This window comes from Equus quagga, chromosome 21 (assembly GCF_021613505.1).
Source record: "Equus quagga isolate Etosha38 chromosome 21, UCLA_HA_Equagga_1.0, whole genome shotgun sequence".
In the NCBI taxonomy this organism is placed as follows: Eukaryota; Metazoa; Chordata; class Mammalia; order Perissodactyla; family Equidae; genus Equus; species Equus quagga.
This window is the reverse complement of record NC_060287.1, coordinates 29,321,872-29,434,588: the sequence shown is the minus strand read 5'-3', so window position 1 is coordinate 29,434,588 and position 112,717 is coordinate 29,321,872. Positions and strand designations below refer to the sequence as shown.

Sequence of the window (112,717 nt, the reverse complement as noted above, 5' to 3'; positions counted from 1 at the left end):
CCAAGTGTCTTATTAGTGATGATAGGATATTTAGAATTGTGTACTTACAGAATTATCCTCTGGCTAGTCTATTCCACATTAGCAGTTTTTTACCTCAGTAAAATATTAAACTACTTCATTTTTAATTTTAAACACAATTAGCAATCTCGTTCTTTTCAGATGTAGCAATTAACATGTCCAAACATCTTTACAACTACAGTGCAGTTCCTGTCAAATGTTGTGAGGTTTCCAATCTCTCAGGACACTTTGTACAGGATAATGTGTTACTCTTTGAGGGAAAAACTCCGATCTCTGCCTTAACCCTGATGTGTTTGCACTGTGTTTCCCAGAATAAAGAATAAAGTCCCTGAGGAGTTTGTGCATCACAATGTTTCTGGGAAGTTCTATGGAAAGTGATGCCAGAATGAGGAGGCAGGAGGGGAAGAATGACATTAGCTGAGAGGTGGTGGAAGGTGTGGCCAGCAGTCCAGAGCCAGGAGGGCCACCAGCAAAGCCTCACAGTGTAGGGGAGACCCAGGGGGCCCTGGCAGGTCGGAGGGGATGAGCGGGAGAGCAGGAGCAAGGCAGCTGGGAGGAGAGGGTGCTGGAGAGAAGGCAGGTGAAGGGAAGCAGTGAAGGTGTAGCGATAACCCGGTCAACGCGTCCTAAGCAATGGGGAAGCGGAAACGATGTCTCCGATAGACCTTAATCATGACATATGCTACAATTTTGTATAGGAAGAAACATTGTGGCATTCAACTGCTCTGTGTAAGAGCGAGGTACGGAAAAGAAGGTTAGAGACTCTTTTATACGAAGCACCATTAGCTAGGTGGGGGAAGGGTCTTTACAACTTACATCATACACACCATCTTCCATGTTGCCTTTATTATAAACCTTCTCCTTATGTTTACTAATAATTAAGAAGAAGAAGAAAAAAATAAGGCTTTGTGGAGAAATGTAATTTCTTTGATGACAAATATATAAGGTATGTTTTTTCTTGGCAATTGAGTTTGCTCAGACATTGTAAATGAACACACTTGTTATACTTAACCCACCACTGGAATCTACGACACCACCAACTGTCTGACCGCACCAGTCGTGTTATTTCAACTCATCATTGTGGTGGAGATTCTTTTGTTAGTCAGAAAGCATTAGATTCTAGTCTTAGCTTTATTTTTACGGACTTGCTCAAAAAACACTGCCTGAAACATTCTATATGCTCATCAATGGATGAATGGATGAACAAAACGCAGTATATATATCCACTGGACTATTACTCAGCCATAAAAAGACATGAAGTACTAAAACATGCTACAATGCAGATGAACCTCTAAAATTTCGTGCTAAGGGAAAGAAGCCACACATAAAAGGTCACATATTGTATGATTCCATTTGTATGAACTCTATCCAGAGTAAACAAGTCCATAGAGACTTGGCTGCCCGGGACTGGGGGAAGGGAGAAGGGAAGAGATTACTTAATGGGTATGGGTTTTCTTTTGGGGGGATGAAAACAATTTGGAACTTGACAAGAGTGTTGGTTGCATAACACTGTGAATGTACTAAACGCCACTAAATTGTATACTTTAAAATGGTAAGTTTTCTGTTATATGAATTCCACCTCAGTTGAAAAAAAAAAGGAAAATATTGCCTGTGGCACATCAGATTCAAATATAATGTGAAGCTTTTTCTTCCATGGCAGGCCCTGAACTTCACTCTGCCAGAGCACCTGACGGCGAGTTTCCCAGATGCTCCTTCCAGCACCTTGCAGCTCCCAACAGAGGAGGGGAGCCTGAGAGATGTAATAAGAACCCTGGTACGAGCCACACCCTGTGACAAAGACAGAAGCACGGGGTCATGGGCGGGAGAGAGAAAGCAATGAGGGGGTCAGAATCTGCCATAACTTCTGCGTTTTAGACTGAGAGAGAATCGATGGGACAGTGCTCAAATTTCCATACGGGGCAAAAAGATGCTGTAAAGCCCCAGCTATGGGTACAGATATAAGCAAACCACAAATTGAATAATTTAAGGTTTGTGTGTGCTGATTCCAAATTGGGTACCTGTAGCGTCTAGGAATCTGAAAGATGGAAAGTCCTAGAATGCAATGCAACAACCAGTAAAAAGGATGCCGAAGACCTCGACTCTGAGTCTTGAGTCTGCCGCTAACTTACCGGATGACTCTGGGCATTCATCCGAACATTCATTCAGCAAATAGAGCTTGACCACCCTTAGAACAGTGCCTACGGCTTAATAGGTACTCAGGCGGGGCATGTAAGTCCATTTTTGGTCCACCTTCAAACGCTGGCTGGGTCCTCTTCTCTCTGGACTGCTGTGGAATCTAGAAATACAGCAACATGTCAACATCACTCCCTGGGAGGGCTTTTCCTCCAGCCCTTTCCCCATCTAACAGTGCCATGCTGGCCCTGCTGTGGCAGAAATGCATGTGGCACCGGAATGGGGAACCAGCCACCACGAAGCACCTGCTATGCCCATTGCCACGCCAGGCACTCCGCAGATAGTCTGTAGATATTGGACACCCTGCCTGTACCTGACCCACGTTCTCTTCTCTCCCCAGTGCTGGGCCAGAGCTGGGGCTCTGGGTCCTCTGCCTGGTCTCTCGTTCTTTCCAAGGGCTTCGGTCCTTCTCCCATGGGTATCATCAACGTTTGTGTCAGGGCTCAGCTGAGCTGGAGAGAGCGCTGAGCTGCCAGGAGTCAGAGTAGCTGATCAAAGCCCCAAGCTCCAAATAAGAGTAATAGAAGCCTTGAATCACTTACTGGGATGGTTTAAGCATGAGGACACCCCTGTTCTATTTCTTCCACAGAAGGTGCCCTGGTGGAGGGGGCAGGTGGATCGGCTGGGGTGGTCTCACTGTTAAGGGGACACTCAACAGAAGGCTCCTGCTGGCTTATGAATCTGGGCCCAGGGGGAGGGTGGGGCGAGGAACGGAGAAGGACTGAGCGCAAGTCAGGGGATAACAGTGTCTTCAAGGCTTTCCCTTCCTCCCCTCACAAGGAGGACTTGGCAGAGGCACCTGGAGAAAACCTCAGATAAATAGATCCAGGAGTGAAGACACCGGGCCGGGAGCGGACGTGTAATTGTGTGGCCAGCCAGGAGCCTAGTCCTTACTGCAGCTCCCTTCAGAGACCGCAGGGCCCTGGCTGCCACCATATCTGGCCCATGGGGCCTGCCAGGACAAGCCTTGTAATTGCCTGTGGTCAGGTCTGAAAAATCACACAGAAGGTTTTTGGCAGAGAGCTAGACTCTTCAGTTTCCTGTCTACTGAGGCCACCGACAGAACACAATCACGGTGTATTGTCGCTCCCTTGAAATACCCAACCCTCGACTTTCTTATTCTCCTCCAGGCACTGTCACATTTCTCTGAGCCCTAAAGTCATACTTCTCAAAGGAGTCAGCTATGCCTGTGGTCTCAACTTCCCCACACCCTCCCCCTCACCCCTCACCCCTCAACTCCCTAAAATCTAGATTTTATTCTCATCACTCCAAAGAAACAGGTCTTGCTAAATCTCTGTGTTAGGCTGGGTGCCCTAGAAACAGACTCTGAAATGAAGATGTGTATGCAGGAAATTGATTTGGGAGTGCTCTCAGCAACAACGCTTGTAATGAGCGAGGGAGGCAGGGCTGGGCAGAGGGAGAAGCTGAGCCCTGAGGCAGTCAGAACAGAGATCTCAGCCAGACCCACAGAAAGCTCTGGAAGAGTGGTGATGCTTCAGTGTTGTCCAAGTTTAGGTAAGGGGCTGGCTTTTGTACTCCTGTTTGGAGCAGGCGTTGGTTGTGGGCTGCTCCCCAGTGTGTGTGTGTGTGTGTGTGTGTGTGACATCGCACAATGCAGCTCCCCTGGCTGAGGCCCATTTCTGGCTGGAGGCTCTGCTGTGAGCTGTCAGCTGCCACCACTGCTAGCAGCTGGGGGAATGAGTACCTCTGTCCTGAAGGGGGACTTGGACGGCACACCCACGGCCTCGGTGCCCTCATGTCTATTGCAGCATTTCCTGTCCTCTTCTTACCTAACTTCGCAGAAGCTTCAGCGCAGTTGACCACTCCCTCCTAGACAAGAGCCCTTCCTTGGTTCCCCGGAGACCACACCTTTGTTTTTTTCTTCTATCTCTCTGGCCGTTTCTCCTTACTCCCTTTCAGAGTCTCCCCTTCCTCCTCCTGGGCACTCCATTCTTCTGGTTCTTCTCTCCCAGTGATCTCACACCGTCTCACCAGTTAAAAAAAACAATGCTCTCGGATGCCAATGTTTATGTCTCTAGCCCAAAACTTTTTCTGAGCTTCTAGCTAATACATGCAGCTACCAACCTGTGGGTACCTCACGGGCATCTACTCGTCACAGCCACAGCGGATGTCTTGGCTTCCCTGCTCCACTGTAACTGTTCCTTCCCTGCCTGCTCTTTTCCATTTCAGAAAATGGCACCACTTCCGATCCAGCTTCTCAAAGCTGGAAACCAGGGCTGTATCCTAGATTTCTCTCTTTTGCTCAGTTGCTTCTACCTTCTTGAATGCCTCCACTGCTCTCCTGCCCTCACCTCCAGCACACCCCACGAAGGAGAGCCTCCCACTCCCTTCCCATTGCACACCTGACCCTTCCCACACCCTCCTCCACACAGCAGCCAGATGTGGACCTGCCATGACTCAGAGAGAATCCAAGCTCCTCCACGCCGGGCACAGGTGTCTTCTCTGGGTGCCATCCCCATCCTGCCTACCTCTCCAACCTCAGCTTCTGCTGCTGTCTGCAGCATCCTCGCTGTATTTAAGGCTGCAGAGTCATGGAAGGGACCTGAGTGTGGTGTCACCTCTTCCTGACGTCAGGATGAATTCAGTTAATCTCAGGAACATTCTACAGTGGGAGTCGCCTGCTTTTGCCAAAGGGAGTTTGACTTTCATGGCTCAGTGACCGTAGGCAGGGGTAGGGGGCTCTTGGCAGGAAGGTGCCAGAGGATGGTGGCCCTGGGCTGGTCAATGGGCTGTACCGTAAGAGAGAGTCTGACTGCTGTCACCCACAGGCCCGTGACAGCCCACACGAGCCTCCCTCCTGGCCTTTTTCTTTCTGCCCAGGAAATTCTTATAGTCAGCTTTTCCTTTTTCCTTTTTCTTGCTGTGGCTCCTAGTTAGATAATTTATCACAGAGCTGCAAGTGGACATAAACGTTTTATCCTGTACATGTAGACACAGTCAGTGAGTTTAATACTATGGAGAACATTGCTCATTTGCCTCAATTTACCTTTTTTAGAGAGAAATATCCCTGAGATCATTGCCAGTAATAGGAGTAACATGGTTAGAGGTGAGAGGTTCATCTTTCGAAATTTTCCAGGAAAACCGAGGTCTACTCAAGGAGTCACTGTCCACAGACACTTACCTGCAATGCTCCATATCTAAAAAGCTCTGAAAACCAAGTGTAGTTTTTCCCTCCTTCCTTTGGTGGCAAAGCTAGAACTGAACTCATTTGATGGCAAGCCCTTACCTGGCCCGAAGGTATTTGTGGCAAATGTGACCCAAACTGATGTAAATCTGCTTATAGTTTGAATTTTTCCTTTTAGCGTGACTATTCAAAACTTCTATCCCAGAAACGTTAATATGCTTGATTTGATTGCATCTGAAATCTTTTTCACTTTAAGAGCTCGTTCTTAGTCTCCAATTGCTCTGGGGAACCTGTGGTGTAGTTCCAAGTCGAGTCTGAAGGCCTGAGGACCAGGAGAGCTGATGGTGTAAGTTCCACTCCACGCGCAGGAGGAAAACCAATGTCCTAGCTTGAAAAAAGGCAGAGGGAATGAATTCTCTTTTAGTGAATTCTCTCTTTTGTTCTATTCAAGCCTCCGATGGATTAGACGAGGCCCCCTCACATTGTGGAGGGCGACTTGCTTTACTCCGTCTTCGGAATTGAATGTTCATCTCATCCGGAAACATCCTCACAGACACGCCCAGAATAGCGTTGAGCCAAATATCTGGGCACCTCCTGTCCCAGTCAAGTTGACACATAAAAGTCACCATCACATTCGTCTCCCTTCACTAAAACAGAAACCCTATGAGGGCAGGGACTCTATCCGTTTCCTTCTCTGTGGTGTCCCCAGCACCTAGAATTCCACCTGGCTCCAAGTGGCTGCTTAGTAACTGGTTCTTGAGTGAATGGATGAAACTAACCCATCTCTCCCTGGATTGAGGGTCTGGAGGCCCGGGATGGTGCATGTTCAGTGGGTTTGTGCCTAAGCTGGGACTCAACCCAGGGCGCTGTTATCTATTGCTGCATCAAACTTAATAGCTTCAAATGACGTTTATTATGTCATAGTTTCTGCGGGTCAGGAATCAGGCGCAGCTTAGCTGGCCCTGGCCTCTCTGTTCAAGGTCTCTCGCAGTGTCGGCCAGGGCTGCAGTCCACTGGGGGCAAATCCACTTTTAAGCTCACGTGGTTGTTGGCCGAATTCTGTTCCTTTAGGGTTGTTAGATTGAGGACCTCAATTCCATGCTGCCTGTTGGCTGGAGGCGGCCTCAGGTCCTTGCCACGTGAGCCTTTCCGCTGTGGGAGGTTGCTTCCTCCAAGGGCGCCAGCTGAGAAGGCAGCGGAGAGAGTCTGCTAGCAAGATGGAATCATAATCATCTGTAACCGAAATACGGAAGCAGCATCCATCACCTTCGTCACATTCAATTGAGTCATAGGTACCGTCCACACTCAGGAGGAGGGGATTACTCAAAGCTATGAAGACTAAGAGATGGGGAGCAGGTGGCCATCTCATCTTTGAGTCTGCCTGTCACAGGTGGGTAGGCACACAGACTCTGGAGCCAGGGTTCAAATCCCTGCTCTGTCACTTCTTTCCTGTGTGATCTTAGGTAAGTTACTTAACCTCTCTGTACTTTAGCTTCAACCTTTGAAAAATTAGGCAAATAATAGTATCTGCTTCATAAGGTTGTTGTGGGAATTAAATAAGGATACAGAAGTGCTTAGAACAGGGCCTGCACACGGAAGAGCTAAGTAACAATTGGCTGTTACTCCTGCTCCTTTGGGCAGGCATGCAGCGTAACCCTTAAAGGAAGTGCAGTGAAAGCTGCCCCGTGTTTCCTCCTTCTGTGGGATTGTTCAGTCCAATCTAGACACTGTTCGTGCCACAATTTCTCCTGCTTAGAGACTTTGCCCCCATAGGTTGAACTTTCTGGGAATTTTTGAGTCATAAACCAAGGGCAATAAATCTGGGATCATCAAATGCCAGCTCGTGGGTTAGTGGCTGCTTAACGAAGAGTTCTGATGGGCATGGAAACAGAGGCATGGTGTGGTGTCTGATGGCCCAGATCTGATCGTTGAGGTAACCAGGAGACAGAACGTGAACTTGACTCAGGAAGAAAATTACATTAAGTTTCTGCTGCATGAGACAGACTTCCTCTTCTTTTGTTTTTCAAGGAAGTGAACTGGCTGGAGCATGGTCTGAACTCGGGAGCTCAAGATACAGACCGCAAGCTGTCTGTCCTTAAGGTAAGTCCCTTGCTGAGGAAAGTGAGGTATCAGGTTCCCATAAAAGAAGTGGGCCGACCCCCTGCTCTCCCTCCTTCCCATTTTAAGCACTAAGAAGAGGTTATAACTGGTCAGCGGGAAGCGAGACAGCCTTCCACTGCTGTGTGAGTTTCCTGGCTGCCTGAACACATTACCGCAAGCAGAGTGGTTTGAAACAGAAATGCATCCTCTGACACATCTGGAGACTAGAAGTCTGAAATCAAGGTGTGGCAGGGCCACGCTCCTTCCAAAGGTTCTGGGAAGGATTCTTCCTTGCCTCTCCCTAGTTTCTGATGGTGGCCCACCATCCTTGGCCTTTCTTGGCTTGTAGACACATCACCCCAATCTCTGCCTCCATCTTCACATGGCCTGCTCCCTGTGTGTGTCCTTGTGTCTCTTCTTATCAGGACACTGGTCAATGTATTAGGGTCCACCTTACTGTAGTTTGACCTCATCTTGAGTTAACTAATTACATTTGCCAACATGCTATTTTCAAATAAGACCACATTCTGAGGTTTGGGGTAGATGTGGATTTTGGGGTGACACTATTCATCCCTGTACAGCTACTAAACATTTTCATGTATTTATCTTCACTAGTTTCACATTACCTCTCATTATAGCACTGAAGTCCTCAGAAATCTGGAGCCATGGACAACTTATTGTGTTCCAGTCCTAGGATTTATTCTTGATTAGGACAAAGTCATGGAATGGAGTGAGCCTGTCTGTGAGCAAACAACCGATGGTGATGAGTCCTGAGATGCACCACCTGTCACTGCTTCCTTTAGGCTTTTTAAACAGCTGTGTAGACTCCCAATGGGTGTTTGAGTTGGAAGCCTCCTTAGACATCATTGCGTCCAGCTCAAACTCCAACCCGGTTCACCCCTGGCTGATCGGCTTCATGCTGGGAAGGAGACCACCACCTTCTGAGCCAGCTCGTCCGCTTGTAGACCCAAGGGATTGATGGACACATCTCTGTCCACGGTGCCGAAGTCTCCCTCGGTGCGCCCACCTCCACTGGTCTGCCTTCTCATCAGTCTTCCACAAGACAGCCCGGGAAATCTTCAGCCCCCGACCCCCGATCGTATTCCCAGTTCCTTTAAAAAAAAAAAAAACACAAAACTCCCTATCCTGTCACCCTGCTCACAATGTGCACAGGTTTTCAGGGTGGTACCAAGGCTTATATATAATTTTCCATATATGGTCTGACACAGACCCTGGACACTTAGTATTTCTCTTCCTTTTTGTTTCAAGCTTTTTATTTTGAAATAACGTGAAACTGATAGAGAAGTTGTAGAAACCATACAAAGAACTCCTTTGTGCCCTTAACCCAGGTGCACTGATTGGTACTTGGTGTTTTTAGAAAACAGGACGGGCCCATGACAAGGCAGTGAGGGTTCAGCAGATCGTCCACGTGGCCTGTGCACTGGGATTCAGGGAATGCGGTCGCAAGTTGCATAACTTTTGGGGGACCTGTCACACACAGTTACCATGGGCTGGGTTTGACATTAAACACATTCTCCAGCTCATTTTCAATTCTTGCCTTCTTCCTTCTGGCACTCACCCATGAGAAACCTCGGTTCAAGGAGAAACCTCTGGTAAGAGAGTCTTGTTAGTTTTAGTCCATCATGGCAGCTTGTCAAAGTCTTGTTGAATGTCTTGTGAAACATGTTCATCACTCATCTTAGCTTTGTGTTATCTGCAGATTTGAAAGGAATGGCTTCCAGACCTTTATTCAGTTTGTTGATTAAATGACTAAAGGTAGTTCTGGGCACACCTTCCTTATGCTGAGGGAAGTTATTAACTGATTGTTTCTTTGGCCACAAATCCTTCTGATTCTATTGTTATTGTCTAGGCTATATTTCCTCTTATTTTGCACATGGTTATCATGAAGACATTGTTTTACATGGCCTGCTGAAATCCACATACCCCATGTTAATTGTAGCAGTTTCCAAACTAGGTTCCTTGACTAGTCTCATGAGTATTTATGGATATTCTTCCAAACATGGGTCCTCTCATCAAATGTTTAAAAATGATATGTACTAGGGGCCAGCCCAGTGGTGCAGCAGTTAAGTTCGCGTGTTCTGTTTTGGGGGCCCAGAGTTGGCTGGTTCAGATCCCGTGTGAGGACATGGCACCACGTGGCAAGCCATGCTGTGGCAGGCATCCCACATATAAAGTAGAGGAAGATGCGCACGGATGTTAGCTCAGGGCCAGTTTTCCTCAGCAAAAAAAGGAGGATTGGCAGCAGATGTTAGCTCAGGGGTAATCTTCCTCAAAAAAATAATAAAAATAAAAATGATGTGTACTATATTCTCCCTTTGGGACAATTCGCTACATGTATTAGCATACTATATGGTCCGAAAAGTCCAGCAATAATAATACATTTTCAAACTCATTTTCTTTGATCAAGTGCATTGCAAATTCCTCCATCAAACCATTCCCGTTTTTATGGTGACCCTTTTAAGGAACACTAGTGTTAAGAGAAACACCATGAAGGAGAAGCTGCTCTATAACATTCCACTCCTTCACTGTGCAAGTGACCCCACCCCGAGAAAGAGATGAGGTTACTTTGACAGTGTTCAAAACCATCCATTCAATAATCAATCCTAAATATTAATTTTTTTTTCTGGTAAATCAGAATTAATCTTAATGGTTTATAATTTCCTAATGGTTTATAGTTGCTTTTTCCCTCTTTCTGAAAATGTGATTTTCTTTTTCAACATCTGGTGTGTTGTCATCTTCTTAATCACTGCAATTTCTCCAATCTCACTCACTGGGTTCTGCGATCACTGTTGCAAGTTCTGTTAGGCCTGTGAGGCAACGTACAAGTTGAGTGGCTTTGTCTTTGCTCTGGAGGGGTGTCTGGGTAACTCTTCTTGGTGTTTCACAGTTCTTGGCTCAGTGCTGTGTATGCAGTAGGCTCTTAATACCTGACCTTCGTTCTAGGCCAGTGTAAGACCTTTGGAAACCTGAGCTCGCTGAGCATTCTCAACAAAGTCTTTAAACAATAATTAGATGTGTGGCTACGTCTAGGCCGCCAGTTGTTTTTACCTACCCTCTCTGTATTAGTTGTCTACAGCTGCCATGACAAAGTCCCACAGACTGGGTGGCTCCCCCCACAGACACTTATTTCCTCACACTTCTGGAGGTTGGAAGTCTGAGATAAGGCATCTGCAGGGTTGGTTTCTCCTGAGGCCTCTCTCTTTGGCTGGGAGATGACCATCTTCTCACTGTGTCTGCACATGACCTTTTCTTTATATCTGTGTCTCTCTGTGCATTCTGATCTCCTCTTCTTATAAGAACAGCAGTCATACGGGTTGGGGCCAACCCTAATCACCTCATTTTAACTTACTCACCTCTTTAAAAGCCCCATCTCCAAACAGACACATTCTGAAGTCCTGGGGGGTTACGGCTGCAACATAGGATTTTTGGTAGGATGCAATCCAGCCCATAACACTCTGTCTTTTCTCGTTTTATTCGTCTCTTGAATCACTTGTATTTGAATCAGAATTCTGCACCTCGGGAGCCCCCATCCTGTGTGAGTCACTCAAACCCCTGATCATGGAGTCAGCCCTCTCTCCTCTAAACAGCTTCCTTCTGCCTCCCCAAGGCATGGAGTCCATGTCCTGGTCACCTGGTGTCCTGTCCTTCCCCGCTGTGTAATGTGTGATGTGGGGCAAGTCCTGAACTGCCCTGGGCCTCAGCTGCCACATCTGCAAAATGGGGGGAATAAAACGGTGCCACTGTGGCGGGAGTTGCGAGGACTCAGAACAGGGCCCAACAGAGTAAGCCCTTAATATGTGTTTGATATTACTATTATTACGATTATTATTAAGAAGCATTGTCTTTGTCATGTTCTACTAAAAGCTCAGGCCATGGAACATAGTATGAGACATAAAAATCTGACCAAAAAGAATGCATTTCAATTATTTTGTGCATATTGTAGGGGAGGAAGACATTTCCTCTACCCTCTCTGGGATCTTCTGGCCGGAGAACGAAAGAATAGCAGGAGAAAATTAAACAAAGCTTTATAACATGTATACATGAGAGAGGTCAGGCAAGCTGAGTAACTCGCCAAAATGGCTGAAGCCCCCACCTTAAATATCATCTTCGGTTAACCACAAAGGAGAATGTTGGGGGTGGGGGCAGTCAGTTACACGAGGTTACCAGAAACAGGAATAAGATTATTATGCAGATTTAAGTCTTTGCCTTTGGCGTTGATTAAGAGTTTCTAGTGATAAGTCATCCCCATTCTTCCTGGTACAGAGAGGGAGGCATCTTTACAGATGGAGATTTCCTTTACAATGTAAATGTCTCCTAACAAAGGGTAAGTAAATTCTACTTTTCAGTTGCTTTCCTGTCTGCAAAGTAACCAGCCCTAAATCCTCATGCCAAAGAGACATATCTTGGGGTGGCCAATTCCAGGCCCCCACAATATAAATTGTCACCATTGAATTGATAAATTCAAGGTTATTCATTTTTTATTTCAGTAAGAAAACACCTTAAAAGAATGATCTATATAAGATGTTATTTTATGCACTTCCCACATTTAATCGTTAATTGTCTTCAAGGTGGGCATCCTTTTGGTCACCTTCCATATGGTTACAGAGTAGAAAGCTTGGGCGGATAGAAGATGTTAAGTATTTTGCCAAGGCTGCTCAGCTGGTAATGACAGAGCCAGAATTGGCACACAGGCCAGGCTACCTCTAGAGCACAAGGTAACCTCCCCATCTGTAGGCGTTTCTTGTGGCTGCTGTAACAAAGTACCACAAACTGTGTGGCTTAAAATAATAGAAAGGTATTCTCTCATAGTGGAGGCCAAAAAGTCCACAATCAGTGCCACTGAGCCAAAATCAAGGTGTTGGCAGGGCCGGGCTCCCTCCAGAGGCTGGAGGAGAGAGTCTGTTCCTTCCAGCTTCGGGTAGTTGCAGACATCCCTTGACTGTGGCCGCATCACTCCGATCTCCACTTCTGTGGTCATGTCGCCCCCTCCTCTTCTGTCCACATAGTCTCCCTCTGCCTCCTTTAGAAGCACACTTGTAAGAAGGGCATTTGGGGCCGTCTCAATAATCCAGTCTTTATCTCAAGATCTTGAACTTAACCCCATCTGCAAAGACCCTGTCTCCAAATAAGGTCACATTCCCAGGGTCCAGGGGTTAGGACCTGTATATCTTTCAGGGGACATTTTTTCAGCCTACCACACCATCCCATCCTACCGCCGGATTAATTCCATGGTTTAATGAATGCATGATGCTGTTGTGGACAAAGCGGGGAACTGCCTCCATGGCGCCCCGTCATGGAAAAGGTGAGAGGTGCTGACATCGTAGACTATAGGAAAGGCATTTCCAGACATTTTAGAACAAAGTAAGGCCACCACCAAGGCACCGTAAAGAGAAAGAGGCCTTAGGAACTGAAATTACAACTACGTAGTAATGCAAGAAGATGAAGGAGGAGTGCAAATAAAGTAATGTTTACCTGTGAATGTTTTTGAGCCCAGACTCAAAGAGAATCTGTTGTAAAGATTTAAAGTGGGCACACAGCCAAAGGCAATTGTTTCAGAGCAGCTGGAACCAGCTAAGAGGAAGGCCAGTAAGACTGTAGCACCAGAATGAGCCAAGAATCTCCTAGAGGTGAGCTTTTGAGACACCACATTTGCAGCAGGAAGAACAAAGCGGGGGTGGGGGTGGGGGGGTCACACTGCGTAGAAGGTGTTTTGTAAACGGAGAGCCAAGAGGAAGCAAAACTATTCACCTGCTATTTTTGTTCTCACTTCGCCGTCAAAGAGGCGAGTCAGACAGGAAAAAATAGGTGGGACGAACGTGCTGCCAAGCATATGGCGTGTGGTGAAGGGGCCGTTGGAATGAACTCTCGCCTCCAAGCCTAGAAGACTTTGCAGACTTGACTCTGAAACCAGACCCTGTAATACCTGAGAAATAAGGAGGGTGAAGGTGCTGGAGAAGGAGTCCAGAGGAGTGAGCACGAAGGAAACACAGGGACCTATGCAGATCAGGGTCCTCACATCATGACGTTCTCTGGTTTGGTGCATAATGTAGAGAACCTTCTAACTGAGGCCCACAGAATAATTTTGAGTTTAGGGAGATTCGCTGGGGTTGGAGACTTTTAGTTGAAAAGCAATAGGGAGATTTAGCCAATATTGTTATATTGAGCCAGCTCACCTGCCCTTTTCAAGAATAATAAAGAGGGTGTAGCTCTTGGGAGCTCCCTGCCCCGTCTCCCATCCCTTATTCCATAAGCCAGCCTGGACACAGATCCTCTTGCCTATACTCCTCACCCCAATCACCTTCCCCATTGGATGCAAATGAGGCAGATGAAGACATTGAGCCCAAGGGAGATCCTGATGGCGCTGGACCAGCCAGAGGGCTGCCAGCAGAAATTTTAAGAGGGAAGAGACTATTTTAGAAGTGGTAACAAGGAGTTAGCTTGGGGAGCAGGGAGCAAATGCATGCAACTCTTTACCAAGAAATGTTTCTCCATCTCACAGTGAGTGTTGAGATCGTTTAGTGGACTGAGGAAGATGTCTCAATGGATGGAGAGCTCTAAATTGGCAGAAGTCTCAGCAAACACCCAGTAGCACCTTTGTTGTTCCGAGTGCTGGGGAAACAAGGTTAGGACCAGAATGTGGTCCCGCCGCTCTAATAAATAACAGTGGGGACAGACACTGTGAAAAGACTGTTAAAAAGTGCAGAACTGCTTTGGAAAAGAGCCTGGCAGTTCATTAAACAGTTAAACATAAAATCATATTACTCAGCAATTCTGCTCCTAGGTATATAACCAAGAGAATTGAAAACAAGATGTCCACACAAAAACTTGTACACAAATGTTTATAGCAGCATTATTCATAATAGTCAAAACGTGGAAACAGCCCAAATATTCAACAAATGATGAACTGATAAACAAAATGTGGTCTATCCATACCATGAAATAGTACACAGCCATAAAAAACAAACAAGTCTCAATACATGCTACAGCATGGATGAACTTTGAAAACACAATGCTAAGTGAAAGAAACCCATTACAAAGGATCATGTACTCTATCATTTCACTTATATGAAATGTCCAGAATAGGAAAACCCATTGACACAGAAAGTAGATTAGCGGTTGCCTATAGCTGGGAGAGGATGGGAGAAAGGGAATGACTGCTAATGGTTAGGGGGCCTCTTTTTGGGGTGATGAAAATGTTCTGCAATGAGATAGTGATGATGGCTGTGATACCAAACCACTAAATCTTAAGTTCGTGTACCTGAGGCACAATAAGCCAATCACTGAGACACTGGAGCTTGGTGATGGAGAAAAGTATATTCGAATTGGCCAAAGTGAGAAGGTGGGAGGATAGTTTCTCTCAAATCCACCTTAACAAAAGAAGAAGGCAGAGGTTTTTATAGAGCTAAGGGGCTGGGCAGGAGGAGTCTTGGAGAAACAAAGGGGAAATCTGTTTCTTTCACTCCAGATAAGCCCTTGGGCAATCAGACTTCTGAGTATCAGTGGCAGCTGGAGGCCAGTTACCTGGTGATCTTAACTTCCTTGAAGGCATTCTTTTCTTCTGCAGAAGAAGCTCATAAATCCTTGTGACCCTTGAGTCACCCCTCAGATTAAACAAGAACACAACAAATTAGCAAGATGAACTTTTTTCATCTGCATCCATGCTGGGAACAAGGTTGAAAGGTAATCATGTTCTTATTGAATATTTGCAGTAACCCTCAGGTACTCGGCTTCAGCTGCACAACTTTGTGAATATGTTACTGCACAAAACTGGGGTTTACTTGCCCAATGCACAGAGACAGCCAATTAATTACAGCATCAGCCTTTGGGAAAAGAGATCAGCTTTATCCTGTGAGATGGATCTGCAGGGAGAACAGGCGGCATGTGCCCTTAGGTCTATTTCCTTGATTCAGGATTTGGGGTGAAATTTAAGTGGCTATGGAAAACAGGCTGGCACCCGGAAATGCTGGTGGTACAGGTTTTGATTGATGGGCTTCAAGCATTTATAGAAAGGTATTAAACATTTATGACAGGGTTCTAAACTTTTATGACAGGGTTCTAAACATTTTTGATGAGGCAGGGAAGGAATTTTAACACTGGATCTTCTTTTTATTTATTTATTTTTTTTGAGGAAGATTAGCCCTGAGCTAACATCTGCTGCCAATCCTCTTTTTTTTTTGCTGAGGAACACTGGCCCTGAGCTAACATCCATGCCCATCTTGCTCTACTTTATACGTGGGATGCCTACCACAGCATGGCTTGACAAGCGATGCATAGTTTTGTACCCAGGATCCAACCAGTGAACCCTGGGTGCCGAAGCAGAGCGTGATAACTAACTGTTGCATCACTGGGCTGACCCTGGATCTTCTTAAACGAGGAACCCCTCACTTCTGATAAGAGTCTGATTTTCAAGTTCCAGTGGCGTCCCGGCCCTGGGGTTCTGTGGGAAGGAGGATCTTTAGTTCCATGGTCATTTCAGGTCAAGATTTCTTCTTTTGCACATGCTCTGGCTAAGTGACTTTGAGAATTTTCTGAAAGGCAATTCTTAATCACTCTGTTGATAAGAGTTGGGGTCAGTTGAACTCATCCTGGAGGACCTGTGGTTACAAATATACTAAAAGCTTTTGGATTGTACACGTTAAATGGGTGAATTGTATAGTATCTGAATTTTGTCTCAGTAAAGCTGTTATTATTATTTTTTTAAGTGCTGAAATTGCGGTACACACAGGATGCTGGGGCAGGACTGAGGAGGGCCTCTAACTCGTCTAGAAGCTTCACCGAGAGCTTCCTGTGTTCTCTGAACCATCGCTAGCATTGCTCCTCTGTGCAGGTTCCTGGAGGCCCCCTCCAGTGTTGTGCTCAGCCACAAAAGCTTCCTCCAGTGTAAAATAGGAATCATCCAAGTGTGCGTGTTTCCTCCTTTTATTTGGCAAATGTAATCTGTTGCCATTTTTTAACACCATATTTTCTAGCCATGCATTCCACAAGAAATGTCTGGAAGGCTGGAAGAAGAAAGGGCAAGTGCTGATTTTTTTTCAAACTTAATCTTCTCCAATATTTGGTTCACCCTTATCACAGCTCTCCATTTCTTTCTTCCTCACCTTTTGGTGAGAATGAAGTCTTGAATTAAATGGAATTTCTAATGACTCTGGCGATGGCTATAGACCCAGGACTCCATCCTGGCAGGAATCCTTAAAGCCAAGCTTTGAGGAAAACTCAAGTTTGGGGGTACAACAACCCCTTAATTCTCATATCTGTCTCTAAGGATAATCAGAGCATCAAATGAGGACCAAGAATATTTGACCAAATATTGAATCTAGAACTCTCCAACCACTGGGCTCATCTAAACAGCCAAAGAGCTAAATTTTAAAAGCTCATTTAGTAAAAACACTCTGTCATTGGTCCTTGCCCTCAAAGATGGCTTCTAACATTAAAACAAAGTTTGCCATTGAGGGTCTAATTTCTAACCCACTCGTCTGCTGCTAATTAAAATAAGGGCTACATTTTGGCAACAGGAACCAAAAATGTTAAAAATGGAGAATAGAGGCGTTGTAAAATTCAGAGTAACTTCTGATACACAGTTGCAGTTGAAAAACAACTTGAACTCAATTTACAAGTAGTCAGGGTAACCTCACAGAATATAACCTTTTTCTTTTACCTGAAATATTTTCACTGGCTTCATTTTTCTCTTGCGTATGTTGTATAATGTTTTGTTAACCTACAAGAATTATCTCCATCTAATCTGCATTTGTTAACGACTATTTAATCTGCGGTGTAATTGGCACATATTCAAGAAGGCTTCAGTTTACTATTTTTTTTTTTTCAGGGAAGAATTTGCCCTGAGCTAACATCTGTTGCCCATCTTCCTCTTTTTTTTCTCCCTAAAGCCCCAGTGCATGGTCGTATATCATAGTTGTAAGTCCTTCTAGTGCTTCCATATGAAGTGCAGCCACAGCATGGCGACTGATAGATGGGTGGCATGGTTCTGTGCCCCAGGGAAGTGAACCAGGACCCCGACGCGATGAGAGCACCAAACTTTAACCACTAGACCATCAGGGTGGGCTCAGCTTACCCCTTTTAATTATTCATTAGTTCAATAGATTTTTCTTAATACTAGGCACTGTGTTAGGTGCTGGCCAGCAAAAGGGGTAGCAGCGTGGAGAATTGCTTCCCAGATCAGCAGAGATGAGCAGCTCAGAAGCCTTGAGCTGTGCTGGGAGGGAAACGTGTTGGCCATGCAAACATATCCCAGAGATGCTCACAACCTCAGATGACTTCTGACCTTCCTGTGAAAGCACAAGGTGATGGGTGGAGCCTGTGAGCTGGGCATTAAAAGCGAGAGTGACCCCTTTGAAGGCTAGAGAAATATGCGAGTGCAGGTCAACAGGTTCTCACAACCTGTTGGTGCGATAGATAGAGGAGGGGTTTTCCTCCTTGGCTGCACACTAGAATAATGTGGGAGAGCTTTAGAAAATAATGATGCCTGACTCTCATGGCAGAGAACCGGAATTAGTTGGTCAGGGCGAGGCTTGGGCGTTGACGTTTTTAAAGCTCTCCAGTGGGAGAGCTCTACAATGGGTAGCCATGGCTGAGAACCAGTTTGAGAGGAGGAACAGAACCCCTTGAAGGCTAACGGTGGGCAGGGGATGAGCCCCACGAGGAGGTGTAGTGCCTTCCTTTCCCACAAGTCTGGGATGCCAGAAAGAGCCAGCGAGGGGAAGGATGGGGAGGAGGGGCAGTTGCTTGGGGCTGGTGTCTCTCTGGGCACCTTTCAAACAAGCAGCACACATGTTTCTGCTACCAAGGTCTTGGTGGTGGCCCATGAGATCACCTGCTGAATCCCCCTCTGCTCTCAGAATTCTTGGACATTTTCTCACAGGTGGGGTTCTTCCTTCCCTCTTCACTTCCTAACTACAAAGTTTGAAGCCTCTGCAGCTGGTCGCCCACATCTTCCTCAATATAATGGGGCTCCAGAGACTCCACAGGCCGCGGAATCCACCCGGATGACCAGCGGCGCACAGTCATGGCCCTTGTCACACGCCCGGGGTAAGCTCTCAGCGTGGCTCTCGAGGCCTGCCTTGGGCTTCTGTTGCAAGGTTTCAGAGTTTCCTGCGGAAGGCTGAACCAGAAAGAATAAGTGAGAAAATAAAATGTAAAACATTTATCACAAAGCCTGGCACACAGTCGGCACTTAATACGTGGCACCTTTGTCAATATTATTACTTATTTTAAAAGAAAAGAGAAGAAGATTCAAGTACATTTAAGAGGAAGACACCTGTTGTCTTAATTCCTCAGGTCTCAAATAGTTGCGTGATGTGGAAAGAGGGATTTGAACAATCCTGGGGAGAAAAGGCCTCTGAGTGTCTGACAAACCAAGGATGCAAATAAAAAGGAATCAGCAGGACAGCTGCCCAGGGCTGGAGTTGGTTCCTCAGCAGCATCCTGGTGGTGCAGGGTGAATGCCGTCAGCTCTGCTCTTCTCCTGTATCTCTCCAATTAAGTCCTGTGAAGGGGACACAGGCTCAGCCCATCTCCCTCACCAGCCAGTGTGGACACTGTCCACACCAGGGTCCAGTGCTCAGCAGTTCTCTGCTGTTTGAGGACACCTCTCAGCACAGGCAGTGTCCTCTCATGTCGATAGCCCCCAACAACACCCTTCTTCAAGCTGCAGTGGAAAGGTTACCTACCAGACAGAAAGCCACTGGGACAAAACCATTTGTAAGGTTAAGCAGCAAAATAAGTGTGAGATGCCTGAACAGATTTTTTTTCTGAGACAAAGACCCATTACCAGCTCATTTTAAGAAAATACTGTGTTTGGAACACATATGGGAGTTGAATATATGTTCGAATGATGACTCTTTGTACTCATTTGTATATTCATCACAATTTTTCCAATTTTTTATTTTGAAAACTTTTAAGCCCATAAAAAAAGTTGAATGCCAGGTGCCCTTCATCTAGAATCACCATTAACTCTTCACCACATTTGCTTCCTTTTTCTCTCTCCATACACACACACACACACACACACACACACACACACACACACACACAGAAACATCTTAACATCCCTGACATTTAGATGTGTCAATAATTGATAATGTCGTACAGCTCAAGTGACCACATTTCTTTCTGTTTTTCCCCAGTGGAAAAATACTAATACTAATGGTTCATCTTACTGTTGATATCATCTTAGATTCAGCAGACAACCGAATCGGTAACGTGCTGAGCAGTGTCCAGCTCACTGTCCGTGCTACAGAACTCTTAGCTGCTATTACTCTATTACCATGATGGTGAGTTTGTGCAGCCCTTCTTATGGCTCCATCAATTTTGATTATTTTGAAGCTATGTTGTTAAGTGTATATCTGTTTAGAACCTTTTTATCTTCCTGCTGAACTGAAACTGTTTGTGATTATATAGTGGTCCTCTATAGCTCTAGCAACACTTTGTGTCTTAAAGTCTAATTTGTATGATGTTAATTTCATGAAATCAACTTTCTTGGTTAGAATTTGGCTAGTGTATCCTTTGCCCTCTTTTTACTCCCAATTTTTCTGTATCCTTATGCTTTCTGTGGGTCCTTTGAAAACAACTAAATCTTTACTATTATTTTTTTAAAATACAGTCTGACAATCTTGTCTTTCACTGGAGCATTTAGCCCATTTTCTTTTGGGTTTATTTCTGTTTTATTACCTTATGTTTTCTATTTTTCTGCCTTTTTAAATTTTTAGGTATCTTCTCCTTTCTTGTTGGAGTGATATTGTGACAGAGTAATTTTTCTTATTTCACTTTTTCCTTTTAGTACAGAGTTTCTCAACCTCTACACTATTGACGTTTTGGCCCAGATGATCTTGGCTGTGTGGGGGCTGTCCTGTGCATTGTGAGATGCTGTGCAGCATCATTTCTTCCACTCACTGGACGCCGGTAACACTCCTCCAGTTGGGACAACTGAAAATGTTTCCAGACAGTATCCAAATGCCCCCTAAGGGACAAAATTCCCCCCATCTCCCATTGAGAACCACTTCTCTAGTAATGAGGTTATTCTAAAAATTTTAACCAACTTATCCATATCTCAAATTAATCAGTGTCTTTATTCTTCTCTGAAACACAACAGGAACTTTGAAATACTTTATCTTCAATTTTTCCCCTTTCTATGTTTTAGTTGTTTTTTAAACCCAGCATATATTATTATTGTTTTATGCCATCCGTATTTGTTTAGATTTACTCCTACATTTACCAGTTTCTTTCCTATGTTTCTTCTTTTATGTCATAACTCCCATCTGGGAATGGTTTCCTTCTGCCTGAAATATATTCTTTAGATCTTTATCTCATAAAGGTCTTTTGATGTTAAATGCTTTCAACTTTTGTTTGTCTGAGTCTTTATTTTACCCCTTTTCCTGAAAAATATTTTTTGCAGGATATACAATTCTACTTTGACAAAGATTTTTGATGCACTTGAAAGTATTCTATCATTTTTTGGCTTCTACTACTGCTGAGAAATCATCCATAAATGTCATTGTTCTTCCTTTGAGGGAATCTGCCTTCTCTGATTTTGATTTCCTTCCATTTCATCCTGATGTGATTTTTTCTTATTTGTCCAGCTTGGGATTTATTTGGATTCCTGAATTTGTAGACAGATGTCTTTTATCAACCATTGTTTTGTCATATATTCAAATATTGCTTTTGCCTCATCCTTTCTCATCTCTCCTTCTGAGACTGTGATTAGACATGGAATAGATCATCTCAGTGTATCCTTCATATATCTTATATATTAACCTCTCATATTTTACATCCTTATGTTTCTCTGTACTGTGCCCTTGATAATCACTTCAGATCTACCCTCCCAGTGATGGTTAATTTTATGTGTCAACTTGCCTAAGCCAAAGAACCCAGATATTGATCAAACACCAGTCTGAATGTTGCTGTGAAGATATTTTTTAGATGACATTAACATTTCAATCAGTAGACTTTGAGTAAAGCAGATTACCCTCCCTAATATGGGTGGATGTCATCTTATCACTTGAAGGCCTTAAGAGAAGAAAGACTGAGGTCCCCAGTGAAAGAGCTCATTCTGCCTTGAGACAGCCTTTGAACTTAACCGAAACATCAACTCTTCCCTGGGTCTCCAGCCTATCAGTCTGCCCTACATATTTCAGACTTGCCAGCCTCCATAACTGTGTGCACTAATTCCTTAAGATAAATTTCTCTCCTATATATATATGTACACATATCCTATTGGTTCTGTTTCTCTGAACCCTGACTAATACACTCCCCCTTCTGCCCACTTTACTTATTCTCTCTTCAGCTGCGTCTAATTGGCTGTTAAGCTCATCCTCTGACTTTTAGAGGACTATTTGCCATCTCTCCCCAAATCTGTTTGGTTGTTTCTTAGTCTGTAATAGATTGTAATTACTGTTTCCAATCGTTTTCTCCTTGCTTGTAAGAGAATTACACATTCCCACCTGTTGCCATGTGACTTGCAGCTTTTCCCTGGGGAGCAGTACACTTCTCCACTCTGTTGATATTGGACTTGGCCATGTCTTTGGCCAAAGCAATGTGGACGGAAGTGACATGCCTCATGTCCAAGCAGAAGCTCTAAGAACTACAGTGGGGGTTGGTATCTCTTTTCCAATTTGGCACATCCTTCAGCTTAGATCCTAGAATGAAGGAGTCACTGAGATTACAGCAGACCCACAATTGACCTCCAGCCACACATAAAATGAGTGAGAAGCAAGTCTTTGTTATTAAAAGCCACTGAGATTTGGGGTTCACGTGTTACCAAAACAAAGCTGAATTGCTCAGCCTCTTGTGTTTTCCTGACATTACCAATGCCTTCTTACATTTATTTAACTATACTAAGCACACTGTATATTCTCTGACTGTTTATGTCAGGATCTGAAGTCTTTGTGGGTCTGGCTCAGCTGCTTGTGGTTTCTGCTGGCTCTTGCTTATGATGCTTTCCTTTGGGGTTTTGTGATTTCTAACAGTTAACCCCAGGTTTTATTTGGTGACCCAGATAGTGTGATTTGGGGCTGCAAACCAACTGTTTGAGATGATAACTTCTTGGGAAAGATATACTTTGCCCTTTCAATCAGAAGACAAAACCAAAACCAAAGAAGTTCCCTTGTGATCCCTGGTGGCGGTATGTAATAGGTTCAATCCTGACCCCCAAAGATACCAGATTTTAATCCCTGGCACCTGTGAATGTGACCTTATTTGGAAAAAGGGTCTTTGCAGATGTGATTAAATCAAGGATCTTGAGATGGGGAGATTATCCTGGATTATCTGGGTGGGCCTTAGATGTGAATACAAGTGAATATGGAGGTGGAAATTGGAGTGATGCTGCCACAAGGCAAGGAACGTTGGCATTTGGAAGAGGTGAGGAACAGAATGTCCCTTAGAACCTATGAAGTCTTTTTCACCACCTTGAATTCGGCCTAGTGATACTGATTTTGGACTTCTGGAGTCCAGAACTGTGGGAGAATAAGCTTCTGTTATTCTAAGTTCCCAAGTTTGTGGTACTTTCTTTTGGCAGCTGCAGGAAACTAATACAGGGTGTGATGTGATTCATTTATTCCTAGTGCGCCCTTATACAGAGGGGGTGGCTCTTTAGGACTTCAGATTTATGCGGGAGGTCTCCTTTAGATGCCATCTTGGCTGAGCCCTGAGCTTTGTCTTCTGTCCCCTGAGCCCTTGTGAGGGGCTGAAATCTCCAGGCTTTGTCAAATGCCCTCAAGGTGAAAGGTGGCACTGGACCAGCTCCTGTGGGTTTTGGCCTCTGAATATTCCTTCTTTCCTTGCTGGGAAACATTGTTTTTAAAACATTACATGCAGCATTTTTGTGGATTTCATCTGAAGGGCAGGGAGGTTGCCTAATCAGCCACATTGTGGGAAATGGAATTCCTTATCGCTAAGATCACTGATATATTGCAGCTCAAACGTCCTCTTGCTGTTTGTCATGCCAGAGACATGAGCACATTTCATCATTAAAGAGTCTCTCAAAAGATAAACAGTTACTAGGAGGATGGCGAACACGTGGGAGAATGTGTTTTCAGCACTAAGCAAATATCCATCAGTGGTGGGAGATGGGGATGCATGTGCAAGGGGGAGGTGAGCAGACAATGGACAGTGTGTTTCTCAGCGGTTGGAGTCCTTGGTCACTGAGATGCCTCTTGGTCCACCTGCACAACACAGAATACGAGGGTCTTCCCCAGCAGGGTGGGGCAGCAGCCCAGGGGTCAGCTCCTGGCCCAGGAGGGCCTATGCCTTTCTCTCCCCTTGTCTTCCCTGCACTGTGTCTCTCATTCCTGGCACAGGAGACTCTTAGCCCCTCAGTCTCCAACTGTCTCCCCCAGAAGCCCTTCAGGACCTCCCCACTCTGGAGGGAAGGTGTGCTGTCAACTCCCTCTGCTAGGAACCCCTCCAGACAGATGTCTCATTCCTCTCACTCCTGCGCCTGATCAGGCGGATTTTCAGGACTGGGAAACCCGCATCCTCTCTCTTTTCTTCTCAGAGCCTTGCTCAGGGTTTCAGTTACAAACATTAGAAACTGCCTGTGGCTGATGTACGAGAAAAGGTGTTTCTCAGTAGGCGGCTGGGGAGCTTACAGCATCTCTGCAAAGCTTGGAGGAAGAGGCTCGGGGGGGGGGGACACAGGCAGGAACAAGGTCCAAATTCGACCTGGTCTGGTGGGGACATCCCTGCTGCTGGTGTTGAGTCCCCCTGGCCACCGGACGCTTCTACCAGAACCGCTGCCTCTGCGGCTGTCTCCGGTCTTCTAACTCAAGGCTGGGCGGTGGCCTGGGTTGTGTGCCCACAGCCCAGCAGCAAGGGGGCTGGGAAATGAGCAGGCGGCATTTTGAGCCCCTAAAAAGGGAAACGGGGTTACATTCACAAGGTAGGAGATTCCTCAGACATAAGAAGGGGATTCAGATGCAAGGTAGGCAAAAAGAATGCCCAGTGTCCACGGCAGGGAAAGGCTGAATGAGAGCATCTCCTCTCTTCTCCAGAGCCAGACGCATCCGCGGGGTGCAGAACTTGACAGGCCTCCTGTCCCTCCACATTCCGGGAGGAAGAGCTCACCTGGGGAAGAGAATCAATCTCTCCTTTGTCCTAAGACTAGCCCCAGACCAGAGTAAGATCTCTGGGGGCACTGAGAACTGAAAACGTGCTGAGTGCTCCCTTACAACGTTATTAAAAACAATTTCAAAATGCTGAACTGGAAGATGATTACAAGAAAGATCAATAAACTCTTGACTTTTCCCTCCATGATGCTTCATTTTTGAAATGTCAAATTATCTCAAAAAGTGTTTTTTCTATTTTGGGACCTTTGATGAATCTGCTTTATTGGGCAATCTGGCACAGAGGAAGGGACATTTCTTGCTGACCTAAGTCTGTGGAGCTAAAGTCACACCCATGAGATTATGTTGCTGGTAAGAACAGTTGCTGTGCTGGCCCTGGGGTAGGCATTTTTCATGGGATATCGCTAATCCTTGTCCAGGTGAGGAAACTGAGAGGTCATAGACCAGTACGTGGCTGAGGTGGAATTCAGAGCCCAGAGTCCTACTATTCTTTGAAGCTTCCTACACACCAAGAGCTCGCAGATGCTATTAGGTCCTCACACCTGGCATGGTTCCTGGGTGACGGCGGGCAGGGACAAGGAACACCTGTTGAATGAATGGATATCACAAATGGCACACAAGAGCCTCATTCAATATGTGACAACTATACAAACGTGTTATCGTTAATACATACAGATTAAATAGAGAACAAAACTATAGAGCACCAGCACTATATAAGACATACACAGGTAGAAAAATAAATCCAGTCGGAGTTTCCCTGAGAATCCAAACACCCACGCTCCGTACAGTGTCCGCTGACCCCTTCTGAGCTGACACTGTCTTTCGGATCAGTCTATCGGTGGTCTGACAGGATTTTACAGCATCTCAGTTTTTATTCCTCATAATTAAAAGTTGTTCTTTATATTAGCAAGCTTCAGGGGCTGAAAATTATACTCTCAGGGGCCAAGTAATTTTTTCAATCATTAAGGCCTTTCTAAAAGAGCAAGGTGCCAAGATGGAGTATTTTTGCCAAGCGAGCCTTTGAAATCTAGCTCTTTGCCTGTTCGGACGCTGTCGCAGCGTCTGAGAGTTCTAGAGTTGGGGTTTGCCCAGGTGGCCTCGGCCCTTGTTTGTTGCTCTGATCATCATCCGAGGCAGATGTGAGAAACAGGGGGTCGCTGTACCCAGGTGAGTGTGTTTCCTCCCCAGAGACGAGCTCGAAGGAGCCCTGCCCACAGCGGGTCCCGAGGCTGCAGCCATCCCCTGAATTCAGCTTGCCGTTTCCAGAGACTTGTGTAATGATACTCAGTTTGTCAAAAACTTCATCCTCATCAGAGAGTGGGAAAGAGAAGAACAGAAGCTTGTTGTGATGTGGGTGGCCCAAAAACTGTAGGAGAAAAAAAAAGAAAATTAATAAAAAATGTTCCCATTTCTTTTTCTGGGCTTACAACGATTTTATACAGAACTCCTTTCTGGAAAATGTTGTTTTAAAACACGTGACCATGACACTCTGACAGTTCCTCAAAAAATTAAAAATAGAATTACCATATGACCCAGCAATTCCACTTCTGGGTGAACGCCCAAAAGAACTGAAAGCAGGGTCTCAAAGAGATATTGTACACCCACATTCAGAGCAGCATTGTTCACAACAGCCAAAGGTGGAGGCAGCCCATGTGTCAATCAACAGACGAATGGATAAACAAAATGTGGTATGTCCATACAATGGAATATTACTCAGCTTTAAAAAGTCATGAAATCCTGATATGTGCTACAACACGGATGAACCTTATGCTAAGTGAAATAAGCCAGACACAAAAGGACAAATACTGTATGATTCCACTTGTATCATGGACCCAGAGTAGTCAAATTCACAGACAGAAAGTAGAACGGTGGTGCCAGGGGCTGGAGGGAGGAGAATGGGGAGTTATTGTTTAGTGGGTACAGAGTTTCTGTCTTAGAAGACGAGAAGAGCTCTGTGCATGGATGGTGGTGATGGCTGCACAACAATGGGAATGTACTTAATACCGCTGAGCTGTATACTTAAAGATGGTTAAGATGGTAAATGTTATGTTATGAATATTTTAACACAATTAAAAAAAATTTGACAACAAATCTGCACCTCATTTGCTAAATGATCACAGGTTGCCCTCTGACAGTTCCTCTTGTAAACACAGAGGGAGATTTTTAGGACGATCACGATGCTGTGGGGCTGACACAGCCTGGGCATCATTTCCTCTAGGAAGCTGGGATGTCACAGGCCCAGGATAAATGTGTCTTGGAACAAGCAGAACCTCTCCTGTGTCCTCAGGCTAGGTCAGGGGGCCCTCGTTGGTGCTCCCCAGCATCCTGTGTGTCCCTCAGTTTCAGCCCTCAGCCCTGTACTGTCCAGTAGGGTAGCCATGAGCCACATGTGGCTACTGACCCCTTGAAATGTGGTTTGTCCAAATCAATGTGGGCTCTAAGTGTGAAATACATACGGGATTCTGAAGACTGTACAAAAAATGTAAATGTTTCAACAATTTTTAAAAATATTGATTACATGTTGAAATGATATTTTGGATATATTAGGTTACATAAAATATGTTGTTAATATTAATTTCATCTGTTCCTTTTTACTTTTTAAAATAATGTGGCTACTAGCAAATGGAAAACATATGTAGCTTGTGCTATGTTTTTATCCAGCACATTTGATGGACACTGACTCCTCACAGTTTGTGTGTCCCAGTAGACGGGGCTAGCCATGCACAGGAACCATAGCCTAATCATTCTTGTCTCACCAACTGTTTGAACAATGAAGATGCCCATCTATCTTTCCTGGAATATCTGATTTCATGGTCCCCATTTTTCATCTTCATAGGTCCATACTCTTAATCTTCAGGTTGAGATGGAGAAACATTCTTTAAAGGTTTGCATTTTTAACTTCTCCCCTCCAACTATTTACTCCTAGTTGCACCTGTAATCGATCAGTCTGCTCCTCTCTTAATGTAATCTCCACACTCAAGCCCTTTGATGTGACTTAACCAAGCCCTTGGGTGCACTGCCTACCAGTGTGAACTTGCAGGACCCCCTCCCCCCCCCCAGTTACTGACCCCCACCTGCCTCAGCCTTGACTAGCAGATGGAAGGGAGGGGGAGGGGTAAGAAGAATTATGTCCAGATCTCTGTTGGGCAAGAGAGGAAGCTGGAAGGGGTGAGAACCTCCCCAAATCCTCAGATCCAGTGGATTGCTAAGAACAGATTGGAAGCTACCCTTGCTTTTCCTGGAAAACGGGAAAAGGAGAGAAGAACAAAGGAAGATGTGCTAAATCTCAAGAAAGCAAACAGCAGGCTGGTCTCCTGGCTGGAGGCACGCACAGAAACTGGCGAGCTGGCTCAGTCTGTCTGTATTGGATAAATCTCCCTATTGCTTTTTCAACTAAGTCTGCATCCCCAGCAAATGTCCCTAAACTCAGAATTATTCTCTGGGCCATGGTTAACAAATTCTCTACATTATGAGTCAAACTGGAGAATCTGGTGATCTGAGGACCCTGATTTGCTGCGTAGTTCCCTGGCATTTCCCTCGTCCTCACTCCTCCAGGCCTTCTCCAGCACCCCCACTCCTTGTAGTTTTCAGATATTCCAGGGGTAGGCTCCAGAGTCAAGTCTGCAAAGTCTTCCAGCCTTGGAGGCGGGCGCTCACTCCAAATAGCCCCTCTGGATGGGATGACGCTTGTCTCCAGCTTTGGTTTGCTTGGCAGCATGTTCGTCCCCTCTGTCTTTTCCTGTCTGACCCCTCTATTTGATGGCGAAGCCAGAAGCAAAACTAGCAGGTGAATAATTTTGCTTCCTCTTGGCTCTTCATTTACAAAACACCCACCCGGTGCAAAGGGCCCCCCCCTCCTTGTTCTTCCTGCTGCAAATGTGGTTTCTCCAATGCTCCCCTGGCTCCAGACTTGGACTGGCTGAGCCCTTTGTGGTGACTGTACCACAGCTCAACCCTCTCTCTCCTCCATCCTGCTGCCCTCACTCCCTGAGAGGTATTATTCCCAAGGGTACTCCCCATTGAGCCTTCTGAAAGCAAATCTCCATCTCAGAGTGTGTTTCCTGGGGAATGAGACCAAAGATAGGTTCTTTTTAGGCTGGGCTTGGCATATTTTCTTTTTCTTTTGGCTGAGGAAGATTTGCCCTGAGCTAACATCTGTTGCCAATCTTCTTCTTTCTGCTTGAGGAAGATTCGCCCTGAGCTAACATCTACACCCATCTTCCTCTATTTTGTATGTGGGTCGCAGCCACAGCATGGCCAGTGACAAACGGTGTAGGTCCATGCCTGGGAACCAAACCCAGGCTCATGAAGTGGAATGTGCCGAACTTAACCACTAGGCCATGGGGCCAGCCCATGCATATTTTCACCTTTAAGCGTTAGTGTATATCCAGAATTTCATTTCTTTAGGGCCTCTTCCATCATACAGTCTCTGTCCAGGTAGACCCTTTCTTCTTTCTAAACCTTTTGAAAAGAGCTTTCCTAAAGTCTGGGATACACATCCCATCATTCAGTCACTCTCAGATACACCCAAACTGAAAACGTGCCTGGCTCTCCTCCCATTTTCTCTGCCAGGGTTTTCTCTTTCTCACCTTCTCCACTCTGAGCTCTGCTTTTTCTCTTCCTGTCCTGGAATCTCACCTTTGCTCCCTGACCCCATGGGTGTTAGGCAGGGAAGGTCAGAGAAGGAACATCCAGGTTGCAGGAAGACCTTCCAGAACAAACCTCTGCCTCCTTCTTCAGAGCTGTTCTGTGACCACAGACTTCCCTGAAATGGGCATCGGGGGATGGACCAGGAGGCAACACGTGTGCCATTCTCCAGGAAAGGATGCTGTGCTGACTTGGGCACTCCCGACGTACAGGAAAGCCCTTCCAGTCAGGGTTTTCTCATCTACCTCTGGCTCCAGCCTACCGCCTACCTCTTTCAGGTGCTGAGGGAGCACGTTCCCCGGGGAGAAGGCGTACTTGGTCTTCACGTAAATGCACCACACCAAGGCGATGCAGCCCAGGAGCAGCAGGAAGGCCGCACAAACCGAGGCTGCGAGGATGACAGCGATGATCCACGAGGAGGGTGTTTCTGCAAGGACAACGGGCTGTGTTATGCTCTTGTCATGTACAGACCTGGTCACAGTGACCTTTAACGCTATTTTCACCATCACAATCCCATGGCAATCCCTGAGAACAGGGCCCATATGCTCATCTCGGGAAGGTGGGAGGATATACAGCGGCTGCTCGAGGATCCAGAGACTTCCAACCAGTTTCATCCCTCTCCTGGTTTGCTTACTGGCATGACTGCTAATATTCTCAAAAAGAGTAATAAGCAAGAACTCCAATATACTTTATCTACTTGCAAGGTAGCAATGAGTGTTCCCGTTCTGGATAAACGTCTTTTGTCTTAAAGCAGAAAACAGGATGCCCCTGGGTCCCAGAGCCCGACTTGAACACAAGCACGGCAGCGCCTTCTACTGAGAACTGCAAGAGCCCTTGGCACGGACGACCCCATCCAAACCCCTGCACTAGACACTGGCCCAAACGCCAGCCTGAGGCCGCACTGCTGGGACCGCCCAGCACCAGCCTGGAAAAACCCAAGGCTGCCAAAAGAATTAGCATTTGTTCTGCTAATATCTGACCTTCCTTTCTTAGAGCACTTACTATAACAATTTTATGATCGTAAATCCTTCCTCTGTCCCTTTGGGACGTATATGCTTCTCCTACAAGCCAGCAGCCTCTTTCTCAAGGACCTGAAAGCCATTCCTTTAAAACAGAATCATCAGGAAGGGGTGGCCTGTCTCCCAGCCTCTGTGGGAGGGCAGAAGCCTAACTTGACAAACATCAGTTAGCATTGGACACAGATGGCCAAACTGCACTGACACTGACTAGCCCTCTCCTTCGCTTTTGCAATTTTTCACTTCCCTGACTCCGCTCCCTTCCCCCCCCATTCTTCCTTTAAAATGCCCAGTCAGCTCTTGCCCCTCCTGCAGTCATCACTGAATAAAATCTGTTTTGAGTGCTCTAACTAATGTCTGTCCTTATCTTTGACATCCAGAACATTGCCCTGGTCATTGGCAGTCCTAACTCCCTGGTTCGGCACCAGGCCTCTTCCCCAGCTGCTCTGGCCACCTAACCTCCCTGTGACCAACCCCTGGCAACCAGCCCCACCCTCCTGATCAAAACCCAAAGCGTTTGGTGCTGCAAGAGGCCAAGAGAACAAACCCTGTCCTGTAAGAGCAAGTTGTTTGAAGGGGACTATGTGGGGGGGAAATGTCAATTCCTACTTAGAGAGAGCAGATCAGAGAACCCTGGAACAGCAAATGGTCCTGGAGTGACATCAACGGCCGTCACCTGCTGGGCCCTCGCAGCGCTCACCACAGGGTGGGGCTCAGATGCTCCCTAAATAGCTGATGAATGGATATGTCATTTCTAAGGGGCAAGAGGCTAGGCGAGCCTACCCTTTCCCCCTTGGTCCTCTCGTTTTGCAATTCACGCTAGCAGTGACTTCAAAATCTTTCCAGCTTGTCCCCTTGCTGAGTTCAGAGCAACTCCTCATCCCAGTTCCCCTGTGAATTTTCGTTTCATTTATTTCCACATATTGAGGTATATGGGGGTAGCTATGCTGGTTTAAAACTGATTCGGCTTGACGTAAAGAAGCCTGACATATGGCCTATCGCATATAAGGTGGTACATCTGCTTTACCCATTAATGTAAAGAGTGCATTAAACATTATCTCAAAGTAAAAGAATGTACTCTTCTAAGATAAGAGGGCATCCTTCCCCTTCTAGGAGGCCAGGATCCGTAAGCCTGCATCAGTACTCCTGAAGATAAGTTCCCTTTCCTGGACATCAGGGTCACATTGATCTGCTAATTTGCAAATGCATATCTCTTAGAAAGCTTGATGATTATGTATCCTGGGCATGTTTAATGTCTCTTCTTTGTTCTCAAAAGGTCTGAGACTGTACTGGGAACCACGCTTCTCCAGAACACTTTCTCCCTTTGTGGAGACGGCCTTCCAGGGTTATAATCCTCACCCCGGCTCAAGCAAAACTCACCTTCTCTCTCTTATGTACAGAATGGCTCTTGGTCGTTTGTGTGGACACTAGAATCAAGGGGAGGTGTTGCCTAACCCACACTTGAGTCACGTTCGACTCAGACGTGTTTTCTTGGTGAATCAGGGTCATGTGGCAAGTGAGCTGTGGGGAGTGGCCCCCAGGCTGTATCCCAGCTAATAACAGGAGGTCAGATGGGGATCTGACTTCCCAGCTCGGAAGGACGTTCCGGGATCCCACTCATCCATCTGTGGTTCCATTGAGTATTTCAGGAGCTCTCTCAGTGTCACGATCAGAATCTCTCATTGAATGCTGATTAAACACTGATTGCTGGGCCCCACCCTGGCACTGTGGATGACATTGTGATGACCCCCTGGAAGGCAACATCTGGGTGTCCTTGTGTCTCCAGCCAGGACGTCTTAGCATCTTAGACAAGGACATTCCTCAGGCACACTTGGTTGATGGTGACAAAATTCAAAGGACACTTTTGTGGCTCACCCCGAGGAAGGAGAGAGGACACTGCTTTACACAGGCTGTGAATTGTGGGAGAATCTATCAACCAATACCCTCTGGGTAAAACTCTCTAACTTGTTTCAGTTCCATCTGACCACGTTGTCTGGCAGACAATCTTTCTCTGTTTTATCCTCAGGGAAATCAAGCCTTTGTTTACCTACGGAATACATCTGTAGGTAGTAAATTACAGGAAAGACAACCTGGGCTTAGATGGGCCTGTGTTCCATTTCATCCCCGTCATTTACTAGCTGAGCAACGTTGGGCAAGTTACTTCACCTCTCTGAACCTTCATTTTCCAGTCTGTAAAAGGGAAGGAGATCCTTACAATGCTCTCATTGAAAACGTGTTGTGAGGCTTAAATGAGACAACTATGTTTAAACAAACCTAAAATGATGTTTGACAGAAGCAGGTTTTCAATGGGTTAGACTTTTCCTTTCCTTTTATAAAATGTGTGGATTTTGTCAGTTAATGGATGATCATTTACAGCCAGTATTCGAAATATTTTTCTTTTTGGTCAAATTGTACACCTCATGCCGTGTTTCATGACATAAATGTTTGGGAATATTTAACAATGTGATTTTAATAATGTCATTAATAATAACAGTAAAAATATGTAACATGTTTTAAGGGCTCACTCTGTTGGTCTCTGTTCTGAGTCCTCCCAACCCCCATGGGTGGTGGCACCATTTTATTCCCCCATTTTGCAGACAAGGTGGCTGAGGCATGGGGCAGTTCAGGACTTGCCCCACCTCACACGTTCTGTTGCAGTTCACAGCGGCGAGGGCAGGGGCACCAGGTGATCAGGACACGTACTCAAGGCCCTGGGAAGGCAGAAGGAAGATGCTTAGAGGAAAGAGGGATGACTCCAAGATCGGAGATTCTAGTGATGCAAGCAGAATGGGGGGTTCCCAAGATATGGAATTCTGATTCAAATACAAATGACTCAAAAGAGGACCAAAATGAGGAAAAACATCAAGAGAGTCTGTGAAAACAACCTATGGCCCAGAAAATAACTGGAGGCACAGAAGAAGTAGGCTTTCTTGTTATTTAAAGGCACTGTTGACAGGCTCAGCCAGCTCAGAGCACGGAAGGACTAACACAGGCAGGCCACTCAGCCACTGAACTGGGGCCTGTGGAGGCAAGGCCCTGAGCTGAGGCCGCAGAAAAAAGGGAGGAGAGCGACAGAGAATTCCCTAGAGATGGAAAGACTCTCATCCTCAATGGGGCTCTGCAGTCTGAAGGAAGCTAATACAATTGCAGAACAGCTCTGGATGGCCCTGGAAAGACCACACACCTGAGAGAGGTGAAAGAAGGCTGAATTCTGGCAAATAATTTGTGCATTTACAAAAGAAGGGAAAAAAAATAAAATAAAACAAGACTCAGGAAACTACAGGCCAGGAAGCTTGATGTTTACTGATGCTGATCTCCAGAAAAAATACAAATATTCCAGAATGGATAACTAAGTGGCTAATTATAGACCTATAAAAAAAAGTAAGAATGATAACTAAAAATAATAACATTAGGGCACCAAGCAGAAACTAGCTCAAAGTGGCTGCCTTTCCTTTTTTGGATACGGTTACTTGTTGGTAAATTATGGCATATTATGGGCTGGTTTTTCCCGAGCTGCATTTCTTGGAATGCTAATTCTCAAAAAAGGTGTTGAAAGATCAAATAGGCTAAAAATGCTAACATACAGGGCCACTTTTTGAGAGGGAAATACGGTGCGCCACCATTTCCAAGCACACCTGACTACAGGGCTCTTCCCTTGAGACATTTCCATAAACACTCAGGGAACACAGTTGGGGCAACGCTGCACTTGGCACTGGGTATTGATTTCAGCTGATATTTGTCAAAGTCTTTCACAATGACTTTGTGGACCACAAAACCAAGTAGCCTATATCCACTATGTTCACATGGATTGGTGACCAAAAAGCAAGAAGCTAGGCAGTCTGGAGGAAGGTGTGTCCTAGAACACAGCAACAGTTTAAATGGCAACTGGTGAGGATCCTGAAGCTCTTCCTTGCAAGTCAGTAGACGAGACCAAGCAAAACTGGGTGAGAAATACGTTCAATGACAAAAACCAACATTCAAGAAGAACGTGATCAGCTGCAATGAAGAATCAAGGCGGCATCGCAATTTTCTCAGAAATGCACAGTGACGCAGAAGAAGAAAAGCTCTGTGCTCTTTCTGGAGGGAATTCTTTCTTAATCTCCTTTGTATTTTTGTAACCCCGGATCAGTGCCTTGCTCCCAGGAGGGCCTGAAAATGGCCAGGAGTGGGCCCGCAAGGATTCATCCTTCTGTGGTCTGAGCTGGCTGAGCCTCACGATAACATCTTTAAACAATAAAAAGGCCTGTGGCCACGAGGCGCATGAAAAGATGTTCAACATCACTGATTACCAGGGGAATGCAAATCAAAACCACAATGAGATATCACCTCACGTGAGCCCGTCAGAATGGCTATTAAAGAAGACAAAAACACTAATTTGAAAAGATAGATGTACCCCTATGTGCACTGCAGCATTATTCACAACAGCCAAGACTTGGAAACAACCTAAGTGCCCATCAACAGATGATTGGATAAAGCAGACGTGGTATGTGTATATATATATATATATATATATATATATATACACACAACGGAATACTACTCAGCCACAAAAAAGATGAAATCTTGCCGTTTGTGATAACATGGATGGACCTTGAGGGTTTTACGATAAGCAAAGTGAGTCAGATGGATAAAGGCAAGTACCACATGATTTCACTCAGATGTAGAAGATAAGAACAACAACAACAAGCAACACACAGACACAGAGAATAGATTGGTGGTTACCAGAGGGGAAGTGGGCAGGGGTAAAGGGGCACATGTGTATGGTGACAGATGGCAACTAGACTTTTGGTAGTGAACATGATGTAGTCTATATAGAAGTTGGAATATAATGATATACACCTGAAACGTAAATAGTGATATAAACCGATGTTACCTCAACAAAAAAATTAAATAAAAAAAATTAAACAAAAAATAAAAATAATAAAAAGTCCTGTCATTTGCACGCAGACATCTAGGCCACAAGTTTTTATCACCTTGTATGCAACTGCAATGCGTCTGTATGTAAATCATCTCAGTGTCTAGGGCAACTGGTACCCTTCCCTCTCTCTCTTTTCCTCCTTCTCTTTTTCTTTCACTTTGTCTTTTTTTAAGAAACACCAAGTGTGGAGGCACTCTGCTAGACACTGAGCTCCACGTCACATGTGAGGGACTCTGTTCAGGTCCTGGCACCGTATTTTACGAGGGACCCTGAGACAAGCAGTGCTTGCTGAGGATAGTGATAGAGTTTCCAAACTCTCCCCATCATGTGTATGAAGGAATTGGAGGCGTGCAGCCTGGGAAGGAAAGGCTTCTGAGGGGTGTGACAGGGCTCGACCTTGCTGGGTGGTCTTAGGAGGACTGACGAGACTTGCTTTGGGGAGCCTGAGAGGACAGAATGAGTGCAGTGGAGGTGGGCGCACCGAGGGAGACTTCAGCACCGTGGACAGAAGCTGTGTCCACCAATCCCTTGGGACTAAGAGCGAAGAAACTGGCTCAGAAGGTGGTGGTCTCCTTCCCAGCATGGAGTCCTTCAACCAGGGCTGAACCAGGTTGGAGTTTGAGCTGGATACGATGTCTAAGGAGGCTTCCAACTCGAACACCCATTGGGAGTCCATACAGCTGTTTAAAAAGCCCAGAGGGGGCAGAATCACCGGGGGTGCATCTCAAGACTCACCGTCAATAGTTGTTTGCTCACAGACAGGCTCACTCCATTCCCCGGTTTTGTTCCGCTCAGGAAGAAACCCTCGAACTTGAATACAGTAAGTTGTCCACGGCTCAAGATTTCTGAGAACTTCAAAGTCATATTGACAAGTAATCGGATACTAGTAACAAAGACAAAAATAAGAACAAGGCTCAGAGTGAAGGGACACCATCTCCCCCCGCCCCAATTTAATAGTTATAATATTTACTTCAGGCTCAAAATAGGAAGATGAAGGAAGCAGGTGCTCCTCCCAGTTCATTTCGGGGGACCCTGATACCATTCTCAGGGATGGGGCAAGGACTGACCGTGATCCTGATAAACCCTCTCATACCCTGAATTCTCTAGTTTAAATGACATGCAAACCATCCCACCTCCCTTTTTTAAAAGATAAACCAGTTGTATGGGTTGAACTGTGTCTGCCCGAAATTCATATGCTGAAGTCCTAACTCCTAGTACCTTAGAAAGTGACATAGTTGGATATAGGGTCTTTATAGAGACAATCAAGTTAAAATGAGGTCATTAGGGCAGACCCTAATCCAACATGACTGGTGTCCTTATAAGAAGAGGAAATCTGGACACTGACACACACAGGGAGAACGCCATCTGAGGATGAAGGCAGAGATCGGGGTGACGCTTCTACTACCTAAGGGACCAAAGATTACCAGGAAACCACCAGAACCTCAGGGAGCGGCATGGAACAGGTCCTTCTTCACAGTCCTCAGAAGGAATCACCCTGCTGACACCCTGATCTCAGACTTCCAGCCTCCAGAACCTTGAGATAATACATTTCTGTTGTTTGAGCTGCCCAGTTTGCGGTGCTTTGTTACGGCAGCCCTAACAAACTAATACACCAGGAAGACTCAAGATGGTTTTCTTTCTAAGTCAAATCATGTTTCTGACTCTGGCTGCTGGGTTCTCCTCGGAATCACTTCTCTGCTGGTGCACCTGGGCTGTGCTCCCCAAGAGGCCCCACCTCACCTCGAGGGCACATGCTACAGCCTGTCTCTGGTGCAGGCAGCTCTGACTCAGCCTAGTTTAATTCGAACATATCATAATGGATGACATATTCCTGAATTTGAGAAACCAAAATAGTTTCAGGCAAAATAAAGGAAATTAAAAGACTATATATTACCTGTATTTCCACCGTGGTTATAATTTCCTTATGGAAGGGTCCTATGTAAAATTTGTTACACGAATAGGAACTTCAATATAAAGTGGACACAGACTCTTTTTTACTTTAGTAATTAGTTATTTTTCATTTGGGGTTGGGTTTATTGACATCTTCTCTCAATGAGAAGCTAAGCTCATTGAGGGCAAGAATTGGATTATACCAATTGAATACATAAAAAGTACAGTATAGCTTCTAATGATTAACAATAATAACAGGGGCCGACCTGGTGGTGTAATGGTTAAGTTTGCACGCTCCCCTTTGGTGACCCAGGGTTTGCTGGTTCGGATCCTGGGCACAGACCTACACACCACTCATCAAGCCATGCTGAGGCGGCATCCCACATAGAAGAACTAGAATGACCTACAACTAGAATATACAACTATGTACTGGGGCTTTGGGGAGAAAAAAAAAGAGGAAGATTGGCAACAGACGTTAGCTCAGGGACAATCTTCCTCGAAAGAAAGAAATAAACACAAAAAGTCCTGGCTTTCATTTTTAGAAATCCAATACCTCGAAAACCTTACAACGCTATTTTTTCAAAGACTGAACTCAGAGGCTGGCTCATAAGTGGCAGGCAGGGAAGAAGGCAGCACAGATGTGAGGGGACCTGCTTACGTCCCTTGGATTGCTTTTTCTAGCCTTTCACTTCTGGGCAACTTCTGGGTTTATCTTCTCACTTCCTCCCATCAGGAAGAAATAGAATTTCCAAAAGTCTTCTAGGCTCTTAGTTTAGGGACCTAACACGGCGCCTCTCAGAAACATGGGCATTCTCAAAGGGAAGCTTATCGTCTTATTCCTCCGGGCTGCTGTAACAGAACACCACAGACTGAGTGGCTTACAAACAACATTTACGCCTCACAGTCCTGGAGGCTGAGAAGTCCAAGTTCAAGGCACTGGCAGATTTGGAGCCTGGTGAGGACCGCTTCCTGGTTCAGAGCTGCTGTCTTTTGCGTCCTCACATGGTGGAGGGGCTGAGAGAGCTCTTTGGGGTCCCTTTTACAAGGGCACTAACCCATTTATGAGGGCCCCACTTTGACAACCTAATGACCTCCCAAAGGCCCCACCTCCTAATACCATCACACTGGGGATTAGGTTTCAACACACGAATTTGCAGAGAAGACATACACATTCAGTTTACAACACACAGAAACTGGAAATGGTGACACTGTCGGCACCAGTGCGGGAGGAACTGGGGCGTCGGCAGCCTTTCCAACACTCTCCGCATGTCACATCAAAGGCTTGCATACAACAGCGTGAACAAATGGGTAACCACATATCTGTGCTGTGGGCGCATTCTAGACAAGAAGCTAAATATAAAGTGGGTTTTATGCTTCATGCCCAGTGCAACAGGCACTCAGGCATGGTAACTACAGAATCCCATCCTTATTTCAAGCACGCTGCTATGTCCTTCAGAGGGCCAATCCTGTCTTATCTTTGCATCCCAGAGCTTAGCAGAGACACCTGCATGTGATAAGTGACAATGAAACTCATTTTTCTGTATTGTTTTCTAGGTACACATTTCCTGGGGTCTTGACTATAAGCAAAATAATCTATTCTGTGAAGAAGGCAGATAGCCCTCATCATTTTTAATGGAGCATTTTTTGGGTGGGAAAAATTAACTTGAGATTTTTTGGGCTACACAGTATGCACATATAAATTTAATTACATCACTCCTAAGGCAATACATATAGGGGACCCTTTCCTCCCAAACTCTTGAGAATTAGGTGATAAAATCAACATTTAACGTAGAAAAGATAACATATATGTAACTTAATTTACATAACATACATGTAAGTCAGTTTAGGACCAGAGATGGCATTCAGCTCCAAAGCACTAAGTATAAGAATAAAGCTTGACCAAGGACGAATGAAAATGGCCTTAAGATGTCTACATAAGGGGAAGGGAACCTCACATAGCGACCATATACGTTGTTCAGGCAATGGGACAAATTTATTTTTTTCATGTCATTAAATTCCACAGCAATCCTATGAAGCAGGTTATTATCTCCACTTTATTAATGAAGTGGGTTATTCTGCTCATTTTGCAGACATAAGGAAGCTGAGGTTAAGAGCATGACCAGAGTCAGTGACAAGGGCCACATTCCAACCAGGCCTTTCCACTCCCAGCCCATGTTTTTAAGGGAACTATCCTGTGAAGAGGAGGAGAGCAATGGGGAAAAGTGGGGTCAGAAAGTAAAATGTGATCCTGTTCATCCAGCATCCAGAGGTGGGGCTGCCCTGACCATGGACTTGACCATTCTGTGGTGTGCGTGGGGAACAAGGTTCGTGACATGAAACGGTAGTCATTCAGCTGACCATCTGATTATGCAGACTCCCAGTTCCCCCAGCCAACTGCTGAGTCAGCTCTGTCTTCTCCTGGAACTTCCCTTCAGGGAGAAAAAAGCCTGCTGTCACTGCACTAGCAACCTTGGAAGTCTCTACGCATTTCTGGTGGCGTCTGGGAAGTGCGTGCCAGAGATACTGGTCATCCTTCAGATCGGGAACTTCCGGTGCTCAGAGGACCAGGCCTTGGACCCTCTGGACGGAAAGGTGCTGCCACCTTGCAAGACCCTGACTGGATGACCTCCTGGCCTCCTCTCTCCATTGTCAGGGACTCAGACCAACACTGAGCAAAGAACAGGGAGCTTACATCTCAAATGCATACAATTTGCCGAGCTTACCTTTTCATCAGAGCCGTTTTTCCAATATTGCACATTATAAGCCCATGAGTTATAAATGTTCTTCATGGTCCATGTTTCAGGTTCATTCTCAATTTTGGGGGCTAAGAAACGCAGATGTAAAGAATTAGCAAGTGCTTCTACTTGCATTCCAGGAGGTCCAATAACGGCTAAGTAAGAGAACAAAGCAAAATGACAATCAAAAATCACATTTTTAGAAACGTCAACATTTATTTTTCATAACTGTGTTGATCACTTGGTACAGAAGTGCTCTGCTCTTTGATATACCATCGCTATGATGTTGATCGATGTGGCTAAGGAGGGTAGCTGGGTTTTATTTCTTAAAGAAAATCTGATAACCTTTGCCTTTATTAATCAGGTTTAGTCCATTTATATTCAATGTGATTTCTGATATATTTGGAATTATTCCAACTACATGATTTTGTTTTTCCTGTAAAGACTGCATTTTTTTTCTTTCATTTGGGTTGAATTTTCTCTATTTCCTTTGCTGGGTTGGAAGTTAAACATGGTATTTCTATTATTTTTAGTGTTTAACGTATATAATTAACCATATATCTTTTCCAACAAAGTCTTCTGAAGCTGTTGTCTTCTGAACGCTCTTTTATAGATAGTCACGTGGCTGGCCCTTTCACTTTGTTTGGGTCTCGGTTCAAACATCACCTCCTCAGAGAAATTGTCTCTTACACCCTATCTAAAGAGCAGCTCCCAACACTTCCTGCTCCAGCACCTCGCTTTCTTTTCTTGAGAGCCATAGTCACTATCTGTCATATAATATGTGTCTATTTGTTTATTATCTGTCTTCCTATTAGAATGCATGCCCTGAGGGGATGGATTTTGTCTCATTCACTGCTGTAGCTTTAGTACTAAGAATGTACCTGGCACATAGGTGCTCAAAAATAATCGTAGAATGAATAATAGATGGCTCTGGATAAGCAGGCTGTTTGAGTTATAGCCTGTATTCTTCTCTGGCTGTTGTTACTTTTTTGGGGCTGCTAATGGGCCTGCTTCTGGCATTCTACCCTGTTTCTAACCTGCTAGTAGCTCAAAATCAGATAAGAAAACTTAATTAGATATTTTCCCAAAGCAAGCATAAATAGGTTCCACATGACATCTTGAAGGACATTCCTATCATAAACTTCAAGAGGCAAATATCCAGTGTAGGGTAGTCATTGCTAAGAGTGCAGAAGCAGGAGCCTGGGTCTGACTCATTGATCGGCCACTCATTACCTGTGTGACCTTTGGGCAAGCTGCCTATCTATTGTGTGTCAGTTTCTAAAGGGAACTTCCACAGATGGGCCCTAAAATTTGGAACCAGTCAGGACCTGGTAAATCAGTTAGCAATTATAAGAGCAGAGACCTATACTATGTTTTGGAAACTTGTTTATTGTTAAGCTGTTCGTACATTTTAATGTTCATTTTGCCTTAGTTTATATAAAGATACCTTTAGGAAAGATAATGTAACTGATAATTTCTGACTTCAGAAATAAGAGTTCTTTGCCTGAGCCTGGGACAGAATCGGGAAAGGGCAGAAGGGCATCCTAGCCACATTTCCTACCAGGGAGGGTGAACTTGTGGGAGCCATGGGGGTCCAGAGCAGGGAATGGAATACAGACCCCTCCCTACATTAACAATCCTCCTAACGCTTCTCTCCATCTACTCCTTGGAAGGCTGCACTTGAGTTCTTATAACCCCTTATCCTTTTATTCTCTCAATTGCTATATGGTGGTTTAATTAGTTTTCCATTCCTGATACTCTAATTGAGTTCATCTCATGACCTCTGGTGGGTTCCCATGACCCTCCAGATCTAACTTGGGAATACTCTTTTTGATGTTTACCAGTCAGCCTGACTCAATCCATCTGCCCTCAGCTGCATCCATGTCTCTATCCTTCATTCCGGACAAGCTGGCTATCTGCGTCTGGTCTTCCTGTCTCCACATCTGTCTAGAATAACCTTTATTCTTCTGCCTATCATGTCACATTTCTTTAAGTCATAATTCCAAACTGACTTGCTCCCAGAAAATTTGCAACATTAATCTTTTCAGTTCTTCTCATTAACAGCACTGGCCCCAACTCATTCTCATCCTCAAGGCGTTAAAGTTATTACACGTATATTTACTTATTTTATTGACTTTATGCTTATCCTTTCTTGTCTCTCCCATGAAGTTCTTAAAAGCCACAGCCCTCTTTATTATCTTCCCTAAGCTTCTTGTGCAGGGCCACCCCCTTTGTGAGCACTCAAAGATTTCTTGTCGATGGGCCAACCAATGGGAAATCAACCATGCAAGATGATGACATTACAATGAAATGGGAAACAAAGAGGCTTACTGTCATCCACAGGACAGAAGGTGATGTTTACCCAGTCTGAACGCTCGTCCTCAAATTCAGCCCTGACTCGCAAGGTATGGTAACCATATTTGGAAATACTTGAGAAATCACATTCCATCAAGGTGGTACTTGTGCATATATCTTCAAATTTCCTATAACTACAAAATCAGAAAGAATCATGAGAGTTCTAACTCCAGTCTCTCTGAGGCTGACCGGGGCTTTAGTCCCCCTGCTAGCAAAGGATAATGGAAGATAATGAGAGAAAAATAAAGCAAATACTTAATAATCAGTTTTGATGAATAGTATGCATCAATTATATGAGCATTTTCCAAACTGTGCTCCGTAAAACCTCAATGAGCCTTGAGATATCATAAGATGTTTGAAGCCGGTACCTGAGGGTTACTGTATATATTTAATAAGAACATGATTACCCTTTGACTTTATTCCCAACACAGACACAGATGAAAGGAAGTTAATCTTGTTTAATCCGAGGGGTGACTCAGGGTCGCAAGGATTTATGAGCTTATTTTGCAGATGAAAAAGAATGCCTCCAAGGAAGTTATGATCAGCAGATAACCAGCTCCCAGCTGCTGGTGATGACCAGAAGTCTGATTGCCCAAGGGCTACATTTGATTGCCCAAGGGTTTATCTGGAATGAAAGAAATGCTGATTTCCCCTTTGTTTCTTTGAAGTTTCTCCTCCCAAGCCCTTTAGCTCTATAAAACTCCATGATTTCTTCTTTTGTTAAGGCAGATTTGAGAGAACCTGTCCTCCTGCCTTCTCGTTTAGGCCAGTTGGAATACACTTTTTTCCATCTCCAAGCACTGGTGTCTCAGTGCCTGGCTTATTGTACATTGGGCACAGGAATTTGAGATTAAGAGGTTCAGTATCAGTTTCAAAAATAATCCATCCCGTGGTCAAACAATTTTGGGTAAAAACTGGATGAAACATAAATTGGTGTCTGTCTTTACGAAAGAACTTCTCAGAGACTTTCACATCCTAATGAACAGGTGCCCCTCCAAAAAGGAGTTGAGTATTCTACATATTTGACCAAGAAAGATTCCTTTCTTGACTATGTATTTCTGAAAGCAGTGGGGCACAGTTTGTGAAATATCGATATACACAGATTAGCCAAAATAAGTATCTTACAATGATTTCAAATAATATCCTGTAGGTGACAACTGTTTAATTATTCTGGAAAAAGTATAAAACAATTTGTTGATCTCAGATCTCTAGCCCTGACACCAAACATTGAAGGGAGGGTGGCAGAAACATAAAATGGAAGAAGCAAAGGGATGGTTGGAATTACCTACCAAGTGCTGTAACTTAACCTTACAACAGCCTAAGGAGGTGTAATAAGCTCCACCAGACTTAAGGAAACCCAAGCTCTTGTCTTGCAAAAAGTTAAGATTTTCTCTGACTGGTTCCTCAGTATTCCTTCTGGTCTTGGTGCCAAAGCCAATTTAGCTGCTCTTAGAGATGACAATGATGGTGATGCTGATAAAAATAATAACAGCCAACACTGGTCAAGCACTTAAGGCATCAGGCAGGGCGCTAAGTGTCTTATCAGTATGATCTCATTGAATTTTCACAACCCCAGGTGGGCAGAACTGAAATCACTCCTATTTTACAGTTGAGGCACAGACATGGAGGGACTAAGAAACTTGCCCAATGGAACTCAAGTTTGACTTTAGAGCCCACGGTCTCAGGCACCATACCACACCCCGTTGTGCTCCTATTAGGTAGCGATAATTAGGTTCATACTATTTTACAATCTGCCTCTTTTTCACTTAATATACCACAAACATTTCTCCATCAATCATCTCTTCATGGCTGCCTCACATCCCATCATTTGGAAAATCCAGGGGTCGTTTCATTAAGGGGGCTGTCTCACATAGGGTCATTTCCTTCATTTAAACCAACGCATCACTTGGCTGGAGCACAGAGTATTTCAAAAGTTGTTTTGCAACAACTTCTCTTTCACTAGGTTGTTTTTATGATATTTTAAAATATTTTTCTTCCCAGTAAATAGGTAATATGACCCATTCCCCACGTTTACCTAATTGTTTCAGACAGTTCCATGTTAAAGTCACTAATACATCCTCTCAAGTGCCCCTCCTCTGGCCATCCCTACCCAACGCACACATATAACAGAGTTTGTGCTATGCAACCGCTCAGGCTAAATTCTAAACAAACCTTTTACAGAGCCATAGAAAAGCAGTCAGATATTTCAGCACCAAATTTCTTCCCCAAGGACACACTCAGCACAGGCATGCTTGGTGTGCACTTCCATGCTGAGGAGACTGGAACCCAGCCATTGACTCTCAGTTATGGGGGAGTCACTGGAACTCTCATCTAAAAGACGAACACCCCTACTCCAAAGGCCAAGAAGCAAAACACAGAACAACCGAGAAATAAATGATGGGGAGCGAGGCAGACGGAGAGGGAAGTTAATTTTTCACAGTGAAATCTCTAGAGCTATCAAGATTGAGTGGAGAAAACACAGAGATGACATGATAAAACCAATCAGTGCTGGAAAATCTACCGCAGGAAAAAAATAAGTCGCAGAATGACTCTGCTTAAGTCCTTGGGAAAACTGACAAAACTGGACTGTGGACCATAGGTTAGATGAAAGTATTTTATCAATGTTAAAGCTGCGAATCTTGATAGCTGTACTGAGGGAATGCAAAAGATTATCCTTGCTCTTATGAAATACACAAGGAAATATTAAGGGGCAAAGGCATTATGTATGCGAGAGATGGAGAGAGAAAATACGGCGAACTTGAAAAACTGGTGAATCTGGATGTGGGCTGTTTGGAAGTTCTTTGTACTATACTTGAAATTTTGAAATGTTCTGTTAGCTTGGAATTACTTTGAACTAAAAAGTTAAAAAAAATGTAAACAAGGACCATCTTATTCATCCTTCTACTTCTTCTCCCACTTAGCAGGCCTTGGATATGTTTGTAAAATGAAAGCTGGATGAGAAGGAGTATGGGATTAATGGGATCTTGGACTCACATTTGGTCCCGCCCCACTGAAGGAGTTGTCCATCTTTGTATGTTTCTGAGTCACATTGGAAGCAGGTGTGTTGGCTCATCAGCCTTTGGCCTCCTGCAGCTGTTGGCACCCGGCACAAAGGTGGGTCTCCTGAAGTCCAGCCTGTGCTGTATGACAGCAGGCTGCCAAAGGAGGGCTGGCACAGGGAAAAACTGAGAGGCAGGGCAGGGGGATGAAGCACCCACTGAGCCAGCCGTCTTGGGTGACACTCACCCTTCATGAGCCTCTGCTGTTTTCAGAGAACAGAGCTTTTAACAGCCAGTAGCAGCCTTACTTTCAATTTCAGGACGTAGCCATGAAGTCACTGAGAACGCACTATGCAAATTATCTGCACCCCACAGCCCTGGAGCATGCAGTCACAATCTATTGGAGGGAGTGGGTGGTAAGACAGCAAGGGTCTTCCTCACTGCTTTGCATACCTCAATTTTCTTGCATAGCTTCCAACTAAACATTGTTGATTTCTAGCAATATTACTCGAATAACTGGAGATGTTATCAGTGGCATTTTTCTCTTAAAAAACATCTATTGTGACAAACATGATATGATCACATTGCAGTAGGCTACCACTGCAGCTGATAACATCCACGCCCACATGATGAACTGCATGTACCAGTGGCCCTGTGATCACTGAACCATGACTCATCACACCAAGAAAAAATAAAAAGGATTTTACTTGTCTGTTTCCAGAGAACAGAGCTTTCACAAGAATTTCCTGGACAGAAAGAAAAAACCCAGGACGGAGGCTCCCCATGAGCTGTTGTGGTCACGTGAGTGACAGCAGTCAGCCTCTCTCCTGTGGCCCAGCCCAGGGCCATGATCCTCTGCTACCTTCCTGCTAAGTGCCTCAGACCCATACAGGAGATCAGAATTGGCCAGCCCAAAATGCGTCTCTTTGGCTTAATTATTTTTGAGGACAAAAGATTCTGAAGGAAACTTTGACCTTCCCCCTAACTGCTTAAATGAATTCAAGAGAGAAGGCCTGTCCCCAGGACAGGCCATCACCATAGATAACTCTGGGTATAATAAACTGGGAGGCCCATAAGCCCATTCTTATCAAAGTTCTCTCTCTCAGGTCACGTGGTCTGGAGATGGCCCAGCAAACATTTATTTATCAAACATTTACTTTTTCACCCCTACGTGAATTGCCTTCCTCCCCTTGCCTTCCTCCCCTTCGAAGTCCCAAACTCCTACCCGCAACACCCTCCTTTGTCTTTATCAGAAGATGGTATTTAAGGTGGCAGCCTCAGCCTTTTTGGTGAGTTACTGAGTTTTCTTAGGTTTCTCCAATGTATACATATTATTAAACTTTGTTTGATTTTCTCCTGTTACTCTGTCTGATGTCAATTTATTTCTTAGACCAGCCAGAAGGACCCGGAGGGTAGAGGAATTGTTCTTCCTTGCCTACACGCACCTTTGGAACTGAGCTGTGAAAGTCAGATCTCCTTTGGGAAAAGCAGGTGACTCCCACTGTAGAATGTTCCTGAAATTAACTGAATTCATTCTGACGTTTTCAGGAGGTGGCACCATTCCTAATGCTGTGAAAATAAAGGGAAAACGTTTGCAACTTTTTTCCTCAAAGGGGATGCCCAAACAAATGACCATACACTACACTCAGGTCTCCCCTAACGCTCTAGGTCTTTAAATGGGCATGTGGGTGAGAGGCAGACACATGGTAACTGTGCTGAGGAGGTTGGGTTTTATTTGAAGAGCCACGGGAAGAAATTGCTGGGAGGGGTGGTGGGGCAGAGAGCAAGAGGGAAGTGGGGATGGATGAGGGAGACGTGCATTTGGGTGGTGGTAGAAAGGTGTGAGGGGCTGGGTAAGTGGATTTTAGCTCTATTTCCAGAGGTATAAGCTCTAGATTTCCCAATATCTGGGTGTGGAGAAGCAGAAGTTAATATCCATTCCTGGCTTAAGCATCTGATGCCCTGATCGGGGCTGGGGGCAGGGAAATCAAGAGTTCCATTTCAGAATTTGCATGGGATCTGAGATGAGGGAGAATATTCAATTAGGAATGTCAGAGACAGCTGGAAGAATGAGCCTGGAGCCCAGAGGGCAGATCTGAGCTAGAGATACAAATCATTTTTAAACTTTTAAATAGAAAATGTCAAACATACACAACAGTAGGGAGAGTATAATAAACCACCACCGGCCCATCACCCAACTAGTGCCAACAGAGTTTTACAGTTGAGAGCCACTGGTGTATAGCTGATATTTAGTGCCAGGGTTCTCCTGCTCTCCCCCACAGGGAAACTGTAGGGGAAGAAGAAAAGCGGGCTCCGGCAGGATCTATATAGATATCTGGGAGAGCCTGAGGACCCCAAGTAGAAACAGCGTGAGAGGTAGGAGGAAACCCGGCGAGTGTGGTACCCTGGAAGGCCAGGGATGAGTTCATCAGCAAGGAAGGACGGGTCCATTGTGTTGTCTGAACCTGGGCAGGCAATTTAGAGGAGTCCAGAAGAGGTTTCACAGGATTTAGAGCTCAGAATCCACACAGCTGCGGAGTTGAGGAGCAGAATTCAGATCCTGGGGTGCTGAGGGCTGAATGGGAGGTCCTGGAGACCCGATCAGTGAGCCTATGGGGTCCACTCGGGGGTTCCCCTTGGGGCCATCGCGGCCGCGCGTCGTAGCCAAGCGCACCTCGCCGGGCCTCCCGGTTCCCAAGCGCACCCCGGGGCCGGACGCGGCGCCAAGGTGGGTCGGGGTGCCTGGGCCGGCAGTCGGCCCTGGGGAGGCGCGCGAACGAGCCCGCGCCCCGGAGATCGCCCGGCGCCCCCTCCCCGCAGACCCCTCACCTGACACCAGGAGGCAGCCGCCCAGCCAGCTCCAGAGGCTCCGTGCCATGCCCGCGCCGGGAGCCCAGGAAGGCACTCCGGGGGCCGCCGGGCCCAAGCCCCGGTGCCCGAGCCGGAGAGCGCCAGCCCGGCCCTCCCGCAGCCAGTTCCGGGAACCTGCGTGTGGCAGGGCGATCCGGGGCCCCGCCCCCTGCGGCCCCGCCCCCGGGCGCTCACCAGTGTCCGGCCCCCCGCCGGGGTCCTCTTGCACCCCCGGGTGCCCTGCTCGAGAGGTCGGTGTCACCGGCTTGGCAGAGGGCAACGCAGAGGGGGAAGGGGACCTTGCCCCTCCCTCCGCGGGAGTGGAAAACACCGCTAGTAAAACAGGTTACGAAACTGTGCGCACAGTGTCCCGATTTGGGGGACGCCCGCCAACATTAAATGCATGCTTTGAAAGGAGCGTACAAATTAAATCCATACACCGCAGTGCCAACCCGGAGGCCATGTCTGGGTGGTGGAACTCTGGGTGCTGGTGGGTTTCCTTTACGCCATTCAGTATTCCCAGGTTTTCTCCAGTGAGGCAGCACGGCCCCTATAATTCTCTCTCCCCACATGTAAAATGATTTTCAGGCACTCTATCAGCAAATCAAGCTGCAGAGGGTCTTCTTTACGCCCCCGTCCCCCCCCCCCGCTCCCCCTCCCCCCTCCCCCTCTGCTCCCCCTCCCCCCCTCCCCCTCCCCCCGCAAGGGATAAATAACACAAAACCAAGTCATTTATTTGGTAATAAATCGTTTCTCTCACAACCCTGCTGAGAAAGGTTGAATTTCCTCTTTTTTTTTTTTTTGGCTCTGTGGTGAGGGGGGAAAACCAGAGCAGGGTAAGTACAGGGTGATGTAACCGCCGGCTGACATTGACCTAGAACACTCTACGTGAAAGAGCACAGGCGGCGGACGGAACGTGCCCTTGCTCCCTGTAGACCACTGCACAGAGTTAGGGTGGGCCCTGTGCAAACCCGGAGATGCCGGCAGAACCGCAAATCTGCATATATACGCTCTGTGATGAGAAACAACTCCGGAGACATTACCGAGTTTGTATTAAAAAGTGTATTTGTAGTATCCTTTCCCAACCTCCAACCATTATACAAAATTTAAAAATACACACACACGCCCATAGATAAAAGCAGCCATACAAAGGTTATCCCAGAAGATCACTCTGGAAATCCTTCAAAATATGATCGATGCATTCAGAGGGCTGAGAAATGGACTTCATGTATGATAAGGCCCCTTTCCTATGGAATTTTGTTAGATTATTATCAAATAACAGCTCCCCGTGTCTCAGCCCTCTCCTTTGAGTTCTTTTAGAGCAATTATAAAAGAAATCTATTCAAAGTCCTTGAACTGGGACTCATATAATTTTTGTTTTCCCCCTTTTGAAGGGGCCCAGAAGAAAGATCTGAGAACCCTGCTCTTGGGGTGAGGGGTACGGGATAGGAGAATCTGGGAGCCCCTCAGGGTTGCAGTACCTCCACCAGATCCTTTATTCCTATGTGTTTTCTAATATTTCTCCTAGCATCATAGGATCTTGGAGATTACCTCGTCCAATCCCCTTATTTCATAAATGAAGAAACTGAGGCTCAGAGAAGCCAAGTGCTCTGGGTCACACGGTGAAATGGCAGGCAGACCCTTCACCCCAGTCCTTGTGTTGTTTGCTACGTGCTCTTCTAGAACTTTCCTTCCCCTTTCTACCCCCAGATTCACAGGAACTGTAGTCAGGTGCAGGACATTTGGAGTCAGCACATATAGCACTTCTTAAATTGTTGAACAGGATCTCTGGGAATTTTACGCCTTATTGCTTCTGAAGACCTAAAAGCACATTTGCATTCGTTCTCTCACTTGCTTTTTCTAAATCTTAAAATACGGCTCTGAGGCTCCAACCCTCTCCCTCATGCAAATGCTTCCTCTTTTAGTCACCCGCCTGACGCTAGAGTTATTTATGTGTGCCAATCTATCATCCTCATTCACACGAGGGCTGAGAGTTAAATTCTCAGAGTACGGGTGACAGAGTAGGACATCGGGGAGGTGCCGAAGACTCAGCTGGACCTGCCCTACTTCCAGCTCAGTGCATGTGCTTCTGTTGCCTTGTGAATCCCCCTTCTTTCCCTTCCTCGGCCCTTCCTCCCTCCTCTTTTCTTGCCTCTTTTCTTTCCGGCTCCTTCCTTGAGCCTGCTGGGCTCCACACTGCTGACTGCTCCAGCTATGAACCCTGCTGAGTGTCTTCTTTTTCTCTCCCCACTCCCACTCAGGCCCAACTTAACTATTTCCCAGAAATCTTACAGGGCCCTGGACCACCTCTGAAAACCACAGGGAACCTTGCTCCCTCCACTGGGAAACATGCTGCAGAAACATTATATAAGTGCATGAGAGTAAAGGGAATGGGCATTTTCCCATCAAAGTGTATCACTTTGTAATACACTGTACTGTAAACAATGCACCGGGCGATGCTGTTTCCCACTTCCCCTGCCTCCATGTGGCGAATTTGCATAGATGGCGTCACCAGGAAGAACGCAGCCAACTCTGCAGTCTCCTGCTCCTTCTCTCAGAGAACACTTGCAAACCACAAAGGAGCATCTGGGGGTACAAGGAGAGAGAACCCTGGAGGTATTTGTCAGTTCAAGTTAAATATTTTTGGCTTCATCTCATTATATAACCATCCCCTATGTCAACATCCGACTCGGCAGTGTCGCTCTTTTCAGATGGAGCATCTTCAGGCCAGAGGCACTCCACAGGGGGGCTGGGGAAGGGCAGCTGCATGCCTTCTCCACCGGCCACCAGAAGGCTCGTTTCCATTTCCTCGGCATCCTCTAGGTCCACTGTCTCTTCTGGAATACATGATAACACTGGAGGGACTTCTGGGTCGTCGTCGTCGAGGGTGCTCACACACACAGAGTTTAAATCCACATTGAAGATAATTCTGTCCTCAGACCCCTCAGTGGAGCAGCTGTCCTCCTCAGGGAAGGGGTCCTGAAGCAGGTTCCCTGTCCTCTCATAGGCCCCATCTGTGCATTCCGACTGCCAGGGGCCAGGCCCTGGTGCCATCAGGGGCTCAGACTCAGCCCCAGGCTGGGGCAGGGGAGGTTCCTCAGGGTCTGGGTCGAAGCAGTCCTCAGAGGAGGCCGAGGACGTGGAGGCCGGACACAGGCCTGTCAGTCCATGCATGGTGTAACCGCCTGCGCTCGCCTGGGGAACAGCTTCATTATCGCTGTCACTTTCATCATCATATGTATAATCCCACACTTTCTTCTTTCTGTTGATGTGAATGATCTCCACTATAGCCACCGCTTCCAATGGCGGTAGCTTGGGAAATACCCAGGCTGACCAGTTACGAAAATTCTTAAAAAAAGAGAGAGAGAGAGAGATGATCAATTCTGAGGGTTTGTTCTTTATTTTTTTAAAGATTTTATTTTTTTCCTTTTTCTCCCCAAAACCCCCATTACATAGTTGTATATTCTTCGTTGTGGGTCCACCTAGTTGTGGCATGTGGGATGCTGCCTCAGCGTGGTTTGATGAGCAGTGCCACGTCCGCGCCCAGGATTCGAACCAACGAAACACTGGGCCGCCTGCAGCGGAGTGCGCGAACTTAACCACTCGGCCACGGGGCCAGCCCCTTGTTCTTTATTTTTTGACGTAATAAAACTTACTGAGATTAACTGCACAGCGATGAGGATGGTGACGATGACGACCATCAATACAACATCAACAACAACAACAACAACAATGATAATAGCTAACAGCTATACCACAGTGTTTACTATTTGCTGGGCACTGCTCTTAGTACGTTGCATGTTGTAATTCGTTTTATCCTCAGGACAAGATATTTCCACATATTGAGGTCTACGGGGTAGCTATGCTGGTTTAAAAGTGATTCAGCTTGACCTAAAGAAGCCTGACTTATGGCCTGTAGACATACATGATACATCTGCTTTAACCATTAAAGAATGCATTAAACACTCTATCAAAATAAAGGAATGCACTCTTTTAAGATAAGAATGCAACCTTCCCCTCCTAAGATGCCAGTATCCGTAAGCCTTCATCAGTATTCCTAAATTTCCTTTCTGGGACAGGGTCACATGGCTCTGCTAATTTGCAGCTGAATATCTCTTTGAAACTTTGATGATTATGTATCTGGGTGTGTTTAATGTCTGTTCTTTGTTCCCAAAAGGTATAAAACTGTACTGGAAATCATGCTTCTCCCGAATGCTTTCTCCCTTTGTGGGGACTGCCTTCCTGGGTTGTAATCCTTACCCTGGCTCAAGCAAAACTCACCTTCTCCCTCTCATCTACAGAATTGTTATTGATTATTTGTCTCGACACTCACAACCGCTCTATGAAGTACACTTACTAGTCTTATCCCCACTTTACTGATGAGAAAATGAGGCAGAGAGGTTAAGGTTGCCCAAGGTTCCTGTCTAGTAAGTGGTGGGGGCTGAATCTCAAATGAGGATAGACTTCAATTCTGGATTGCTAAGACATTCTTAAGGAGTGTCAAGGAAACTGTGGGTGAGGAGAGACTCTAGGGAGCTGATTCTACTGGGGTCAAAGCCCTCTGGACTGGAGGACCTTAAAGATGATGATGACCCCTTAAGGATCAGGGATGAGAAGAGCAGGGAGCTTGGAGCTTCTCTATTGCAGCCCTTGGAAGAAAACGTCTGCAGGACACAGTGGGGTGGGGTGAGGTAAAGAGAACAGGAGGCAGGCTGCATTTCAGTGTATCCAGGTTGACTACAATGGGGCCATTGGTGAGGAGGGTGGTCACGAGATGCCTTTCACAGGCCTGGAATCATCATCAGCACTCTCCTCCTCTCTGTTCTCCCATGCCTGCCTGACTCAACTGCCCAATTAGACAAAACTGCTCTTCCCCTACTCCACCCAGCCCCAGCCTTGGGGTTAATTTTTCTATTGAGTTGTTCATCTTTTTTCTTATTGATTCATAGGAGCTCTTTATATAATGTGGATGCTAGTTATTTGTCAATTATTTATGTTACCTATATTTTCCCCTAGTCTGTGGTTTATCATTTTACTCTCTTTACGATGACATTTGACAAAAAGAAATAATTTTAATGTAAGGAAATGTATCAATTTTCTTCCTTTATGGTTTTTTGCTTTTTGTGTCTGAGAGAAACTTCCTTACCCCAAAGTCATATAGAATCTCCTATATTGCCTTCCAAAACTTTAACAGTTTTGCCTTTCACATTACAGTCTTTAATCTACTTGGAACTGATGTTTGTGTATGGTGTGAGGTAGGGATCCAATTTCATCTTCCCCAACATAGATAACATTTGTTGACTAGCCAATCCTTTTCCCACTCCCGTTTGTACTGGTCATTTTTCATGTTTCCATATGTGTGGGGCAGTTTCTGGGCTCCCCATTTGACTAGATCTTTGTTAATACCTTTCAATAAGGTTTGATAATTTTCTCCACAAAGGGCTTGTAACATCTTCTGTTAGATATCTTCCTTAAATGTTTTAAAAATATTTTTTATCACTATTGTAATGGTACTCTTTTTTTTTTAACCATATGATTCCACTTAACTGTATGATTCCAAGTTCAAAACCAGGTAAAACTAATCTATGTTGTTAGTAATCAGGATAGTGGTTACCCTTGGTGGGGGATAGTGACTAGAAGGTGGCAGGAGAGAAGCTTCTGGGGAGGCTGGTTATACTCTCTTTCTTGATCTGTGCATGAGTTACATGGGCATGTTGAGTTTGTGGAAGTTCACAAAGCTTTGCACTATGACTTGTGGACCTAATTTCTCAGATGTTGAAAAGCAGCTTCATGTTTATTCTCTAGTTGTTGCTAGTGTATAAAAATGCAAGCACTTTTGAACTGATTATTTTGTATGTAGTAACTTCACGAAACTTATTAATCCTAAGAATTTATCTTTAGGATCACATGAACTTTTGACTTAGCCAGTCGTGTCATCTATCAGTTATCGCTGTCTGTCCCCCTGCTCCCCAGGCTTTAAGCTCCACGAGGGCAGAGATTTTGGTTTGTTTTCTTCAATTCTATAGCCCCGCCACCTAAAACAGGTGGACACATAGCAAATACTCAGAAAATACTTGTTAAATGCAAAAAAAAAAAAAAAAAAAGCAGAAGAGAAAAAGAGAAAAGACGCCATTTAAAATTTTTAACTAAACATATAAACACACTAGGCTTAGAGTGTTCTGTTTTACTATTCCTAGAGTTTTTGCTGAAACACGGAGCAACAATTTTTAATGGAGAAATACCAGACAGACATAAAATAACAACAACTCCAGTCATTACTTGGTGTTCACAGAATAACGCACATGTGAATAATTGGCATATAATTTGGATGTATCTTAAGGACGGGAGGAACCCCAGGGAGACCCGGGAGGAGGGTTAATTACGAGTTGAGGTGATTCAGGCAGAAGATTTACCTAGGAGAGGATAAGGGCCTTTACACCTCAAGGCTGCATGAGAAAAATGAGTTGGAGTAGGATTTATGTAAGACCTGAAGCCCAAGTAATGCATGGCAGACAGGAAGAGTTGGAACGAAGGCTGAGAGCAAAGCCTCAACCAAAGACTAAGATAAAAGGCTCTAAAAGATATAGTGCACTGATAGGTAAAAAAACGCCTATTCTTGTAAGATAGGGATCATAGTGTAGATGACACCAGCACAGAGCCATCACATCTCAAAAGGCAGACCCAAATGCCAGCCAGGTTCAAATACTAACCGTAATTAAAATCTCCCAAAGTACACACACATACACCCAATAAAAAATGCTATCCCCAGCCCAATCCGAACACATAAAAACAACAAGAAAAAGAAGACTACAGTTTTATCAACTGTGGAGGGGTATTTGAACATGTTAACACATTATAAGAATAGGCGAATGAGCTTAAACACAGAAAAATAAGATATTTCTGTGTGAAATACTACAAAACTGATATACAAAGAAAGCAATGGGATATAATGATTAACGATGGGCAAAAGGAGTGAGTCAAAAGACATGAGGTTTTGGAAATACGTAAGATCAATACCCAGATGTGGCTGACTCGTTAAAAACTCTCAGTGGAAAGTGTGGGCCTCGGGGAGCACGGAGGAAACACAGACAAGCAATGTGGCCGGTTTCACTAATAATTAATACAGACGAGAACAACTAGGTGGGACCATGATACACAAGATAATTGAAAAAAAGTAGTATAGGGGGCTGGCCCAGTGGTGCAGCAGTTAAGTGTGCACATTTCGCTTTGGCGGCCTGGGGTTTGCTGGTTTGGATCCCAGCTGTGGACCTGGCACCTCTTGGCAAGCCATGCTGTGGTAGGCGTCCCACATATAAAGTGGAGGAAGATGGGCACGGATGTTAGCTCAGGGCTAGTCTTCCTCAGCAAAAAGGGGAGGATTGGCAGTAGATGTTAGCTCAGGGCTAATCTTCCTCAAAAAAAAAAAAAAAAAAGTAGTATAAATGATTCATCAACACCAGCAGAGCTTTTGGAGAAATATGTGCACCTATATGTCACTGCTGGCATTATAAACTAGTTCTTTCTTTTCTTCTTCTTTTTTTTTTTGGTGAGGAAGATTGGCCCTGAGCTAACATCTGTTGCCAATCATCCTTTTTTTGCTTGGGGAAGATTGTTGCTGAGCTAACATCTGTGCCAATCTTCTTCTATTTCATATGTGGGATGCTGCCACAGCATGGCTTGATGAGTGGTGTGTAGGTCCACACCTGGGATCTGAACCCATGGACCCTGGGCTGCAGAAGCAGAGCACATGAACTTAACCACTACACCACTAGGCCAGCCCAGTTCTTTCTCTTTTTATAAGATAAATCCACTTTGTGTATATGTTCCACTGAAGTAATCCAAAATAAGAAGACAATCTGTACAAAAATGTTCATTGCACTATTCCTAATCGCCAAAGAGAGAAGGAAAGGAAAAAGAAATTAATTCAAATGCCTTACAGCTGGGAAATGATTAAGGGAAAAATGATACACTAATAACAATGGAATACTACGTGATCATAAAAATAATACAGAGACAAACCGTGAAAAGAAAACATAAAATGCAAAATACACGTTTATAGGGATGGAAAGAACCCAGAGCAATAAAACACCTTAGTGTTTTTAGAAAATGGGATTTTCTTCTGTGAAAATATTTAAGTACATAAGAAAAATTCTTAAGTTAAAATAAAAAATAAAGATAGAACTGAAAGAAAAACTACATACCAAAACTTTGGGGTAATTATTTCTTAAGCATATATAACCAATCCGTCTCAGTGTTATTATGGTGCTTGTGAAGACAGCTGCTATTAAAAACACAGTAATTATTCCTCCTATTTTGGCAGATTCTGATGACTCTGTTGATGAAAAGTTAGATGACTTTATTTCAAAACAAATCCAATAAACAATCACAGGTGGGAATAAATGCACATTGGTTTGGTGGTGAAAGAAGACAGGAAAAGAGCAAAAGTTGGAAAAACTTGTTAAATACAAAAGAATGGAAAGTAATACAAGTATACATTTTTTAAAAAATGACAAAATTTAGTTTTTAAAAGTAAAATTGCTTCCAGTTTATAATTGTCCTGTGATTGTACTGACCAATACGGTAGCCATTGGCCACATGTGACCATTTAAATGTGAATTATCAAAATTGAAAAAAACCCCGTCAGTTTCTCAGTCACATTAGCCACATCTCAGGTGCTCAATAGCCACACATTAGAAGGCAGTGCAGGAAGGTGGAAGTGGAAAAGGGGTTTGCCTGAAGAAAACAATGGGGTCTTTATGAGGCTGGACTTGGGTCACACGGGGTCCCCAAATCAGGGTTCTGCAGAACTCACTTTGTGCTATAATGGGTCCCCCTTTAGGTTCTTGTCAAAATTCCTTTTGGAAAATTCCAACCTTCTGACTGAAAACAGTTTTTTTTCATAAGTCCGACTGGACTGAGAAGATCTCAGTAATTACGAAACTAAGCTTCTCTTAAATTTCCAGAAAGACCTTTATTAACATTAATCCTGTAACCACAGCCTCAGGCAAAACAGATACAGGATAGAAAAAAAGAAATAAAGGTGGATTGCGTTTTAAAAGTCTTTCGGAAAGTTAAGGAATGAACAGAAAGAAACCCAGGGGAGACCCTTGCACTGTGGGAGAGCGGAGGGTTCAGGAACCCTCGCTGCTTTCTATCAAGAGTGAAGGAACGTCTTATCAATGACGGCTCTAGAGTTACATCTAGCCACAAAGGCACACACTCATGAGACAAAATTCTTACACGTATAGAGTTTACACTCCTGAAAAGGATTCTGTGAACCCAAGTGATTTCTTTGGAGCAGCAATGATGTAATAGGATTCTCACCCCTGTGTCCTCACCCTGTCTCCTGCCCCCAGTAAATCACTTGAACCAGATTTTCCTTTTAGGCTCGGCTTCTAGGGAATGTAAACCAAGACACCACCCTATTTAAAACAGAGACCTACCACCCTCTATTTGACATTAGCCTCACTCCCTTCCTGCTTAATTTTTCTCCACAGCGCTTACCATCACTTAACATCCTATGTAATTTTTTAAATCTTGTTTTTCTGTCTCTCTACTGCAAGGTAAGCCCACAAGGTCAGCAATTTTTATCTGTTTTGTTCACTGCTGCATCCCCAGTATCCAGAAGAGAATCCAGCGCATAGTAGGCCCCCAGTAAATAGCTGTCAAATGGATGAGCACAGCTTGCCCTCAAGGCCTTACTAAAAGAGCCAGCCAGTTGATCTAAGGCTTGCCAAAGGGAAGGCATTTCTCCAGATCTCCGCACTAAAATCCCCCCACGTCACTAGCGCCCTAAGAGAGCATCGGTCACAGCTGAGTCTGAGGAAGTTAACACCGGTCCCAGGGTGTCCTTCAAGAATCGAGCCCATCCAAACCTGTCTGGTTCCTGGGTCTGGCTAATTGAGGGTAGTTCAGATGGCAAGACTGGACAGTGAGAGAGGCCACGACATCTGGACCTACTTGGTTCCTGAGTTTCAGACAGCAAGAATCGGAACATGAGATATTTGGGTAGTGAGGGATACCTGTACTGTTACTGTCTTGGGGAATGATAAAAGAATGGAGGCTGACTTAATATGCCAAATGATGTGTTCACACCAAGTAAAGAGGAAATGACCTGAGAGCATGCTGTTGCATGACCATTTCTTAGGTGAAACAGAGAAAAGTCAGGGGAGAAACCGCATCAGCACAGAGCACATCAACCTCCAAAGGAAACTGTGTCTTCGGTCAGCCTTACGTTCAGTTTCTAAGCGGGGGCTGAGTTTCAGCAAATCATCATCTGTCCTGTCATATTACTAATTTGAGTTTTTATTGGTGTGATAATGTGATTTATAATAAGAAATACATAATTGGTCTTTGTCCCCAATTCCTGGCATAGAGTAACAAAAACCTTTAGAATTTCCTGTCATAAGAGCAAAGAAGGCGAAAGGAGTCTTGTCATTTATAGCAAGCCCCTTTGAACCACACTTGAGTTTATGCTAAGGAGGTGACCTTTGGAAAGCCCCAAAGGCTGGGGGCTGGTTGCCAGGGGAACCAACCAACTCCTTAGAGGGTTGGAACTTTCAGCCCCACCCCTCAACCTCTAGGGGGGGTGGAGGGACTGGAGGCTGCTTAATTGCCAACGGCCAAGGATTGAGGCAGTCACGGCTACGTAATGAAGCCTCTGTAAAAATCCTAAATGATGGGGTTCAGAGAGCCTCCAGCTTGGTGAACACATGGAGGTGCTGGGAGGGTGGTGTGCCCAGAGAGGGCACAGAAGCTCTGTGCTCTTTCCCCCATATCTTGCCCTAGGCATCTCTTCCTTCTAGCTGTTCCTGAGTTGTGTCCTTTTATAAACCAGGAATCTAGTAAGGAAACTGTTTTTCCGAGTTCTGTGAGCCATTCCAGCAAATTATCAAACCCAAGGAGGGGATTGTGGGAATCTGATGTATAGCCGGTTGGGCAGAAGCCCAGGTGACCACTTGGACCTGTGATTGGCATCTCAAATGGTGGTGGGGAGGGCAGTGTTGTGGGACTGAGGCCTTAACCTGTGGGATCTGACGCTCCCTCGGGTACATGGTGTCAGAATCGAGAAAACAGTTTTCTTCCTGAGAAAATAATCAGCAGTGACTGATCCTAGGCCTGATTGCTGTCACCGCAAATTTCTCCCTGTGGAGGAAGGTTCGGGGGTCACACTGTTTACTATTCTGCTGCCTTTGCCACAGAAGGGTTTTCAGCCTTCATCAGTGACTATCTCGTCCACACGGATCAGGCGCCCTCTCAGCTATGAGCTACAGCCAAGCTTCCCGAGAGCCAGGCCACCTCGATGAACCACACCCAACCTGGTTGCCTCCATCCTTTCACCGATTCTCCGGCATGCAGATGCTTCCAGCAACCCGGCCCCCTCTAGCACTCAGCTCCAATAATGGCCAAACTCAGGGTACCCAGAACTCAATTTAACCCTGACCCCCTGAAATCAAAGCGTTTCCATTTCAGAAGGATTTCTGACCTTATAAAGGTAGACATCTGATTGTCCCTATGATATGGCAACACAAAAGTGACTCCACCACATAGTAGAGACCACCAGCAGAAAACACCTCTCTAGGGGGCCAGCTTGGTGGCATAGTGGTTAAGTTCACGGCAGCCCGGGGTGCGTGGGTTCAGATCCCGGGTGCAAATCTACACACCACTCATCAGCCATGCTGTGGCGGCATCCCACATAAAATAGAGGAAGATTGGCATAGATGTTAGCTTAGCATCAATCTTCCTCAAGGAAAAGGAAAAAGAAAAAGAAAGAAAACACCTCTGTGATCTTCCCTTAGTGGACGAAATACCTTTAGTGCCCCACGACTTTCAGATTTTTTTCTTTAAATAGGTTTTAAAGAGTAAAAGCAAAACACGAGTTTTCAAAAACTGTCATACCTGACTCTTGTCCAGGTTGAAGGAGGGTACATTTTAAAGGAGATCTACGTATTTTTTCCGCCTCTTTAGGCTCCAAATAAACAGATACACAGTACTCTGTGTTTGGAATTAACTTGTCGATGACATAAGTGAAATTTCCAGTGGTGTTTCCATCTATTTTGGGTCTATGCTGTAAAAATAAGCAAAAAATCAGTAAGACTTTGAGCGAGAATTGCACATAGAGGCAATTCTTTGGGGGTTTGTCTTCAAATCTTAAACAGGGATAGAAATATCATAGGCTTGGCAAGAAAAAGTATTTATAAGTCACTTGGGGCAAGCAATTCATCACAAAATTCCATGTACCTGCACACCCACACGTTCTTAAGCCACAAAACCTAGTCTAGCAACTTCATTTTACAAATGAGGGGAAACAGTCTCAATGAGGAATAAAAGTCTCCATGATATTATCTTTGCAGGATTATTCTGTCTTGCAGTAAGATAAGCTTGCAAAGGTAAGAAAATTAAAAAAAAATGAGATTATCTTATTTCATTAATGATGTGTCCACTTTACACTTCAAAAAGAACTTTCACACATATTAACTCATTTGATTATCAAAACAGTCTTCAAAATAGGCACTATCCCCATTCTCCAGATGAGGAAACTGCAGCTCAGAGTGGGTAAGTAACTGCCCCAAGGCCACACAGCCTGTCTGTAGCAGAATTAAGGCTGATGTCTAGATCCCTGTCTTCTCCCTTAAAACACTTTGCCTCTCCTTTCCCAGGTAGGGGAAATTTCTTTCTGTTTCATTTTGGAATTAAACAGATGATATGAAGGTTTGTTCATGAAAAACAATTTTTGTATAATGTTTTATAGTTTTCAAAATACATTCTTACAAGCAGTTTTATAAATTAGGATTTACAGCAGTTCAAATACAGCCTTCTGTAAAAATGTTTTTCTGCAAGTTTCCGTCTGGAAGAAGGAAGAATTTTTTTTTTTTAAACCCAACAAACTAAATGCTCATGTGTGGCAAATTGGCAATGAAGAGGAGAAAGGGGCCAGAGCACAAAGAGTGTTACGGAGGAGGGGCTCTCGCCTCACAATGGAACAGCATGGCGGTGGCTGAGAGTGAGAACATCTGAGTTCCACACCTGGCATTGCCACTGTGAGGTCCTGATTAAGTCTGCAACGCTTGCTTCCTGTTTCACCGAGCAAACGGAAGCTCCCTCCGCCCTGCACCTGTGCCTGTGCTCGCTGCCTCACCCCTGTGACGTGACTCGGATGCACAGCCCCTGCTCCCAGCCTAGGCCAACCCCTTCCGGTGCTCCCGAGATGCCATCTCCCCTCATCTCCTCTAGACCCTTGCTCCAGGAATGTCCCCTGGAACACTCCGTCTGTATATGAACATGCTGTAATTTCTCCCACCTTAAAAAGTCCCTCCCTTGACCCCACTTTCCCTGCCAGGCACCACAGCGTAACTCTCCTTCCCTTTAAAGAAAAACTCCTTAGAAGAATTAACTCTCCCCTCTGTCTCCAATTTCTCTCTTCCTTCTCTTTCCTGAATCCACTCTCACCAGGTCTTTACCCATCACTCCACCAAAACCATGACTTTCATTTGGTTAAATCCACTACTCAATTCATAGTCCTCTTCTCACTTGTCCCATTTATAGCATTTGACTCAGTTAGATCACTCTGTCCTTCTGGAACTTTCTTCTCTCAGCTACCAGGACATCACTCTCACCCAGTTCTCCTCCTACCATGCTGGGTGCTCCTTCCCAGTCTCTTTTGTGATTTCCTCCTCATTTGCTAGATCTCCACATTTTGGAATCTTCGGGGACTCCATCCTTGGATATCTTCTCTTCTCTTTGCATGTCCACTCCTGGGTGATCTCATCTAGTCTCAAGGTATTCAATACACACCAAGAAGCCAATGGCTCCCCAGGACATCTCTGGCTGGGAGCTCTCCCCTGACTCCAGTCTCGGTTACTCATCTGCTCAGCATCTCCTCCTGGATGCCTGACATGTCCAAAACCGAGCTACTGATATCCAAGCATCCACCTGCTCTGTCCACAATCTTTCCCATTTTAATTCATGGCACCTCCATCTATCCGGGTGCTCATGCGGAAAGTGTTGGAGTCCTAACTTCTCTCTTTCTTCACCACCCTACACATCTGATCCATCCAAAAATACTGTTGACTCCATTTGTAAAATATATGCAAATATTTAACCACTTCTCCCTATTGCCAGGTGGTCCATGACACCACCATCTGTCACTTGAATTACACCAATAGCCTCTTTTTAATTATCTTTACTCTAACTTACAGACTCATTTTCTTTAGTGAAGAAGATGCTTATTAACTATAGTTTTCCTCTTACAGTTTTGTCAATATCCTAAAGCACAGGGCTCTTATTTTAGAAATAATAATCTGAAACAGAGCTAGTAGTTCACGGGTTGAATATAAATTAGGTGTGACCAGAATATTTAATAAAATATTTATTATTAATAAATTGATATTTAATAAAACTTGATATAGTCTGAGCTACACAAGCTTATTTTTTCCTCTGTTATTTTTGCTCCCTTTTCCTAATCAATAGATTAGGGTGTTGATTATAATCCAGGTGGATAATAAAGGAAAACTTATAATAATTATATAATGTGCTACTTCCTATTAAGTAATTACCATCCCAGTAGCCTCTTAACTGGTCTCCCAACTTCTGCCTTTGACGCCTATGGTCCATTCTTAACACATCAGCTAGGATGCCCTGTTAAAGCCTTCGGTCTTCCAGTGGCTTCCATCACACTCCAAAGACTTAGACCCACAAGGCCCTGTAAGATCCAGTCCCATTACCTCCTTGACCTCACCTCCTCATATTCTCCTATCTCGGCCACTCCATTCCAGTTCCTTGCTATTTCTCAAACCCACTGGGCCCACTCCAGCCTCAGGACCTCCGACTCCCTGTGCCCTCTGCCTACCATGCCCTGCCCCTATATCCTGCAGGCTGGTATCACTTCCAAGGGTTTTATAATTGCAAAGGGCTATATGAATGTAAGCTGCTGTTACAGCAGGGCCCACCAGTGAGCACGGTTTGTCCATTTTCATTCATTCCAGAATTCTGAGGGATTGAGAGAACAAATCATTAAAGATCCAGGTACGTCTTTTACCTGGATCACCCGGAGGTCACAGACATTTAGTTAGGTCCCTCGCGGAAATCGGGAGGGGACAGAATTGCTGGAAAGGGCCACTTCCCTTACAGTGTAGGAGGGCTGGAGTGGTAAAGACAGATGCTTTTTATGTGCAGCTAAACCATCCCTTTTGAAAAAGATCTCACCCTGGCATGTTGAAAACTGCCTGTTCTCCTCTCTACACCACATGCCTCTCTCTCTTCTGTGTCCCTTCAGGTTGTGCATGTGGCTTATTCCTTGAAAGAAGACTGCACTGCTGGGCTAAGCTAACAAAGTCCCACAAGGAATGAACTATGGAGAATTCTTTCTTAAAATCAGACCACATTGACCCAGACCCTTTAGTTTTACTTGTTCGAATCATTACAAATATCTTGTTATTTTTTTAAAGAAGAGAGTCAAATGTATTCACTGCCAATTCAGAACTGTTTTGACTACTTACCAGCTTTACAATGCTCCCTGACTTTTCTTCGATGATAAGTGATAAGTGAGTCTGTAAGTTTTTCATAACTAGCATCTTGGGGATGACAGGTGGAAATTCCACTATCACATTAATGTGGTTGGTAAAACCAACAATCTCAAATTCTGGTGGTTCCAAAGATGCTGTTTAGAAAACAAATTCAGAAACAAACCCTGGTCAGTCGATGACTGCACAACAGTAATGTTCCCATTGTCATGATACAATCTTACATCTTCACAGCTATCTTCTTTTTATTCTGCCTATGGTCCTAGTTAAGGCATAAGTTATATTTTTTCACTGGCAAAAAACTGAGAAACAATAAGATAAAGTGGTTTGCTTAATATTACCAAAATAAATGGAGAACAGATTTTGAGATGGAAGTCAGTACTTTCCCAGTTTTCAGGCTATATTCTAAACACAAAAGTAAAAATGACTTCTTTTCATATTATCGCCATGTGTCGCTTAACAATGGGGATAAGTTCTAAGAAATGCGTCATTAGGTGACTTTGTCATGTGAGCATCACAGAATGGACTTGGGAAAACATAGATGGTAGAGTCTACCACATACCTAGCTTTATGGTACTGATCTTATGAGACCACCATCATATATGTAGTCTGTCATTGACAGAAACATTGTTATGTGGTGCATGACTGTACAATCATAATACATAACCATTGTAGAAACATCATAAAATACAGACAGGCAATTGTCCTTGAATTGAATGAGTCCATCATCTTTTGTCTATGCTGTATATATGTAAATATATATATATATATACATAAATAAACTGAACTAGTGTGTACACACACACATATATATCTGAACTAAAATTAACTCATTCTCACCCACACTATTTTGCATGGTATATATTTTCACTTAACTTATTTCATAAACATATTGGTACATATTTATCCACATCAAGGGCTGACAAACTGTGGCCTGTGGGTTGGATTTTTGCACAGCATGCAAGTTCACAATGGTTTTTATTTTTGAAGGAGTTATAAACAAATGAAGAAGGATATGTGACAGAGATGATATGTGGCCCACAAAGTCTAAAGTGTTTCTTTTCTGACCCTTTACAGAAAGTTGGCTGACCCCTGATCTTCATCATAATTTTCCATGACTAATTCTATTCCACAAAGTGGCTATACCACGATTTAACCTGTTCACTGTTTTGAACATTTAGATTATCTCTCATTTTTCTGAATGGTATCCATGTATCAACGAGTATTCTTGGAGCTAAATCTTTGCCTTTATCCATAATTGTCCCTATCTTTAGGACCAATTATTAAAGAGGAATTCTGGATTAGAGCAGACATGTGTCAAGGTTTTAAAAACATTCAGAAAGGCCATGCCAAAGTACTCTCCCTGCATTTCCTCTAAACCTGTGCATTTACATATTTTTAATATTTACCATTTTGAGTCTTGAAAAATGATATCTCATTATTACTTTAATATACCTTCTTTCATGGTCTGAACACCATGATCTATAAGCTGTGCTTTTCTTTCTTTTCTATGTGGACGCACATAGATTTGTCTATCTATATACACACATACACATGAACCAATTCCAGTGACTCTCAGAAGTATCTAAGTTGTTGGCTACAGTGGGATTCAGGAGTCATCACTTTGCTAAGCGTGTACACGGGAGTGCATATCCACACAGCCTTTAACATTTAATCTTTCTCTTGGAAACAGGTTGCAAATTAGGATACTGAAGAAGTGATGGAGTCTAGCTGTGGGCCACTGACAAGTGCCCTGGAGCTGTTAACACAAGTGCCCTAGGGAGCTGACTCCAGTTATCAGGTAAGAAAGAAAGAGCAGGCCCACTCTTAGGCTCCAGTCTCCTCTGAGTCTGGGACCCAGGTGCATGCGCAGCTGGGTGTTCGCACGTATGAGAGCTACTGGGTTATGACCTGAGGGAGGGGCTGCAGTATTAAGGAAAACATTGGCCCAGAGAGTTGTGATAGCTGAGATGCAGGCCTCTCACTTCCTGTCAGGCTGTGAAACAACCCCAAAAGCAGCAGCCACTACTGCCTACATGTCTGCTTTATACAGACATTGAGTAACCGTCTTCAAAGCACAGATTATCATTCCAACTTTTTGGATAAGAAAACCGAAGCTCAGAGAAACAAAGTAACTACTCCACGGTTACAGAGCTGGGAAGTGGCAGGGCCCAGAGGTGAGCCTAGCTCCGAATCTAAAGCTCCTTTGCAGACCTTCCTATTTCATGGCAAAGCAAATGATGATGATCTTGATGATGACAGTGAAGATGACACAACAGAGATCAACTCACTGTCCAATGCCGGGAAGACTCTGTCCCAGCAATTGACCAGCGTCGTGTTCCCTCTGATTCCGACTACCGTGGTGACGTATGTCTCAGTCATGCTGTCCCACTCATCTGTGAGGTCACAGAATGATCTCGTGATATTTGTACAGTCCTCAACAATCATCTCACCTGCTGGTCTACTTTGAAAGGAAAAGAAAGGATAAAAGGGGACCTTCAGCATTTAGGTGATAAGAATCCATTTAACTGCGTGCCCCACTTCCTCATTCCTTTACAGCTCTGCTCAAACATCACTGTATCAAGTTGTCTGTCTGAAGCACCTGGATTAAAACAGAACACTTCACTCTGCCCCACCCACCACCCTGTCTCTCCTGATCCTTCTGACCCGGCTTTAATTTCTTCATACCCTTTACCACCAGCTGCTAGATATCTTTCTTTGTTTATTGATTTCTCCACCTACTTTCAGGATGTCTGCTCCAGGAGGGCAGGGACTCTGGCTTAGGGTTGGATCCCTGGCATGCAGAAGGTGCTTGCTAACTATGTGCTAGAACAAAAGGACACTTCCAGGGACCACTGGATCAAAATAATGACTTATGAGGATGACTGCCAGATGTGGGAAGACGAGAGCCAGAGAAGCCTCCATCCATTATGTCATTAATCTTGCAGCAACCCTTAAGTAGAAGGGTTAGCTCAGAGAGGCTGAGCTCTACGCCCAAGGGTTCCAGCTGGTTCATGACCCAGCCAGACTTTGGACCTGGGCCTCTCCTAATCTGGGCCAGGTAGCTTTCTGATGTGCCACATGCCTCCCTGAGTAAAGTGAACACAAACCATCAATATGGTCACCAGACCTTTGGACTCCTCTCCTCAGAAAACACAGCACTTTTAAATCAGATTTACAGAATTAGAGAAATAACTGTGAAAATTACATGCAATAATTATTTCACATCTGAGGTTCTGACCTGTAGAAATTGGCTTTGGTTATAAATACAAGCTTTGTCAAAAAGAGCTTCAGATTGTTAAGGTAGTTCGTTTAACTGAAAATGGATTTGTGTTTTGTTTTGGCACCTTTAAAGCTCTGAGTCAAAAAGAGAGAGACAAAGAGAGAGAAGCTGTCACAAGGATTACCTCTTCCCCATTCCCCACATAACAGGAAGAGAATATATTTAGCAAGAGAAAAATGAAACGTCAAACCAACCTCATGATGGTGTAGGACAATGCATAATGAGTCGGTACAATGGAACGGTTTTTTAATTCCCATGATAAAATTAACCGGAAATTTCGTAATGTCAAATTAAAAGAAATGCAAGATTCATCTGGAGAAACTAAAGGAAACAGGAGAAAAAAAGAAACATTGAAACCTGGAACCTAGGGTTGTACCTTGGCCACTGTTTAAACTATCCCTTGGGGTCTAGACCCCACCCTTCCAGCAGAGAAACCCTCCCAAGTGTCCTGGGGTCTTAGAAATACAGGAAGGAAATGGTTCTACTGGACTTGAGATGTGAACCAAAGCAATAATGAGCAACACATTGTCAGGACAGGAAAGCTTAGGGAACAGAAACTCAGCATTGTGGAAACAGAATTTGGGCTCTCCCAATTATCACTGACTCACAATGACTCCTGGGATCAAAATAACTCATATCATCCTGGGTCACCTTATTCTTTCAGCTCAACTCCCAACTTCTCCTGCAGTGTTCCGTAAGCAGCTCAGCCCAGGACCAGTTTTCCCTTCTCTGAATTCCCCAGCGCACTTACTGCCCCATCACAGAGGGGAGGGAGAGAATAATCTGTGCTCAGACTGGCCCTCTCCCGGCGTTTAATCCCAACAATGCTGGCGTAGGCACCTATTAATAGACCCATTCTATAGACGGCAAGATTGAGAAAAGTTGAGTTATGCAATGTTATGTAGCTGGGATGTGGCAGCAGCAAATGAGTCTAAAACTGTACTTGTCAAGTCCTGCCTTATATGGTTAAAGTTTTTAAGATCATCTCAGTTTCGTGTGGTTAGGATCAGGGCCATGGCTTCTCAGTTGCCGATTCTTTATCTTCCAGTGTTCACAAGGCTGGACACATATTGAATGTGGAGTGAAGTTTTGTGGAAAGATTAATCTATACAGGCAAGAAGTTTAGTTAAAAAAAAAAAACTATTTTCCTTTACCTAGTACCAGATAACAGATGGAAGAATGCAAATTAGAGGGAAATTATTTCTGGATCATTTTTTGTTTGGCATAGTCTGTGTCTCCCCATTCTTTTGTTAAGGGGTTTTAAATTGAGCATTCTTTTAAGGGGTTTTAAATTGATCTCTAGTGTGAATTTCTTGTAATAGTTTTATCAGACAAATGTGAAAAGCAGAATTTTCTAATTTTGGCACCTTTTATAGAGAAAGTATTTGAGAAAAAGGATTCAAACAAAATGGGCAACAGATCTTGGATCAGAAATCAAATTTCCCACATTTTAGACTTCTGAATGGTCGCCTCAACACGCTGAGTCTTATATAAAATCTAGTGAAGCCAAGAAAATCTCTTACCGGACACAGCATGTAAAATACCAAACAGGAGGCTGATGTACACTAGGAAGAAGAAAAACACGTTAGACAAGCAACCAGGCTTTCTCCAGGCTCAATTTATAATCATTGCTCTGAATGTGACATTCTTTGACACACACATATTAATATTGGATGGAGGCTTTCTTGTGCTAAAAACGAATGCTCAAGGAAATGATTCTTCAAGAGTTGGCATTGGTATCCACAGCGCATGGTCCAAGGATTTCATCCTGAGTGGATCCAAAAGAAATCTGTTTGGGAGCTGACACTAATAACAAGTGTTGGCTGGTTGAGGGAGTTTCCTGAGCAGCATTTATCTGTCCGGGAAAATTCTCAGAATCTGAATAAGCATGTTGCTAATTAATACACTTTAGAGGTAAAGCTATTTCCCAAGGGTGGTGGACAAAGAAAGGTGTTGGTGTTGGGAACTGGGGATTCTCCTTTGTTCTCTGGATGTCACAATGACTTGGGGGGAAGGGTCACTGGCATTTTTCGTAGGCGAAGGCCAAGGATGTTGAATGCTCCACTGCATGGGCACAGGGGAGTGTCCACCCACATAGCCCCTACTGATCAACCATGGGACAGATGACACAGTGATACTGAAATAGAAACAAAAGAAGGTAGAGAAAAGGCACAAATGAATAGGGCTCTAGAAAAAAAATAGATAATAAATGAAGTGTGGAGACCAAAGTTCAAGGATGACTTTTCAGTCTGGTGACGTAGGAGATAAGAGATTTGGCCTCTCCCCAAATAGAGGAGTAGAGTGACAAACTCCACTGTGGATTAGAAGGAGGGTATTAAGAGAAATTTAGTCTTCAAAGTACATACCAGGATATTCCCCTGAGCCTTAAGTCATTCTTGTTTATTTGATTGTTTTCCTAAACTTAACCGTAGGGCAGAAATCCGTATTTGAATCCAAACCATGAACACAGGCTTTCTATCTATGTTCCATTTGGTTCTTGACATTGGGCAGGCTGATACTGTGTCCTCCAGTGAGGGAAATCAACCTCTACTCCCCAACAGGGCTTGCTCCTACAAGAGCTAGGATGAAAAGTAACACTTACCCACAGGATACAAATTTAGTGGTCTAATCGCCAAGGCATTCTGGCTCAGAAGCATCTTTGTTACTTTATAAGTCTTGTCTTTACTGTTACATCTGAAAGGAAATCAGTATTAGGTGATCAAAATTCTGAAGTGTCTAATTAAATTGCAAAGATAAAAATGGACAAACACAAGACAACGAAAGACCAGCAGGAAATTTTTGGTACCAGGCTTTCTCTGCCCTTTTGGGAGCTGGACCATTTACCCCATTTACACAGAGCCTACTCCAGCTTCTGGGGCCAATTCCCTATCTAGTCAGGGAGAAATTTTAAATTTCACTTTTGAACGGGTAACGCAGTCATTTGGTTCCAACATTTTAAACGTACAAAAAAGGAAATAGTGAAGAGTCTTGCTCCCTTCAGAAAATATTTTTATTATTGTTATTATTTTTTTTCTTCTTTTTCAAAGATTGCCACCTGGGCTAACAACTGTCGCCAATCTTTTTTTTTTTTTCTGCTTTATCTCTCCAAGCCCCCCCCCCCCCCCCACCCCCGTACACAGTTGTATATCTTAGTTGCATGTCCTTCTAGTTGTGGGATGTGGGACACCGTCTCAACGCGGCCTGACGAGCAGTGCCATGTCCGTGCCCAGGATCCGAACCCTGGGCCGCCGCAGCGGAGCGCGTGAACTTAACCACTTGGCCATGGAGCCGGCCCCTTATTATTTTTTGTGTGTGTAGGTACTTCAGAATATCTTTATGCTTAAGCAAAAACAAACATATATTCTTATTTCCCCCCTTCTTTACATAAGCGGTAGTATATATATTTGCTGTCCAAGCCCTGCTTTTTCCACTTATAAATATTTTTAGGAGATCTTTCTACATAAGCATCAAAGAGAATTTCCTTGTTTTTTTTAAACAGTTGTATGGTCTACTCTACGGGCATACTATCGTTTATATAAGCAGTCCCTACGATGGACATTTGAGTGACTTCCGATCTTATCTGCAATGAATTATCTTGGAAATGAGTCACTCTGCATCTGTGCAAGTAAATATAGGAAAACTTTCCAGAAGTGGGATTCCTAGGCAAAAAGGCATATCAGTTAGGGTCCCAGGAGGAAAGAGCACATTCAAGTTAGTGTATTTTGAGGAAGATTTTAATAAGGGGCTATTTGTGAACGTGCGAACAGGATGTAGGCAAACCATAACGAAGAGTGTAGTTCCTGGAGCTAACAGCTGTGGGGGCTGTCACCATCCTGGGCTGGAAGGGGCCAGGGCAAGGTGCCAACACTGGAATTCGGAAGGAGAGAATCCTGTGTGAGGAGCTACGATGCAAGCCAGCCTCAGACAGCCCAAGGTGACTGTGCAGGCAGGGGGCTGGGTGGGGGGGGGGGGAATATCCCTCCATCTTCCCTCCCTTCTCTTACTTGGGGTTCCCTGTTGGCTGAACCCAACCAGATGTCACAGGACAAGGGTGCTGGGGGCTGTCCCCATATAAGACAGATCCCAGGGCAAAGTAAAGAGTGGAGAAGGTGGAGGCTGGGTCTGGAGGGGCAGACGGAAGACAGCTGGCACAAAGCGGTCATGCAGCTGTAATTTTCACAGAAACGACCACACTCCCGCCCTCAAGACTCTACTGAATTATGCAACCGCCTGCAGTGTGCGAGAAGTTTGGCTTCCCCACAGCCTCTTCACAGAGGTTATCATCAAGCTCCTGGAACTTTTACAAATCAAATTCATAAATGAAAAACTGTCTTCAGACTAATGTTAACTGTATTTTGCTTCTTCTGAATGAGATCGCGTGTGTGTTCACAGATGTAAGAGCTTCTTGTGTGTCCTTTTTTGTTAACTGCCCATTTGTATTTTTCCCCATTTTTCTACAGAGTCATTGCTTGTTTTTCTTAATGGTTTGCAGGAGCTTTTTAAGTATGAGGGAAACGGGCCTTTTGTGATCTGACTCCCACCTTGTTTTTCTCCTCCCGTTGTCACTTGCCCTTTGATTTGCTTGTGCTGTTTTTTTTTTTTCAACCACACGGGTTTCTGAGTTTTCTCTTTTCAGATTTAAAGGCATTTTCTTGCTTAGCACCTGCATTTTGAGTCATAGTTAGAAAGCCTTCCTCACTCTAAGATGAGGGAAGGAATTCTTCAAGAACTTTAAGGAGCCCCCAGTCAGTCTTGTTCTTTCTCTCCCTCAGCTTTTGTCTCCATCCTAGCAGCTGAGTCCTACAGATTCTTGGTGTTTCTCTGCCCCCCAAACACTGGGGCAACATCAAGCCTCAAGTCAAAATGAAAAACAACCACAAACTAGCAGACTTGACTTCGAGCTAAAAATAAATTAAAGGGCCAGTCCCGTGGCCTAGTGGTTAAGTTCATCATGCTCCTCTTTGGCGGCCCGGGTTTGGTTCCTGGGCACAGACCTACACTGCTCGTTGGCCACCGTGCTGTGCAACCCGCATACAAAATAGAGGAAGACTGGCACAGATGCTAGCTCAGGGAGAATCTTCCTCAAGCAAAACAAAGAGGAGGATTGGCAACAGATGTTAGCTTGGGGTGAATCTTCCTCAACAAAACAAAACAAAAAACAAGTTAAAAAGTCCTCCTGACTATCACGATAACAGATAGCATCAGGATATTCTAGAGAAATCCAAGATTCCAAGACAAAGTGGCCATCCGCGCTGAAGGCTCCACCACCCATGAGATATCTAGGCACCTCTGCCCACAACCTATGCAATCATACCGCACCCATTTAGAACATCTACGGAGATATCTCTGTGATATGTCATCTCCCACCATGACCCCTGGGCAGAGGGCTTGCATGGTTGTGGACATTCCCTGGGTGCTGGGTGCACCTAGGTTATAGGATGCCACGTTGGGGGTGATTCCCTTATACTTGAACATCTGCCCTGTGGCCTCCGGTCCCTTTGTTTTGTTCTGAAGATGGCACATCTTCGCCTTTGTTCTGCATCTGCAGAACACTCGGTCCCTCCAGTGGCTGAGAAACATAGACACACAATTACACGATTAGAAATCCCGCTTTCCGCCTCTGGGCCAGGGAATGCCTCCTCCCCCTCTTTGTTCCTGGTGACCCACACTCCACTTCCAACCAGATATCTGGCAAATACATTCTTGCTTGCTTGGGAAATCTAATTTCCCATTTTGGTATTCTGCCTGCAATTGTTAACAAGGCCCCTTAAAACTTTCCCTGACTACAGAAAGATCAGCTTTCCTAAAGCATAGTTCTTGTTACTCTCATCTCTCTAGCCAGGGCCAGCTTCAGCTCCCCAGGGCCCTGCACGCAGAAGGATCCCCCACTTGGTTTGCTGCTCTCCTGTGGCCGTCTTGAAATTCTTAACAATTCTGTCTTTGAGCTTGTGTTTTGCAGTCAAGTCTGATGGACAATGGAACATGCGCCAGGCTTGGAGCCTCAGCACATACTTGGTCTTACTCTCCCCTCCCCTGCAGGATGGGTCCCAGGCGCTGCCTGACCTCTCTTTCTACACCCCATGACTGCTGATGCCCTCCACGTGGGGCGGCAGCTGGGTCACACCATCGGAGAGTCCCATGTTGCCTTGAAGCCCTCCTGGTATGTGTGCAGGGAGGATGGGGGTCAGGCAGGGTGGAAGCTGGCCCTGCCCTGGCCTGGCAGTGCCCCACCTCGCCCAGGGGCAGCAAGTGGTCTAGTCGGGGTGAGCACTTGGGTCGCCCTTGATCCAAGTACCTAGCAGGTCCAGGAGCAGTGGTTTAAAGACCCTTGGATGCTGCCAGTAGGCTGTGGGGTGGGATGGCAGGTCCTCGGGACGTGGAGACTCAGGGCTCGACTTCTCCAGAGCCCACCTTAGGCTGGGGTGTGGACAGCTCACAGGAGGGGGACCCCAGCATGCTTCAGGCCCAAGTGCATTCATGCATGTCCAGAATCATCAGCGCACAGGGGCCCCAGGAGCCTGTGAAGAGCTGCCCTGGGCCTGAGAGTGTCCCTGTGCAGGAGGGAGTGCTTCGTGGGCTGGTTGTGTGGGTGGTGGACCCTTCCTTCCTCCTTGCCACCTTCCTGAGTCTGGCTGAAGTTTGCTTCTTCTGCCTATTTCGAGGCACCCTCCCCAGATGTGCTATGAAATGAGCAATTCAGTGACTCCCCATATGATCAAATGCTTCTCACATTTGCATTTAGATCTGGTTTTGCACAATAAAAGGAGAATGGTAAAATTCATGCTAAATTTTTTTTACTTAGAATGACATTAAAAAGCAAATTAAAAAAATGACAAGTGGAGAGACCAAGTATATTTTAGTACCTTCCATGGTACTTTTTCCTGCTTTTTAAACAAGCGGGCCCTGCATTTTTATTTTGCTCTGGGCCCTGCAAGTTCTGTAGCCAGCCCAGCCTGTAGCTCACTGTTGCCTAACAAGGCACCAAGAGCTTTAGGTTGAAGGCAAGGCTGTCGTCAGCCTTTCTGGATTCCCCTGGAGTCACTGTCCCACACAAACAAGGGGCTCCAGGCAACGCATCACTCCCTACTGGGTCTTTCCATTTCTCCCTGTGAGCAATCCTTGCCACTGACACCCAAACAAATGTTACTGATTTTCAACGCCCAGCTCAAACAGATACTACCCGGGTGAAGTGATTCTTCTCTGAATTCCAACGCCTCCTAAACAGATAGACAGATAGACAGACAGACAACCCTCACGGAACTCGCTGCCTCCCAGTCTCCCGGTAGAGAGCATAATTGCGTCTTTTCTTCTATCTGGCACGGACTGATGCCTGGCACGTCAGTGGCAGTCAACGAGCAATGAATGAACTCGATTCAGAAATACTACACAAATACAATTATATAATTTTTTCCTGGAAATTAAAAAAAATACAAAAAGGTACAAAGAAGAAAGTAACAATTATCCTTATTTCCTATTCCCCCAGCATCAACCTTTGTTAATATCTTGGCCTATTTGTTTCTAGTCTATTTTTCAAGTATCTTTCTTGTTTCTGTAAAAATTTACATGTTCATGAAAAAATTAAAAATAATGTAGAAAAGTAGAAATCTCAGCATCTAGATATTTCCATCATTAATATTAGGTGAACACAATCCGAGATCTTTTATACATAAACACTCATACACACAAACACACATACACAAAGTGTTTCTGACTAAATTTAATTTTACTTGGAAAAAAACTGAAGCAAAGGCTGAGGGAGTTGTTGAAATTTAAATAATTTTTCTCCATAAGAAAAACTTTCTGAAATATCCAAGGTTTAAAAGAAAAAAAGATTATGGAAAACATTAGGAAGTTGGAGTCTTATATGCTCACAGAACTTTTTAATTTTAAACCATACTGATTGATCCATGCTTTCAAAGACGAGAGCTTCAGTATTCCCATATTTCCTGCCATCTTCCTCGCCTACTTCCTTATAAGTTTTGGTTCTTTGTGTCTATATTTATATAACAATCCCATTTTATTCTACCTACAATTTCCAAAGATTTTTGTAATAATTCTGCATTTAAGCAAGTGCTCATCCACAGTCGTTTTTATCGTGAGGTCCCCATGCCTCAGTACTTTATTTTGGTTTATCTCTTAATTTGCTATTTGTTGGATTTCGTAATCCAGTAGGTTTTTTTCAAAGAGCGCTCAAGGGTGCTGAATGCTTTCTGTTCTTTCATATTCGACAAGGCCTGCCTACTGGCTCTCAACTTGAAAGACATCCTAGCTGGATGAAATACCCTCTTGGGAAAAGTTTCTTTCCCTTAGAACTGGAGAAGTCTGAGGCCAGCTTGATTTGGTTTTCCCTCCTTTCTGTCTTTTTCTTCTTGGATTCCTAAATAATTCTATTTCTTTGAATTTAAACCATTTAAGATATCTTGGCGCCGAGCATTCCCATAAGAAAATTTCTGCAAAATGGCATGTTCTTTTATCCTACAGTCCGTTTTTTCCTCATTTCAATAAAATCTCTTTTATCCTATTTTTATTTGCATTTTCTATCCCATTTGTTGGCTTCTCCATATCAGGGATCTCAATTATCCTATGCTTGATTGTGCTTGGTCTGTCTTTCACACCAGATTTTTTTTTGTGTATGTGAAGAAGATTGGCCCTGAGCGAACATCTGTTGCCATTCTGCCTGTATTTTGCATGTGGGTTGCTGCCACAGCATGGCTTGATGATCGGTGTGTAGGTCTGCGCCCAGGATCCGAACCTGGGAAACCTGGGCTGCTAAAGCAGAGTGCGTGAACCAACCACGATGACACCTGGCCAGCCCCTTACATCAGATTCTTTCTAGTGGGCCTAAGCTTTGCCTCTTTTCATCTTCATTTACTGGGCTTAAATCAAGCTTTTCCTCTATTAAAACATTTTTATTTTCGGTAGCATCTATTTTACTCTTTCCTCTTATTTCTTCTCTAATTATGTTTCTACGGTCTTCAATTTATTGCCTTAAGTCTGCAATCTCCCTTTTCATCTCAATTTAAAAATTGTTCTCATCTTTGAGTTTATTTTATGGAATTCATACTTTTATCAAGTTGTTGTAGGATATTAGGCTAGCATAAGGAATTTCCTTTGCTCCAAGCGCAACTTTTCTTTTTAGTAAGGCTCCTTGCAAGCTACGTTGTTCTTTCCTTTCCTTTCGTTCTTTCTTTCTTCCCCCACACCATTTCTGTTGACCTTGCTCATACTTGGATGGCTTTGTCACTGGTTACTGTGATACACTGGAATGAAATCTTGACCTCCTTTTCACAACTGTACCTGATTCCAGTTTGTTCTGTAAAGACTGGGCAGTTTCCCAGCCCAGAGGACCAGTGTTGGGTTGGGGGAGCTAAGTCAAGGGAGTGCACAGTATGTCAGGATACTGGGCCCTGCTCTCTTCAGGAAGATTTTGTTAAGCATCCTATAGGCAAGTCCACTGCCTCTGGTGGAGAGGTGAGGGCTGGTTAACCACCGGGCCTTTGGGTGGTTCTCCTGATGGTGGCGTTGGCTTTCTCTGCTCCCACCCAGCCCAGCTGACTTTGCCCATCTCACTTGCCTCCAACCAGCATGAAGAGCCCACTTACTCCTCCTTTGTCAGAAAATGAAAAGCTAAGTAAACTAAGATTTGGTTTCCTTACTTCCTGTTTATTAGGGAGGATTTTCAAGATTTTTGCTGACTCACCAGTATAGATTCTGGTGGTTGGGCACACTGATATTTTAAATATATTTTTAAAACCTCATAATTCAAACAACAACAACACTGCTTAAGAACAACTCTCCCATGCACCCATTTGTAAAACCTTGGCATGTGGGGAAAGTAAACATACTCATTTTCCTGCTGGCTTATTTTCAGCGGGTCTGAACTCCTCCCAGCGCAACATCTCCCTTCTTCTCTCCTTTGTTTTCTCTTTTCTCCACTTCTCATCACTCTTCCTTCGGCCAACCTGCTCTCCCAACTACTTTTCCTTTATGCTTCCTGAATTGCAGACCACCAGTTTCATTCTTCCAAGGAATGAAAAGTTCTAAGGGAGAAGTCCTGGCAAGCTCTGCTCTAGCTCAGATTAGAATTCACAAATTACAAAACGCACATTTCCTTCTTCCATTTGAACATCTCTGAAATCAGAATGCTTCGTCCAGTGGCATGACATAGTGCCGTGGACAGTGTATTTTCTTACTTGGTTACATAAAATAAAAGTGCATCTTCTACTCGATGGCATTTTAGTTTTGGTAAAATATGATGACTGATAGTCAAAGAATATACTACATGCCATTGACTCTTTGATAGTCGGAAGGTTTATAAACGTAACAGGAAAATGAGGCCAATGTGGCTCTCTGTGTGCAAGCAGGAGGAATGGAATACATATTTTAATAAAAGTTTCCCTTCTGAGATAGAACCTCTGGGGCTATGGTCATTCCAAAAATATATTCTTTTTCCTGAGGAAGATTCACCTTGAGCTGATATCTGTTGCCAGTCTTCCTCTTTTCTCCTTAATGTGAGCTGCTGCCACAGCATGGCCACTGACAGAGGAGGGGTGTGGTTCCAAGCCAGGAATGAACCGGGGCTGCCAAAGTGGAGAGCCCGGAACTTTAACCACTAGGCCATGGGAGCTGGCCCTAACTTTTTTTTTTAAGACAAATGATCATTTGTCAAATCACAGGAACCAAGTCTCAGGCAGCTTGTCTTTAACTTCTAAGTAGGTATGTGAGAAACTTTAGAGGAAATACAGTTAAAAGAGCCATGCATATATTGATAATCTAAAATCGAAAAGCAACCTGTAAATTACAGAATTTACAAGTTCAAGCCATTTCCTGAGACAAAGAGGTCAAACCTTATCAACGATGCCCATATTGCTAGGAAAGAGACATTTTCTTTACAGCATATTTTGGCACGCCCTGCGCTCCCACTCTTTCCTCCCTAAGCCTGAACAGCAGGAGAGGGCTGGGTACTTAAAAATCTTGCCAAGGGGTGGGACAGCCTGTGGATCTTAGTCCTCAGGGTAAGTTAGAATGACATCCGTGGGACGGGCCGGACTGTCCCCCTCCCCCTTCCTCCCGCGCCTGCCTCTGCACCTCCCACCTCGTCCCGCTTAGATCTGACCCTCAGGCACGTTATATTAGTTTCTAAGACTTCTTGCCAAACGAAAGCAAGGAAATAAAACAAATATTGAAAGAAGAGGAGGCGGGATACTTAGAGTTTCTCAGTAATGCCATCTCTAGCCGATGGATCGAACCGTAACTAGGTTTAACTGGCGGATGGGCTTGGGGTTGAAACATAAGCGCCGACTCGCACCCAGTTCCCCATGCCCTCCTGACCCTGGAGCGGAGTCCACTCCTCTGCCGCCGCGACGATGTCCCCTTGCCCTCTCCACCCTCCAGCATCCAAGCGATGGCTCTGGAAGGACATGGGGCACTCCAGCCCCGGCCGCCCCTCTGACCCTCTCCCGCACGGGAACAAAGGACGGTTAATTCCGGGGGTTCTCTTGGAGGGCGGGCGGAAAGCCCCGAACCGGAGGGCCCGAGCGAGTAACCCAGTTTTGCAAGGCGGAGAGGATCTTGAGGATGTGACCCTCAAATTCGCAACAGCTAACATCTTGCAGCGGCCAGTGCTCGGGCGTCCCGGGCATCCTCGGTGGGGACGGCGGTGCCGGGCGGCGCAGGGCTGAGAGCCAAGAAAGAGGGTTTCCAGGAAGGGCGATGGGTGGAGGAGGCCTGCGCGCGGCCCGGGGCAGCGCGGCCGCGGAGTCGGCGGGCGGAGGCCCTTGAAGCCCCGCACGGCCGCGGGGCGGGGGGCGCGCCCGGGAGGGGGCATCGGCGCGCGAGCCGGGGACGCGGGCCGGAGGACAGGCGGGAGGGGCGGAGTCGGGGAGGAGGATTCCGGGAAACGGCCGCAGCAGGCGGCGGTGGCCGGGGATCATCCGCACTGGCGGTCCCCAACCCCCGTCCCCGCCATCCCCGAGTTACCTTGGCAGTTTCGCCTCACCGCTCCCCCCAGGGGTGCTAGCCTCGGGCCCCCCGGGAGCCGGGCTCCGCCGGCGCCCCTCCGCACCCGGGTTCGGCGCTCGCGGCCAGGATGCGCGCTGCTGGCGGCCCCTCCGGCCGACGGGGGGCAAAGGCGGGCAGAGCGGCCGGTGGTGGCCCGCGGACGCCGCTCGGGAGGGCTCGACCGCCGGGTCCCGTCCCCGCGGGTGAACCAAGTGCCCAACGCGAGTGCGCGCGCCGAGCGCCGGGCTCCGCCAGCCTCCGGGCCCGCGGGTGGGGGGCGGGCCGGGGGCGGGCCGGGGGCGGGGCCACCAGATCCAGCAATTAGTGTTTATTGAGTTGATCCCTTAGCACCCCCGACCCCGGCCCCATGTAAGCTGCGCAGGGGGAGAAAGAAGGGATTTGGCCTGTTCATCTACAAACAGTATCTTCAGGGGCTAGAAGAGTGCTTGCTCTTAGAACAATGCCTGGCACCTTTTATTAACTCAATAAAAGTGTGTTGAATATGTGAATGGAGTCTCTCCTGGTTCCCCCACTTACTGGTTGCTATATAAAGCGCTCCCATCGTAATTCTCCAGTCAATAAAACAGGGATAAAAATAGCTACTATTGAGTTGTAAAGGCTGGTATACTTCCAGGCTCTAGCAAGCCTTTGTAAATATTGACCCCCTTCTCTGTGGGTCTTTCCCCCAGTCCCCCACTCATCAATATGTTCGGAGTAGGTGAAGAAAAGACACGTTAGTCCGTCGTTATCTTGTTTACCTATTATTTATATCCTGTCAACTTCCAGAGTAGAATATGAGGTAGCTTTCAGTAAAATGTATGCATATTTTAAACATTAAAGCTACTAAAATGGAAATGTTAAAATACTTTTCAAGGAGAGAAAAGAAATACGCTAACCACCTAGGTTATCCTAATGGAGCATTCCATCTCACTCAATTTTCTGGCTTCTGAGGAAAGGAAGGAGGAGGAGCTTTCATACTTTTTGTAGATGAAAAAAGGAACATTTTCATCTATTGAGTCAACTGCCATTTGCTGACCCCCGGTTGTACCATAAGCACACAGGTGGTCATGAGAGGATGTCAGTCTGCGACACATGTTCCCTCAGTTTTCAAGAGCAGCGGAATTCTCACCAGCCCCACAAGATCTGAAGGGAACTCATCACAGGGTCCTGCTCCTCACAAAAGACGTTCAACATTGAAAATATTTTCAGCAGCAGTTTAGAGAAGCTGCAGAAATAGTCTCTGAAAGTGGGGGAAAGCCCCTGCCAAACTCCATGTGCTGCAGGCCCCCTTTTATATAAATGTATATATTATAAATAGAAATCTATCAAAATGTTAACTATGATTAATTGCAGGTTGGGCCATTATAGATAATTTTTAATTTTCTTCTTTTTACTTCCCCAATTTTTGTAGTAAATATTTTCACTTATATAATCAGGAAAGAGATTTTAAAAAGCAAATGCAGCCTGCTCCAAGATGTAAACAGTTTAGAAGTTGTCACTCCCCTCCTCGCAACAAGAGAAAAGCTGAACTAACTGAAAATCAATGACTCTTCTTAGAGCCATCAGTGAATGGAGGTCACAGGGAAAACAGCAGCCCCGAAAACTGGAGAGACAAACAAATGCAAGGATTCAGTGTACAGGGAGTGGAAGCTTCTGGAACTCAAGGAAAACTTAACCTGTGCTTGACTCATTGCTGGAGACTGAGCATGGACTAGCGTGAGAGTTAAAACTCCCAGAGGCCAAGTCTTAGTGAGGCTGTCTCCTTTTCCTCAGCTTTCCTCCCAGGTGCCCCCACCAGGTTCTCCTGGTGAACCCCAGAGAAAACTTCTCTCCTGTTTGGCCAGGCGAAGGGGAAAAGTAACCATTCTGAAATACACTCAGGGTGTTCCGTGGCAAAAGCCTGCCTTCCAGGGGAATTATGCTGCCAGAGCCTAATCTGACCTAGCTGGAGGGCAATTAGACGGCTCAGCCCCCTCTAGTTTACTTGTCTGTCGTGAGGGGAAGTATGAAAAGGAGGGGGGCTAAGAAACTCCTCTGAGGATCTCAGGTCCATTCAAAACAAACTCTGAGGTTGAATCACAGCTTATAGAATGCTCCCTTCCACAATACCTTCCCATCGCATCCACGTGACTCTAGTGTAATAACAGCAGATTACCACTCCGTTTAAGAGAGAGTTTCTAGGGAAACCCAAAGACAATAGCGGAGACAAAAAAGAGGACACTAGATGGAATCAAAGCCTCTGACACCTACAGGCACAGCAAACATTAAACACAGCCTAACTCTTAGTCGGATAAACATAGCACCTCACACTAAAGGATTATTTACTTTAGCTCCTGTTATCTGATACATCTTGACCAGCTTTCAACAGAAGTATAGTGTATCCTAAATGGCAGGAAAAAACACAATCTAAAGAGACAAAGGAAGCTTGAGAACAAGACTAAGATGTGGCAGAGAATTTGGAACGATCAGACTAGGGATGTAAAATCCTCATGATTAATATGGTGAGGGTTCTGTAGTCTCATAGACAGTTACTTGGTCTTTGCCCTCAGTTCTTGACACAGAGCTCCTAAATCCCTTGTAGTTTCCTGAGCAATAGGGGTGATAGGAGCATCTTTTGTTCTAATGAGGTGACACTTGGTAGGCCCCTACATAGCTTCAGGATGAGGACAGGTTGCCAGAAAGACAAACCTTATAATCAATGAGGACTGGAACTTTCAGTCCCCACCCCCCAACCTCTGGGGATGGGAGGAGGGCTGGAGACTGAGTTAATAGTCAATCATGCCTACGTGATGAAACCTCCATACGCACCGCTAAACAGCAGGATTTAGAGAGTTTCTGGTTTGGTGAACGCATTGAGACACTGGGAGGGTGACCCCCTTGGAGAGGACAGAGAAGTTCTGTGCCCCTCCTGTCTGTCCCATGCCCTATGAATCTCTTCCATTGGGCTGTTCCCGAGTTGTATCCTTTATAATAAACCATTAATAGTAAGTAAAGCACTTTCCTGAGTTCTGCGAGTCATTCTAGCAAATTATTGAACCTGAGGAGGGGGTCATGGGAACCCCCGACTTTGTGGTCAAGTTGGAGAGAAGTGTGAGTAACCTGGGGACCCAGTATTTGTGACTCGTGTCTGAAGTGAGGGCAGCCTTGTGGGATTGAGCCCTGAAACCTGTGAAGTTGACACTAATTCAAGGTAGGCAGTGTCAGAATTGAGTTGAATTCTAGAATACCCAATTGGTGTTAGAATTGGTTGATATCAAGGGGAAAAATAACTTCTCAGGTTCTAATGGAAGAGTGGATAACTAGCAAGAACAGATAAGCAATGTAAGTAGAGAGATGAAAATTCTCAGAAAGAATCAAAAGGAAATGCTAGAAGTAAAAAATACTTTAACAGAAATGAATACTTTTGATGAGTTCATCAGTAGACTGGGCACAGCTGAGGAAAGAATCGGTGAGCTTGAAGATATGTCAATAGAAAATCCCCATACTAATAAAGAGAAAAGGATGAAAGAAAAAAAGGAACAGGATATTCAAGAACTGTGGGACAATTACAAAAGGTGGAACATATACACAATAGGAATGTCAGAAGCAGAAGGAGGTAAGAAAGGAGCAGAAGAAATCTCTGGCAATAATGGCTGAGAATTTTCCAAAATTTTAATGAGGGGCACCAAACCATGGATCCAGGAAGCTCAGAAAATACTAAGCAGAATAAATACCAAAAACCACACCTAGGCATTCTATATTCAAACTACAGAATACCAAAGACAAAGAGAAAAGTTTAAAAGAATCCAGAAGAAAGAAACACCTTACCTACACAAAAAAGGATAAGAATTACATCCAACTTCTCTTTAGAAACCGTGCAAGCAGGAAGAGAGTGGAGTGAAATATAAAACCCCCGGCAACCTAGAGTTCTGCATCCAGCAAAATTATTCTTCAAAAGTGAAGGAGAAATAAAAACTTTCTCAGGTCAACAAAAACTGAAGGAATTTGTTGCCAGTAGACATGCCTTACAAGAAATGTTAAAAGAAGTTCTTCAGAAAGCAAAAATGTTAAAAGAGGTTCTTCAATGTACAGATGGCCAACAGACACATGAAAAGATGTTCGATATCACTAATTATTAAGGAAATGCAAATCAAAACTACAATGAGATATCACCTTACACAGGTCAGAATGGCTATAATCACCAAGACAAAAAACAACAAATGTTGGAGAGGATGTGGAGAAAAGCACCTCATACACTGCTGGTGGGAATGCCACTATGGAAAACAGCATGGAGATTTCTCAAGAAGTTAAAAATAGAAATACCATATGACCCAGCTATCCCACTACTGGGTATCTACCCAAATAACTTAAAATCAGCAATTCAAAGAGACCATGCACCCCTATGTTCATTGCAGCATTATTTACAATAGCCAAGACATGGAAGCAACCCAAGTGCCCATTGACTGATGAATGGATAAAGAAGATGTGGTGTATATATATATACATACACAATGGAATACTACTCAGCCATAAAAAAGACAAAATTGTCCCATTTGCAACAACATGGATGGATCTTGAGGGTATTATGTTAAGTGAAATAAACCAGACAGAGAAAGACAAACCCTGCAGGATTTCAGTCATATGTGGAAGATAAACAAACACATGGACAAAGAGAACAGATTAGTGGTTACCAGAGGGGAAGGGGGTTGGGAAGTGGGCAGAAGGGGTAAACGGGCACATATGTATGGTGACTGACAAATAATAATGTACACCTGAAATTTCACAGTTATAAACTATTATGATCTCAATAAAGACAATTTTTTGAAAAAGAAGTTCTTCAGAAAGAAAAAAATAATATAGGCCCAAAACTTGGATTTACATAAAGAAAGGAAGAGTGTTAGAGAAGGAGTGAACGAAGGTGAAGTAAAATCTTTTATGTTCTTATTCTAAATCGATCTAAAAGATTACTTTTCAAAATAATAATAGCAGAAATGTATGGGGTGATTATAGCTTATAGCTAAGTGAAATGTATAATAGTAATTTTATAAGGAATGGGATGGAAGAACTGGGAATACTCTGTTATAAGGTACGTGTACTATTCATGAAGTGGTATAGTGTTATTTGAAGGTGGATTTAGATTAGTTGTAAATGTACATTGAATACTCTAGGGCAATCATTAAAGGTATGTTAAAAAGAAATATAATGGATGTACTTACTGAGGAGAGAAAAAGCAATCATATAAAATGCTAGTTAAAACCAGAGAAGGCAGGGGGCTGGCCCAGTGGTGCAGTGGTTAAGTTCGTGCACTCTGCTTCGGGGCCTGGGGTTCACCAGTTCGGATTTAGGCACGGACCTATGCGCTGCTTATCAAGCCATGCTGTGGCAGGCATCCCACATGTAAAGTAGAGGAAGATGGGCACAGATGTTAGCTCAGGGCCAGTCTTCCTCAGCAAAAAGAGGAGGATTGGTGATGGATGTTAACTTGGGGCTAATCTTCCTAAAAAAAGAAAAACAACAACCAGAGAAGGCAGAAAAAAGAGTAGAAGATAAAAAAAGAAACAAAGAACAAGTGTAATGAATAGAAAACAGTTACAAGTATGGTAGATATTAATTCAACTATATCAATAATAACTTTAAGTGTGAATGGTCTAAATATGTCAATTGAAAGACAGAGACTGACAGAGTGGATAAAAAACAAGACCCAACTGTAAGTTGTCTGCAAGAAACCCACTTTAAATCTAAGACACAGATTGATTAAATGTAGAAGGATAGGGAAATATATGATATGCTAACATTAGTCAAAAGAAAGCCGAAATAGCTATGTTAATGTCAGACAAGCAAATTTCAGAACAAAGAAGATTATCAGGGATAAAGAGGACATTATGTGATGATAAAGGGGTCAATTCTCCAAGAAAACACAACAGTCCTTAATGTGTATGTGCCTAACAACAAAGTGTCAAAATATGTGAGGCAAAACTTGATAGAACTGCAAGGAGAAAAAGACAAACCTGTGATTATAGTTGGAGGCTTCAATAGTCCTTTACCAGTAATTGACAAATCCAGCAGGCAGAAAATCAATAAAGATACAGTTGAGCTGACCAATACCATCAGTCAACTTAATCTAATTGACATTTAGAGAATACTGCATCCCACAACGGCAAGCTTCCAAGCTCAAATGGAACATTCACAAAAATAGACCACATTCTGGGCTATAAAACAGAGCTGAATGGGGCCAGCCCAGCGGTGTAGCGGTTAAGTTCATAAGCTCCATTTCAGTGGCCCAAGGTTTGCCAGTTTGGATCCTGGGCGCAGACCTATGTACTGCTTGTCAAGCCAGGCTGTGCAGGTGTCCCACATATAAAGTAGAGGAAGATGGGAATGAATGTTAGCTCAGGGCTAATCTTCCTCAAAAACAAAAACAAAAACAAAAAAACACACATCTTAACAAATTTGAAATAATAGAAATCACATGAAGTATCCAATCAGATCACAAGGGAATTAAACTAAGAATCAATAACAGAAAGATAGCTAGAAAATCCTCCAAATTTGGAGATTAAACAACACACTTCTAAATAACACATAAGTCAAAGAAGAAGTCTTAAGAGGAATTTAAAAACATTTCAACTAAATGAAAGTAAAAACATAACTTATCAAAATTTGTGGGAAGCAGTGAAAACAGTGCTTAGAGGGAAATTTATAGCATTGAGTGCTTATGTTAAAAAAGAAGAGGGGCCAGCCTGGTGATGCAGTGGTTAAGTTCACGTGCTCCACTTTGGCAGCCCAGGGATCATAGGTTGGGATCCCAAGTATGGACCTACACACTGCTTATCGAGCCATGCTGTGGCAGGTGTCCCACATATAAAGTAGAGGAAGATGGGCACAGATATTAGCTCAGGGCTATTCTTCCTCAAGAAAAAAAACAACCAACCAAACAAAAACAAAAAGAAGAAAGACCTAAAATCAATAATCTAAGCTTCCATTTTAGGAAACTGAAGAAAGAAAAGCAATATAGATTTAAAGCAAGCTGAAGAAAAGAATTAATAAAAATGAGAAAGGAAACCAAAGGAATCGAAAACAAGAAATCAATAGAGAAAATCGATAAAACCAAAAACTGGTTTCTTGAAAAGAGAAATAAAATTGATAAACCTCTAGTCAGGCTAACCAAGAAAAAAAGAGAGAAGACACAGACTACTAATATCAGGAATAAAAGAGGGGCCATTACTACTGATCCCATGGACATTAAAAGGATAATAAAGGAAAATTATGAACAACTTTATGCCCACAAATCTGATAACTTAGATGAAATGGATCAATTTCTTGAAGGACACGATCTATCAAAACTCACACAAAGAGAAATAATCAGAATCATCCCATATCTATTAGAGAAATTGGGGGGCCGGCCCCGTGGCCGAGTGGTTAAGTTCATGTGCTCTGCCTTGGCGGCCCAGGGTTTCACTGGTTCTGATCCTGGGCGTGGACATGACACGGCTTGTCAGGCCATGCTGAGGCAGCATCCCACATGCCACAACTAGAAGGACCTGAGACTAGGATATACAACAATGTATGGGGGGGATTTGGGGAGATAAAGCAGAAAAAGAAAAAAAGAAGATTGGCAACAGTTGTTAGCTCAGGTGTCAATCTTACGGAAAAAAAGAAATTGAATCGACAATTGATAACCTTCCAAAACAGAGGAATTAATCGCAAATTAAAACAACAATGAGGTACCACCAAATACCTATTAGAATGGCAAAAATCCAAAACACTGACAACATCAATTGCTGGTGAGGATGTGGGGCAACAGGAATGCTCATTGCTTCTTGGTGGAAATGTGACATGGTACAGCCATTTCGGAAGAGAGTTTGGCAGTTTCAACTTACAAAGCTAAACATACTGTTATCATATGATCCAGCAGCCGTGCACTTACTGCAGTGAATTGAAAACTTGTGTTCACGCAGATACCTGCGCACAAATGTCTATAGCAGCTTTATTCGTAATTGCCCCAAACTGGAAGCAACCGAGATTTCCTTCAACAGGTGAATGGATACCCCAACTGTGCCACATCCGTACAACGAAATATTATTCAGTAATAAAGAGCAATGAACTGTCAAGACACAAAGACTTAGAGAAACCTTAAATGGATATTGCTAAATGGAAAGAGTCAGTCTGAAAAGGCTACCTACTGTACGATTCCAGTTACATGGCATTTTGGAAAAGGTGAAACTACAGACACAGTAAAAAGATCAGTGGATTCCAGGGTTTTGGTGTGAAGAGGGTAGGAATGAGTAAGTGGAAGAGAGGGGATTTTTAGGGCGGTGAAACTATTCTGTAATGGTGGATATATGACATTATGTATTTGTCAAAGTCCATAGAACTGTATACATAAAGAATGAGCCCTAATGGAAACTAAAGACTTCAGTTAATAATAATGTATCAATATTGGCTCATGGATTGTCACAAATGTATCACACTATGCAAGGTGTTGACAATAGAGGAAATGTGGTGGAGAAGGGGTGTACGGGAAATCTGGGTACTACATGCCCTATTTTTCCATAAATAAAGTCCATTATATTTTTAAAAATTCACATTTGTTCACTCTGAAATATTTATTGAGCACCCACCCATGCCAAGCACTGTTGTGGGTTTTGGAGATAGTTCAGTATGTGACACAGGCTGAGTTCCTACACTCCCATGGGTGGGGCACGGTGGTATAGACACAAACCCCAAGTGAACAAGATAATTTCAGAGTGGCATGAAGACAAAGCAACAGGTGGTAAGCTGGAGAGTGCCTGGAGAGCTACAGCAGACAGGCTGGTCCAGAAGGGCCTCCTTTGGCTGAGGACACCTGAGCTGAGACCTGAACCATTGGAAGGCTGAGGCCGAGAGTTTCTAGAGGACCAGGCTGGAAGAAGAGCAAATGCTAAAATCCAAAAGCCCCTGGGGCAGGAACCAGCCAAGGAAGGAAAGAGCCTGGCGTGGAATCCTAGATGGCCGTGCTCGTGGGCTTGAGCAGCAGAGTGGCTGGTGGGATCATGAATCAACATGGGAAAGACCGAGAAGGAGAAACGGCCCAGGGGTGGAGGATGGAAACCCAACTTGTTTTGGAGTGCTAAGTATGAGATGCCTATTGAGGATCAGGAAGAAAGAGAGTCCTAAAGCCACTACGTGGGGCAGAGCAAGGCAGGGGGCCATGACAATGAGGGATGGGGGAGCCATGGAAACCCATCACAGGTGTCAGAATCTTAACAGGGTGAGGGGTACATCCGTGGGGGCAACCTGGTATGAGGCCTCAGAGCATGTCAGAGTGTGAGGGTTGCACCCACGCTGGGGGCGGGGACAGTGTAAGCCACTAAAGCCTGAGAGGGATGAGGAGGGAGTTCTCATTGGAACAGCCTGGAGTGGGGTCTTTGGACCCAGGTGCTCTGAGGAGGGCATCCGTGCTGGGAAGTGGGTGGTAGGGGAGATGGGAGATCAGTTACATACAGGGGGATCAATTAACATATAAATCTATTAAGGCTAATGGGATCTAGGGTTCTCACGGTTAGAGAGGTTACAAATATTGAAAAGGAGAGACTAGAACCAACTCTGTGGTGTTGGATTGGAACTAGAAGTATGGATGTGAACTCATAATCTTCTATAGATGGATAGATAAGTCCATAGAAAGATAGATAGATATAGAAATCAGTATAGATATAAATGCATATATGTGTATGTGTGTGTATATATATATATTCCCCCTAATGCTGCCTTCTGAGATATAAATGCATGCACGTGCATGTGTATATTTTCTCTCCCAGCTCTGCCCTCTGAGGGGCCTGGTGACATTCCAGTAGTGATGAGCACATCTGGTACCCAGATCTTTGATTCTAAATATAATTCCCCAGTAAAAGGAACTGGGTTCCTTGGAGAAATGGTTGATTCCAGCATAAGGGCAGGGAAGGCACAAGGTAAATCTGGAATATCTTATTCAGGAAAGCAAGGAAGTGCTCAGAGAATGATAGGGGCGTGTCAAAAGGATTGGCCCAAACAGGGACAATTAGAGTATCAAAATAAATAGTTTATAGATTTATAGATTATAGATTATAACCCATTGAATAAAAAAGAAAATTATGAGTCCATACTGGTGGTTTCCTTTTTTTATACTGAATAAATCGAAAGTTTGATAAATAGCAGGATATTTACATAGTTTCAAAGTATCTCCCCACAAAAATACTTACTAATTACAAAGGGGAAAAGAGTAACTTGACAGTGACAAATGCTGGCAGAGGTTATCTTAATCAAATGGTACGATTGAACATCATCAATGATGGGACAAAGCAAAACTGCACACCACTCAACAGGGAGCAATGAGAAGACAGTGGTACCACATCTGTGACACCCCTGCCAAAGGTGCATAACCAAATAGAGGGACATTCTATGAAATAATTGGCCTGTAGGCTGCAAAAGTGATAAGGGTCAAGGTCATGAAGGTCAAAGTCTGAGGAACTGTTTGAAACTGAAGGAGACTAAAGAGACATGGCAAATAAATGTGATCTGTGACTCTGAACTGGATCCTTTTACTAGAGAGGACATGACTGGTGACTTTGAAGAGAGTCAGAGGATCAGGTGGTCTTCATGTATCAAAGTTAATTTCCTGATTGTGATGGTTGTATTGCAATTATGTCAAAGAGTGTCCTTGCCTGTAGGAAATAAACATGAAAGTATTTAGGGGTGATGGGGCACCAGAAAATGGTTCAGAAAAAAGTTCTTTGTACTGTAGTTCAACTTTTCTGTAAGTTTGTGATTGTTTAAAAGTAAAAACTTACTGATGACATACGAAGAAGGTAGTGAGACATACAATTTTGGGTCTCGGTGGAAAGTATGAGCTGGAATTATAAATTTGCACATCCTTGGCATAGAGCTGAAATGTTAAGTCATCCGTTGTGTTAGGTCACCTAAAGAACAGACAGAGAAGAGGGTTGAGGACCAGGTCCTGGGTCTCACCAATCTTTAGACGTACAGGAAGAAGTGGGCCCAGGAAACTGCGGCATATGATCAGAGTGGATGGGAGAAAACCAAGAGACTGGATGTCATGGAAGCTGAGAGAGGAGAATTTACTGATCAGTTCTGTTGACTGTGGCTGAGGGGTTAAGCAAGATGAAGGAGTGACCATTAGGCTTTGCAGCTCAAAGGCAACCAGTAACATCCTGACAAGAGCTGTCCCAATGGAGCTCAGTTAGAGAGGGTGGCAGGCTGAATAATGACCCCCAAAGATGTCCGCATCCTGATCCCTAGAATCTGTGACCATGTTACCCGAGATGGGAAAAAGGACTTTGTAGATGTGATTAAGGATCTTGAGATGCGCGGATTATCCAGGATTAATTGGTGGATCCAAGGTGATCACGAGGTCCGTATAAGAGGGAGGCAGGAAGATCAGAGTCAGAGAAAGAAGACAGGAGAACAGAAGGAGAAGCCAGACATTGGAAGATGCTAGGCTGCTGTCCTTGAAGATGGAGACAGGAGTCCTAAGCGAGTGAATGCTGGTGGCCTTCAGAAGCTGGAAAAGGCAAGGAAATGGATCTTTCCCTACCGTCTCCAGAAGGAACGCAGCCCTGCTGTCACCTTGATTTGAAGACTCCTGAGCTCCAAAACTGTATGATAATATATTTGTGTTGTTTTAAGCCACTAAGATTGTGATAATTTCTTACAGCAGCAATAGGAAGCTAATATATATAGAGAGGATTGGGAATAAAAATGGGAGGTGAGAAAAGAGAGAAGGCAAGTTTGGAGAAGTTTTGCTGTGAAAGTGAGAAGAGAAACGGGGTGGGAGCCAGGGTGGGCCATGGGGGCCAAGAGTGGGTATTCTTATGTTTCTTAAAATAAATAGACTATTTTTTAGAGCAGTTTTAGATTTACAGAACAATTGAGTGGAAAGTATAGAGTTCCCATATTACCCCTCCTTCCGTTTCCTCTAGTAACATCCTGCAGTAGTGTGGTACATTTGTTGCAAATGATGAGCTGATTTTGATACGTTATTATTAACTAAAGTCCATAGTTCATACTAGGGCTCATTCTGCTGAACATTCTATGAGTTTTGAGAAGTGTATAATGAGATATATGGACCATTAATCATACGGAATAATTTCACTTCCCTAAAAATGCTCTGTGCTCCACCCATGCATCCTTCTTTTCGTCCCTACTAACTCCAGGCAATCACTGTTCTTTTTACTGTCTCCATAGTTTTGCTTTTCCCTGCATGACATATAGTTGGAGTCATACAGTATGTGACCTTGTCAGCTTGACTTCTTTCACTTAGCAATATTCAGGGCATATATGAAGTTTTCTCCGTGTCTGTTTGTGGCTTGATATCTCTTTTCTTTTTAGTGCAGAATACTACTCCACTGCATAGATGTACGACAGTTTATCCATTCACCTGCTGAAGGACGTCTTGGTTGCTTCCAAGTTTTGGCAATTATGAATAAAGCTGCTATAAACATTTGTGTGAAGGTTTTTGTGTGAAGATGTTTTCAACTCCTTTGGGTTAATATTAAGGAGTGCAAGTGTTAGATTGCACTGTAAGGGTATGTTTAATTTTGTAAGAAACCACGCAACTGTCTTGCAAAGTGGCTGTACCATTGTGTATTCCCACCAGCAAGGAAGGAGCGTTCTTACTGCTCCATATCTTCACCAGCATTTGGTGTCATCAGTGTTTCAGATTTTAGCCATTCTAATGTATGTGTAGTGGTACCTCGTTGTTTTAGTGGGTGGATATTTTTAAGATGGGAGATTATCATGCATGTTCATAGTCTACTGAGAATGACTGTGTAGAGAGTGATAAATTGATAACGGGGAAGAGAGGTGATAAAGGCAAGAGTGAAGTCGCTGAGATGGGAGGGGGGATCCAGGAACACTGGAGAGCCTGATCTCAGGTAGGAGCAGGGACCTTTGTCCTTTGTAATGAGAGAAAAGAAGGTAGAAAGAGTGGGTAGATTTGGAGGCAGAAGGTAAGAGAGTATCTGATAGCTTTCTGCTTTTTGCAGGAAGTATGTGGCATAGTCCTCTGCTGAGAATGAGATCTGCGGGAAGGGTCAGGGAGGAGGTTTGTGCAGAAAGAACATTATAGATGTGGGATGCTCTCGTGTATCACAGACTTCATGATGGCAAGCGACCCAGTGAAGGCATTTCTCTGGGCTGGAGAGAATACAGTGTGGGTTTGATCCTTCCTTTTGTAAAATCTGTACCCCTACACCTTTCTACTCTTCTGGGGGGTGGGGGGTGGACAGTGGAGAGAATGCCAAATTAGGAGTCTGGAGAACTGAATCTGGTGTCAACTCTGGCATGAACATCTCATTGTCTGAGTTGATTTCTGAGGCCAAATGCTTAGCTCTAGCTTCCTCTTGGCAGGTCCTGGCTGAGACTCTAGATGGCTGAGCTCATGAGAAGTCATGAGCTCTCCCTCACACTTGCACGTATGAGGACGGTGGGGGCCAGTTCCTCCCTGAGTCTCTGATGGAGAAACCCCAAACCATAATTTGACCGCACTTAGCCTCTCTTTCTGCAGCCCAGGCAGATGGGAGGTAATGGAGCAGGGAGGGGCTGCCTCTTCCAGCTCAGCTGCAAGATGTCTCTACTAACAGTTCCGCGCGTTGCAGCCTTGGCATCTTCTGGCCGTGTGTAATAGAAATAGGCAGCTGCCTCCACCACCCCCAATCTCAACTCAGGGACTAAGTTGTATGCAGGTGACCCCCTTCGCCAAATCTGATTCTCAGAATTACTCATTTCCTTCCTCTTTCACCCTCTTTTAAAGCCAGTATCACCCTCCAAGGCTTGATTCTAACCATACCTTCACCTTACTAGACTTCTTAGGGGCGAGGTATCAGGGCCCTGGGGCCATCCTCCAAGCTTTCTTTAGAAATGGGCACCACCAGGGTTTGAAGGGAAAGAAAAAAGGAAGTGAGGGAATTTGAGACAGCTTTCTCACATAGAACGTGCTAATGGACCAAGGAGTTCCTAAAAGTCTCTTGAAACTTTGTACTGTGGCAATGAATTAATTTCGCATATATATTAAGGAATCTCGTCTAGTGAGTTATTATGGAAATGTCAATTAATTAAAAAAAAAAACCCTAAACTTAGCTGTTTTCTCATGTACCTTGAGTCTCCCAATGTCCCATGGCCATTGGCTGGGAGAACCATGTGCTTGGGGGGGGGCTGATGGATTCCCAGAAGACCCTGCTTTCTGGGGGAGTAGCCCAACAGGGCAGGTAGCTCATATGAGGCTGGCAAAGACTGATCAAGGTGCTTAGAATTGATCCTAAGTGCTGGTGGGTTGTTGGGGAGCAGTAACGTCTTTAAGTATAGCAGTCTTCAAAGGTCTCCCAATGTCACCCAAAGAGAGTTCAGTCAGTGTCCCCAAGAGGGAAAGCTGTAAGAGACTCCAAGACGAATGCTGTGGTGCCCTCATCATGAGATCAGTGCCCTTGTAACAAGAGGAAGAGACCCTCACCAGAAAGCTTGATCTCTGACTTCCCAGCCTCCAGAGCAGAGAGAAACAAATTTCTGTTGTTTAAACCACGCGCTCTGTGGTATTGTGTTATAGCAGCGCCAGCAGACTTAGTATGGTTTTAATATAGTTAAATTTCCCAGAAACTTAGCTGCTGTGCAAATTGAGAGAAGGCCGTGCTTTGTTTTGTTCAAAACTTGACCACAAGGTCTTCTTCATTCTGGAAAATCACATGCCAAGAACAGCACTGATAGATCAGGCCTGGATCAGACTGCATGGCAGCTGTGACATTTGTGGTGAGCCTAGAGCAGGAAATTAGTGGGACTCAATGCACAGATGAGCAAGTTCTCTCCTTGCTGTGTTTAGGGAAGATCTGAAGAAGAAGAGATGGAAATGTGAGTGTGGTGCGGGGGTTCTTGCGGTAGCTCAGATGTCGTGGAGCCCTGGACCAGGACTTCAGTGGTGGGGATGGATTAGAAATATTTAGAAAGATGAAAGAAGAGGATTCGATGCTAGATTGCTGTGTGAAGTGACGGTTACCTGAGGAGTCCAGGCAAACTCCCATCTGTTGGATGGTGCTACCATTTTCCAAGATGGCATGTGTGATGGTTAATTTCATGTGTTAACTTGGCTGGGCTGTGGTACCCAGTTTTTGGTTAAACCCAAGTCTAGATTTTGCTGAGAAGGTATTTTGTTAAGATATGACTATTATTTAAATCAGTAGACTTTGAATAAAGCAGCTCACCCTCCATTATGGGGGGGAGGGGTGCCTCATCTGGTCATTTAAAGGCCTTACGAGAAAAGACTGAAGTCCCTCGAGGAAGAGATTCTCCCTCCAGACTGCCTTTAGACTCAAGCTGCAACGTCAGCTCCTCCCCTGCATCTCCAGCCTGCTGGCCTCCACAACCTTGTGAACTAGTTCCTTAAAACAAATCTCTCTCTCGAGCCAGCCTGATGGCCTAGTGGTTAAAGTTCAGCCCTCTCAGCACTTCCGGTTTGTTTCCTGGTGGTGGAACCACACCACCCGTCAGTCGCTTGCCATGCCGTGGTGGCGGCTTGCAAAGAAGAACTAGAAGGACTTACGACTAGGGTGTACAACCATGCACTGGACTTTGGGGAGGAGGGAAAAAAAGGGAAGTTTCCCAACAGATGTTAGCTCAGAGTGAATCTTTCCCTGCAAAAAATAAATAAATAAATAAATAAAATTAAATAAATCTCTCTCTCTCTATGTGCATCACATTGGTTCTGTTTCTCTGGAGAACCCTGACTAACATAGTGTGCATCAAGGAAGGAGCAGATGTGAGGGGGTGGAGGAAATGTTGAGCTCAGTTTAGGGCACAGAGAGTTGGAGGAGGTGTGAGGGCATTGAAGAAGTTTCTAGAAGGTAGTTGGTTTTCTGCGCCCAGAGTGAAGAAAATTTCGGCTGCGAGAAAGGATTTGGAGACCACTAGTGTGCAAGGTGCAACTGAGGCTGTGAGTGCAGACGAGCTACTCCAAAGAGACTAGACAGCAGAGGCCAGGGGTGTGAGGACAGAGCAACAAGCAACCTCAGCATTCACGGAACGGCAGAGGACAATGAACTGCCAGATGAGACAGGAAAACCAGAGTGTTGTCAAAGCTGCCGAGGAAAAAGGCTTATAGAGGAAGTGGTGACAGAGTCAAAGGGGACCAAAATGTCAGGAGAGTTCAGCGCTGAGCAGCCGTTGGCGCCTTGGCAGAGTGTGGGTCTTTTGTAGTGGGGAGGGCGAAAGCCACGTGGCCAGGGGCTGAGGACTGAGACCGAGAGTGCACAGGACTTGTTTCAACAAGTTTTGCTTGGAAAGTGTGGGAGGGAGACAGTGTTGCAGCTGAGGGGGCAGGAGGGGTGGAGGGGAGAGAGGTCTTGCTTTATTCTTGCGTTTTTCTCCCCCAAATAAGAGAGCCTTGAGGGTGTTTAAATGCTGATGCAAAGGAACCAGCGGCCCGGGGAGGTGGAGGAAACAGAAAACCCCGAGGGCTGAGTGGGTAAAGGTAGTGTCTGATCTTCCTGGATATTTTCAGTCTAGACTTTTTCGAGAGCAAATGGTAATTTCTATTTACATGTTGGAAGCTTTCCAGAGGGATGAGTTTGCCTGAGGAAATAAGTCACTGCCTCTGTGGTGCTATCTGGAACCCATACGGCTTCCCCTGCCCTAGAGAGAATGTACTTTTTAATGCCGTAATATGTTCTTTCATTTAACAAGTATTTTTTCTCCATTTTTTAGACCTCAGGTGCACAGAAGACGATTAATGAGAATTTTTAGTTCAGGACATTCTCTCATCATTAGTCCATATTCGTCTTGCTTCAAATTAATTAGTTATTGTAAATAATATAATAACATCTATGAACCCACTTACCTCCCTCCCTCTGCCAAATCTAGGTCCTTTACAATAACCTACATCCAGCCCTCCAGCGTCCCGCCCCTCTTCCTACCCCAAATCGGGCCCTCCAGACTCTGGTTCATCATCTCCTTGCTTTCTTTTTTATATTGTTTTGTTGCATCTATATATGTCCCTTAAAAATATTTTTAAAATTTTAGTTGTTTTTAATTTAGGATCTTTTGGGACTATATTTTTTCATAGAGTATTAAATAGCTAGAGTTCATCCCAATTGTGGCAGGTGTTTGTAATTCATAACATTTGATTTCTATCTAATAGTTATTGTGTGAATAGACCATTGTAGAAGGTGGAATTCTAATATGGCCGCCAAACTAAGATGGCCACCAAGCTCAGATGGCCACCGAGGCCCTGGTGTATACACTCACTATTCAATCAAATGCTAATTGAGGTACTGCTGTGACGGGATTTTGCACATACAATTCAGATCCCAAATCAATGGAACTTAAGAAAGGGAGTTTGACCCAATCACATGGTAACACAGGACAATTTAAACTGACCCCATCTTATCAACAACAGAATGTTAAAGTCTTTTTCCAGGGGCAGTGAGCCAAAACTGCAAGACATGTTGCCAGAGCAAGGGCAGAAGAGAAAATTTTGACCTGAAATAACACCTGGAACCAAAGATTCCCCCCTACAGAACCAAAAGGACCAGGACACAAACAGAACTCGAAAGATGGAAGCGAGGCGTCCGTTGTCCAGGAAGATCTGGTGTCAGAGCCCCTTTCTACACCTTACCATAAATGTTTAAAGTCCTTCTGATTGAAAACTGTCCTGCCAGAGCTTCCACATACCAGCCTGCTTTCCCTAACACCTTAAATTTTACCCCAAAACCTGGATCAGGAGACAGATTTGAGAACCTTGCCTCCTGTCTCAGTGCCAGTCGACCTCACCAGAAAGCCTTTTCTTTTCTCAAAAGCCTTGTCACAGTATTGGCTTTTTATTCACATCAGGCAGTGGGCCTTCTTGCTTGGTAACAACATGAGCCCTTTAAATCTGGGTCTAGAGTCAGGGATTGAAAACTGCTGTCAAATCCCCCTGCTAGCCTTGCAGAAGAAGACGGTCATGCTGTGGAGGAGCCACGTGACAAGTTTTCTCTAGAAGCTAAGAACAGCTCCAGCTAACAGCCAGCAAGAAAGTGGGGCCGCAGTCCTGCAACCACAAGGAACTGAATTCTACCAACAGCCAGTGAGCTTGGAGGTGGACCCCAGCCTCAGAGGTGATGGCTGCCCTGTCTGACACCTTGATCCAGCCCGGTGAGACCCCGAGCAGAGACCCAGCCAAGATGTATCTGGACTTCTGAGCTACAGAACTTTGAGATAATAAATGGGTGTTGTTTTACGCCTTGAAGTTTGTGGTTATTTGTTATACAGCAGAAAACAAACACAGCCATAATCTATTCTACTTTTCCTTGATAAGCATTTGGACTGTTTCCAGGTTTACATTATTGAGAGCGGTCTTGCTGTAAACATTCTTGCATATTTTGCCTGTTTTACAGGTGCAAAGAGCTTCAGGTATTTCTCTAAGAGTAAAATTGTTGAATCATATGGTCTGTGAGTTCCTAACTTTAGGAAGACATGCCAAACTTTCTCCCAATTGTCTTACATCAATTTATACCCCTTCCTCCCCAATATGCAAGGATTTCTGTTTATATTAGCTTCTATCTTAATCTCATGTGGTCAGAAGATCTGGTTTGTGTGATATCCATTCTTTGAAATTTGTTTAGGGTTTCTTTATGGCCTCGTATATGATCAATTTTTGTAAATGTTTCATGCATGCTCGAAAAATGTATCCTTTAAGTTTTGAATGCATAACTCTATATTTTCAGGTGATGTTCAAATCTTTTATTTTCTTGATGACTTTTTTGTTTATTTTGACAAAAACAGTAATAATAATGTTTTCTCATATTGAGGTATATGGGGAAGCCATTCTGGTTTAAATCTGGTTTGGCTTGAAACTTGTTTTTTCCAGAGCAGCCTGACTTATGGTCTACCAAACATGCCTTGTCCATCTGCTTGGAAGATTTTCCCAAAGCAAAGTGTTCACTCTTTAAAGACAGGAATGTAATGTCTCCATGTCTCTGACCTCGATACCAGTTCTTCTTTGAAAATAAGCTTTTCTTCCCAGAGAACCAAGATCAAGTTGACCTGCTGTGTATGTGCTAAACTGGGTCAAAACATCTCCTTGTGACCTTGGGAAAAAAATTGTATTCCTGTCATGGTTGATGTATGTTCTTTGTTCTGAAATGGTATATAACCATGCTGTAAACCACATTTTCCCAAGAGTGCTTTCTTCCCTGCAGAAGTAAGCACTTCTGGACTAGTCCTCAGCTCAATTAAATACCACTCTATCTTTCTTATCTATAGATTAGTTATTGATTATTTGCATCAACAGTTTGTTTGCTTGGCCCGTCATTCACTGAGAATGGTATGTTGAAATCTCCTACCGTGGAAGCGGATTTGATCAATTTCTCCCTACGTTTCTATCAATTTTTACTTCATATGGTCTTGGGGAATTAAACCTTTTATCATTTTTAGAGACCCTCCTCATCCTTAATAATTCTTTCTGATTTACTTTATATAGCACGACGACCACACATCCTGATTTGCCTAAAATTAGAGTCCTGGTTTACCTTTCTTTTTTTGGTGTAATTCTTAATAATACCTTTTATTCTCAAAGATATGGTCATTTAGACAATCAATTAGATATTGATTTCATACGATATTAATATTGCTATGCGAGGTATCATTTGGTCAGTATTTGTTTGATATGTCTATTTCCATGCTTTTGTTTTCAACCTTTGTGTGCCCTAAGTATGTGTATCTCATATATATAAGACAGCATATATCTGGATTTTTTTCCCCACTCAATCTGTCAATCTAGGCTTTTTTTTTTTTTTTTTTTTGGTAGGGAAAACCTGCCCGAGCTAATATCCATGCCAATATTCCTCTGTTTTGTATCTGGGATGCCTCCACAGCAAGGCTGATGAGTAGTGTAGGTCTGAGCCCGGGATCCGAACCTGCGAACCTAGGCCGCTGAAGCAGAGCATGCAGAACTTTAACCACTCTGCCATGGGGTCAGCCTGAATCTGCGTCTTTTAATTGGTACATTTAGTTCATTTACATTTGTTGTCATTATTAATATACTTGGACTTGTTTCTGTTGTCTTAATCAGGGCTGAGACTAGTGTGAAGCAAGTGTGGTTCCCAGGGTGCAAAATTTGAGAAGGCACTCACTCTTTGGGCTGTGCAAGTTCAAGGTCAGCACCTACAGGTGAGTACCTCCTTAAATTTTGTGCCCTAGGAACCACCCTAGTGCCAGAATAGCTCTTAATTTCTTACTCAGTTTGTCCCACTCTTGCAATGTCTTTACAAATTAACATTTGTTTCCCCCATCAAATTAGATAAATATTTAGCACATTCTCATAGTCCTTGGCGTCCTTCATTTCTAACACCATCGTACTGACATTATCTTCTATTGCAGCACCGTCCAGCACAATGGCCACACGCCACATGTGAAATGCGGTTAGTCTGAACTGAGATGCCCTCTAAGCATGAAATACACACTGGATTTTGAAGAGTTAGAATGTAAAAGATCTCATTAACAGTTTTTTATTGATTATATGTTGACATGATATTGTTTTGGATATATTGGGTTAAATAAAAGTACTATTAAAATTAATTTCACCTGTTTTTAATTTTTTCATGTACCTTTTGTTTAAAATGACTTATGTGGCCAGAATGCTATTTCTCTTGGACAGTGCTGATCTAGACTTTAATTCTGGGTAACTATAAACATGTTTTTTCTTGTTCTTTGGTCTTAGCATCTTTTAGAGGATGATAGCCAACTTTTCTAAGGTATTTGATCACTTTTATTTCTATGTTTCTTGCAGCAACTCCTCGATTTGTTTCTCTCCTTATTCAAGCCTTGAGGCCTTGTATAACAGAATATTTATTTCATGTCCTGATATTTGAGTGGCAGTTTGGCTGGATATATATTTCTAGGCTCTAAGGTCATTTCCTTCAATATTTTTTCAAATATTGAAAAGTGTGCTCCATTGTCCTCCTGCATCCACTGTTGCCGTTGGGGAATCTGCTGTCAATCTGATTTTGGTTCTTTGTATGAATTACTCTTTTCCTCTAGAAGCTTTCAGAATTTTCTTTGTCTTTGATAGTCCCATAATTCACTATAAAGTATCCAGGTGTGATTCCCCCCCCCCCCTTATTTTTTCTCTTTCTTGTTCTATAGGCTGTTTCATTCTAAAGTATTTCATTTTTTTTTTTTTTAATTCTAGGAAATCTCTGTCCCTTATTTCTTCACCTATTTCCTCCTTTTCATTTTATTCCTCTGTTTTTCTGAGTCTGATTATCTGGATGTTGGCATTGAAACCTAAATCACTCATATTCTTTTGCTTTTCTTTAATATTCTTCTTTTGGTCCTTCTTTTAAAGGATTTCCTCGATCTGGATTTCCAGTTCACCATTTTGTTTTCAAGTTGCATCCGTGCTGTTATTTATTCCCGTCAATGTGCTCTTTACTTCAATTACTGATATATTTTATTTCTTATGTGTGGGTTTTTTTTTTAATGTTTCCTTATTATTGTTTCGTTCTCTCTTATTTCTTAATACTTTATTGAGCTGGTTTTGACTTCTTGGACTTGAACAACATTTCTTCTTCTGATGGAATCTGTAATCCAGTATTTGTTTTTGTCTGTTTGTCTTGGAAATGGCTATGCTGCTCAAATGTCATTTGCTGTTTTGACTTGTGAGCTGGGTGGGGCTGGGGGATGGGAATTGGCGTCTCTGTCAGGCAATATTTATGGATGAAGACTGGACTTTGGTCCACATTTGGCCCAGGGAGATGGGTGGGTACAGATAAGTCCCAGACCCCCCTTGCCACCGTCAGTCAGTCTGTTGAACAAACTCCCCGGGTCACCTCTCCATCCTTTGCCCTGGGGATAAACAATTCAGGAAGAGAGTTCTTTGGATTGAGATTCCCTTGGCCTGGTGCTATGGAAAGGGAGGTGTCAGAGAAGGAAAGTAACTGCCTGGGGTTTGTCTTTTCCCACCTGTTTTTCTCAGCTCCTCACAAGCGCAGGACTTCTGAGATGCCTGGATTTTTCTCCTGGGGACATCTGGACCACAGCTCTGAGTCAGCATCGGTTTGCCCTTAGTGTTGATGGGGGAGGAGCAAGCGCAGAGCCCGCAGTTTCTTTTCTTTCCACAGCCAGTTCACCAAGTCCTGCTTCTGGTCAAAGCGGCCCCCTCCCTTCACAACAGCCCCCCTCCATCCGCCAGAGTTTTCTCACAATTTTATCAGTTCTCCTTCTATAGTTCCTCCTGGGTTTCTCTCGTGAGAGTCAGCACTCTTGCTGATTCAGCATCTTAATTGAAAGTAGAACTGGAATCCACTTTTTTTTCCTGAGGAAGAGTAGCCCTGAGCTACTGCCAATCCTCCTCTTTTTGCTGAGGAAGACTGGCCCTGAGCTAACATCCATGCCCATCTTCCTCTTCTTTATATGTGGGATGCCTACCACAGCATGGCTTGCCACGCAGTGCCATGTCCACACCCAGGATCCAAACCAGCGAACCCTAGGCCACTGAAGTGGAACGTGTGCTGCGCCACCAGGCTGGCCCCGGAATCCACTTTATAGGATGTTTACTGAGTGCTACTCTGCTAACCACTGTGCTGGGTGCCACAGAGCCCTCAGTGAGCGAGGCTGGTCCATTCCTCACTTCACACAGTTGCTTTCAGAGCAGTGAAGAAAGACATTAAATAGGCAGTTTCACGGCCAGTTAATTCATGGCAATTGTGACCAGTTCTAGAAAGGAGACAGACTAGGAGCCTTGAGAATGTATGGGAGACTCATCCTAGCGGGTTAGGGAAGGCTTCCTCGAAGAAGTGGCATTTGAACTGATCCTGAGATACTGGAGAAATGCTAGCATTAGCCACTGGGAGGACGAGAGTTGGTGGGTAAAAGATAAAGGCGGGTGTGTAAGACAGAAGGGCACTTGCTAAGGTGGGATTTTTTTTTAATTGTTTGTAATTAGAGTTAATTACAAAGTAGAGGTTTGATCAACATAATAAAATGTTCTTTTTAAAAATACAGTGATTGGGTAGTTTATTTATTTAAAAGCTCAGAAACAATAAATCCATTTTTTGCTGATAAGTCTCAATCGTTTCTTAAGTAACAAAAATAGCTATTTTGGGTAAAAACAAAACTATCATGGTAGCTGGCACATACAGTGCCACTGAGGAGGGGCAGGAGGCCACCCGTGGCTCAATAAACTGAACAAAGGGTGAGAGATGCTAGAGGGGCAGACAGGGCCTTCTTCACGGGCAGCGATAGGATTTGGGGCTGGATTGTGAGAGCAGTGGGAAGCCACTGGAGAGGGTAAGTAGGAGAGTGGCAGGATCAGAGTTGTCGTTTTAGAAAATGACTGTCACTGCAATGAGGACAGACAGTCGGAAGCAAAGAGATCTGTGAAGCAGCTACTGCAGGCGTCCGGATAGAGATGATGGTGGTGGAGAGTGGGTGCTGGCAGTGGATGTGGAGGAAGGAGGGGCTGGACTTCGTAGGACCTGGGGACTGGATTGGATGCAGAAGCCCAAATGGTGATGCTGAGCGTTGACGAATGATATCTTGGAGGAGGAGCAGATTTGTAGGGGAGATGGGGAGTTGAGTTTGGACACGTTGACTTTGACCTGCCTGTTAGATGTTTAAGTGAGATGCCCGAGCTGGGGAGAGAGGTGTGGCTAGGGAGTCACTGGCCTGCAAATGGTACCCGAATCTGTGGGAGTGATGTGGCTGCAGTGTTTCTCAGTGCAGGGAGAGTATTGAACCTGGAGGTGGACTGTCTTTTTGGTGACATTGTCCTCTGGCTTCTCTGGCCCCCACCCACTAAATGCTGGTAATGCAACCTCCACCCCATCGTTGTGACAACCCCGAATTGCCCTCACGCGTTTCCCAATGCCACCTCCCCTTGAGAACTCGTAGCCTACAGAGAGGATACAGAATGAGAAGAGGAAAACCTAGGACAGATTCTGAACACCGAGGTTTTGTAGAGAAAGAGGAGCTGGCAAAGAAAGCTGAGAAGAAGTGGCCAGAGAGACATGAGAACTACCAGGAATGCGCCGTGTCAGGTGGAAGCCGAGGGAAGAGAGTAATTTTAGAAGAAGTGGGAGGTCAATTGTACTGAGTGCTGATGAGAAGTCAAGTGGAGACCCAACATGTATCTGTTGCATTTTAGAGCCTGGAAATCAATGAGGATCTTCGGAACGCTGGGTCCATGGAGTGTGGGTGAGGGTGTCAGCCAGGGTGAGGTGGTTGGAGAAAAGGGAGAGGAAGACAGCCGGGGGGGGGGGGGGACGTCCGTGAGCACACCTATGCGTGTGCATATACATATATTCATTCATGGCGGCTGCACGTCCTGGATTTTCTAGGACAGTAGCATTGAAAAAAATTTAATTCTTTCTCACAAAGCCAATTAATTAAAAATACACTTTAGTAGAATTAAACTTTAGAATTTTGTCATAATTTTCAGACAAATCAGAAAAATGATCCACTTAAGACTCCTCGTCATAGTTTTAGTTGAGAAAAACTTCTTTCTTGTTTTTAAGAAACAAACCCAACTAACACTGAATATTCCAGTGATGCTGTCATCACTCAGGAAACTTCTGATACCCTGGCCAAGGACTGAGCTGTGGCTTTGCGGGAAATTTCAGAAGCAGAATTCCCACACGTTTTGAGCAGTGGCCCGTTGCTGACACAGGCTTCTGTGAGGAAAAGCAAAGAATGATGTTGGCCTGAGGGCTTCTGAAATGATTCTTAGGAGGGTGAGTCACTCTAATACTGTAGGCTTGGTCCTACTCAAGCCTGTTTGAAAGAGGAGGAATGATCAGCTGGATTTAATATTAACCAGGAAGAATTGGTAGAGAGGACAGACAATTCAGCTTTCCCTGAGTCATCATCTGGCAGATTCGGTCCCGGCTGTGGGCGTCGGATATGATCTTTACTTTTCAGTCTGTAGTTTCTTAAGTTGCTTCATTCTGTACTTCCGTGTCTGAATCACTCAACATGATTGATTCTCTCTGCCCCGTATTTATGGTTTCTCCTATTTCACAGCTAGTTTGAAGAAAAGTTGTAACACAGTACACACAAACACACCCCAACAAGTCAGTACTAATCCCCACCACGCACCATGTGCTCTGCTGGTTTTATTCTATTCCATTCCATTCCATTCCACTTCTTCCTTTCCTTTAATGCTGTCTGAGACTCAGGACAGAGATTTCATGACCCATGAGTAGGTCTCAGGCCGCAGCTTGGAAGCATTCGTTTGGAGGAAGAAGGAGAAAACCCACAGGCCACGGTAAGCGAAGGGGTGATTGAAAACAAGAACCGATGAGGTCACCTCTTGGGTTCACAGGAGTCATGCCAATGCCGTGAGAGGCCCTCTCCTTCCAGCTCTCCTCCGCATTCTTGGCCGGGGCAGCCACAGAGGTGAGGTGGCCTCGTGCCATAGCTGTGTCCCAGGCAGCTGTGTCCCTCTGTGACCCTGCTCAGAGGTCAGCCGTAGACAGCACGGCTGAGCCCCGCTCCACAGTGGCCTGTGGGCCTCCTTTGCCTCCCTCCAAGTCAGGGTTTTCCAAACTGAAGTTTGGGACCTATTCGTGGGTTCCAAATTTAGCGAGTCTCAGACATCATTAGAAAAGAAAAAAAGAAAGGGAAAGACATGGACTAGAATAGAATAAGAAAAGTAGAATAGAAAACAGCAGAGCACATAGTACACAGGAAGGACAAGTATCGACCTGTTTCAAGTGTGTGTGTGTGGTGAATGGTGTGTGTGGTGACTGGTGTCTGTGGTGTGTGGTATGTTATATGTGGGGTGTGCATGTGGTGAATGGTGCATGCGTGGTATGTGGTATGTGTGAGTGGGTCATGCATGTGATATAGATGTATTGGATTGTAATCAGAAACGGCTTTAGAGCCAGCCCTGATGGCCTAGTGGTTAAAGTTTGGCGTGCTCCACTTCGGCAGCCCAACGTCAGTTCCCGGGCACAGAACCACACCACGTGTCTGTCAGTAGCCATGCTGTGGGGGCAGCTCACACAGAAGGACTAGAAGGACTTACAGCTAGGACATACAACCATGCACTGGGGCTTTGGGCAGGAAAAAAAACCCCAGGAAGATTAGCAACAGAGGTTAGCTCAGGGCGAATCTTTCCCAGCAAAAAAAAAGAAATGGCTTTAGCCCAAGGCCAATGAAGCTTGGACTTCAGGGCCCCAGCCCCTTGCAAAGCCCTGTACCTATTACAGTGTTTGTAAGGCTCTATCGTATTATTTTTCTCTCACTTGCTTTCCACAGAGCAGCCCCACCATTTCGCTGATAGGTAAATTTGGTCCCTCTGCTCCCCTGCATAAGCCCTCCTGGGCTCCCACTGCCCTTGGAATAAAATGCAGACTCTTCCACTGGGCCCACAGGCCGCCTGTTCCTGTGCCTGCTTCCTGCTCCAGTCTTATTAGGGCCTCTCCTCACCCCACTCCCTGCTCCTCCTATGCTCAATTAGCGTCCTGCCCTCAACGCGTCCTTTGCCTCTGTGGGGGTTTGCATGCAAATGCTGTTCCCTGACCCCCCAGAAGACTCTTCCACCTCTTTTCTGGCTCCTCCTTACCTTCCTGGATTCAGCTGTTTCTTCCTCCAGGAAGCGCTTCCCTTCCCCAAGTGTGGGCCAGGTGACCCTCCTGTCAAGTCCACGGCATCCTATACTTCCACCTTGATAGCACTGTGACACCCTCTGGAGGTCTGACTTGTCCCCACGCTGTGTGATTCCCCGCCTTGTCCCGTGCCTGCCATGCAGCAGCCCCTCCTGCCTTCTTACCTGGCACTGGATGCTGCTGTACCTGCTCACCACCCACTGTCATCCCTCACAGCAGCCTCAGTGGTCAGAGCTGTTACTGTAACCACAGGACCAGGAGCAGAACTTACCACCCCAACATACGCCTCTCTGGCACAAGGATTATTTAGAGCTGATAATTATTAAGAAACAGCAGACACGGGAAAGCTCTGAAAACCTAGGAGAAGTTACCCTTTGGTAAGGGAAATAAACATTTAGAAGAGAAATCTCCATTTGCAACGGTGTCTCTGTCTCTGCCAGGAAGAGAAAGATCCTATAAACCTCTAGACACTCTTATTGACGGCGAAGACAATGGCTTGCATAACAACTTTACCCCTGTTTACCATAGTTTACCTGGTCACCGTCATTGACTGACCCCATGTCAACAACAGGATGTTAAAGCTGTTTTTTAGGGCAGCGAGCCAGCCAGGAACATGTATGGAAGAGAAAATTTGACCTGCCAATTGAAACTCATCCTATGAGCACATCTGCGTACCAGCCTGCCCTCTATGATCCCTTAAATTATACCCTACACCTTGGATGGGCAAGATAAATTTGAGAGGTTGATCTGTCTCTGTGCTAGTTGACCTCGCAATAAAGCCTTTCTTTTCTCAAAAGCTAGTGTGCCATGGAGTTGGCTTCTGTGTGTGTTGGGTGGCAAGCCCTTGCTCAGTAACACTATCATGTCCCCAGTTTTACAGATGAGAAAACAGAGGCCCAGAGAAGTTAAGTAACTCACTCAAAGTCACACAGTAAATGGTGAAGCCACGATTCTAACCTTAGGGTCTAGCTTCAGAGTCCCCTTTGTGAACACAATGCAGAAGGCATTCAGTGAGAACTGGTTAGATGTATTGTTAAGAGAATAGAAAGTTAAAAGCTATATGTCACCTTAACTGATCTTTCAAAAGGGTGGATCATGTTGCAGAGAATTCAGGGGACTCCCTAGGTGGGGTTGGGAATGACAGGTGGCATGGGGACTGGGGGGCACTGGATTTCCCTGCAAATGCCCACCGGAGTGCTGTGGGGGCTAGAGGTAGCCTGGGGGTGGAGGAGGTCCAGGATGGAGGATGGGGCTCCAGTGAGGTGGGTGCAGAGTGGGAGAAGAGGAGAGAGAAGGGGAGCAACTCCCCCCACCCCCTTGGGGCACAGGGAGAACCAAAATATCAAAGCACATATTGTGAGGCTGTTTGCTGTGGAATATGTGACGTAACCTTTGACCATTGCACCCACCCCCCCCACACTCCCCCCCTCCACCGCCCAATACATCATTATCCAGAGTGCTCACAATGCTTTGCTTGTGTGAGCGGGTCCTCTGGCAGAGCTCAAAGAAATCCTCAGATCGTACTGGCATAAAGAGAGGGAGATTCTAAGGACCCGGGGCCAGTGAGCTCACATCCTGGGTCGAGATATTGACAGATCCGGGACTATCACACTTGGATGGTGACAGGGGCCCAGCTGACTTCCAGGTCCTGCAACAAATGGCTGAGTGAATCAGCGTTGATTCAGAACAACCTGGTATTTCGTGGAACGGCGGGTCCCACAGCCCGAGGGGATGGAAAGCCTCTCCCACCTTTGGACTCAGACTATGGCTCTGAGTCTCTTTCAAACAGTAAATGAAACCTCCAATGTGCTGACATGCCCCATGAGATGAGTAATCTCACGTAAGGTAAGTGCACTTCAAGCAAAGACTCCTGCTTTAAGCAAAGACTTGTTCTTTTCTGGTCGCATCTACTGCACCGGGGGTGCTAATGGTGTGTTTTGCATAAAATCTCTGATACACGAATGCATAAAGAAGTATATACAACAATTTTCTAGTGACGTTTACTTGCAATTAACGGATTATGGAGTCAGACAACTGGTTACTATTGAGATGCATTTGCTCATTCTTGAGACAGCTCTTTAGACCGGCAGACCACATTTTGGGCCTGCAGGGTGAGCTCCGTGGTGGGCCTAGGGGCCGTTAGCCTGACGTCTCAGGAACTTGTAACACCCTTGTCCTGGCTCCGACGCCCTGAGTCAGGGGCGTCGTGGACTCGGCCCTGTTTGCCTGGGGAACGGAGGGTGCTCGGTTGAAGTCAGATTGCTGTTGTCTACCTGCAGGATCGACGAGGCCCACCAGGCCCGAGGAGGCTTCCTAGTGCGACCCCAGGCTGCCAGAGCGGAACTACCCCCGCCTTGGGTGCACGGAGCTGAGGCGGGAGAGGGGATTCAGGAGGGAGGAGAGAGCCTATGGCACTGGGCTTGACGATGCCTGGGAATGCTCTGACTATCCTGGCTTCAGCATCTGCAACTCCCCACTGGGGACTTTGGGAACCCCACCTGGCCTCCGCAGACGGCTGCCAGCTGCCCTGCTTGTGTCCTGACCGCATCGTTTCCCTTCTGTATCTTTAGATACGTGAGCGCGCCTGACGTTACCAAGAGGTGCCTGGGTCTGGGCTTTCTATCAATCTGAGCACACCACTGATGTGTACCGATATGGCAAGGGAACAAAGGCCTTTGAACTTCAAAGACTGTTTATTTTTTTGTGTGCGTATGAGAGGAAGATTGGCCCTGAACTAACATCTGTTGCCAATCTTCCTCTTGTTGCTTGAGGAAGATTGTCGCTGAGCTAACATCTGTGCCAGTCTGCCTCTATTTTATGTGGGATGCTGCCACAGCATGGCTTGATGAGTGGTGCTATGTCCGCGCCCAGGATCTGGACCCACGAACCTTGGGCCGCTGAAGAAGAGCACACAAACTTAACCACTACGCCACCAGTTAGCCTGGAGGCCTATTATCATGGGAGTAAAAATAACATAGGTGATCTAATTTTTGGAAAACAGTGGAAAAACATTTAAAAATATACATTTTTTTCAAAGCTAACAAAATTGAAAACAGGTGGCTGTTATGGGCCGAACTGTGCCCCTGAAAAATTCATATATTGACGTTCTAACCCCTAGTAGCTCAAAATGTGACTATATTTAGAAATAGGGCCTTAAGGAGGTAAACAAGGTAGAATGAGGTCATTAGGGTGGGCTCTGATTCAGTAGGACTGGTGTCCTTATAAGAAGAGGAGATCAGGACACAGACACGGAGAGAAGACAGCCGTCTGCAAGCCAAGGAGAGAGGCTGCAGAAAGAGTCAACACTGCTGGCACCCCGATTGTAGGCTTCTGGCCCCCAGAGCCGGGAGAGATCAAATTCCTATTGTTTAGGGCACCCAGTTTGTGGTACTTTGTTACGGGAACCCTAGCGGACCAACCGTGGCCATCTTGTTAGGATCTGCGTCAACTTTTATGCTAGGGAACAGCTCCCTCTGGTGGCTCTTTAAGTTTAAGGCCAAATGCCCTGGAAACAAGGAATTCTGCGTTTGGACAGCACAGAATTAAGAAGAAAGCACTTCGATGCTTCTTTATAAAATCTCTTATAAAATATAGACTGTAGAATCTTTATAGAATTTTTCATGGAATCCTTCACCTGGAATCAGAGTTGATATTAAAATATTCAGCAACGGGAGTGGCTCCTCCCTGCTGTGCCCAGTGTGGAGGCTGGACGGGGAGGAGGTGGCGGGGAGGGTCCTGGGGGAGGGACTGAGTGGCCAGGACAGTGTGGGGCGCAGTGGGGGGGGGGGGAGCGACGATGCACCAACCCACGTGGAAGATGTTGCTGTGCTGGGCGTCTGGCTGAAGATCAGTTTATAATCATATAAAAATAGTTTCCTACACTTCCTGATAAAACCGAAAATCTGTAACTTAGTCTGGTGCTCTGGAACAGTCCGCACGCAAGTCCTCTCTGCTAAGCAGGAAATCACTGTCGTGCTGTGGTTTGGCACAGCGACCGCAAGTCAGACTCATGCTGTTCACCCCGCTCTCCTCCTGGTGGTCAAGCTGCGTTGCTAAGCCTAGAACAAGACAGCAGGTCTGGAGACGCAGCCCGGTGCATCGCTCGCAGTTCGAGTGCTAAGCTTTCCAGCACTTTCAGCCTGCATGATTGCTACGGTAATTTGTGCCCCCAAAGCTATCATGAAAATGGAAAAATCAGCCCCTAGAACAGTGCTTGGTACACAGAGTAGGTGCCCAATAAATATTTTTTCCGAATGAGTGAATGGAGATTAGACACCATGGCGGCCTGTGTTGCAAACTTGGGTGGCCCCTGGCTACTCTAGATGGTCTCGACAAAGTGAGGACTCCGTCTGTTGTACAGTCTGGGGAAGACAAGAGCACATTTCTGCAACATGCACAGAGCGCACCTCTTCTAGACACAAATGAGAAAAGTCGGGGTGAAAGCACAGAAGAGGCTAGCCTGTCCAGACTCAGCCTCCACGACCCAGTCTTATAAGAGGACCTGGCCTTTGACAGAGGGACTGTCCTGCCATGTCCAGGCTGCATGAAGGGGAGAGTGTGGTCAAACCATTCCCCTTAGAAGGACAAAGTAGCTTCCACCGACTCTGAACTTGGACCTCCCATTCATTCGACCAGTCACGCCTTCAGGAAGCATTGACTGAGCGCACCCTGTGTGCCGGCGCGTGCAGGGGATACGCCAGTGAGCGCGGGGGACACAGACCCTCCTTTCTGGGAGCTTGAGTGCTCATGGGGAGGAAGACAATTTCACAAGGGCCTGGAATTGTGATGAGGCTAATTAGGGAGAAGTATAGGGTGCCAGGGCAACAGGAGAATGGAAAACCAAGCAACTTCCAGCTGCGAGGACCTGGGAGGGCTTACCTGAGATGGTCACCTCCGGGGGAGACCGGAAGGAGGAGGGGAGAGGGGCTTGTGAGGAAGCATTTCAGGAAGACAGGACAACCCGAGTCAAGGCTCCAGGCAGCACGCACACCCGACAGGACTCAAATCCAGCTGTGGGGCTGTGGGTGGGACCCGGTTCCCACGGAGGCCACCTCTGCTTGCCAAGACCACACCTGGGCTGCGCCAGCCTGGAGGGTATGCCTTGTCCAGACTCGCACAAAGTAGCCTTGTGGGCTGGCAGGTCCCAAAGCCTGGCTCATTTGAGAAACTGAAAGTGCGCCAACTCACCAGGAGTAAAGCCTCTTTGCCAGTCACCAGCTGCTCCTCATTTTGAACTGTCCTCATCTTCACCTCTTTACCTACAGGTACCAGACTCTCTGTCCAGGTAAAACCACCCTCCATCCATCGACCTTGTCCCTCAGGGAGATGTCATTTATCCCTCTGCATAAATTCTCACCTCCTCTGGCTCCAGCCAAATGCCTCACTGCTTACATTCCATTAGAGTCGCCCAAGGCCTTGGTTGGTTGTGGCTGTCACTCTACGCCCAGTGCATGGCACATAGTAGGTGTGCAATATAATGTGTAGTTGAGTGAATCTGTTTTCAAAAACATGGGGACCTTCCTATGGGAACATCTCTTACTCTGCCCAAATGCAGTCCTCACTGTAACATCATTTAGCACTCACTTCTGTGCATGCATCGAAGCTGACTCAAACTCTTCATGTCTAACATTCCATCTCTCTGAAGCTACATCAGCCCTCCAGCCTCCACCAAGAACAAAAGAAAGCAGCCTCAGAACACAATGCATGGAGGAGCACGCTCTGGATGCTGCAGAGGCAACCCTCAGTGCTCTCTCCTAGCTTATTAACTCTTATTTTAAGCACAATGATAACTAATACTAATTCTCTGTTGTCATAGCCACCTGTAGATTAGAAATTATAAAAAGATAGCATGGGTGGGGCTGGCCCCGTGGCCGAGTGGTTAAGTTCACGCGCTCCACTGCAGGCGGCCCAGTGTTTCATTGGTTCGAATCCTGGGCGCGGACATGGCACTGCTCGTCAAACCACGCTGAGGCAGCGTCCCACATACCACAACTAGAAGGACCCACAATGAAGAATATACAACTATGTACCGGGGGGCTTTGGGGAGAAAAAGGAAAAATAAAATCTTTAAAAAAAAAAAAGATAGCATGGGTAATTGAGGGTGGGGCGGAAAGAGGGAAAAGAGGAGGCTAGCAGAGTTAGAAACATGAATGACATTGACAAACGACAATGGATGGCTAATCTACCATCATCATTATTGGGCTTGAGAAAGGTCTTACCAGGTTCCAATCAGGATTAGCTCAGCCACTGCTGCTGCTTTTGGGGCTCGCTGCACAACACTCTTCCAGAGACATATGCCAGGCAGACGGTTCTGCTTTTCTGTTCCAATTCATCTTTGGTGGTTCCCTCTGTAGTGTGACCATCAGCCCCAAGCCAGGCTGACTCCCTTCTATTTCTTCCTCCTCAGACTCAGCTTCTGAAACACCATAGAACCGACACTGTCAGTTTTGATTATCTGAAAAAGCTGGATAACAACCATGGAGCATTTTTTTCTCAACTTCTAATTAGCTGCAACTTGGTGATCACTCAGCCCTAAATAACATAATTTCCTCTGAGCCTAAGAAGATGCTTAAAATTGAGAAGTTCCTGGCTTACACAATATGTTATTCTTTTTTCTTTTCCTGGCATCTGCCTTGGGGTTGAGATGTCATGTCTTAACTTCTCCTTCCCCAAAGGGTCAACCCAACTCGTGTGTGGTTCCTTCTGAGTCTTTTCCTGCCCCACCCACAATCCAAAGTTCACAGACACAGCTCCCATCTCCGTCTCAGGCTGGCTCCTTCCTCGATTCTGTCCTAAAATGACTGAGCTGTCGTCTCAAATAAGTCCAATCACCCCAGCGTGTATAATTCCTGTTTTCTGCATGTAGGTCATATCTTTGTTCCCTAACACATCAACAAATATTTAGTGACTTTGTACTTCTGTGCCCAGTATTCTGTAAAGTGTGGTGGGAGATACAAAGACTGGAAACTCCAGTCTTGCCAACTAGAGTCATCTAAACATCCATGAGTACAGGAAAGCACGAGGTACGCAGCCCAGAACACTGCAGCACCAAGCAATGGCTCCTCGTCTCTCTCCTCCGTGATGCACAGGAACCGTGGTCTTTCCAGTTGTGATGCATCCTCCTGGGCTAGCAGTCGCCCCACGTCTTTCCCAATCAAGAAAACCTATGGAATTTGAGGGGGGGGGATATTATCAAAGAGACACTCAAATCTCTACTCTATTTCTCAGAAGACTCAGCATTTAGAAACAGTAATACTTAGTAACAAATCACCATATCACACCTTACACAGAGCCAAGCCTCGGCTGAGGATGGCTGCAAAGATAGGGCTATCTTCTGCAGATAGATCGTACTTCAAAGAAATAAGCCGAGTTT

The 112,717-nt window shown here is 44.9% G+C and overlaps 2 protein-coding genes across 4 annotated transcripts; both read right to left on the bottom strand.

Annotated features, from left to right (window-relative positions):
- Positions 1-25,177: 25,177 nt before the first annotated feature.
- On the bottom strand, positions 25,178-48,135 carry LOC124231509 (interleukin-10 receptor subunit beta-like). The gene is made up of 7 exons (XM_046648322.1): positions 47,939-48,135; positions 46,555-46,678; positions 42,087-42,244; positions 39,744-39,910; positions 35,866-36,013; positions 29,466-29,623; positions 25,178-25,915 (listed from the first exon to the last, which is right to left on the bottom strand). The coding sequence occupies exons 1-7, from the start codon at positions 47,985-47,987 to the stop codon at positions 25,577-25,579; spliced, it is 1,143 nt and encodes a 380-aa protein (XP_046504278.1). The 5' UTR covers positions 47,988-48,135; the 3' UTR covers positions 25,178-25,576.
- A 2,057-nt stretch (positions 48,136-50,192) lies between these two features.
- Positions 50,193-111,821, bottom strand: LOC124231496 (interferon alpha/beta receptor 2-like). Of its 3 annotated transcripts, none has more exons than XM_046648311.1 (9): positions 111,564-111,821; positions 69,366-69,457; positions 68,287-68,328; positions 66,958-67,084; positions 65,772-65,944; positions 63,457-63,617; positions 59,858-60,026; positions 56,161-56,291; positions 50,193-51,307 (listed from the first exon to the last, which is right to left on the bottom strand). In XM_046648311.1, the coding sequence occupies exons 2-9, from the start codon at positions 69,418-69,420 to the stop codon at positions 50,609-50,611; spliced, it is 1,557 nt and encodes a 518-aa protein (XP_046504267.1). In that variant the 5' UTR covers positions 69,421-69,457; positions 111,564-111,821; the 3' UTR covers positions 50,193-50,608. The 3 variants fall into 3 exon arrangements, with proteins under 3 accessions (XP_046504267.1, XP_046504266.1, XP_046504268.1); XM_046648310.1 differs by lacking the exon at positions 111,564-111,821 and adding an exon at positions 78,743-79,008; XM_046648312.1 differs by lacking the exon at positions 111,564-111,821 and adding an exon at positions 78,743-79,008 and having other exon boundaries at positions 65,772-65,941.
- Positions 111,822-112,717: the final 896 nt, after the last annotated feature.

Bases quoted from the DNA above. Each gene is read 5' to 3' on its own strand.
- LOC124231509 (XM_046648322.1), bottom strand. From the start codon at position 47,987: ATGGCACGGAGCCTCTGGAGCTGGCTGGGCGGCTGCCTCCTGGTGTCA. The intron at 42,245-46,554 runs GTGCGTGTAGGC...CTGATTTTGTAG, and splicing joins TTCACAGCTCAGTTCCAAAG to TTATAGGAAATTTGAAGATA. The intron at 29,624-35,865 runs GTGAGTCTTGAG...TTGTCCTTGCAG, and splicing joins TGAGCAAACAACTATTGACG to AAACACCCTCCTCGTGGATC.
- LOC124231496 (XM_046648311.1), bottom strand. From the start codon at position 69,420: ATGCTTCTGAGCCAGAATGCCTTGGCGATTAGACCACTAAATTTGTAT. The intron at 68,329-69,365 runs GTAAGTGTTACT...TCTTCTTCCTAG, and splicing joins ACTAAATTTGTATCCTGTGG to TGTACATCAGCCTCCTGTTT. The intron at 60,027-63,456 runs GTAAGTAGTCAA...TTATTTTTACAG, and splicing joins CAGGGAGCATTGTAAAGCTG to CATAGACCCAAAATAGATGG.